The sequence below is a fragment of the Saccostrea cucullata genome, unplaced genomic scaffold (genome assembly GCF_032062105.1).
Source record: "Saccostrea cucullata isolate Sc308-1 unplaced genomic scaffold, CSIRO_AGI_Scuc_v1 ctg1512, whole genome shotgun sequence".
Taxonomy (NCBI): domain Eukaryota; kingdom Metazoa; phylum Mollusca; class Bivalvia; order Ostreida; family Ostreidae; genus Saccostrea; species Saccostrea cuccullata.
Window position 1 is genome coordinate 1 of NW_026923049.1, and position 144,179 is coordinate 144,179.

At 34.2% G+C, this 144,179-nt stretch overlaps 7 protein-coding genes across 9 annotated transcripts; 4 read left to right on the top strand and 3 right to left on the bottom strand.

The window, feature by feature from the left end:
- Positions 1-2,192: 2,192 nt before the first annotated feature.
- LOC134263026 (protein-methionine sulfoxide oxidase mical3a-like) lies at positions 2,193-25,787 on the bottom strand. Its single transcript, XM_062745324.1, has 20 exons — positions 25,684-25,787; positions 24,307-24,611; positions 23,799-24,006; positions 23,018-23,131; positions 21,656-21,754; positions 20,717-21,231; positions 19,988-20,193; positions 19,544-19,662; positions 19,184-19,334; positions 17,815-18,011; positions 17,430-17,527; positions 11,948-12,025; positions 9,744-9,944; positions 9,339-9,531; positions 8,556-8,644; positions 8,317-8,398; positions 7,351-7,380; positions 5,195-5,399; positions 4,814-4,846; positions 2,193-2,349 (listed from the first exon to the last, which is right to left on the bottom strand). The coding sequence occupies exons 2-20, from the start codon at positions 24,556-24,558 to the stop codon at positions 2,193-2,195; spliced, it is 3,027 nt and encodes a 1,008-aa protein (XP_062601308.1). The 5' UTR covers positions 24,559-24,611; positions 25,684-25,787.
- LOC134263025 (tripartite motif-containing protein 2-like) lies at positions 12,357-15,546 on the top strand. The gene is made up of 2 exons (XM_062745323.1): positions 12,357-12,405; positions 13,354-15,546. The coding sequence occupies exon 2, from the start codon at positions 13,375-13,377 to the stop codon at positions 15,001-15,003; it is 1,629 nt and encodes a 542-aa protein (XP_062601307.1). The 5' UTR covers positions 12,357-12,405; positions 13,354-13,374; the 3' UTR covers positions 15,004-15,546.
- An 11,386-nt stretch (positions 25,788-37,173) lies between the features above and the next one.
- On the bottom strand, positions 37,174-63,594 carry LOC134263017 (uncharacterized). Of its 2 annotated transcripts, none has more exons than XM_062745314.1 (4): positions 54,689-55,097; positions 53,495-53,737; positions 52,459-52,542; positions 37,174-38,000 (listed from the first exon to the last, which is right to left on the bottom strand). In XM_062745314.1, exons 1-4 carry the CDS (start codon positions 55,041-55,043, stop codon positions 37,429-37,431), a joined length of 1,254 nt encoding a protein of 417 aa, XP_062601298.1. In that variant the 5' UTR covers positions 55,044-55,097; the 3' UTR covers positions 37,174-37,428. The 2 variants fall into 2 exon arrangements, with proteins under 2 accessions (XP_062601298.1, XP_062601299.1); XM_062745315.1 differs by lacking the exon at positions 54,689-55,097 and adding an exon at positions 63,216-63,594 and having other exon boundaries at positions 37,178-38,000.
- A 1,804-nt stretch (positions 63,595-65,398) lies between these two features.
- LOC134263019 (uncharacterized) lies at positions 65,399-66,551 on the top strand. Its single transcript, XM_062745317.1, has 4 exons — positions 65,399-65,581; positions 65,779-65,891; positions 66,053-66,207; positions 66,331-66,551. Exons 1-4 carry the CDS (start codon positions 65,399-65,401, stop codon positions 66,549-66,551), a joined length of 672 nt encoding a protein of 223 aa, XP_062601301.1.
- A 6,597-nt stretch (positions 66,552-73,148) lies between these two features.
- Positions 73,149-97,920, top strand: LOC134263024 (uncharacterized). 2 transcript variants are annotated; one of them, XM_062745321.1, is made up of 18 exons: positions 73,149-73,308; positions 74,093-75,082; positions 75,369-75,519; positions 76,200-76,318; positions 79,035-79,221; positions 80,270-80,403; positions 80,711-80,849; positions 81,583-81,747; positions 81,904-82,032; positions 87,872-88,151; positions 90,932-91,045; positions 91,573-91,785; positions 92,037-92,221; positions 92,437-92,595; positions 95,968-96,138; positions 96,631-96,801; positions 97,020-97,096; positions 97,489-97,920. In XM_062745321.1, exons 2-18 carry the CDS (start codon positions 74,185-74,187, stop codon positions 97,731-97,733), a joined length of 3,537 nt encoding a protein of 1,178 aa, XP_062601305.1. In that variant the 5' UTR covers positions 73,149-73,308; positions 74,093-74,184; the 3' UTR covers positions 97,734-97,920. The 2 variants fall into 2 exon arrangements, with proteins under 2 accessions (XP_062601305.1, XP_062601306.1); XM_062745322.1 differs by having other exon boundaries at positions 74,108-75,082.
- Positions 97,921-105,677: 7,757 nt separating this feature from the next.
- Positions 105,678-107,342, bottom strand: LOC134263021 (uncharacterized). The gene has a single exon (XM_062745318.1). The coding sequence runs from the start codon at positions 107,340-107,342 to the stop codon at positions 105,678-105,680; it is 1,665 nt and encodes a 554-aa protein (XP_062601302.1).
- Positions 107,343-123,211: 15,869 nt separating this feature from the next.
- On the top strand, positions 123,212-124,885 carry LOC134263022 (uncharacterized). Its single transcript, XM_062745319.1, has one exon. The coding sequence runs from the start codon at positions 123,212-123,214 to the stop codon at positions 124,883-124,885; it is 1,674 nt and encodes a 557-aa protein (XP_062601303.1).
- The last annotated feature ends 19,294 nt before the right edge of the window (positions 124,886-144,179 follow it).

Below are 144,179 nucleotides of genomic sequence, written 5' to 3' on the forward strand. Positions count from 1 at the left end.
ACCTCCCTCTCTGGTGTCTTCTCAAACATCTTCCACGGGTCAAGTCTCAGTGGTTCAGGAGGAGATGTAAAGAAGTTTGCCCTTGCTTTCCGCTGAGGACTACTGTTCTGCACTAGGTTTTCTTCCTGACAAATATCTTTACTGGGTTTGTCTGGGGAGGAATCTTCATATTCCATTTCTTCCAAATCAGAGTCGGCCTCAGAGGCTTCATACTCTGTGTCTAGAAAAAATAAAACAAAACTTAACACATACAATACATTCAAATGTGGTGAAAAGATTTTCAATGTATTTTCAACAATGCCTGAATTACTTTCAATAAGTCTGTGTTTGCTTCAAAGAAATTATTCCAAATAAATATTTTGTTTTTCTTCACAAATGAATTTTCCAAATATTTAAAGACAGTGAAGAAATTTACCTCCTTCCACTATTCCCCAAGGCAACATGTAAATTTAAATATATTTAAATTTAAAACATTAACTTTTATATAAAACTAGAAACTTTTCCCCGAAATATCCATATCTTCCTGCATTTTCCCTTCCCCTGCTTAAAGCATTTTAAATTTGTTTCCCAAGCAATTCCTGTTCTTCACTCATATCTTATCTTTACTTCCCAATGCAATGTACTGTTATCATCCACTTTTTTCATCCCTCCTTCGATTCCAGACCTGCATCTTCTTTCAGACTTATTCCCCACCAGATAAGCATCTTCTTTCAGACTTATTCCACATTAGATAGGCATCTGTTGTCAGACTTATTCCCACCAGATAAGCATCTTCTTTGAGACTTATTCCACATTAGATAGGCATCTGTTGTCAGACTTATTCCCACCAGATAAGCATCTTCTTTCAGACTTATTCCACATTAGATAGGCATCTGTTGTCAGACTTATTCCCACCAGATAAGCATCTTCCTTCAGACTTATTCCCCAAAGGAACTTATCTTCTTTCAGAATATATTCCTGGCAGAAATGTATCTTATTTCAGACTCAATCCTCAACTTACAGACCTTATCTTATTTCAGACTCAATCCCTAACTTACAGACCTTATCTTATTTCAGACTCAATCCCTAACAGCTATATCTTATTTCAGACTCAATCCATATCAGATATTTATATAAGTATCTTCTTTCAGAATCCATCCTCAACAAATCTGTTTCCTCTTTCACAATTCATCCATAACAGAACTATATCTTCTTTCAGACTTATTTCCCACAAGATTTGTGTCTACTTTTAGACTCACTCCTCAACAGACCTCATCTTCTTTTGGACACAATCTTAAACAGAATTGTGTCTTCTTTCAGACTTATTCCACATCAGATATGCATCTTCTTTCAGAATTATTTCCCAACAGATGACATCTTCCTCTCAACTTTTTTCCCACCAGAGAAGCATTTTCTTTCACACTCAATCCTATCAGATCTGTATCTACTTTCAGACTCAATCCTCAACGGACCTGTATCTTCTTTCAATGTCAATCCTCAATAGAACTGTGCCTTATTTCAGAATCAATCCCTAACAGACCTTATCTTCTTTCAGAATCCATCCTCAACAGAACCGTGGCTTCTTTCAGACTTATTCCCCACCAGAGAAGCATCTTCTTTCAGACTCAATCCTATCAGATCTGTTTCTTCTTTCAGACTCAATCCTATCAGATCTGTATCTTCTTTCAGAATTGATCCTATCAGATCTGTATCTTTTTTCAGAATCAATCCTCAACAGACCTTTTCTTCCTTAAGACTCAAGTCTTTATGTAGTTTTTATCTCCAACAGAACTGTGCCTCCTTTCAGACTCATCCTTGACTAATTCCCTTTCAATCCCGTATCTTGTTCTGACTAATAATCCTACAGAACTATATCTTTAGTATCTTTATCTGACTCCCTTCTCCACAGACCTGTTTGTTTGTCTTACTCATTCCCTAAACAGCCCTTTATCTACCAGGACCACCAAGAGTCCTCTTTGTCTTACATTTTTCCCTATGAATCTGTATGTTCAAAAAATCCTACGTGTATCTTTATCTGACTCCCTGCCCCTTCAGACCTATATTTTTATCTTCAACATTCCCATCTCTCCTAGTTTATCGTCTCCCTCCTTTACCTTTATCATCCTCTGACTATCCTTTGTCTTCTCCCCTTTAGACCTATATTTTTATCTTCCTGCCTATCCCTGCTTTGTAATCTACATTTCCCTCTCCCTTTATATCTTTTGTTCCACGGCCTCCATTAAATTCTCATAAGATTTCCGTTTGAGTGTTTCCACAACAGCCAGGGCTTCCTCCAGTGTCAGGTCCTTGCTGACGTTATGTCCGTACGTCGATTCCACTGCCTCCTGTAACTCATCATCATCACTCGACCTGTGTTACCATGACAACATAATTAATACTTTTGTTTAAACTGACATTTTATTGACCCCATAATAGAGTTGTAATTTAAAACTTAAGAATTAGAAAATTAAGATATTCTGCAATAAAGGAAATTTAAAAGCAGACCATTTTTAACTTTATTACAGAAAGCAAAAACAGAATTATAACTGCTTGAAGATAAACATTTACAGGTTTGCTTATCTTATGAATTCAAACTATACATGTAGCTAGCAAAAACTTATTAGCAATTATTAGCAATTATTCTTAACAATACACATACTGGATATGATAAATTAGTCATTCCAATATCCACACGTGCTGGCAAGCTATTTTTGTATTTTTTGTATTGTATTGTATTATATTCATGTATAGTCTTTATAATTTATGTTTTCTTGAATAATTTATTGTCTATGTCTATGCAGTTATTACGAATTAAATGATAGTCAATTTTATCGAATTGCAGTCAATAATTTTAATACTAAATTGTTTGGTTAAAAAGCAATATACTCTGAACAGTTATATGTAATTACTTACTATTATAATATTTAACATCTTATACATGTAAATATCTATTCCATGATTAACATATGATTAATTTAATAATATGCTGAATTTACACATAATTTGTATATTTGAATATGGAAATAATATTTGTTGTAAACACTTTTTTCAATTTATATTTCATGGCTGAATATTAAATGAATGAAGTATATTTTTATCTGCAAATTAATTTTTAATCAACAAGGAAATATATATAAACCTTATAAAACGTGATGCAGCTATAGAATCTTTATGAAAGTGAACATTATTTAATTAAAAAAAACAAATTTAGAGAAATATTACATTTTAGTGTACAATTTACATGGAAAGTAATAATTTAAAAACATGATAAATTTGAAGATATATTCATGATCATAATGTTATTTAGTGGAACACATTTACATTATAAAAATGTTATCCAAGAAACAAGTATGAATTAAATGAAATGAAAATATATTTAGCACTAAGAATGTGGGTACATTTTATGTGATGATAATAGATTCCCTTCCAGAGATATACTGACAGAGAAGTCATACAGTGATATACAATGTAGATGTCCTGAGTATACACACAGAATAACACTACAAGACAGCTATCGTCAATATCATACCTAAGGAGAAATACATCGCTGTGGGGGAGAAAATGCAGATTATATCAAACAAGCCATTGTCATTGGTAGAGAATTGATAGGGCTAATTTACATAATACAAAGTCATTGTCATTGGTAGAGAATTGATACATCTGATTTACAAGCCTTTGATTTGGAGAAGACAATGAACTGATCATGTTTTTTTTAAATGATTTTGTTAGACCAAAGTTCAATACAGTTCAAATCCGTTTTTTTTTAATAGTTGTTCTTGCAAACATTGATCAAATATTCTATGAGCATATAAAGACACTTCAGTTTTATCATTAATTTTTTTAAGTTATTTGAATTCAATGTTTATGCATTTATTTAGTGTAAAATTAACATGTTAGTCAATGAAGAAAAATAAAAAATATTAAGATTTTTTCCCCTTTTTAAATTTATAATTTTTGGGAACTCCAGGATACTTAACAGTATATAAAGAATGGACTGAATTGAAATTTGAATTGAAAATTCATTCTCAACATGCAAAGTAAGCTTAGTTATACTGAAGCTAGTTTCTTTAAGCAACAATAAATTTATTACCACAAGGTTAAATTCTCCAAGATACAAGTATGGATTATGTGCCCCTGATTCAAACCAAACAATGTATTTTTGGAGGGTAAAGTCTTATTGAATTTTGTATTGATATTCATTTCTTTTGATGTTTTTTGTAAATTCTTTAATTAAAAAATACCCAAACAGAATCATATATCATGCATAATTAATTAGAGAGATAAAACTGTCAGTGCATTAATAATCTCATCATATTCTAGGAACAGACCTGCATGCAACATTCCCTTTAAACTATTCCAAAAAATAGACTTTTTTTTTTCCTAGTATCAGGTTGAAGAATCATTTAGCCCTTTATAATATTATTAATAAACACTGTAGTAATTTTTTGAATATATGAAGTATTCAATTTTCAAGTCTGGTTTAATATATTGTATATACATTGAATTATAATCAGACAACCTCATTTTAATTGTGTGTAGTTTTATTCCAATATCAGTTCCCTCAACCTGTATATAAATTACTCTTTCAATTTTTTTTTTGACATTCATATTTCTAATCAGCATTTTTAAATCAGAATATTAGTTGCAGTCATTTAAAAAAAACTATTTATAAAAAAAATACTAGGCATTCAAATGGACACCGACTCTCCAAATTCATGGATAATGAGCATTCCTTTTTTAATAAAAATTAAAATGGAGACTTTCTAAAAAATATCACACTGAACAAAATAAAAGGGATTTCTAAGACTGTGTCAGGCAATTCAAACAATCGTACCACCCCTGTAGGATAGCTGCTAACTCCAGATCACTGTTGTCATGGCAACAAAATGTTTTATCATAACATTTCAAAACTCAAAGTATTTAAAATCTTCTAAACTTTCAACCAAATTGTATTTAATATAAAAACAGATGAAGCAAAACAATAGTTCCAATGGGTAAATCATATTCAATATCATATGGCTTTATCTTAGGGAATCTAGCTATTAAATAATCCTAAAGAATTTGCTTTACATGTAAAAGCTAACATATCATTAAGCAAAGTAGAAAATAAAAATTAAATGACAATAATCAGAAATAAATAAATAAAGTATCAGAGAAAATCTTCTCTTGACACAATGAGGGATACAAGGTCAAGGTCAGATATAAATATACTTACTCAAGGTCAGAGTCGGAGAGGTCCTCGTCACTGAATTCTTCCAACATGGCGTCACGTGACATCGAGGCTCGTAGATTGTGTTCCGTTAATTCTTCCTCCGATTCCTCAGGAAGTCCATCGATGCTGTTCTCAAACTCGATTCTCTCCGGAGTTTTCTTAGCTTTGATGTAATCTGTGTCAGGGGCGAAAGGAGGGGTGAGAGGGGCTGCAAAAGGGGGAAAATTTTTAACATTCTGTGACTGAGTGAAAGATAGTGAAACATTAAATTTTATACATACTTATAATAAATTGCAATTACCCAACAGAAAAGAGGAAAGTGCCAAAAAATATAATTCTATGAAATATACTGAGATCAATGAAAAGTATTAAAGCTAAAAGTCTATGTGAAAATGCATGTGTATGGGTAGATTTGTGTGTTACCTCTCTATTATATTCTTTTTTCCCTGTTTAAGCAGTCAACAGATTGATACCACCCTTTAACATTTATATTTTTTCCTAAGTTTATCTTCCTTTTTGAATTTTATGATGAAAGTGAATATAATGAATGATCTATATTCACAAGAAATATACAAATTAAAAAAAACAATCTAAGTCCTGCTTGTTTTATCTGCTTAGTCTAATTAAGTCAATTTAATAAAGATAATAAATAGATATCTGTAATCACAGCTAATACAATGTACAGACAACACAGTTTTTTACTACAAAAAATTCCTCTTCCTAACCTAAAAACATTTACTTCAGGTGACCTACTTTCTTCTACTCCTATCATTTATCAAGTGAACCTAAACACCTTAAAAACCCATACACCAAAAACTCATTCACCATCTTAATCAATCGATTCATCACTGGACTCATCTGAACAACAACAACAAAATAATTAACTCTTATTTTATTCACAAAGCAATAAAAAAAATTCTTGATCACTCATGCAACCATGCAACAAAGTACATTTTGAAAGATGTGTATGCAGGGATTTTCCACAGCCCCGTGTAGGGCCGAATATGGGTCCCATTCCCAATTGCAAAATCATGTAACCTTTATGTAGATGCATATAAAGTGTGTTTATTTTGCATGTGTTCAATTTTTGAAAAATGGCAGTAAAACACACATTGAAAGTGTTTAAAGGTTAGAATGAAATGAACAAAATAAGAAATGGCTTAAACTTCATAATTATGTCACATTTGTGTAGTTCTAAATAATGATGTAAAAATCAATTTTATTCATCATAAGTGTTTATTTCTTGAAAATCATCTCGCTATACAATTTCCCAAAAAGTTGTAAAATGGATTTAAAAAAAAATGGTAAGGGCCTTCCAATTCCCAAAAGGTGGTGGAAAATCCCTGGTATGACAATATCCAACACTCATTATCACAACCCATCCCAACCCCTTAATCCCCCCCCCCCTCAAGTTTATACTATGTAACATCTTTATGTAGATGCATATAAGTGAACTTATTGTATCTGATATATCTGAAAATGGGAAGCTCAAGTTGTTTTTGCAAATTTTTACATGCCTGCTTTACTATTGAATTAAATTTTTTATCAATAATGATGAAGAAAGGGGGATAAATATTTTAATGATATTTATTTTTTTTATATTTAATTATAATTTACATTTTTATTCTAATACTGTGAAAATTGAAAACTTTTGGTCAATCCAAAAACCAGTTTTCCTCAACGAAGCACTGGTAAAGTGTTTAAATGTTAGTGTTGCAGTGATAGTAAAAATATAGTTTACAGTTATGTCATATTTGTGAAGAAATATTTCAAGTTAAAAGCACTACAATCCTTTACCATGTAAATTCGCTTCTGCTTAGTGATGAAGGTTTTGTATTATATTTTGGGCATTAATGACATTATGCAAGTCTCACAGCAATTATTTTTTTAAAAATCAATGACCTTCCAATTAATAATTTTACTGATACTCTATACTACAAATATATCAGAAAGAGCCTAACAAAATTGTTACTTGAAGAAAAAAATTAGACTGACCCTAACACGGGTTGAGTAATAAAAAAATTAACCAATCAGCCTGATCCTTACAAAGGTTGAGTCATAAAGAAAAAAATTAACCAATCAGACTGAGTCTTACAAAGGTTGAGACATAAAGCATTCCATGTGAGCACGGAGACATTGCAGGTGAACATATTACTTACTTTTTGTTTCTTTCCTTCCTTTTTTAATGACTGAAAATGTGTAGTCAGAAAAAATAGCATTTTTAGTTGATCTTGCAAAATTTTAAATGCTGGCAATACTATTAATTTTTTTATTTAATGATCACAACTTTTATAACAATGCTTTTTAAATTTATAATCCCCCCAATAAAAGAAAATCAAACTATTTGAATGGATTTACTCATTTTTAGTTTTTGTCTTGTTTTCTTTTGTTATTAAGAATTTCCCTACATGAAATATATTTCACTCATGTTTTTCAGGGGAGAGGGATGGAAATAAATTATTTTTTTAGTAGGTGTTTGTAATTGAAAACTTTTGGTCAATTCATAAACCAGTTTTTATCAAAGACAAGGCAACTGCTAGCTTGATAACTCATTGAACAATGTAAGATTGATAAATGTTGAGTTAATCTTAACCCTTAATAAGTAGAAAAGTGAGGTAAATAAATGTATGGGATTATCTTAAATATGTCGAAAAATGAGGTAATTTACATGTGTACATCACAGTTGATGTGAAATACAGTTAAAAACAATATGTTAGATATTAAATACTGTAAATTAAGTTAGTAGTAAACAATAAATATCTATTAAGTATTTCAATGCATGTGTACACTGTACATATGTTGAATATATTCTAACTTTATAAATTTCCTAAATATGGGTGTACTTGATTTGCAATGAATAGTATTATAAAATTAAGAGTGTACTTGAGTTACCATACATGCTCCTTTAAGTATTTAAGAGGATATGATTTTACAATTGTTTCATGTATTTATTGAAAATCTCAAAAGAGTTTGAAATTATAACAGTTAAAAAATACAATTTCCTTCCTTGCACAACTACTCTCCATATGATTATTCAAAATATTATAAGGAAGATAATTCTTCCTAACAAAAAGCTAGATTAATCTTCTTCACACAAAGGGTGATAACACTACCAAACACCATACCTGGTATTTTTTTAGGGGAGTCACCAATTGTTTCCTTTTTGGGTGTCTTAACAATATCCTCCACAATTTTTGGTATGTTCTCCTTAAAAGAAATATCAAATAAAAATTTTCAGCAAATAATATTGATATTTTAAAAAAAATTTGCTTCCTTCTTAAAGTGCATAATTATTTACTAAAAAGAATTTAATTAATTGTATAAATACGTTGAAATGTATACATCCTCGGTATAAATTTATTACTTTTGATGTGTCCTCCTCAAACGCTCGCTTTCTCTTGGCCCGACCTAATCTCATCTCAGGCTTAGAATGGCGGAAACAGTAGAACTTCACTGTGTGAAATTAAAAATGTAGAATACACAAGGAAATAACAAAACTATCAAAGAACTGTGGACCTTTGAAAGAACTTACAGTGATCCTCTAAGAGAGATGTTGTGGACCTTTATAAGAACTTACAATGATACTCTAAGAGAGATGTTGTGGACCTTAATATGAACTTACAATGATCTTCTAAGAGAGATGTTGTGGACCTTAATATGAACTTACAATGATCTTCTAAGAGAGATGTTGTGGACCTTAATATGAACTTACAATGATCTTCTAAGAGAGATGTTGTGGACCTTAATATGAACTTACAATGATCTTCTAAGAGAGATGTTGTGGACCTTAATATGAACTTACAATGATCTTCTAAGAGAGATGTTGTGGACCTTAATATGAACTTACAGTGATCCTCTAAGAGAGATGTTGTGGACCTTTGTAAGAACTTACAATGATCTTCTAAGAGAGATGTTGTGGACCTTAATATGAACTTACAATGATCTTCTAAGAGAGATGTTGTGGACCTTTATAAGAACTTACAATGATCCTTTAAGAGAGATGTTGTGGACCTTTGATTTAATTTACAATGGGCATCTAAGACAGATGTTGTGGACCTTGAGTCAGATTGGTTCTGTAAGAACTTACAATGATCTTCTAAGAGAGATGTTGGTGAACATAAGACAGATAGGTCCTATGAAGACTTACCTTCACCCCCTGCCAGCCTGTCACAGCTGTAGTTGTTAACCCTCAGTCCACATTCACAGAAATCACACTTGAGACAGCCCCGGTGGAAGAAGATGCCCTCAGCACACATTCTCTCCATGATGTACACACGTTTCTTACAGAAATAGCAGATCTCACTCTCTGGCTGGGCAGCCAAAAGAACACCTGTTGTTTTCTAAGGGATAAAGTGAGTATATTTATGTAAATAGAATACATATTAGTTACTATCTTGAAACATACGCAATATTTTAGCAAGGAGAGAACAAGGATTTTTTTTTCCTGTAATGTATCTCAAAGAAATCCAACCCTCTAATCGAATAAAATCATGCACAAATCTTCATTTTATACACAAAATTTCTAAATTAATTCTGAACAAAAATTTTTTACCACTTTTTGTTTAACTGGTGGCTCCAAGCCTTGTTTGAACTTTGACACCAGGATCTCTGCCATCTGGCTGACCTTGACATTAGACTGAAGGTCATTGTACAGTTTGACATTAATATCGTCCTTTTTGTCCACAGTAAGTTTGTTGGCAATCTCCTCCATTGGTAATTTACTGTATCGGGTGAGCTGAACATCACCATTGTGCTGAAAAGTTCAAGTTTTACGTTTGTTACAAACACTTTAAAGCAATATGAGCTGCATTTTTGAGAATTTTATTTTGCTGGTAAAATGTGTTATTATGATTAATCTGTATGTAATGTAAACCTTTATGATCAAAAAGACCAAAATAAAGTTTAAACATAGGTAATCAGAGATTACAGAGCTCACCTCAACGAATGTTGTCTTTAAATAAGGCAAAGTCACACAATTAACCAACAAAAAATGTACATTCCAAAAATGAAAATATCTAAGCAATTTTGATCTGATACTTTGAAGTAGACCAACATAAAAAATTTAAAGTAGTTCTTCTTCATGAAAATGTAATTCAGCATCTAAAGCAAATTTGAGTTTTCATCTCTTGATGCAACATTTGTGCAAGTTTGGTTTATACAATGTTATAAAAGCCTTAAAGTTTTTTGGTAATAGACCTGCAACCATAACTTTAACCTGGTCTATTATCTGAAAAATGTATATGTCGAATTCAGCATCAGAAGCAAGGCCATAAGTGTGCATCCTAAGATGTATCGTCCATGCAAGTTTGCACATAATAAGGCTCATAGTTAATTGGAAATGAAACATACATCAAAAACTAACATTTTCACTCATCCACAAAATGTAGGTCAGATTCAGCATCCAAAGCAAGCCTGGTAGTATGCATCCTAAGATGTATCATCCATGCAAGATTGTCATTAAAGAACTCATAGTTACTTGGAAATGAAACCTGCACCAAAAACTTTTACTTGATCACTCAACCAGAAAATGTAGGTCAGATTCAGCATCCAAAGCAAGCCCGGTAGTGTGCATCCTTAGATTTATCATCCATGCAAGTTTGGTCAACATAGGGCTTATAGTTACTTGGAAATGAAACCTGCACCAAAAACTTTAACCTGTTCACTCAACCAGAAAATGTAGGTCAGATTCAGCATCCGAAGCAAGCCTGGTAGTATCCATCCTTAGATGTATCATCTATGCAAGTTTGGTCAACATAGGACTTATAGATACTTGGAAATGAAACCTGCACAAAAAACTTTAACCTGTTCATTCAACCAGAAAATGTAGGTCAGATTCAGCATCCGAAGCAAGCCTGGTTGTATCCATCCTTAGATGTATCATCCATGCAAGTTTGGTCAACATAGGACTTACAGATACTTGGAAATGAAACCTGCACCAAAAAACTTTAACCTGTTCACTCAACCGGAAAATGTTGGTCAGATTCAGCATCCGAAGCAAGCCTGGTTGTATCCATCCTTAGATGTATCATCCATGCAAGTTTGGTTAACATACGGCTTATAGTTACTTGGAAATGAAACCTACACCAAAAACTGCACCAAAAATGTTAACCTGCACCAAAAACATTAACCTGGTCATTCTTTTGCTAAAATTGCAGCATCTGAAACTTTGACTGGTACAATGAAACACACTAGAACCATCTTCCATGCATGTCTAATCAATATAGGACATAGAAGTACTTAAAAAGAAAACTGCTCCAAAAAACTTAACCTTAACCCGGGACGCCGACACCGACGTTGAGGGAATTACATAAGCTCCCCCAACTTCGTTGAGGTGAGCTAAAAATGTTTCAGAAGAAATATTTCTGTGCAACCAAATTATACAGTATTATATAAGAAATCATTATTGTACAGGACGACAATAATTCAATTTTGCTTCAATCGAAGCTTATAAAAAGTTCTTCCATGGCAAATATGAACAACAAACGTTTATAAATGTTCTATTTTCCTGTCATTGAAGTAGTTGATTACAAATTGAAAATATTTTTTTCCGATGTCAAACATGCAGCTCATATTGCTTTAAACAAAGTAAATGTCAAATTAAAAGCTTGCAGATTATACTGGACATTGCATAATTAAATTTCTACATCTCATAAAAAATACACTATCATTACTATTAAAAAATCTCAGAGAGAGAGAAATGAGTCAGAGAGAGACAAGAGAGTCCAAGAGAAAGAGAAAGAAGAGAGATTTATTCACCTGTTTGATTTCCTCCCTGAACTTTTTGCGACTCAATGACGTGTTGTGTTCATTTTTTTCCTCCTCTCGTTTAGAATTCTACAAGAAAAAGAAACAATACAGCCATGACTTTAATAAATATGAGTAAAAAAAATTCTACTTATTCCTTTCCCTTCTAAAACAATTTGATTATTATAAAAATTGTTTTGTAATGATCCTTGCTATCTTAAGGAATTTTCTGCCCCCCCCCCCCCCCCCCCCACAAAAAATCAATACATTCAATTAAAAAAAAGACGTTATGAAATAGAAACACTCCAATTTATATTTGAAATCTGACCTGTCAGTGTGCATAATCTTAGCACTTTAATATATACTTTAAAAAGTACAAGTACTTGAATCACGTGACAAGAAAACAGTTCATAACGGATAACTCAACTAGGAAGCAATATTGTTGTCTGGGAGCCATGTTAGATTTACAGGTCAGATATGATACATAAAGCTGTTTTTACGTTCTTATTAAGTATTTTTAATTACCCAAATGAGTAAATTATTGTTCTACTTAAGAATTAACATTAAGATATTAATAAATATAGCTTGTCTGAAACTTCAATGTCTGAAAAAGAATGAAAGACTTTGAATTAGGTCATTGACGTGTCTGAAAATAGAATTTTGCAATTATTACAATGAAATTTTCTTATGGTCATTCAAAATTGAAGCCATGGTCCTTTTTAAGTAGCAGTTTATAAGTGATGCCTGTTTTGAAGGGTAACAGTTAAAATTGAAACACGAGGAAAACCACTGTGAATCAACAAGTCAGTGGAGATTGACAATGGTTTTCTGAGGGATGTCAATCTTAACTGTTACCCTCCAAAACAGGCATCATTTTTATTATTTTACTGAAAGTTTAATTGATAAAAGATTTTAGCCTAAAATTTGTCGAACATTAGGAAAGCTTTCAAATTCCTAGCTTTTGTTTTTCTCGGTAAGTTTTAAAAAAAAATTAACGACCCCTTTATTGTTTGTTTGATATTCAAAAAAAGTTCCTCATCATCAAAGTTTCATCATTTCTGTTGTTTTCAATATTTAGCCAAATTGGATGCATTGATTGATGTCAAGTGTCTTTGACTTCTTTCAAATGCATACATGTAACTTGCATTTTGAGAATTCTATGGCATGTGTCATATTTCCGTTGTGTCACCTGTTGTTAAGTGCACTGCTAACGCTGAGGTTAACATTACAGATTGTTAAATGCATCTAAACCAATAAAATTTCAGTATTCAACATGAAAATATCACATTTCTTTACATTACCAACAGCTGTATAATCTTACTTTTCCAAAATTATTTGTATCAACAAACCAGTTAATTTCATGAGAATTTAATCATTGGTATGTAACCATCACTTTTACTTCTCTACTTTCATTGCAGATTGTCGCCTGATCTTATATAATGGATCCCCGGTATAGTGGTCAGGATATCCTAAGGTGTGACCTTTGTGTGACCAATGCGGTTCAAAGTCACTGTGAGCTTTGTCATGTCAACCTGTGCAAGGCCTGTGTAGGAGAGCATCTCTCTGATTTTATCAAGAAACATAGAGTCATATCATATATAGAAAGAACATCGATGCCTACCTATCCTACATGCCCAAAGCATTCCAAGAACTGTGAACTTTACTGTGAAGAATGTGACATTCCTGTTTGTTCTACCTGTATCTCCTCAGGTAACCATAAGGGACATCATTTATCAGATGTTTTACAAAAACTTATCTCCAAAACAAGAGATATGGAGAAAGACTTAAAAGAACTTGAGACTAAAATTTTCCCAAAATATGAAGAAATTGCATCTAGCATGAAAACCAAAAAAGACAACTTAGAAACACACTACACTAAATTAACAACAGCTGTCACCAAACACGGAGAAGACTGGCACAGAGAAATTAACATCATTGTCAACAAACAGAAATCTGATATTGATGACATGAAAACTAAGCATCTGGCAGCCCTAAATAAAGAGGAAAATGAAATCAAACACATTACTGCAGAAGTGAATCAATGCATACTTGATCTGAAGAAAATGCTGGACGCCAATGATGTCTCCCTAACCTCTGCCTACAAATCCAGAAATGCTGAATTGAGACATTTACCTCCAGACCTCAACGTTTCATTCCCAACTTTCTCTACTCATCAGATCAACAAAGAAAAGCTCCATCAAATGTTTGGTTCTCTGTCATCATTATCCATTACAAGAGAAGAATGCGGTAACACAATTAAACCACTGCTTGATGATCCAGAATTCATTACCACCATAGACACTGGGTATAAACTACTATACAGTGTTAGCTGTCCCAGTGATGTAGAAATCTGGACATGTGGAGATAGTAAATCTATGAAACTCTACAACCTCAAGGGTAAACTTCTGAAGCCAATCAAAACCAAGTCAAGGAACAAACCAAGTCACATAGCAGTGACAAGGAGTGGAGATCTAGTTTATACTGACCCTCATACAAGAACTGTAAATATAGTGAAGAATAAACAGATACAGGAAGTAATCAGACTTCAGGGATGGACACCTTACAATTTCTGTAGTACCTCCTCTGGTGACCTCCTGGTTACCATGGTCAGTGATGATAATAAACAATCAAAAGTTGTCCGTTACTCTGGCTCCACAGAGAAAAAATCCATTCAGTTTGATAGTGAAGGCAAACCTCTGTATTCATCTGGTGACCTTAAATACATCTGTGAGAACAGGAACCTGGATATCTGCGTGGCTGACAATAGCGCCCGTGCAGTAGTGGTGGTCAATCAGGCAGGAAAACTCCGATTTAGATACACTGGTCATCCCTCTACTACCACAGGATCATATGATCCATACGGCATCACAACAGACAGCCAGAGTCAAATCCTGACAGCAGACTGGGACAACCACTGTATCCACATCCTAGATCAGGACGGACAGTTCCTCCGTTACATTGATAATTGTGATCTACAGTATCCATGGGGTTTATGTGTAGACAACAGTGATAACCTCTTTGTGGCGGAGAATACCACTGGTAAAGTGAAGAAAATCAAATACATGTAAACACTGCATTATGTCAAGAAATGACTGTAAATAAGATTTAGTTATGAACTAAGAGTTAAAAGTAGTTTGACTTAGGACTAATCAATTTATAAGTAGGACATGCACCTTATACAATGTTTTGAATTTCTGTTGATTATAAGAGAAACACAGTTTAAGATACTATATTTACATTTACAATGTCTTTGTTCAAGATAAAATTACAAATAGTGAATGTACTTTTTTTCCTTATCAATGTACTAGTTCATCGATAGGCGCAGTCAAAAAAAATCACGAGCAGGGCGGGACAAACAGAGACAGAAGCAGGACTTCTAGCACGTGGATTGGCGGAATCAAAAGCATATAAATATAAGGAAAAACTGTCTTAATTTTCAATTTCAAGACAATGATATATTGATTGGCTTGCGTGATAATTTTATGCATAAACTCCTATGGCTTTGCTTTGATTGACATCATGAAATCGAAAATAAGACAGTTAATTCTTAAATCAAATGTATACAGATATTATAAAAGATCAATATTCATGAAAATCAAGAGTGCATATAGTTTGGGTTTGTACTTAATATGATTAAAAAAAAATTCTCAAAATTTTAATATTGATTTTATCTTATCTGTATATCTAGAAATGGTTTTAAGACGTAACATTTTCAAAAATGAATACATCCAAAATCCTGTTTATAAAATAAATATACTGTAGACGTACTTTTTTACGCATGGTATTAATTTACGCTATGTACGCGGTCACAAATAATCCGCGGAAATATGTCCAAGCGTACGTAATATAAATGTAAGGCATATAGTGACAGTCTAGAAAAGCTGCATAATTTTCTACCCTCGGATTAAACAGAAATTGGGATTCCGCAGAATTATGACCCCGTGAAAAAAATACGTCTACAGTATATTATTATAACAGTAACTTGATCCGAAGGGTCGTATCACGTCGAGTTGACAGGCACGGATCATCAGATCTAACGAGACGCGAAGCATCAAGTTTGATCTGATGATCCGCGTCTGTCAACGAGACGTGATACATGTGTTTGGCTCTTTGGATCAAGTTACTGTTATAATAATAAATTTATTGTATACCCCCTTATAACGGCTAAATATATTAGAATAAACCTTTAGAGATCATACTAATCCATTCAACAAAGCATAATAACAAAGGACCTCTTAACGTGAAAGAAAAATAATATAATGTTTCTGCATACTACGTCATCAGTTTCAGAGAGTGGTGATATGGATTCAGAAAACCACGGTGCTGTGATCTGGAAAGTCGAATCACGATGTCGAGATTTTGTAAAACCAACCCTAGAACTGAGTGATACACATTATGTATATAATAAATGGTTTTATTATGTGATTGAATACTCCTAGTTCTCTGTCTGGCTGAGATTTAACAAATGAATGTAGATAAAATACTGTATTTCCTATGTAGCTTGTATCAAGAGCTTTGATTGGTTACAGAGTCGGGTGTAAATATCCGTGCATCTGACTTGAGCCGGGGGTAAATAAAACGTCACAATGCCTAGTTTTTCTATGATGATAAAAAGCAAATGACATGGAAGTCACGATGCATTGTTAGTAGTATGTTGTAAATCTTATCGATAGGTTGAGACACAGTTGATTCAGGGAGTTATGTTTACAAAGAATTTATTTGGGTACAAAGGAAATAAATTCGTTATCCAGGTCCGATCAAGTGTGTACAGAAATTTACCCCGAGTTGTATTCCATACACCCTTCGGCATACGGCCTCAGAGTGTATTGAAGAAAAACCCAGGGTAAATCCCCGTACACACTTGTTTGAACCTGGATAGCTTATATTACACCTGCACATGAATTACCTATAGAACATTATATTATTTATTGACTTTGTTCACTTCAAAGCTGTAAAATGTTTTCACAGCAGTGCTAACTTCAAGGCATACATGAAAAAATAAACCCAACTATTAAAATAAATATAGTATACATGTACATGAATTGTGCACAAATATATAATTTTTTATTAAGCTTTTCTCCTCATCTGCTTGAAACTATAGTTAATTAATAATAATTATTTACCCGCTCTGTAATGAATTTAAATTGGTCACATTATTTGACAGCCAAATGATAAATGCATAAACAATAATCATGCTATGAGTAATATGTATTTCAACATATTACACAATCCCAGCATAATTTTCTAACCTTTACTCTTTACCCATATGCCACGATTTGACCCACTGGCCATATCTTTAGAGTGTTTGCCTGGCTGCCCCTTAGAGCATTGTTTGAAACAATCTGTAAAATTAGCTAGACATGCAGGGCTGACTGCTAGTAAAAGTTGTTAGCCCTGCCAAAAATGTACTAGCCAGAAAAAATAATTGTCTTTTATAAGTTTGTTTTAGCAATAATGTGAATGGGGGCTGCTTACTTATACATGAATAACTTACTCTCTTAGATCTGGTAAATTTGGCACTACTGCGGATTTTCTGTAGAAGAGTTCTGTGAAGGGGAGATTTATGGCTTTCTCTTCGAACAGGGGACTCAACTGAAATATTACAAAACTTGTTTAATATACAATTCAAGTTATCAATTTTAATTTGATACAAAGAGAAAGTTCATGATCATTATCTGCCAGTGGACTTTTCTTTCTTTTCTCATGAAAATAATGACAAATAATGAACTCCCCTTTCTGTTTCTTTGATTTTATGAACAAGTGTGAGGATTGACTTACTTTGTTATAGTAAGGTAGATGGGGATTAAGATACAAAAAGTAGAAGTTGACTGCCTAAAATGAGAGCCTCGTTTCAAAATATAAAACAAATAACAACACACCACTTGGGTTCCTTTCTTTGTGGAACTTGTGATAGAACTCGGAGAGGTAGCTGACCATGGTCAGTTTATCTGGACACGCGCAGGTGGACATTTCCTGACCGGTCATGACTGGACTGATTCCCAGCTCTGTGTGGGCCACGTCCAACGCCAGCTGGTTATTCTTAGCCACGTCAAGCGAGGACAAGGAGTTAAACTCTCTGAAAATGCAATAAGTAAACAGTCAATGGTTGTAAGAAGATACACTGCTATATTATCCAAAGGCTCATTCTACTTTATTGTAGGATCCGAAGTAAAAATATCAATAGAAAAAAGTTATGTTTGGAAAAAGGGTCAGGCAATCCAATCCCAACCCAGCACCATCCCAAACCCCTGACTCTATATGCCTGTTTCCCTGACTCTATATGCCTGTTTCCCTGACTCTATATGCCTGTTTCCCTGACTCTATATGCCTGTTTCCCTGACTCTATATGCCTGTTTCCCTGACTCTATATGCCTGTTTCTCTGACTCTATATATGCCTGTTTCCCTGACTCTATATGCCTGTTTCCCTGACTCTATATGCCTGTTTCCCTGACTCTATATGCCTGTTTCCCTGACTCTATATATGCCTGTTTCCCTAACTCTATATGCCTGTTTCCCTGACTCTATATGCCTGTTTCCCTGACTCTATATGCCTGTTTCCCTGACTCTATATGCCTGTTTCCCTGACTCTATATGCCTGTTTCCCTGACTCTATATGCCTGTTTCCCTGACTCTATATGCCTGTTTCCCTGACTCTATATATGCCTGTTTTCCTGACTCTATATGCCTGTTTCCCTGACTCTATATGCCTGTTTCCCTGACTCTATATGCCTGTTTCCCTGACTCTATATGCCTGTTTCCCTGACTCTATATGCCTGTTTCCCTGACTCTATATGCCTGTTTCCCTGACTCTATATATGCCTGTTTCCCTGACTCTATATGCCTGTTTCCCTGACTCTATATGTCTGTTTCCCTGACTTTATATATGCCTGTTTCCCTGACTCTATATGCCTGTTTCCCTGACTCTATATGCCTGTTTCCCTGACTCTATGCCTGTTTCCCTGACTCTATATGCCTGTTTTCCGTCTGCAGTCATATATCATACAGGGGCAAGTTAACAGGGGGAATTTAGTTTGAAGTCGGTATTAAAGTTCATGTTCTGTATCTTTTTATTGACAAACATGCAGGAGACATGAATAAGATGTTACAGTAACAATAATATTTTGTTCTTGAAGACTTACATAAGACTAGGTTTAAAGGTGTGTATTAAGACTTACATAAGACTAGGTTTAAAGGTGTGTATTAAGACTTACATAAGACTAGGTTTAAAGTTGTGTATTAAGACTTACATCAGACTCGGTTTAAAGGTGTGTATTAAGGCACACAGAGCAAGTCCACTTCTCCAAGACGTAGTCAGATCAATTATGTGCACGTTACGGAACTTGTTATTTAGGACTCGCTGGCACCAGTGTAATAATGTATAGCTGTCTATCAGCTCCTCTGGAATACAAAATTAATCACTTATGCTACCTAATATCTACAAACTTTGAAAATGTCAGACCACAAAAGAACCAATCATAAATGAGTATGAAAAATATTAAACAGCATTTTTTTTGCTACACATTGAGAATGGGTCAAGTACCAATTCACTGGGGGAAAAGTGTTGAAATAGGACAAAGGGGAATTCTCTAATGTAAATAAACATTTACCACTTCTTGGACGTTTGGCTGGAAGATCGAGGATTTCATCTTCATATGATCGATCACCACAGTCGTACAGATGTCTCACTTGTTCAACACGGAGTAACTTTGTATTGAGGTTGGGGTACCTAATGATCAAGATAAGCAGAATGAACACAATGAAGTCAATACTTGAAAAAAAAATAGGCTTCTGTGGGTGAACATTCAATGGTATTTAACTTTTACAGAATGAAAACAGATAAGCTGAATTCAACAAAAACAAAGTATCTATTTTTAATATTGTGCACTGTGTAGGAGAACATTTAAAATTTTCTGGGGGGGGGGGGGGGGGGGGAGAATATTTTAGAATTTTTGAACTAAAATACTAAATAAATAAATAAAAAATCTGCAAAAGAGGAAAGTAAATTTATTTCTGTGCCTGGTTTGTCACTGATATTCCATATCCAATCTTACCTTGTGTTTGGGTCGATTGTGTATTCACTGTGATTCTTGCTGAGGTTTTCAGGCGTAGTCTGTGACAGAAGCTGGTATATGCTCTCTCTCTCGGCTATGACCTGGAGTGGTGTCATTTTCCCCGAGGCCCAGCTACGGATCATCCAGGCAGCATCAAATCCGCCCAGAAATCCGCGAGCACAGCCCGAGCCTGTGGGCCAAAATGGCTGAAAAAAAAAGAATTTTTAATAAGTTTGTAAATTTTGTATGAAATACACAGAAATTATCTTGCATGATTTACTTCCATTTAAATAATTTTGCTAGACAAATTTTTTGGTAGGTTTCTTTACAAACAAATTCTTAATGAATTTAATCAGTTGAGGCTTTTTTAATGCATGCATACCTTTAAGTAAAATGTTAAAATATTCATGATAGAAAAAAGCAGAAAATTGAAAAATACAGTACATGCACTTAAAGACATTTAATTATATCATTTTGGTCATTTTCATTTCATTCCCTGTAATACATTGTACATGTACTTCCAACGAAAACATACTCATTGGAAATTTGTTGTTTTCCCTTCCACTGCATAATACTTGATGAATGCTCTACCAGATTTATCTAATTTAATTATAACTCACAAAAAAGTATAATTTTTGTCTCACTTCATTTCTGATATCTATGAATAGAGAAGCACTTCTCTAGCGAAGACAGTTACAAAACTACAAAGAAACAATAAAAAAAAATTACCTCTAACAAACTGTCCCCAACGAGTCCAATTAAAAGCTTGTGGCCATTTCTATCCACAACTCTAGATGCATTCATAGCCGCAAACATGGAGGTAAAATCAAACATGGCTACATCAGGTTGCCCGTAATGATTAATCGCGTACTCTAAGTTCGGCAAAGCAAAGTTTGTGGAGAAATTTGCCGCCTCTTTTGCGTAATCCAGTAATGCGTCCCTGTCAATATTATCCGGCGACAACAAGAGAGCTGTATCTGTCCTATCCTCGCGTAACACACCTTTGTCCAGTAAACTGTTCTTTTTAGCCGTCATCACAAAGTAGTGCGTGTCGTCTTTGTAATACACAATATTCTCCAGATTGATCCCTGTTTTCTCGTTCAGGTCCTTGAAGAACTTCTGGTTGAAGATGAAAGCCACGCCGCTAATTTCCTCCACTTTGGCCTCCTCTGTCGTGTTGCGGTTGATAAAGTTGGCCGTTATTGCTATGGCTAATTTCCCACGGAACTCCTTCCTTCTAAAACCTATAAACATTCCAAGATTTATGATTGTGTACAAACATGAGATTACAGCACATTAAAATTAAGTAATTATCATCTTACTTAAAGGCTATCACGGTTCCAAAATTTTTCAGGTCATTTCAGTAACTTTTTTTAATTGTTCTGCTCTTAGTAGTACATGTATATCTATGAAATTTTAATTTCAATACATGAATTAAGCTTAAAAAAATAATTCTTACAATAAATTTATGATTAAATCTAGTCTTAATTTTGCCACCTCCAGATCATGGGTGATTAGCACTACTAGAATGACTATGAAAAATTGGAATTGAACATTTTACTCTGGTTTATGTTTATTCTGAGGATTCTAATACAGTCTTTCTCTAACTTAATACAGAAGCAAAAGTAAATGTAGTGAAAATATGATCTGAAACTTCCAGGTACTTGCCCTGTAGGGTGTTTCGTTTTCCATCAGCACCAATCAACACATCAAATTCATACTCTGACACTACATGGTCACTCGGAGTACAGGCACACCGCCAGCCTACTGCAAAGTACATCAAATTTATATTATCAGGGTATATTCTGAATGCTTTGTAGTCAATATGTTATTTGATAAAATATCTCTAGGAGCTGGACAATTTATCAAAATTCAGACTTATTTCTCTTGGTTTGTTATTATTTTTAATTTATTACAAGTACATTTATATCAATGTTATTTTTTAAACAACCATTGACAATAAAAAAATAAATAATATTAATATTAGCAGAACTTTTGAGAAAGATTTGGTTTTTCAAAAGATATCATACAATTTCAATGAAAGAAATGTAAGATATAATTTTAAATTGTAGAGAAATATATACTATCATTCCAATAACAGCGTGTCACTTCGCTTAACCGAGCGTGATTAAGTTCCACATGTTGATTACCATATTACTCATCGATTGGATGTTTGATTTCAATGAAAGCTACACTTCTTTGCATATGAAATACTGAACCCAGCAATACCACTTACAATACTGACCAATCGTATTGAAATGATTGTTCACGAGAATGCAGTAAACAATAATCACATGTGGACAGGCAAAGCGAGTTTTCAACCTTGTAATGATGGAATTGATCGCTATATACAATATAATATAAATATTATAATAGTTCCAAAGTATAGCCTTACTTATTTCATGTTTTAAATACATGTATTCTCATTCGTATCAAAATTAACTCTATTCGGAAAAATCACAAGGAATATGGCACGTGCTTTTTCCCGGACAGTAAACGGGCTTTGACTGACCACGTGTTGCCGGTGACTACAAATGCCGAGCAATCATTAAATACGATTGGTCAGTGTTATCGGTGTATTGTTGGATTCTGTTTTTTATATGCAAAGTAGTATTGATTTCATTCAAACCAAACATCCAATCGATGAATGATATGGTAATCAATTTGTGAAATTTTTACCACGGTCGATCAAGCAAAGTGACACGCTGTTATTGGAATGATAGTAATTGCTCATTTTAATACAAATCAAAATGAAAACTTTATGATCTATTAAAAAGTTTTATATATTATGTATTACATATGGCTGAAATCTAAAGTAACAGCATGTTTTGTGCATAATTTTTACCATGATTACAGATACTGTAAAATCACATATTTTCAAGGGGTCAAGCAAATGAAATTTTACATTTCAAGGTGGTCATAAATTTGTGGGTCTCTCAATTCCTCAAAAACAACGATAATGAAACCCCCATGAAAGTGAGTGATTTCACACCGAGTACATAATTGTTATAGGCATTTATGTTAATTTACCACCAGGCTTCTCATCCGAGGGTTCAATCAATCCATCGAAACTAACGTTGACGTGAATTTCCACTCCGACCAGTAGCGCCACCTTCATCAGTATACACTGTAACTGTCGAATGCCTGAAATAACCAGAGGTCTCTGCATGATGATATTGAATCTCTACTGGCAAGAATTTACAATAGCACACAAAAGAATATTGTCTACTTTCATTTACCATTCAAATAACTTTAAATAAATATTTGCAAAGAGTACAACTTGAACAACTGCATTCTAAAATTACTTTTTTAGAAACATCTCCTGTGGAATGCTGATATCAATTAAAATATTTTTCTTGGATGAATTACATGTGTTTTCCTCAAATTTTTAAATAATTTGCTTAACATAGAAAATGCACAAAATTTTGTGCAGCTAGTTTTTAATAAGGTACGTATGACGAATATGAAAAAAACAGAAAACTCTAATTTTCCTTATGATACAAATGTATAAATAGTATATACATGGTATATGATCTTCCTTATTTTCTTGAGTAAAACAACATGTACATGATGTATAACTTAGGTTATAAGGAGAGATAAAGGAAATGAAAACGGAAAGTTCTTCATGTCTAGCTATCTATGTACATTTTACATCTAGATCACAAGAAATCTAATTAAGTAATATTAAAAAACATGTCAAGTGCAAAATTATGCTGCACATTTCACAGTTATGTTTTTTTCCCCCCCAGTCTTGATATATTTTCAACACCTACAAAAGTGCACAGAATGTGCCATAAATTCTTCAACTCACTTATATGGTCAATAGCACCAGCACAAAATTTTCCAAAAAACTTTTTGGCCCCCAGGTTTTTTAGGTCCGTGATGAGGTAGGGCCAGAGATGTAGGACATTGTTCCGTGAGAAACTGTCTCTCTTCTCCACCAGAACCACCTTACAACCAAGGAAAGCGGCCTCTATAGCGGTCCTCAGGCCGCAAGGACCGGACCCAATCACCAGGACCTGTAATGTACAAATTTGGATTTACAAATAAATTTCTTGATAAACAATCCTTCATCAAATCCTATTCAAGTTTACAACAAAAGCATTGTATTTAATTCTTTAAATAAAAAATTCCCACCCACCCCTTTCTTGCAGTGCATCAGTTTTGAACACAGTCTGAGTTACTCTTGTGTTTACAAAATGACCCCCCCCCCCCTTTCCTGTAATGAGATGGCCATAACCCTTGTTCAACTTACTTAGAGTTAGTACAGGCCTCCCTTTTCTTGTAGTGGGTCAGTTGTGACCCTTTATCTAACTTACCCTGGTGTTGGCACAGGCCTCTCCTTTCTTGTACTCTTTCTGCGCCATTCTCTTGTTCAACTTCACCCACACGGTCTGGGCCTTCCATGACGTCAGCTGGCTACTCAGGCGACGGTAGAACAGTCGATGGTTGGTGTGTTTTAGTTCTAGGACCTCACAGAGCTGATGGAACGAGCTGAGAATGGACTTACAGGTTCCAGCCTTGAGGAAGCTGTCGAAAATGTAGTCGGCACTTCCACCGTGAGTACCCATCACTCTCTCATCCTTGTCTGTTTCTCATGAATGATCACGAAGCATTACAACTTCTATAGTAAAAAATAATGTGTACTGTTATAAACAACCTTCGGCTCAGGTGAGCTAAAAATTACAAACAATGATTTAATGCAATCTCATTCATGCTATACAAAACTATCATTTGGGTCCTCAGTCAACAAGATTTTGTAAATGACGTCATATTTTTGTCACTTGTACAGCTCAGATTTTGATGGGAAAATCTGAGAAATATGGCACCTCAATTTAAATGCATGGGAGCCTGGAAAGTTTCAACTATAACTTTTTTTCTCTTTGATGAATGATACCCAGTAAACGCAGGCTAAAGGAGTTTACTCAATACTGTTATAAGCAGAATGTAAAACAACATGCATTTGAGAAAGTGTGCAGAATTGCTTAAAAATAAACCATGTTTGCCCTTCCATAGTTTCATCATCAAACATATTAACATATTCATAAATTCATTTATTAATGAATTAATCATTATTCACCACTGCTATTTTTTCTCTCTCTCTCTCTTTTGATGGATTTTTTAAGCCCAGAAACTCAGAATTATAATTATATTGCATTACAGTTAAAACTCCTTTTATATAGCCATGTGAACTTATGTTTGCCTTTCAAGAAAAAGAATATTATTCAAGACCAAAAAAAAAAAAGATATCTGTGTGCTAATTAAACTGTTGCATTCTGCTATTTACATTTTATATATGCTACCATCAGATCTTTTTTAATAAATGCATTATTTTAAAGAAGAAAAAATAGTGAAATACATACATTATGTACACAGGTGTACCACAGTACATACCTGTATAAACAATGAAAATATATTTTTTTTTGTTCAGCATGTCCGGATGTTTTGAATCAACGTATCATAAGAATCCATTTATTCGAAATGTAATGAATTCCTAGTGGTACATATTGGTACATGACATATTTAACGTGAGTGACTAATCATGTGATAATCAGGAAAAGCAAAAGATACTAGAGATAATTAGACATCGTTCAACTGGCTCTTCCGTGAGTCATAGTTCAACAAAGACAATCCAAGAGAAATTATTATTCTGTGTTTCATTTTGAATAAACTATAGTTTCACGTAAACAACCTACCTTTAACATTTATGTTCCTTTAATTTTGGATCCAAACGCGAAAAAATAATTATAAAAACATGTTTAGTCTTTTTTGTTCTACAACCGCCATTTTGCTCTTTCTGTCAAAACAGTAATTTCGAGCCCGACCCGAATATTTTTTTGAATTGCGTCGATAAGCAAAAGCAATATTGTAAAAATGTTCTCCACTGTTTATATTATGCATAAGTTTCCTCACCATTTAATAATTTTTTTTAAAAAAATAACACAAATAGAATTAGAAAATATTTTAAAATAAAAGTAAAAGTGTTTAAAAAACAAATTGAATAAAATAAAAGGCTTATTTAAAATGATAATCTCGATTTTTGAAATATCCGATGTTGAAATTCCTTTGACCTTTTCCCTAAAAGGATTACCAACTATGCTACTTGAAGAATATTAAAACCAGGGAACTATAATATGAGTGTATTTGTCCCTGTTAAAACATTCTATCTTTTTTTCCAAAAAGATAATTAACTTGAAATATAATATAGAAATATGTTTCAATTAATTCATTTTGTAAAATTTTTGGTGTGTGTAAAATTATGTAAATGCTAGAACAAATTTCATTTCAACCATCTGTTTATGCATGAAAGGTATTAATGCATTTGTTTCTGTAATAAATTTCTAATTATTACAGTTCTAAACAAGTGCCTGTGCTGAAAGGTTACAATTGACAGAAATCTGTTATTATGGGATTATAAAGATTTTCCCGTATTAACTTATGATAATATTGTTGCTGATGTCCATAAATTTATTGATAAAACAGGTATAGATATTTGATTGACGTGTTTTATTCCAGTATATCACTTGAACATATGTTTTAAATTAAATGCATTATTTGCAAGACATGTTAATTATTATACATATAGAAAGGGGAGTAAGTAAGTTGTAAGACTTTTTGATAACATGTAACTGCACAATACTGATGTATAAGATGTGTTCAACATCGGCGTCGGAAGCGATCGAATTGAAAGGGGAGGGGAGTGAAGGAGAAAAAAATTGAAAAGTAAAATTGAAAAGCAAAAAGACAAAAAAGGAAAATGTGTCCATTGGTCTATTGTCCAAACACAAGAATCTTATTTCGTAGGGGGATGGTGGTTTCTTAATTTCAGTATATTTTTTTATCCAAATATTACCACATACCCTTCTTTGACCCAAACTGCAACCGTGCAACGTGCCTGTTGAAAGTGGGGGAAAGGTTAATCCTATGCCCTCATATTCAAAGTCTATAATTATAATGTCCACTTTTGCAAAATGTGGGGGGAGGAACTACTATAGTATGTCTGCATATATATCCCCCCCCCCTCTCCCCCGGGTTCCGACGTCTATGTTCGATACAAAGCAATGATCGAATTATACAAAATTCTTTTGAAGAAAGAATGTATAATTTTTTCAACTTTTCAATATTGTTATTGTGTTTGTGTTATACAGTGTTATATACACGTTTCCTCAAATACCTGTGTATATACTCCACACCTCCTCGCAAATACTGCCATCCAGATTCCTCCATGTTTTGCCCAGGATTTCTACCGCATGGGTCCGCTGTTGAGGGAAGAAATAGCCTGTTTCCCTGGTATTCCCATAAAGCTGCGCAGCATTATGGGAAGGCCAGGGAAACAGGCTTAGGGAAGAAATGGAAAGGGGGGATTGAAATAAACGTGTTCCCAACTATTGTGTTCCCGACTATTTTGTCGTCACAAAAGATTATTAATTGAAGCGTATAGCCCTAATAGAGGAGCAAAAATACATGTACAAGTCTAATTTTAATTAGATTGGACTTTTATGATTTTTTTCCCTACCTATATCCCTATGTTAAACTTGGACTCTCCTGGCAGGCTCTCCCTACCCCATGATTTGTCATATTCAAACAAATTTGAAAAATATACAAAGTAAACAAGTTTTCACCTTAGTTTCAACTGTTTTGACACAGTGGTTCTTTAGAAGATTATTAATATTGATAATAGTTTTAAACGATGCCACTAAAATTTCAAATCCCCTAAGTGACCCAAGGATGCTTTAATTGTGACAAGTTTAGTTGAAATTGGCCCAGTGGTTTTTAGAAAAGTAATAAATGACAGATCTTATTTTTATGATAAAATAAAGTGCCACGCCACAGCATGATACGCCCATCAAAAAATTATAATTAACTTAAATGGTTTAGAGTGCAAGAAAACCATGTCAACCTTGATTCTAAAATTTCCATAATTTTTTCTATTCCTTAAAATATTTGTTTATCCATCCCCTGTGGTGTAGGCATTAATCATAGCATCATTGATAGATTTCTATACTGGTTGTATTAGACCTTGTTGATGAGTAGTAATTTTAGGCTCAAAAGTAATGAAGTGATTTATGATTAAATGTCCAGAGTTACAGGCATTTGGATGCATTGCCCAGACTAGTCAAGCTGTGTTGGGGTAATTAAAAGTAGAGCAGTGTCTAGTGTGGTCAAGAATAATGAGTCTTTAATGAGTGGAGCAATGGGAGCTATTGTTCGTAGAATCGGGAGCCGTGTATTGAGTTAAGGTCAAGCTAGGTTATGACAGTTTGATAAGGATTTGATAAAGATATATGTAGAGTTGGAGTAAGTTAATTAATAGGATGGAGCTAATGTTTTAGATAATCATCTATTGGAGCTAAGATTAGTATATAATAAGTGTGACATTTTTAGAAGGGGGGACTCCTTTATTAGGATTTAGGCAGTACTAGCTAGCATAAATGTAACATCTTTTGTTTGTATTGTGCCTCCTCATTGTATATATGTAAATAAATTAGTGCACGGTTTACTGACTTTTTATTGGAAATAGCATTACAAGGATTTATTAACCAAGGATATCTTAATTACAATTGGATATATACGAAGTGGAATTAAAAAGTATAAATGCTCGGTCACCTCCGTGACATATTTTTGGTGTCAGAAGTGGGATTCCAGCATTCACATGAACTGGAAATATATTAGAACCTGTGTCTTTTTCAAAATTGGATTATTGTGTGTGTGTTTGGAAGAATTTAATATTCATTGGATTAATTTGTGAACATTCATTGGATTAATTTTTGAATTCTGTTAAAAATGGGAAGAAAAGGAAGGCAAAGAAGTGTATCTCCGATTTCGTCACCTAGGATGTTCACCAGTCAGCGAGAAGCTACCGATGATAGAATAGAATCAAAATCTCATGTTACGCCATCCAAATTCTATGGAGATGTTGGAGATGATTTCGAGAGTTGGATCAAAACATTTGAAAGGATAAGTCGTGCTAACAAATGGAGACCTGAGAGGAAAATTGAAATGCTACCTGCATATTTGAGAGGTCGTGCAGCTGATTTTTACGAAGATTTAGATCAAGATGTCCAAGAAGATTTTGACAAGTTACTTGATCGCATGAAGGAGAGATTTTGTCCAAAAGAGTTGCAGAGAATGTATTACACAGAATTATTTCAAAGAAAACAGCTAGCTCGAGAAAATGTTGAAGATTATGGAAGTGCTATTTTGAAGTTGGCTAGACGTGCACATGGAGGAGTTTCTTTAGATGAACATGACAGGCTTGTCATGGAGCATTTCTTGCAAGGTTTACGTCCTGAGCTACGTCGTTATGTCATGATGGCAGATCCTCAAAGTTTTGAACAGGCTTTCAGAATTGCAAAAAGAGAAGAATGTAACGAGCAACTGATAATGAGTAGCCAACCAGAACCTGCTAAAGTCAACGTAGTTGCAAACGAAATGAAAGTTATTATGGATTCTTTTGAGAAGATGACAGGGAAGTTGGATACAATTGCAGGAAAGCTAGATGGTCTTAATCTTACATCAATGAAACGTGTGGCACCTACTCGCCATGTTCCACCTCAAGGAAGTTATGAGTCAAGAAATCGTCAGACAAGACGTTGTTATAATTGTGGACGAAATAATCACCTTGCCAGAGAATGTCGATTTGCAACAAGCACCCCAAGAAAATTTGTAAGGATTCCTCAGCGTACAGGTTTAAACTAAAGCAGACCTCCTTAGGAGAGGGTAAGGCGGTCATCAGTGAAAAAGAAAATGCCTCTGACAAAAGGATTTTATGTAAAAACAGTGATGAAACAAAATGTGAAAAAAGAAAATGTGAAAATTTTGTGAAAGTACCTTCTTTAGTTAAAGGTGATTAACAGGGAATACAAATAAAAGGGAAAATTTTTGGAATTGATGCTGTTCTAATGTTGGATACAGGAGCCGTTGTTTCTTTGATCAGTGACAGATTTATTGGCCCAGAAATGAGAAATAAATTGACTTCGACAGACAGACGTATAGTATCAGCAACTGGTCAAGCTATTGATGTGATAGGCATTGTTGAGTGTGAAATTGAAGTTAACTGTGAATTATTCAAACATAATGTGTATGTTGCAAGAAACCTTTGTTATGGTGTGATTATTGGAACAGATATTTTGAAAAGTGTTGGTGCAGTTCTTGACATGGAGGATGGCTCAGTATATTGGAATGGAAGTTATGTCAAGTTTTTGAGGGAAAACCGTAATGTTAGATGTTCTGTTCATTTGGCTGAAACAATTGAAATACCTGAAAGATCCCAAGTAGTGTGTAATGCAAGAGTCAGTCCAGAATTTTATGGAAAAATTGGAATTGTGGAGCCTAAGAGCGATTTTATGGAGAAGTATAGTGTTATGCCAGCTAGAGTATTAAGCAGAGCGTGTGAATTGATGGCAGTTACAGTTGTAAATTCATCAAGTCAACCTGTGATTCTACATGAAAAAGTGAATATTGGAAGTTTCTGTGAAGTGTGTGAAATTCATGACAGTGATGCAGTCAATGAAATACCAGAGAAAGAAAAGGAGAGAAGTGACATTTTGAAGGATTTAAATATAGATGTAGGAAAAATGTCCGAAGAACAGAAAGAGGAAGTCAGAAGATTATTTAGCGAATATCTTGATGTTTTCGCAAAGGATGATAATGATTTAGGAGAAACAAGTTTAGTCAACCATCAAATTGACACGGGAGATGCTCACCCTATAAAACAGCGACCTTATCCAATACCATTTGCACAGAAAGAAGAAGTAAGGAAACAGATTAAGAGTATGCTAGAAAAAGAAGTTATAAGACCTTCAAGTAGTCCATGGGGATCACCTGTAGTGTTGGTGAAGAAGTCCGATGGAAGTTATAGATTTTGCATAGATTATAGAAGAGTGAATGCAGTCACTAGGAAGGATGTGTATCCCTTGCCTAGAATAGATGAGATGTTAGAAGTTTTTCAGAAAGCGAAGTATTTTTCTGTCATGGATGTATTAACAGGCTATTGGAATGTACCTGTATGTGAAGAGGATAAAGAGAAAACTGCATTTGTAACGTCGGAAGGATTATATGAGTTTAATTGTCTCCCGTTTGGATTGTGCAATGGTCCTAGTACATTTCAAAGGTTAATGGATTTGGTTTTATCAGGAATACAGTGGAAAATGGCTTTGGCATATATTGATGATATCATAGTTTTCTCAAATACATTTGAAGAGCATATTGAAAGATTGGAGGAAGTATTCAGGAGATTAAGGGGAGCAAATTTAAGATTGAAGAGAAGAAAGTGTTCGTTTTTCAAAAGTGAAGTGGAATTTCTCGGACATATTATATCATCAGAAGGAGTGAAAGCAGATCCTAAGAAGGTAGAAGCTGTGCGCAACTTTCCAAGACCAACTTCCATAAGATTTTTAAGAGCATTCCTTGGACTGGCCTCATATTACCGCAAATTTATTCCTAACTTTGCGAAGATTGCAGATCCGTTAAATAAACTTTTACATAAGGAGACATTATTTTCCTGGGATCAGAAGTGTGAAGAAGCTTTTCAAAAATTGAAAGAGTTGATGACTATTGCTCCAGTGTTGTGTTTTCCTGATTTTGAAAAACCATTCAAACTCAGTACTGATGCCAGTGATCAAGGTTTGGGAGTAGTTCTTTCACAAGAAACTGATGTTGGAGAGCGTCCTATTGCATATGCCAGTAGAAGTTTGAAGAAAAGTGAATTAAACTACCCTACCATTGAAAAGGAAGCTTTAGCTGTTGTGTGGGGAATTGGAATATTTAGACAGTATTTATTTGGACACAAATTCACTGTTATTACAGATCACAATCCATTGCGTTGGCTTATGGGGATAAAGAATCCAAGTGGAAGATTAGCAAGATGGGCTTTAGCTATCCAGGAGTATGATTTTGAAATTCAGTATAAACCTGGTAAGAAACATGGAAATGCTGATGGATTGTCGAGATGTGGGAGTGGAGAACCAAGAATAATGTTCTTAGAAGAGCTACCAGAAAAACTTCAATTAAAGAGTATAAGTGAAATGCAAATGAAGGATCCAAAGTTACGAGATATTATTGACTACCTGAAAGATAATAAACTTTCAACAGACGAGGAGAGAGCTAGACGAGTTATGGCTTCTGTTTCATTTTATGAGCTAGTGGATGATGTGCTTTATCATATTTGGGCACCAGATGTTAAAGGAAAGCGTAAAGAAGTTAGAAGGAGATTAGTTATTCCAAGGACACTGATTGATGAAGTTTTAACGTGGTGTCACAATGACCATACAGCAGGACACCTGGCATTCCATAAAACTTATTATAAAATTCGATCGAGATTCTTTTGGGAAGGAATGTATAAAGACATAGATTTCTGGTGCAAATCATGTCTAAACTGTGCGAGTAGAAAAACACCTAAAGGGAGAAAACGAGCTCCAATGTTACCCATACCTGTTGATGGACCATTTGACAGAGTTGCGGTTGATGTTTTAGGACCATTACCACCAAGTTTGAAAGGCAATCGTTATATAGTAGTGTTTTCAGATTACTTGACAAGATGGGTAGAAGCATTTCCAGTATCAAATGCCGATGCGAAAACCACAGCAAAACTGTTCGTTGAAGAAATTATTTGTCGACATTCAGCTCCTCGTACATTACTTTCTGACAGAGGACGAAACTTCACTTCGAGTTTGATGAAGGAAGTATGTGATTTAGTGAATACAAAGAAGATATTTACAACTGCTTACCATCCTCAGTGCGATGGATTGGTAGAGAAATTCAATGACACTTTAACAACTATGCTGTCAATGTTTGTGAATGATCATCAGCGAGACTGGGATGTTTTTATTCCATATGTGCTATTTGCCTATAGGACAAGTATACAGGAAACTATTCAGGAAACACCATTTTATTTAGTTTATGGAAGGGATGCGCGATTACCAGTTGATGTGGCATTATCTGAACCAACTCGTAGATATACTGATGTGGACGACTACAAAAATGTTATATTACATCGATTAAACGAGGCCTTCACTTTAGTGAAAAGTAATATAGAACTTGCCCAACAAAAGCAAAAACAACACCAGGACAAGAATGCGAAAGAGCCAGAATTTAGTATTGGAGAAAGAGTTTGGATTTACTTGCCTGTGACAAAACAAGGTCTTACTCACAAATTAATTCATCCTTGGAATGGACCACATCGCATAATAGAAAAAACCTCACCTGTGAATTTTAAAGTTGAAAGTTGTGATAACAAAAGAAGAGAGCAGATTGTGCATGCAAACAGAATGAAAGCATTTGTTGATCCTGAAGATTTACCACCTAATCTGCGATTTAATGAAGACCATTCTGACAACGAAAGAGAATCTGGAGATGAGAATGAAGAGAATTATCCAGGTGATGAAAATAATTCAGAATTAGAAAATGCACAAAGAACGGTGTTAGAACCTGAAATAATAGAAGTTTGTGATAAGTTATGGTCCAGGAATGATAAAGGGAGAGCAGAAGCTAAATATTTTGTGAAATATAAAAATGATGAAAAAGAAAGTACATGGGTGGATTCTTCACTAGTTCCAGGAAATTTAATCGAGGAATTTGAAAGAAATTATAAAGGTCGAGGTGCTGCATTCAGACAAAGAAAAAAATAAATTGGTGACATAGTGAATAAGTGTGCGGATTACTAGGATTGTGATTTTCATGTGAAATTGTGAATATGTTAGTTCAGAAGATGAAGATAATGGTGATTCAGATAAATTTGACAGGAACCGTGACTTGCGTAATGTACATTAAGATGGCCAGTGCTCCAAAACCATATGGATGGCTCCAAGTTTCATTGTGTGGTGCTCCCAAAACACATAAATTTTGGAATTTGGCATTTGTCAGCCCAGGTCTATATATTGGACATTGGAATGAAAACAACTTAAACTGAAATTTACTTTCTTGGAGAACATTCAACTTATTACATGTATTATTATGGATTATTCTAAGAACTATTGTTCACTTTGTAACAGAGAATTTAAACACAGACGGAATTTATACAGACATAACAGAGAGTGTCATTCCAATGGACATTACGATCATCAGTGCCCTGTGACGACGTGCGGTAAAGTTTTCGGAAGAAAATATGCTTTAACACAGCACATGAAGAAGTACCACACTTATTATGATGAGCCTGAGCCAGTGTTTGTGACCATCAAGAACGACATGTACTCTGACATTTCAGATGAAGAAGAAGAGAATTTTGGAGAATTCTTTACAAATTATTATTCTCCTGTGAGCAACTTATCGTTAACATCATTAGAGGAAACAATGGAAACTCTTGTAAATCCAGAGGAAGACGAGCCCCAGAACCATGAAGTGAATCCTAACTATGAGGAAGAAGATGTGTCTGACCTTGAAGACCCTGAAAGTTCAGATGACCTAGAGCGGGAAGAAGAAGCAGAAGGACCAGATGACGACTTCAACCCCACCAAGACAGTGGAATTGATGTGTATAAACTTAACATTAAAACGATATCAACATACCTATGCAGATGGACATCAATCTATAGAAAGAGAGACTGGAATAAGTTATAGTAAAGGATTAATACCAGAAGAAATTGACTTTTCTGAAATCGCGATGAATATCATCAATGAAGTGCCAGAACATTTGAACAATTTGAGAAATCGTTTCGTGTCTGCTGAAATTTTGTGAATTCTCTCGTACTTCGTGTTGATGTGCCTTTGGACTAAATGACTTATTTTGGACTTTATAAATTATTCGCTTTGGATTAATATTTTCTATGAACAGTTTAACTTATAATTTGTGATTATGGACAGCTCAATACATTTTTATGAACAGTTAAATATTTTTTTTAAATTGTATAACTGATGTTACACTGTGTTGATATGTGTTTGGTGGTTCATATATTGTGAAATGTTAGTGTTTGTTACTTAAGTAGGTGATGAAGAGATGCTCATGGGAAGATAATGATTTAAACTAATCAATGAAGTTTAGGAGATTTTACAATGGATTTTAAGGTGTATAGATTTGTTTAAGTAGGTTAGTTCTTTTTGATAAACGTTTCCATAATGTATCTAGAGGACATATTGTAGTTTTAGTGTTAATGTAATAGTAGTTGTAAACTGAGGACAGTTACTTAAAAAGAGGGGAAGGAATGATGAGTAGTAATTTTAGGCTCAAAAGTAATGAAGTGATTTATGATTAAATGTCCAGAGTTACAGGCATTTGGATGCATTGCCCAGACTAGTCAAGCTGTGTTGGGGTAATTAAAAGTAGAGCAGTGTCTAGTGTGGTCAAGAATAATGAGTCTTTAATGAGTGGAGCAATGGGAGCTATTGTTCGTAGAATCGGGAGCCGTGTATTGAGTTAAGGTCAAGCTAGGTTATGACAGTTTGATAAGGATTTGATAAAGATATATGTAGAGTTGGAGTAAGTTAATTAATAGGATGGAGCTAATGTTTTAGATAATCATCTATTGGAGCTAAGATTAGTATATAATAAGTGTGACATTTTTAGAAGGGGGGAGTGCTTTATTAGGATTTAGGCAGTACTAGCTAGCATAAATGTAACATCTTTTGTTTGTATTGTGCCTCCTCATTGTATATATGTAAATAAATTAGTGCACGGTTTACTGACTTTTTATTGGAAATAGCATTACAAGGATTTATTAACCAAGGATATCTTAATTACAATTGGATATATACGAAGTGGAATTAAAAAGTATAAATGCTCGGTCACCTCCGTGACATTGTCAAATGCCCATCATATTAAACAATATCAAATTACCGGTAGTCTTAGCAACTTAATCTATACAAAATTAATTTTGAAAATAAAAGGCTGGCCATCAAATGACATATGCTATTTCAACTGACCAGCAGTCAGTTCTTCTGTCTAATTCCCAAAGGGTAACAGATAAGAAGATGCTGGCTAGCCTTCCTAAATTGAACTTATTAATTAATCTTTGACTGGATGCTTGTCTACTCATTACTATAGATGAATGAATCTGAACTCTCTACCATAAAATATTTTTAAAAATATATAAAATACTCAATGATTTTTTTTTAACATTTAATGTCAGAAAGATTTTAATATGCGATTTCTATGGAAAATGGACATGCTGACTCCAATCCTATGAAATTAATTTTTTAAATTAATAATATTATATAATATCATATCAGTTTATTATGCAAAATCAAATTAGTGTAAATTACTTTTCATCAAATTCATTTTAAAACTTAGGCTAGCCAACACGAGCTATTTTTAATCCAACAGGATTACCCATCTGCCTTAATTCCCAAAGGGATATATATAACACCGATGCTCTCCAGTTAGCTCCTCACACTAAACTCATTAATTTCTCTCTAATTTGACATGCAACTTTCTGTTATCAAAACTCTTGACCAGTGCTTGATAATTACACTCATGGGAGACATGGGATTTCTCTAACATACATTAATATATTTGTTATAGATTGCTGTCAAGTATATGCTGAAAAAAATATGTATTTTCTTGATTTAACACTTATTTAATAAGGATACAACTATATTTTTACATTTTTTAGGATTATGAAATTCAAAATTTAAAAAACTTAGTTTTTTAAAAAAATTCACTTAAATTAAAGGTCACAGTGACCTTGAAATAGGTCGCGACACACCTTCTACCCAAGATGTATACATTTCCCAAGTTTGATAGTTCTAGGTCTAATAGTTTACTAGTTATGAGCCGGACAGGATTTTTCCATATTTGGCCATAGCATCTTAATTAAAGGTCATAGCGACCTACTTTTTGCGCGCGACACACCGTCTACCCAAGAAGTATCAGTTGACAAAGTTTGATAATCCTAGGCCTAATAGTATTGAAGTTATGAGCCGGACAGGAATGGACAGACAGACGGACGTACGGACGGACGGACATGAAGCCTATAACATAATACGTCCCGTCTTAAGACGGGCGTATAAAAATCTCACTTGAGTTTTTAGTTCAGGTGAGCTTAAAAGGGAAAATACATAATGTTTTACACAATGTATTTGAAAAACTTTGAAAGAGTTTATTTTCTTATTTTAAAAAAAAAACTTAAACATGACAAATGTTAAATTATGACATGTACAAGATTATAAAACAATATACATTAATTCTCAGTATTCAAAAGAGACTTTATAAAAAGAGAGTGTCACTTTAAATTGTATTAAAGATATATATTTTAATAGAACATGAAACAATTCAAACTAGTTAAAACAAAATATAATTAGAGATCTGAAATATTCCTTTGATTTTGTCTTTTTTTTTTTGGCATTAAATTGTTATATTTAAGCTTGTTTATGGTTTAAACACATATTGTGGAAATAAATACTTAATTTACACTGTACATGTACGTATTGAACAATCAGCTTCAACATGTTTAATACTCTTACAGTTTACTCTTACTCTCATTAAAAAAAACAAACAACATTGTACAAACTTTAGTTTTGTTTGTTGTTCAACGCGTGTAACAATCTCCGAGACTTAAACAATCTTTTTCCAAACAGAAAATTGTCATAAGATGGAAGATCTTCCTCGGATACGGGTGGAAACTGCGAGACCCCAATTCTACAACAGCCTGTATACAGTGGGAATTTATCCCCCGCCCTGTCTGGGAACTGGGACTGAATTTCTTTGATGTCCTTTATAGATTCATTTTCCAGTATGGCTTTCACGTCAATACCAACACAGAATAATCTGTAATGTAAAACCATCCAGAGGAAAACTATGGAAGCAATGTTCAGTTTTCTGGGTTTATCCTTGTCTTGAAAGATTGGGAGCTTGACACTGCAGATTAGAATATCATTGAGAGAATCATACATTAGAATCCTGTAATGACGCGGGGAAATCAGGAGGTTTGGTATCAGAGAGTTTTGTAAATGTGGATAAAGTTTCCTTTGGATGAACGAGAAAACAATTGTCTGGGAAATTATTTGATTTTCAACTCCTTGATTGCTGTTTACTCTTGTTTCACAAAATGTCCTTTCTTCTTCTTGGCAATCTTTTTCATCAACTACAAAAAAAATTTAAAAAATATAACAACTTTATTTCATTCAAACATACATTTATGAAAAAGACAAACACATTATATTGACTTTGGATTATACAATGTCAAATCCCAAAATTGTACATTGTTTATCATGTTTATAATTGTGTATATAATAATTAGAAACTCGATAGGAAGCATTTCCGTTTGCCATTTGTATTTAGTATTGTAGATGCACAGGTACATTGTAGTACATGATGTGACTCATTCCAACTACCAAAGAATTTTGTCAGCTTAGGCCATGAAAAATTAATTACCTGGTTCTCAGGCCTTTTTTCAAGAAATATGATGAGGGAAGGAGGCTTTTTTTTCTTTTTTATTGCCCCCAAAACATGATGAGGCAGCTTTTTACATTGTACAAAACCTCAAAAAATGATGAGGGAGGTTATTTGGTGTTTATATTTTATTGATTTAGCAACAAGAGGCCCATGGGCCACATCGCTCACCTGAGAAGCTTTGACTATTCTGTTCTTTACTAGATTTCCCCCATGTAATACATATTGTGACCCCACCCTATCCCACTGATCATAATTAAGACAATTTGAAATCTACCCTACCCCAGGATGCTTCCACATAAGTTTCAGCTTTTCTGGCCCAGTGGTTCTTGGGAAGAAGATTTACAAAGATTTTTCCTATGTAAAATTTTGATTCTCCATTGTACCCCCGTCCTACCCCCGGGGGTCATGATTTGAACAGTTTAGAATCTACACTTCTCAAGGATGCTTTCATGTAAGTTTCAGCTTTTCTGGCCCAGTGGTTCTTGAGAAGAAAATTTTCAAAGATTTTTCCTATCTATTTCTATGTAAAACTTTGATTCCCCATTGAGGCCCCGCCCAATCCCCGGGGGTCATGATTTAAACAATTTAGAATCTACACTACCCAAGGATGCTTTCACATAAGTTTCAGCTTTTCTGCCCCAGTGGTTATTAAGAAGAAGATTTTCAAAGATTTTTCCTATATATTTCTATGTAAAACTTTGATTCCCCATTGTGGCCCCGCCCAATCCCCGGGGGTCATGATTTGAACAATTTAGAATCACTACCCAAGGATGCTTTCACATAAGTTTCAGCTTTTCTGGCCCAGTGGTTCTTGAGAAGAAGATTTTCAAAGATTTTTCCTATATATTTCTATGTAAAACTTTGATTCCCCATTGTGGTCCCGCCCAATCCCCGGGGGTCATGATTTGAACAATTTAGAATCTACACTACCCCAGGATGCTTTCACTTAAGTTTCAGTTTTTCTGGCACAGTGGGTCTTGAGAAGAAAATTTTTAAAGATTTTTCCTATCTATATCTATGTAAAAATTTGATTCCCCATTGTGGCCCCGCCCAATCCCCGGGAGTCATGATTTTAACAATTTAAAATCTACAATACCCCAGGATGCTTCCACATAAGTTTCAACTTTTCTGGCCCAGTGGTTCTTGAGAAGAAGATTTTTTAATGACCCCACCCTATTTTTGTCTTTTCTTGATTATCTCCCCTTGTGAAGGGATTTGGCCCTTCATTTTAACAATTTAAATTTCCCTTCACCCAAGCATGCTTTGTACCAAGTTTGGTCAAAATTGGCCCGGTGGTTCTTGAGAAGAAGTGGAAAATGTGAAAAGTTTACGGACGGACAGACAGACAGCTAGACGCACGGTCGGACACAATGCGATCAGAAAAGCTCACTTGAGCCTTCGGCTCAGGTGAGCTAAAAACTTTGGTCGGCCATTTTGGCCCTGCCCTACCCCTGGGGGTCATGATTTGAAAAAAAATTGAATCTACACTACTTGAGCATGCCTCCATATAAATATGATGAATTATGGCTTTGTCATTCTTGAGAAGATTTTTAAGAATTTTCCTATATATTTCTATGTTAAAATTTGGTCGGCCATTTTGGCCCCCCCCCCCCTACCCCCGGGGGTCATGATTTGAACAAACTTGAATCTACACTACTCAGCATGCTTCCATATAAATATGATAAATTATGGCTTTGTCACTCTTGAGAAGAAGATTTTTAAAGAATTTTCCAATATATTACTACGTTAAACTTTGGTCGGCCATTTTGGCCCCGCCCTACCCCCGGCGGTCATGATTTGAACAAACTTGAATCTACACTACCTGAGCATGCTTCCATATAAATATGATGAATTATGGCTTTGTTATTCTTGAGAAGAAGATTTTTAAAGAATTTTCCTATGTATTTTTATGTAAAACTTTGGTCGGCCATTTTGGCCCCGCCCTACCCCCGGGGGTCATGATTTGAACAAACTTGAATCTACACTACCTGAACATGCTTCCATATAAATATGATGAATTATGGCTTTGTCATTCTTGAGAAGAAGATTTTTAAAGAGTTTACCCATATATTTCTATGTAAAACTTTGATCGGCCACTTTGGCCCCGCCCTACCCCCGGGGGTCATGATTTGAACAAACTTGAATTTACACTACCTGAGCATGCTTCCATATAAATATGATGAATTATGGCTCTGTCATTCTTGAGAAGAAGATTTTTAAAGAATTTACCTATATATATCTAGGTAAAACTTTGGTCGGCCATTTTGGCCCCGCCCTACCCCCGGGGGTCATGATTTGAACAAACTTGAATCTACACTACCTGAACATGCTTCCATATAAATATGATGAATTATGGCTTTGTCATTCTTGAGAAGAAGATTTTTAAAGAGTTTACCCATATATTTCTATGTAAAACTTTGATCGGCCATTTTGGCCCCGCCCTACCCCCGGGGGTCATGATTTGAACAAACTTGAATTTACACTACCTGAGCATGCTTCCATATAAATATGATGAATTATGGCTTTGTCATTCTTGAGAAGAAGATTTTTAAAGAATTTACCTATATATATCTAGGTAAAACTTTGGTCGGCCATTTTGGCCCCGCCCTACCCCTGGGGGTCATGATTTGAACAAACTTAAATCTACACTACCTGAGGATGTTTCCCCATAAGTTTCATCTTTCCTGGCACAGTGGTTCTTGAGAAGAAGATTTTTTAAATATGCCACCAAATTTTCTTTAATTCCCAATTATCTCCCCTTGAATGAGGGCGTGGCCCTTTATTTGAACAAACCTGAATCCCCTTCACCCAAGGATACTTTGTGGCAAGTTTGGTTGAAATTGGCCCAGCGGTTCTTGAGAAGAAGTCGAAAATGTGAAAAGTTTACAGACAGACGGACAGACGGACAGACAGACAGACAGCTATACAGTTGAGAGGTACATTGTGCATTTTACGGAAGGTGCGGGGTTATCATTTTGCTTTGTGGGGTTATTGAGAGTACAGTGGTGACTTGAGAGGTTTCATTAGGAATTCAAACAAATGGTATATTGTGGGGTTAAAGGTCTATATTTGTGGGGTTAAAGATCTATCTTTGTGGGGTTTAAGATCTATATTTGTGGGGTTAAAAATTAATTATTTAATATCAAGTCAACTTTACACGCAACTAATTATAACTACTTAAAATTGTTACTGTTTATCTGAAAAACTTAAAACGGATATAGCAATAACATTTTTCAACTACTACATAGCAGTAACAATGCAAAAAAATGTTTTTATTTGAGGATAACTGTTGCATCAAAGTAAATTAACCCATCATGTTTTCACATAAAGATGATAAACAAGAATACCCCAGAAAGTGTTAAACAAACAACCCCACTATGCTATATAGATATATCAGACAACACTAACCCTATAAATTATAAGACAAACAACCCCAGTATGTACTCTTATAAAGATAATAGACAACACTAACCCCATAAAGTGTTTGGACAGCAACCCCACTATGTACTCTCATAAAGATAACAGACAACACTAACCCCATAAAGTGTTTGGACAGCAACCCCACTATGTACTCTCATAAAGATAACAGACAACACTAACCCCATAAAGTGTTTGGACAGCAACCCCACTATGTACTCTCATAAAGATAATAGACAACACTAACCCCATAAAGCGTTTGGACAGCAACCCCACTATGTACTCTCATAAAGATAACAGACAACACTAACCCCATAAAGTGTTTGGACAGCAACCCCACTATGTACTCTCATAAAGATAACAGACAACACTAACCCCATAAAGTGTTTGGACAGCAACCCCACTATGTACTCTCATAAAGATAATAGACAACACTAACCCCATAAAGTGTTTGGACAGCAACCCCACTATGTGCTCTCATAAAGATAATAGACAACACTAACCCCATAAAGTATTTGGACAGCAACCCCACTATGTACTCTTATAAAGATAATAGACAACACTAACCCCATAAAGTGTTAGGACAATAACCCCATTAAGTACTCTTATAAAGATAACAGACAACATTAACCCCATAAAGTGTTTGGACAGCAACCCAACTATGTACTCTCATAAAGATAATAGACAACACTAACCCCATAAAGTGTTTGGACAATAACCCCACTATGTGCTCTCATAAAGATAATAGACAACATTAACCCCATAAAGTATTTGGACAGCAACCCCACTATGTACTCTCATAAAGATAATAGACAACACTAACCCCATAAAGTGTTTGGACAGCAACCCCACTATGTACTCTCATAAAGATAATATGCAACATTAACCCCATAAAGTATTTGGACAGCAACCCCACTATGTACTGTCATAAAGATAATAGACAACATTAACCCCATAAAGTGTTTGGACAGCAACCCCACTATGTACTCTCATAAAGATAATAGGCAACACTAATTCCATAAAGTGTAACAACCCCATCATGTTCTTATATAGATGAAAGATAACATTAACCCCACAAAGTGTTAGACAAGAACCACAATATGTTCTGATAGAAAATATCCGACATCTTAGTAACCTCAGAGTGTTAAACAAACAACCTCGCTGTGTTCTCATGTAACAGATACCAGTAACCATATGAATTTAAGTGTTTGAAAACCCCAGTATGTTCTAATATCAAAAAACTCTACCAGAGACTGGTAATAAAAGAACAAGTACCCCCACTATGTTCAATCGCAACTTCTCGAGCCTTTCTGACTAGCTGACAAACGACCTCGAATGTATTAGGTAGATGACATGGCAACAACCCCCCTTTTCATGATCTTCAAAATAAATGCATGAAGACCTTTTATCTGTAGAATATGGAGTTTAACTTTATTCAATGCTATGATATCACATAAAATATACTATAAAAGGGACTTCTTACTTCCTCTATCCTATATTTGAAAAAAAAAAAGAAAAGCATAACCTTTAACATCAGGTGATGTTAATGCATTCGAGGTTGTTTTTCCGAACTCTGACAGAAAGATCCCGAGTGAGATGATGCGATTGCCAGTACGTCATATCCTTTTTTTACTATTAAAAATACCAAACAATACTCATAATACTTTTTCCTATTTTGATAACATACTTGAAAATTTGTTTTAAATATTTTTCAAACTATTTTTAATTGGATAATCTCTTTATCTTTACTGCTTATTTCTAAATGAAAATTTTTCCTTTGAATCTGCTGGTGCCTGAATTTGAAGTGTACATTATGCATCAAAAGCATACATAATTTCATTGTAAATTAATAATAATAAATAAAAGAGATGATGCTGATTTTTAAAAAAAAATTTAATGAAACTTTTCAGTTACTCGACAAGTTGAACACAGATAAGAAACATGTCAATAAATGTAGAACACAGAAAAAAAACATCAAAATTTGAGACAATCTTCATAGATGTAAAAAAAAACAAGTATATAGTAAGTTGTCAAATAACTCTAAAACTTGAATGTTATTGCTACTTATTTTAAACAAAATATATTAATTCAAATGAAGTTTTTTTTTAAAAAAAAAAGTGTAGTCTAATATCTCATCATTTTGCATTTTAAAATTGATCTTAAAACAAAAGTAACGATGTACATCCTTTTGGAAAATATACTCAAACTTACAGCTGCACTCCCACTCCCATCCCCCTAAAATTAAATGAAACAAGAGGCCCATGGGCCACATCGCTCACCTGAGAAGCTTTGACCATTCTGTTCTTTACCAGATTTCCCCTTTGTTATACATAATGCATCCCCACCCTACCCCACTGATCATAATTTAGACATTTTGAAATCTACACTACCCCATGATCCTTCCATGGGCACATATGTTTCAGCTTTTTTGGCCCAGTGGTTCCTGAGAAGAAGATTTTCAAAGATTTTTCCTATATATTTCTATGTAAAACTTCTATGTAAAAAATTCCCTATAATGGCCCCGCCCTTCCCCAAGGGGTCATGATTCCTATAATTTAGAATTTACACTACACCAGAATAGTTCCACATAAGCTTCACTTTTTCTGGCCCAGTGGTTCTTGAGAAGAAGATTTTCAAAGATTTTTCCTATATATTTCTATGTAAAACTTTGATACCCCATTGCGGCCCCGCCCTTCCCCGGGGGTCATTATTTTAACAATTTAGAATCTACATTATACCAGGATGCTTCCACATAAGTTTCAGCTTTTCTGGCCCAGTGGTTCTTGAGAAGAAGATTTTCAAAGATTTTTCCTATATATTTCTATATAAAACTTTGATTCCCCATTGTGGCCCCACCCTTCCCCAGAGGGTCATGATTTGAACAATTTAAAATCTACATTATACCAGGATGCTTCCACATAAGTTTCAGCTTTTCTGGCCCAGTGATTCTTGAGAAGAAGATTTTCAAAGATTTTTCCTATATATTTCTATGTAAAACTTTGATTCCCCATTATGGCCCTGCCCTTCTCCTGGGGGTCATGATGTGAACAATTTAGAATCTACATTATACCAGGATGCTTCCACATAAGTTTCAGCTTTTCTGGCCCAGTGGTTCTTGAGAAGAAGATTTTCAAAGATTTTTCCTATATATTTCTATATAAAACTTTGATTCCCCATTGTGGCCCCACCCTTCCCCTGGGGGTCATGATTTGAACAATTTAAAATCTACATTATACCAGGATGCTTCCACATAAGTTTCAGCTTTTCTGGCTCAGTGATTCTTGAGAAGAAGATTTTAAAAAGATTTTTCCTATATATTTCTATGTAAATCTTTGATTCCCCATTATGGCCCTGCCCTTCTCCTGGGGGTCATGATGTGAACAATTTAGAATCTACATTATACCAGGATGCTTCCACATAAGTTTCAGCTTTTCTGGCCCAGTGATTCTTGAGAAGAAGATTTTCAAAGATTTTTCCTATATATTTCTATGTAAAACTTTGATACCCCATTGTGGCCCCGCCCTTCCCCCGGGGGTCATTATTTTAACAATTTAGAATTTACATTATACCAGGATGCTTCCACATAAGTTTCAGCTTTTCTGGCCCAGTGGTTCCTGAGAAGAAGATTTTCAAAGATTTTTCCTATATATTTCTATGTAAAACTTTGATTCCCTATAATGGCCCCGCCCTTCCCCCGGGGGTCATGATGTGAACAATTTAGAATCTACACTATACCAGGATGCTTCCACATAAGTTTCAGCTTTTCTGGCCCAGTGGTTCTTGAGAAGAAGATTTTCAAAGATTTTTCCTATATATAAAACTTTGATTCCCCATTGTGGCCCCACCCTTCCCCCGGGGGTCATTATTTGAACAATTTAGAATCTACACTACCCCAGGATGCTTCCACATAAGTTTCAGTTTTACTGGCCCAGTGGTTCTTGAGAAGAAGATTTTTTAATGACCCAACCCTATTTTTGTCTTTTCTTGATTATCTCCCCTTGCGAGGGGATATGTCCCTTCATTTTAACAATTTAAATTCCCCTTCACCTAAGGATGCTTTGTACCAAGTTTGGTCAAAATTGGCCCAGTGGTTCTTGAGAAGAAGTCGAAAATGTGAAAAGTTTACAGACGGACAGACAGACGGACAGACAGACGGACGGACGGACGACGGACAAAATGTGATCAGAAAAGCTCACTTGAGCCTTCGGCTCAGGTGAGCTAAAAAAACAACAAAAAGCAATTGATTTATAATTTTCCAAAAAAAAAATAATAATAAACAACATAAATGTAAATATCAGTCTGATAATTATTTCTCACATTTAAAATGAGATCACTAATTAAACATGAGGCCCAGGGGCCAAAGCCCTCACCTGAGCACATCAGGCTTGAATTTACTACCCCCCCCCCCTTCCAGGCGTTCATCATTTGAACAAACTAGAATCTACACTACCTATGATTCCATATAAATATCACTAATCATAGCTTTGAAGTACTTGAAAAGAAGATTTTAAAAGGTTTCCCTATATATCCCTATGTAAAACTTGGGTCCTATCCCCAGTGCCGGGGGTCATGATTTAACAGAACTTGAATCTACAATACCTGAGGATGATTCCACATGAGTTTCATCTTTCCTGGCCCAGTGGTTCTGGAGAAGAAGATTTTTTAAAAATGCCATTAATTTTTAACAAATTCATGATTATCTCCCCTTGGAAAAGGGCATGGCCCTTCATTTGAACAAACTTGAATCCCCTGCACCCAAGGATACTTTGTGCCAAGTTTGGTTGAAATTGGCCCAGTGGTTCTTCAGAAGAAGATGAAAATGTGAAAAGTCTACGACAACGACGACAACGACAGACAATGGACACTTTTTTGATCAGAAAAGCTCACTTGAGCCTTCGGCTCAGGTGAGCTAAAAAGACAAAAACAATGACTGTTAATGTATAGAAATTCGCCATGCCGAATGCAATGTTAATAAAAGATCCTTTTGTCTTAAAGCTGAACACTACTCATAAACATAAGTAATCAGAGATAACATAGCTCAATTCAAAAAATGATTACTTCAAGTAAAACACGGTCTCACATTTAACTAATTATCAAGAAGTTAATTTAAGGTTTGCAGTAACTTGAGAATAGACATCCAAATACTTGAAACTAGTTGCCCATCAAGAAAATGTAATTCAAATCCGCGGCCCATGTAAATGTTATCTTTTTTAGATCAACTTTCAAAAATCGATTCATCTTCTTTTTCTGAAAAGTAAGTCAGGTCCTGAATGTCGCCCTCTGGGGAAGGTAATGACAAGAATGAATCGGGATTGTGCTTGTTCTTCTTAAGGACATTGGCAAGGTTCCTGGCTTTAGTATAGAATTTTTGAAGAATTCTTGAGCAGGTGTAATGGTATGAAACGTTTTATATTCTGGAATATTTAACCCACCAAGCCACCCTCCCTTTTAAGATTTTGTCAAATCAATGTTTTTTACAGTTCTCAATGCATTTCCTATGTAAAATGTTCATAAAAAGTACCTACATAATTTTTTACCATAAATTTTTTCCAAAAACCATTTATTTCAGAATGTTTATGTAATATATACATTATTGTATCCTCATTTTGAATGATATCTAGATACCATGACTGAAAAAGTAAATTTAGAAACATGACACAGATCTGCCAACACTGTTCTTTATTTTGGAGTTACTTCCCTTAACATCTAATTTGTATGAATTCATAAACTGCTCAACTATTTCCGTTAATTATGTAATTTACCTTATTGGAAACAAATTATCATAAAACATTGGTATGGATTTGTTTTTAATATATGTTTGCAGTTACTAAAGGTTGCTTCCTTAGCACGATCTTATACAGTTATAGGAGCTACTAGCAATTGACACATCGAGATTTGTCCAGTATAACCACGGTAAATCAAATTACAGCTAGCGCTTGATGAACACTGTTTACTGCCTGTCCCTGAATATAATATACAACAAATCAATCACCGCTTTTCGTTCTTGCTGTAGAGATGATTCTACCCGTTGAACAGGTGTTGTAGGGAGCACATGCGTTTTTGTTTACCTTTATGAAATACGCTTTGTTGGTTTTCATTTTGTATCTAGAATTTTTCTAGTGTGCGACGGAAAAGGGCGAGGTGATCCGATGAGTTTTATAATAGAAAAAACCCATGATATAAATCCTTTTTCTCCGAAAAACCGTGACTTGCCAATGTCCTTAAAAGTCTTTTACTCATACTTCATGTATACCTGTCAAAAAAAAATACAGTAAAATATATTTTTAAATGATAATGTTGAATTTTTTTAAAGGTTATGTTTTAATTTATTGTAAAATAATACTGTTGTCTTGATTTTATTGGCACTTATAACATGTACTAACCATTGATCTGAATGTCTTAAATAGTTGCTTTCCTTAAATTTGTGAACTATATTCAGATCACAAATTGTGTGTTCAAGTCATAGGTTTGTTCTTTCAACTTTATGAATGGCCAACGCCTGCTGGTGTTGTTGGAACAAATAGAGTGGCCTAGATCATCAAAGTTCCACTGATGTTCACTTTCAGTGGTATCTAAACTCTACAAAGGAATACAGAAGCAAATGTTTATTTATAACACATACAAAAATTCCGAGTTACTAATTAAAATTCATCGAAATTTATTTATAGCATAGTTGTCATGAACTACTTTCTTATATTGGTAAAAGGTGAAAAAGTACAGTCAAACTTGTTTTAAGAGGCCCCCTTTGGGAAGTCCGGAAACTAGCCACTTAAGACAGGTGGCCTCTTATTCCAGTTTGCCCAAGAAGTAGCCAGTCGGTCAATAAATAAACAGCAATAACCACTATAGTTGATTTAATTAAACATGTCAATTTCACAAAACCTTTGTATATGTGTATATATATATTAATCCATGCTTATTTAAAAAATATCAAATTAACGAATTCCAAATTTTTAAGGTTTTGTGCATGTTTCTGTTCCTACAAAACAGTTAAACTTCATACATTCATAAGTGTTCTTTTGTTACATTCAAATATGTGATAATTGAATTACAGTATAATTCGGGCCAGCATTTTTTTTATTTTTAGGTTTACGAACATCAAAATGAAAAAGTCCCGTAGGAGGAGGAAATTAAAAAAAAAATTATATTTTGGGATAAAATATCAACTTTTCTACATTCATTTTTGCTTCTTTTTTTTGTGCTCTTCCAACTGTGAGGCTCCTTGCCACTGGACACATAATGGCTACAAAAAGAACCTTTATTGATTATTTCATTGTCTACCAGTTTGGGCCAGTTATGTAAACATTGTGATGCTGGTCAAAAAGTACAGATTTAAAAAAAATCATTTTTTAAAAAACTCAATACATCTTCATCGTTTTTAATATGTGTAAGGTGAATGTGTGGAAATTAATTTTCTAAAATATACTTGAGACCTAAAATAATAATTCCTATCATAAAACAGACAGGGGGTATTCAGGAGTGGGTTGAATTCTTTTTTTTTCAATTGAGTGTAAAATAATTTTTCTGGCTGCCACATTCAAAACGATACTACATGCTTGGCTGTATTTATTTGATTATACTTGTTTTTTTAAATAATTGAAACATTTCATTTCTTTAGGCTATTCTTCTTGGTCAAATAAACTTTTGCCATTATATTTAATTCATTACATGATCATCTGGTGCAAAAGCGACCCTTTTCTAAAGAATCATGCTTGGACTCTCAGCTATAACAGAGACCTAAACATTTTCTCTGTCAATAAATAACTACCACGGCCCATTTTAAATCTGTGAGATGAAAATAATTTACAGAGACATACTTATGAAAACGAATGCATAATTCTCACCAACATGTCATTGTGCTACAAAGTCGTCAGCATTTTTTGTCCTCTGAACAGATGAAACGTTTTGAATGGCACTCCTATCGATAAATTCTTACATTTAACCTAGCTATGGTTCTACTATGAACTTTGCAGATCAGGTCACGTTTTATTTACCACCATTTTCATTTTAAAACCGGAAGTACGAGTTCGTAAATGCGAAATCTCGATCCCGACTCAAATTTGACATCGGAAAGAAAAAAATCTGTTTTTCTCAATTTTATTTTTTTCTGAAAATTGAAAGTCTTGAGCGGTGGGTTTGTAAACCTAAAAATAAAACAAATGATGGCCTCAAGAAGAAATAAATGTGCCTTACTACTATCTATTTTTTAATAAGAAAAAATACACAAGCTTTAATAAAAAGACAGTTTAATGGTGAATTAAATAAAGTATAAAAAATTATTTCAGTAAGTGTCAATAAAATCCATTTAAAAACTTCACTATCATATGTTCAGGTAATGATCAGCAGTGTTACCCCCCCCCCCCCCCCTCAATTAATCCTCGATCAACTAGTTTGCTGAAGTTTTTAAAGTCTGGTAAATTTTTAATATTATTTTTATAAAGCTGTCAGAATTTCTATCTAACATACAGACACACACCAAAAATTATTCAATTGACCAAAGATTTATATTTACGCAGTTTAAAATCATTCTACTACAACACAGGTGTCAAGTGCAGTAGAGCTTAACTAATCCCTATCGATCGTCTCCTGATAGTGAAATTCACGAGATAATCATGCTATACAAAACATTTGTTTTGACAAGAGTTGCAATTAGAGCTTCTACACGAAATCAAAATCTAACAAGTGTGAAAATACTGATAGCCCTGTATTAGCTAAGTCACATACTCTCACTGTAAATATTCAAAGTTATGATGAATTAATATTGTAAATTACAAAATGTAGCTTTAAGCTTGAATTTCTTTAAGTTTAGCTATGGAAAAACTATTAATTGTGATTTAATTCTTTTAAATTTTCAATCGTCGATCTTAAAAAATAAGTACAAATTGATCTTACAGGACAATTATATTTTTTTCATTAACACAAACAGAGTTATATAATTGTATCTAAAAGTAATTTAATTTCTTTAATACGAGAATTTTATTATCGGGCACATGTAAAAGATGTGACATATTGGGTATTTTAACAACTGATTAAAATGTCCTGCACTCATTTTTAAACATTGATTGTCATTTATCAAATTGATATACAACTGAATTTTACAACCTTATTATACAACCCCATGTTTATTCCTACGAAGCTTTAAGCCTACTTGCTGTGAAAATTTATTTGCAGTGACATTGTTAATTCCATTTTCCATTCTGATTTTCTTTCTATAGATTAAGGTACAATTACAAGTACATGTAAACAAATGAGTGAAGAGTAGATAAACAATTGGTACGTATCTACAATGAATTCAAAGAGAGAGAGAGAGAGAGAGAGAGAGAGCAATAATACAACGAAACAGGATAAAAATAAAGCCAAAAATATTCAATTGGAAAAAATTTAAACACTGAAGATTTAAAAATTAATCAGGAGGGGCGGAAGAGGGGTGAAAAATCCAGAGACTTTGTCTCCCGTTCGAAGAATCACATGTATTTATGTTATGAGATATCTGCATGTTTTTACCATAGTATAGAGAAAATTCGAATTAAGAAAAAAACGCGATCGTTTTTGGAAGAAAATAAGCCAGGTAGTACTCCAACACGGATTAAATAATGGAGATTTATTGACAGTTGAAGCATGTTATACGGAAAATTTAAATGGTTGGGATTTTTATAGCAAAAAACGAGTGAAAATACTTACCAACTGTGCTTTGCATGTATTGCATGTGTATAAATAATATTATCTTTTTTACTGGCCAACGGGGCGACCTACTTGCAGAAAACCACTAGCCCAACCCCCGGGTGTCGGTCGATTTTCATTGCAGACCTCTGATTCAAAAAAGAACTATCAGTGCATTCATTATATATATATATTTTTTAACAAAAGCCGGTTTTCAATAGGTATGTGTTTATGTGGACTACAGATTTCCTTTCCTTGGCTTTAAATAAATTCTACAACTGCATAATGTACGTATGAAGCATGTCAAACAACTTACAAAACTTTTTTTCAATGTAGTGCAACAAAATAGTAAGACTTACCGCATTTGCTTTTTGTGTTTCCGAATTTCCTCAAAGCTATGCCAAATGCAGCTACTTCCGTATCCTGCGCATGCGCAGTTAGTTTTTAAATATATGCGCATGCTCAGGTATTCGGAACTCCTCGATTCAATTACCGAACTCCTCTAATCAGCAGATTTCTGAATGTCTGAGCGTTTTGGGCTTAGGACATGTCCAAAATTTGGACAAAGTCTTTGTGAGGTTAAAACTAATTTTAGGTTTTTCGACCTCATAGAGTAATTTTGAACGTAAATAGACCTCTTCATTATGGGGTTGACCCCACAGTACCAAAAAAACCCCATACTGCTGGAAAATACGTTCATTTTACCCCATAATGTACCTCTCGTAAGAACAGACAGACAGACGGACAGACAGACGGACGCCGGACAAAATGTGATCAGAAAAGCTCACTTGAGCTTTCAGCTCAGGTGAGCTAATAAAAAAGGGTCAATGAGGCACCCTTTTAAGAGATGAAAAAGGGCCTGAGAACCAAGAAATTAATTTTTTTTGGCCTTATCTTCCCATTCATCCCCCATTATAAATACCCACTCATACACCACACATTACTGGACGAGAATTGATCAACCCCTGCTACCCCCCAACACCCACCTTTAAAAAAAGAATTTAATATATTATTCAATACTCGTGTGAAGGGTTACTTCGTCATTTGATTTTTTCAGAGTCTCAACGTACCCTGTGATTCACTTCTAGATACAACAGCAGCTGACTGTGAAGAGCATATGATGTCTGGAAAACCGTGCCAGGCTGATTCCTCTCCTGGAAGAAACAGAGAAATATAATACACAAAACTCACCAAGGAATTTAGCTATCATCATAGCATAGATATGAACACCTGATAAATGGGGGAGTTTTGTTAATTAAAGTTTCAAGTCATCTCATTATCATGCACAATTAGGTATATTTTTAAACTTGACAATATTTTATTTTTCAAATTTTTAAACTTGACAATATTTTATTTTTTAATTTTATGTGATTTAAGGAATCACTGTCTAGTTTTGAGAGTATGCCAGGGCATCAACAATAGTGGGAAACATTGGATAATTTGCATAACGGGCGAAGCCACTATTGTTGATGTCCCTGGCATATTCTCAAAACTAGACAATGATTCCTTATATTTCCATTTCATTGTGAAATTAAATTGTAGACTTAGACATTAAAAATGTAGACTAATCGATTTAAATTACACGAGCACTTCCATGCCAAATTCAATAGTCTTCGCACACTGACGTCAAAAACAAAGGCAGCCGCACGAGATTTACATGCATAATTGACCTCCTTAGCGTCAGACACAGAGACAGATTCGCACGAGATTTGCATGCGTATTATGCCTCCTTAGCTGCTGACCTATCGACCTGCCTAATTTACATTCCGGCAGAATTATCAAGAATATACTCCCAAAACTTTCAAAGAGTTATAACAGAGAAGAAAATTAGAAATGGAAATATTGAGGCTTTATAAGCAGTAAAAAAAAATATGCAACAGAGAGATTTAGAAACTGATGCTGCATATGACCGTTTAGATAAAACAGACATTACATTAATGCTTATTTTTATAGTATTCTGACCAAGCACTGTACAGTAGTACAATAGTTCATTTTACCTTAAATTAATATTTCTGAATATCTATACACTCATTCTAACTAGTATTTTCTCCTACACAAAGTCTGATCGATAAAACTGCCTTACACTTTTTTTTTACAGATATGTACCTATCCCAGTGCTCTCAAATACTGGTGTTGCAGGTGTTCTGTTACAATGATCCAGACCACACTGACATTTTCCTGCCCCGACTTTCACTTTTATCTGCTCGTTAATTACACAAGACTGTCCCGGTGCTAGTCTCCTCAATAAATGTTCAGCCAGAACGAGGGTCTGTCCATCTATTTCCTGACTCCTCTCCTCTGTCGAATCAAGTCCTCCCAAAACTTGACTTAGACACTTTTCGTGACATTCTGAAATAGTAAAGAGAGGATTTCATTTAAGATAGGATTGTATATTGTATATTGTTTTTCACGTCCCTCTCAAGAATTTTTCACTTGCATGGAGACGTCACCGTATGCCAGTGAAGGGCTTCAATTTTTGACACTCGGGCCATTGAGCAGTGAGGGATCCTTATCATGGCAATACCTGCTGCTGACAGGGGGCCTCGGTTTTTAAGGTCTCATCCGAAGGACCCACAACTTTCACTTCAAAGTGCCGAGCGAATGGCGAAGGAACAGTTCCTACCCATTTTTTATTGACTAAGCTCAGTCGCGGCCGAGATTCAAACTCATGACCTCCAGTTCTCGAAGCGAGCACTCTACTGAATGAGCTACCGAGAACATTATTTAAGATACGAAAAACTTGGCTTGTGAAAAGACAAAGTTTGGTAATGGCTAATATCACATCCCAAATAAGCCAGTAAGTTATCAAATTCATTAAAAATGTTTTTGTTTGTGATGTTATACCATCAGAATTAAAGGATTTAAGAAAATAATGACAAATAAACACGTCAAAGACTTTGAAAGAAAATAAGGTCTTTTTGTGATGTCTTCTCAGACTCTGTCTCTTTGTCATGTTTGATGATGTAATATGTAGAACATACAGGCATTTGTTTTTGTAATAAATTTTTAACCCATTGTGTAGTAATGGGAGAGAGAAAAAATTCAGCAGCCAGGTCAAACCCAAGTCCCCTGTATCTCTACCAACTAAACTATTTGGTCACTAGCGATTGAACAAGCGTGACTGCCACGGTTAAGTATAATAATATTGTACTAATGGGATAAATATTCATTACAGAATCTGGTGCCTATGGTAGGAATATATTTTTAATAATACTTAAATTTAGCAACGTTTAATCATTTTTCTCTCTTAAAAAAAACTAACAGGAAACCTCATGTTTGTGACGAAAAAGACTGTTATACCTTTCTCTTTAAAATAATTATGAAGTATGTCAACCGCTCTTTGCTCGTCCTCATTCAGTTCCCGCGATTGATCTCTCAGGTCCAGCAATAGATCGATCCCTTTTGTGAAGACATCATCGAAGTCGATCATGTACAGAGAAGAGCTCCCTGCTGGGCCCACTTTCCTGAAGTCGCACCTGACATCTGTAAACAAGGCACTCGTACTCGCATTACAGTCTGGTCCAAGTTGCAGAATAGCAAACGCTGGATAAACTAATTGAGTTGATGCTAAATTGAAGACAGTTTCCCATTCTGGTGACCTGTCATACCTGTTTTGTAGCCTGATCTTTTTCTGTTTTGGCGATTCTGCCGCCATGTTTTTTTCATTGTTGTTAACTCGGCCCAAAAATTATTCTCGAACATGCAACTGGCCAATCTCTCACAAGAGGGCACGCTCCGCTTATCGTGTTGGAGCGATGAGCGTAAAACGCCGTCTGGTGAGAGGTTGGCAACTTGCATGCATAATTTGTGCATATTGTGTAGCAAATGCTAGATACCGCATTTCAAAGCAATTTAAAAAAAAAAAAAAAATTATGTCTCTAATAGAATTACTAGTAAGTATAGAAAATTATATTTCAATGGAATTCTTTGAAATCACACTCACTTAGCATCGTTTTTGAAGGGGGAGGGGCAACCTGAGAAAATTATTTTTTCTTACCTTAAAAAATTTGTCAAGCAAAAAAAAAAAATTAAAAATTAATTGCCCAAACTTGAAAATCCTATTTCGTAGGGGATGGGGGGTAGTGGCCAACTTTTTTAAGGCCAACTTCCTTTCAATTTCTAGTTTTTCCTATTTTTATTTATAATATTTTTTTCCTAATATTGTTTCTTAAGAATATATTGTTTCTTAAGGATATAATAAATATCAGAGAAAAAGGTAATGGCAAATTATCATTCTACAGCCAGTTAATAAGTCAAGGGAATCTAAACAAACAGGAAATTCAACCATACTTAAATTTTTCCATTTCCAAGAATCTTCGTTCCTTTTTGACTCGATTGATCATGAGAATAAGTGCTCACAAATTTCAGATAGAGGTTGGCAGATATTGTAACCCAATTATATACCAAGAGATGAAAGATTTTGTATTAATTGTAAAAATGTCGTTGAAGATGAACATCATTATTTATTTGTATGTCCTCTATATAAACAACTAGGAAGTGAATTTTGTACACTTTTTAATAATGCATGTATATCTTATAAAATTCTTAATCCAGCAGATGTTAATTCTGCAAGAAATATTTGTAACTAAATTCATACGTGATGCATGTAATATAAGAAAATCTATGTGACTATATATTTTATATTTGTTTACTGTATGTATGACTTGCGCCACATGTGGTTTTTGTCAAATTGAATAAATAATAATAATTTTTCTTTGCTATGAATATACGGTGATTATAAAGGGGGGGGGGGGGGCAACCATCTCTTCAATGGATATTTTCTATAGTAAAGATAATGTTGGGGAAAAAAGTGGGGGGTCAGCCCCCCCTCCCTGCCCCCCCCCCTTCCCCTGTTGCTACGTGCCTGAATTTTAAGAAGTTTTCAATTGATAGGCTCTCGATCTTTATGTTTCTAGACAAAGTTTCCATACCTTTTTTAAATGTAAGTGCATTATAGATTTTTTATATGAGCAGAACATTAAGAACTTTACATATATTTTTGATTAAATGTTACCTTGATTACAGTTACTAATTCGTTTGAAAACATATAACTGATTTGGGTCCATTAATACATTTAAGAAGTATGCATAAATGTGATATTAAAATGAGGACTGAATTCATAATGTATAGATTTAGATTTGACCTAGCAGTTACAACAGTTACTCAAACAACTGCTTTTAGATTTTTTTTCCACATCGAAATAAAACAACATCAGATCTTACCATTTAGATATCACGGATGCCAATGCAATGAACACCTACACCCAGAGTTTTGCACTTTTGATCATTCAAAACGGTATATATTTCTAACAAAATACTGAAACATGTACAACTTCAATTTAAACACTTCAAAAGGCCAGTTTTGTGTTGACCCAGTACAGTCTGATTTCATTGGCTGATTTGACTTGTTTACTGTTCTTGCAAACTTCCTGCAAACATTCAAATCATGCAATGTTTCCAGCGAACTTGCTGCGAAAATTATATTGGTGTGTATATGCTTCTTGCAATGTTCCTGCAAACATTTTGGGTTCCTGCGAATTTGATGCAAGCTTGCAGCAATTGCTGCAATGTTTGCTGCAAGATTGCAGCTATAGCGGCAATCATCTGCGAACAAGAAAATTTTCTTCCTGCGAACAATTTTGTTAGCTGCAAGCTTGCAGCAGACTTGCTGCAGGCCTACAGCAAACATATCAGTGAAACGGATATGGTTGTTTTGTTTCGTATTAACGTTATACCTATAGTATATGTTTCTGTTTAAAATCTAAAACACTTAAAGTATTGATTTTACGATCATATAAGTAGTATGAATCTGCCAATGTACAATAAACTCCTCTGGAGTAATACACGCTGTATTTATTAAGTGACTGTATTGAAACCTCTCTGGAGATGGTGTTAGCTATACATGTACATATTTCAGATGTGTGTCGTCTTATATATTGTACGTAGTAAGACCTGAATTAATAAGTTGCGGAGGGCACATATATAGCTGAGGATTACGATAGCCATAATGTAGGACCTGAATATTATAAGGCAGGCACTTGGTTATATATTGAGAGAGGTGGCATACCACGAATAGAGGTGGGGGAAGTGCTAAGAGGCAGTGCAATCGTATTGGCAGGGCAAGAAGAAATTTGTTTCCGGGAGACACCTGTTGACCACAGCTAGTGGTTATCCAATCAAGAAGAAACCCGTTGATCCATTGTATTGTTTTATTGTATTTATTTGATTGTAATTTTATTTGGTCAACAAAAATCTGACTTATCACCAAACACCAATTAAGCTCGGCCACGTTGCACATTACATCAGTTTGGAAAGGGAGATCTCACAATAATAAAAAATTTGGAGGATTTGGGAATTTCGAAACTGTTAAAAAGAGTAACGACCAAGAGTGTATCAGAGGAAGGGGTATCTCCTTAAAACAATTAAAACATTTAATTAATTTCTTCATTTCGTTGCAGGCAAATAATATTGGTAGCATTTTTGGACGCGGGAAAAAAGGGGGCCACATACGACAAAGGAATAAACTTAAGAATGGTCTTGGTAACATTTCTTGGTATTTGTATTTATACAAGAATTATTACTGAAAGTTATTATTTTAAAATACATGTATAACTTTTAGTGTAAAATATGGTGTCCGGATAGGGCCATATTTGCGTTAGCACGACATCGCGTTCAGATAAACGAGACATCGCACTAACACACAACACGCTGTCGAGCTAACGCAACTTTGTACAACACGCCGTCGCGCTAACACACAACACACCGTCGCGCTCACACACAACACACCGTCGCAATACCATAACTTTGCACAACACGCTGTCACGCTAACGCAACTTTGCACAACGCACTGTCGCGCTAACACACAACACGCCGTCACGCTAACGCAACTTTGCACAACGTGCCGTCGCGTAAACACACAACGTGCCGTCGCGCTAACACAACTTTACTTGTGTGTTAGCGTGACGGCGCGTTGTGCAAAGTTCTAACACACAAGCAAAGTTGTGTTAGCGCGACGGCACGTTGTGTGTTTGCGCGACGGCACGCTGTGCAAAGTTGCGTTAGCGTGACGGCGTGTTGTGTATTAGCGCGACGGCGTGTTGTGCAAAGTTGCGTTAGTGCGACGGCGTGTTGTGTGATAGCGCGATGTCCCGTTTATCTGAACGCGATGTTACGTTGCGCTAACGCAAATGGCCCTATTCGGACACCATATAGTAAAAATATCTAGTATTATCTTTCGTTGTTTCTTTTTACCATTTAGGAAATTAAAGAGACATTACAGCTCAATTTCCACATTTATGGAGAGTGTTTATTATATCACTATTTGATTAAATGGTGAAAATGATATCGATGCTGAAAATTTGAAGCATGTAAGATCATTAATGATCTCTACACCTGGTATTGAAGAACAGCCAGAAGTACCTTTGTTGTTTTTATAGGACCGTCAAAAACTATTACACACAGCAAATTTTTAACGGTTAAACCAGATTTATTTCCTTTTAAAACCTGTAATTTTCGGAAAGGTCATACCTTCAACTTTGCTAGAAAATTAAAGAAAGTTGCGGTAAAATTTTTTGTTTCATTATTTTTGCGTAAAATGAGCTGTACATGCATTCTCAATTTATAGTCTCAATTCGCTTTAAATAATGTACCGCGTTTTAACTTTTAAGTAATATAATATTTCAAATAAATTTTATTTTCTGCCAGTCTTACGAACCTTTGTTGGTTGTTGATTAAAATACAACAATTGTTTGTTGTAGCTTGAATGATTATCTTAGGAGAAAATCACATTTTATAGCAGAAATCGATATTTACGTTACTGTCACCGATCATCGTGTAGTTTTTCTTTTAAACCAAAAAGAATTTTTAAATCATTAACATATCTTTTTCTTAATAAGATTGTCCTACATTTGAGTTATATTTTCTGAATATCACACCCTTCACACATATGCGTGTCACAGATTTTTAAAAATGTTAATATATTCATCAAATTTCGATGTCACCGCAAAATCATTACTTTTCTATTTGGAAATTCAAAAGGACTGGAAGGAATGTTGAACTAACTCAAAAGGACTAAGTTGTAACTTTTTAACATCATGAGCTCCCTTTCTATTGCATGGAAAGGTAAAAAAGACACTGTTTATCTGTGTTTATGAACAATAGCCCCCCTTTTCTTATAAGTCCAATGGTTAAAAAATTCAACGATATTTACGTGTTAGTATTTATTCACAAATTAAGTAAGAGAACTACACTGTCCCCTATGGGCCAAATTGCCTTACACTCAAGCACTAGAATATGCCTTTAATTAACAGTGGAATAATTGAACAATGGCATTAAAAGTTACGATAAATCTCAGAAAGGTATTTACGTTACCGATATTTACGTTACCAGGTTTTAAAGTAAATAAGTATTAATTTCTAAAGCTGTTTGAACAGATTTGCGAGTGAATCTTTATGAGGTAAATAATAAGAACATGAAGAAATATACACTGTTTCTTAAAATGTCATTTTTTCTGTAACAAGATCGCAGAAATGCAAACGGAAGTGCACATGCAAAGGTGAACATTTTTACTCAATATCTTGTGCATCCGTGTGATTTGAAAATTGAATTGACATTATATTATTCACATGTAGAATCGTGGTTTAATGACTGAATCTTTCCATTTTGAGCAATTGGTTAATATTGCATAGATTCAAGTGTAAAGAACGTTATCATTCGGAACGTAAATCTGAAACAAAACTTTCTTCGAGTCTGTATTTTGCTGTTTGTTCGAACTGATAGTGATCGTCAACTGTAAAAAAATGTTTATATACACTTGAATTGTATACCAAGCTAAATATTTTGAAGAAACAAATATAATTTTTGTAGGAAATATAATTCTAGAAAATGGGCGCTTTGTTGCATGCAGTGGGGGGGGGGGGGGGGGGGGTTATAAATCGGGTAAAAAAAGAAAGACGGCTGTGGGTGTTGTGTGTCAAGATACTGGATGAAATTGAATCCATCTCCATATTCGTTGCTTTGCAAGAAATACATTTATTAACATGTATAAAATTTGCAACTAATTTTTCCCATTTGCATTGTTACATAGACATATGACTTAGGAGTTACTAGTATGCGTCTATGCTTTAATAGTACTGAAAATTCAATTTACGTTATAGAATGTTTATTGCTCTAAAGAGCACATGTGAAGTGCAACTGTAATTATTTACAAACTTTTAAAGGGTGGTGGGGGATCTTTGTTTTATTTTTGAGATTTGACGATAAAGTTTTCACAAACAATTAAGCATTTCTGGTATGAAGCAACAAGGGGGGGGGGGGGGGCAGTCCCCCCCCCCTGCCCCTTTTTTTTCAGCCTTACTTTAACTTCAGTAGATGTTCAGTGAAAGGCTGGTTGCCCCCACCCCCACTAATAGGGATGTAGGGAAAATATATTGTAATAATTGGTACTGAATGTAGTTGGCATTGAAAAAAGTTCGCCTCCCCCCTCTAGGAGTTTCGACTTTGAGCAAGTTTTCTCACCCCGCCCCCTTTTATTTTGCCTTGCCAACTTTCCCGGTAAGTAAAAAAAAAATTCTCTGGCTACTCCCCCCCCCCCATACATACACTTTCAAAAACGAGGCTATGTGATTTACTGCATTTAAAAAAATCAACAGATAAAATGGTGGAATTCAAAAAAATTCTTTAAAAATTAATTACTGAAAGTCGAGTTCTGTGTTTTTGTGAATGTGTCTATGCGTGCATGAAAAACACTCTGGTATCAAAAAGAAAGCATAAAATAATGTCTCCTCTTACGACACGTTTTTATACTGATTTGTTTGTGTTTGAGTACTTTACATGCATGGGTGAATTTACTAACAACAACTCAGAACTCGACTTTCAGTAATTAATTTTTAAAGAATTTTTTTGAATTTTCATTACATAAAATACCTTGATCAAGGTATTTTAAATACCTTGATAAAGCTATATAGCTTTATCAAGCTATATAACTTTATCGGGGTATTGTGCTGGACCTGATAGGATTGCATAACAAGAGGCCCATGGGCCACATCGCTCACCTGAGAAGCTTTGACCATTCTGTTCTTTACCAGATTTCACCCTTGTTATACATAATGCATCCCCACCCTACCCCACTGATCATAATTTAGACATTTTGAAATCTACACTACCCCATGATCCTTCCATGGGCACATATGTTTCAGCTTTTTTAGCCCATTGGTTCCTGAGAATAAGATCCTCAAAGATTTTTCCTATATATTTCTATGTAAAACTTTGATTCCCTATAATGGCCCCACCCTTCCCCCAGGGGTCATGATTCCTACAATTTAGAATTTATACTACCCCAGAATGCTTCCATATAAGCTTCACTTTTTCTGGCCCAGTGGTTCTTGAGAAGAAAATTTTCAAAGATTTTTCCTATATATTTCTATATAAAACTTTGATTCCGCATTGTGGCCCCGCCCTTCCCCTTGGGGTCATGATTTCAACAATTTAGAATCTACACTATACCAGGATGCTTCCACATAAGTTTCAGCTTTTCTGGCTCAGTTGTTCTTGAGAAAAAGATTTTCAAAGATTTTTCCTATATATTTCTATGTAAAACTTTGATTCCCCATTTGGCCCCGCCCTTCTCCCGGGGGTCATGATTTGAATCTTTTAGAATTTACACTATACCAGGATGCTTCCATATAAGTTTCAGCTTTTCTGGCCCAGTGGTTCTTGAGATTAAGATTTTCAAAGATTTTTCCTATACATTTCTATGTAAAACTTTGATTCCCCATTGTGGCCCCATCCTTCCCCCAGGGGTCATTATTTGAACAATTTAGAATCTACATTATACCAGGATGCTTCCACATAAGTTTCAGCTTTTCTGGCTCAGTGGTTCTTGAGAAGAAGATTTTCAAAGATTTTTCCTATATATTTCTATGTAAAACTTTGATTTCCCATCATGGCCTCGCCCTTCCCCCGGGGGTCATTATTTGAACAATTTAGAATTTACACTATACCATGATGCTTCCATAGAAGTTACAGCTTTTCTGGACCAGTGGTTCTTGAGAAGAAGATTTTCAAAGATTTTTCCTATATATTTCTATGTAAAACTTTGATTCCCCATCATGACCCCGCCTTTCCCCTGGGGGTCATGATTTGAACAATTTAGAATTTACACTATACCAGGATGCTTCCATATAAGTTTCAGCTTTTCTGGCCCAGTGGTTCTTGAGAAGAAGATTTTCAAAGATTTTTCCTATATATTTCTATATTAAACTTTGATTCCCCATTGTGGCCCTGCCCATCCCCGGGGGGTCATGATTTGAACAATTTAGAATCTACACTATCCCATGATGCTTTAACATAAGTTTCAGCTTTACTGGCCCAGTGGTTCTTGAGAAGAAGATTTTTTAATGACCCCACCCTATTTTTGTCTTTTCTTGATTATCTCCCCTTGCGAGGGGATATGTCCCTTTATTTTAACAATTTAAATTCCTCTCCACCCAAGGAAGCTTTGTACCAAGTTTGGTCAAAATTGGCCCAGTGGTTCTTGAGAAGAAGTTGAAAATGTGAAAAGTTTACAGACGGACGGACAGACAGACGGACGGACGGACGACGGACAAAATGTGATCAGAAAAGCTCACTTGAGCCTTCGGCTCAGGTGAGCTAAAAACTTGCTTACCAAAAGTTATTCAGATTTAGGTGCCCTGATGCGGATTTATGATATTTAAATCCAAAATAAAAATTTTCATTTTTTGCACTGTAAATTTATAGCCAATTTGGGATATTCTATCCCAAACGGCCTATTATATCCCATTTGGGCGAGTGGTCCCAACCTGTTATACCTTTCTCTTTAAAATAATTATTAAGTATGTCAACCGCTCTTTGCTCGTCCTCATTCAGTTCCCGCGATTGATCTCTCAGGTCCAGCAATAGATCGATCCCTTTTGTGAAGACATCGTCGAAGTCGATCATGTACAGAGAAGAGCTCCCTGCTGGGCCCACTTTCCTGAAGTCGCACCTGACATCCGGAAACAAGGCACTCGTACTCGCATTACAGTCTGGTCCAAGTTGCAGAATAGCAAACGCTGGATAAACTAATTGTGTTGATGCTAAATTGAAGACAGTTTCCCATTCTGGTGACCTGTCATACCTGTTTTGTAGCCTGATCTTTTTCTGTTTTGGCGATTCTGCCGCCATGTTTTTTTCATTGTTGTTAACTCGGCCCAAAAATTATTCTCGAACATGCATGCAACTGGCCAATCTCTCACAAGAGGGCACGCTCCGCTTACCGTGTTGGAGCGATGAGCGTAAAACGCCCTCTGGTGAGAGATTGGCAACTGGCATGCATGCATGTTGTGTAGCAAATGCTAGATACTGCATTTCAAAGAATTTTTTTTTTTCATTTTTTTTATGCCTCTAATAGAATTACTAGTATGTAGAAAATCATAAAGTATTTCAATGGAATTCTTTGAAATCACAGTCACTTAGTATCGTTTTTGAAAGTGGGGGGGGGGGGGCAACCTGAGAAAATTATTTTTACTTACCTTAAAAAATTTGTCAAGCAAAAAATAAAAAGAAAAAAAAATAAAAATTGCCCAAACTTGAAAATCCTGTTTCGTAGGGGGTGGGGGTAGTGGCCAACTTTTTAAAGGCCAACTTCCTTTCAATTTCAATTTTTTCATATATTTCTTTGCTATGAATATACGGTGATTATAAAGTGGGGGGGGGGGTGCAACCATCTCTTCAATGGACATTTTCTAATTTCTAAAGTAAAGATAATGTTGGGGGAAAAAGGGGGGCCAGCCCCCCCCCCCCCCTGTTGCTACGTGCCTGAATTTTATGAAGTTTTCAATTGATAGGCTCTCATTATGCTTCTAGAATAAATGTAAGTGCATTACACAGTTGCAGTAAAACAGTGGCCAGTACCTACTAATGCCACTGAGGTACGCTCATTTCTTGGGCTATGCAGCTTTTACAAGAGATTCATCAAGGATTTCTCAAGCATTACAAAATGCCTACACACACTGACAGAGAAAGGTCGCGCGCCTTTGTTTGGTCAAAAGAATGTCAAGAGGCATTTGACACCCTACGAAATAAGCTGACCAACCCTCCAATTTTAAGGCATCCAGATTTCTCTCATCCCTTCATTTTAGATACGGAATATGCCAGCAATGTGTCTATAGGCGCAGTCCTATCACAAAAGATTGATGGTCAAGAGAGGGTTGTTGCTTATGCAAGTCGGACTTTGACAAAGTGTGAGCGCAGATATTGCGTTAGACGAAAGGAATTGCTCGCGATGGTCCACTTTGTCAAACACTTTAGGCATTACCTCTATGGTAAAAAGTTCATAGTCCGAACAGACCATATAACTCCTTAAGGTGGATTTTCAAATTAAAGAATTCAGAAGGACAGTTGGCACGGTGGTTGGAAATCCTCCGTACATACGATTTCGAGATACAAAACCGACCAGGTACACAACACAGCAATGCAGATGCATTGAGTCGTGTGCCATGTCGCCAGTGTGGTTTCGATCCAAACTGGGAGAAAGGATTGCAATGTAACAAGCCGGAAGTAGTGAGAGCTATATCCCAAGCCAGTTAATCAAATGACGAGGATGGCGACCCATTGCTGTCTATAAAAGACATGCAAGACAAATTAAGACATCTCTCTTGTCAAACGTTGGGTCAAGTAGAAGACAAGACCTGAGTACAGTGTGGTCAGTGGCCAAGGATATGTATTACGATCGTTATGGTCACAGTGGAACAATCTTTGTATTGAGAATGACATTCTTTTCAAAAGATTTGAAGAGGAAGATGGAAAGACCATACGCTTTCAGGCTATTGTTCCAAGTAGTCAACGACGGACAATATTCAAATACTGTCATGGTGTGAGGACAGCTGCACATCTAGGTGTGAGCAAGACACTAGCTCGAATAAGGCAAAAGTTCTATTGGCCTGGTTTGCAAGCTGACACCAGAATGTACATAGCAGGTTGTGAGTAATGTTGTAAAAGGAAGGGCCCTCAAATGAAGAGAAGGGCACCCATGGAGTTGGTCGAGAGTGATTTACTCATGGACAGGATTGCCACGGACATCTTGGGAGAACTTCCAATGACAGACGATGGCAATAAATACATATTGGTGGTATCGGACTATTTTACGAAATGGACCGAGTCTTTCCCTATGCCGAACATGGAAGCCAAGACAGTGGTAATCTAATTAAAATTAGATGTTAGATCCGCTCGCATACTTTCTCCACTAACATCTAACAACATCCCATAGAGGGTCACGTCAGAGGTCAAAATCTATCAACCAATCAAATTGTCGCTGGCAAAATCATCGGATATTGACCGAAGTGTTTAGAGTTGTTCCCAATTTGACCTCTGACAGTTATTACTCCAACTGAGACAGTGGCAAAGGTTATTGTTGAAGAAGTAAAAGCCCGGTTTGGTGTGCCATCAGTTATTACTCTGACCAAGGTCGACAGTATGAGAGTGCGCTATTTGAAGAGATGTGCCAGGTTCTAAAAATTAAGAAAACACGGACCAGCCCCTATCATCCACAAAGTGATGGAATGGTGGAGCGTTTTAACAAGACGCTAGTAACAATGTTAAGCGCTTACGTGAACGACCATCATTCAGATTGGGACAAACACCTACCATTTGTAATGATGGCTTACAGGGCTTCCGTTCACAAGACAACTGGCTACACTCCCAATTACCTGATGTTGGGACGAGAAGTGTCAACACCGCTTGACATCATGTTCGAGATGCCCAGATCAGTGCAGCACATTCCCAAAGACAAGTGGGCCTGGGAATTAAAAGAAACCATGGAGAGTGCACACAAACATGTCAGAGAGAACATAAAAACGGCAATGGTTAGACAAAAGAAGTATCACGACCAAAAATTGTCATTGCAGAAATTTTAGCCAGGCTGCCAAGTTTATGTATTCTTTCCAGTTAGAAAGGCAGGTCGCTCGCCAACGTTTACCAGTTACTGGCGGGGTCCTTACAAGGTGCTTTCAAAGATGACAGATCTTACCTACAACGTTGACCGTGGGTGTGCTGGAAAACCACAAGTCATTCATGTCGACAGAATGCGTCGTAGGTACCCTCAGACGTTGCAAGGTGAAACGCCTGATGATGAGAGAACAGCACCAGAGGACGTCCCCAACCTCTAGTTGAAGCAGATGTAGACAAAGAGTCTACTTATGATTCTGATTGTCTACTTATGATTCTGATTTTGTGGTTATGAAACCACAGTGGATGGAAGACTACGTCTTGTATTAGAGTGTCACAAGTTGTCAGGCATAACAGAGAATTGAATATAGATGTTAATAAATTGGAAATAAATAATCATATGCGGGACGCATAAAATCTTGAGGGGAGGGTAGTAAAACGGATATGGTTGTTTAGTTTCGTATTGATGTTAGACCTACGTTTCTGTTTAAAGTCTTAAACACTAAAAAGTATTAATTTTACGATCATACAATTAGTAATTAGTATGAATCTGCCAATGTACAAAAAACTGCTCTGAAGTAATACACGCTGTATAAGTGTATTGAAACCTCTCTGGAGACGGTGTTAGCTACATATTTCAGCTGTGTGTCGTTGTATACATTGTAGTAAGATCTGAATAAGGCAAACAGTTGCGGAGGGCACATAGCTGAGGATTACAAAAGCCATAACGTAAGACCTGAATAAGACAGTATACATTTAGAGAGGTGGCATACCACGAATAGAGGTGGGGAAAGTGCTTAGAGGCAGTGAAATCTTATTAGCAGGACAAGAAGAAATTTGTTTGTGGGAGACACCCCTTGACCACAGCTAGTGGTTATCCAATCAAGAAGAAACCTGTTGATCCATTGTATTATTTTATTGTATATATTTGATTGTAATTTTATTTGGTCAACAAAAATCTGAGTTAACAGGTTAACGAACCTTAGTGTAACACCTCGGTGATACAAGACTTATCACCAAACACCAATTAAGCTCGGCAACGTTGCACATTACATCAGTTTGGAAAGGGAGATCTCACAATAATAACAAAATTTGGAGGATTTGGGAATTTCGAAACTGTTAAAAAGAGTAACGACCAAGAGTGTATCAGAGGAAGGGGTATCTCCTTAAAACAATTAAAACATTTAATTAATTTCTTCATTTCCTTGCAGGCAAATAATATCGGTAGCATTTTTGACGCGGGAAAAAAGGGGCCACATATGACAAAGGAATAAACTTAAGAATGGTCTTGGATACCATTTCCTGGTATTTGTATTTATACAAGAATTATTACTGAAAGTTATTATTTTAAAATACATGTATAACTTTTAGTGTAAAATATGGTGTCCGGATAGGGCCATTTGCGTTAGCACGACATCGCGTTCAGATAAACGAGACATCGCGCTAATACACAACACGCCGTCGAGCTAACGCAACTTTGTACAACACGCCGTCGCGCTAACACACACAGGCCGTCGCGCCAACGCAACTTTGCACAACACGGCCGTCGCGCTAACACACAACACACCGTCGCGCTAACATAACTTTGCACAACACGCTGTCACGCTAACGCAATTTTGCACAACGCACTGTCGCGCTAACACACAACATGCCGTCGCGCTAACACAACTTTACTTGTGTGTTAGCGCGACGGCGCGTTGTGCAAAGTTCTAACACACAAGCAAAGTTGTGTTAGCGCGACGGCACTTGTGTGTGTTTGCAAAGTTCTAACACACAAGCGCGACGGCACGCTGTGCAAAGTTGCGTTAGCGTGACGGCTTGTTGTGTGTTAGCGCAACGGCGTGTTATGCAAAGTTGCGTTTGCGCGACGGCGTGTTGTGTGTTAGCGCGATGCCCCGTTTATTTGAACGCGATGTCGCGCTAACGCAAATGGCCCTATCCGGACACCATAGTAAAAATATCTAGTATTATCTTTCGTTGTTTCTTTTTACCCTTTAGGAAATTAAAGTACTTATATGTGGGAATTTCTATAGATAGTCATTTGTAAACCGTTTTAATGGCTGATGGTAGGGGAACTATGTTGGGCCGTGCCCCCCCCCCCCCCCCCCCGCACTGAATTTCCTTTCTTTGCTTGATATCAACGTATACTGCTTTTACATAGAATAAAATGGACTTAATGATTATTCATTAGTATATCTCATAATCTGATATAAATATATTGAAAGGAAAAAGAAAGGCAGGGTAGCATAGTGTAATATTCGAAAACTTTTTGACCGCATGACAGAAAATTATGAAAATTTGTCAGATGAGAAAAGATGAGAAATTTAGTTACTATATATGCATCAAAATCAGTGATCAGAATTACTCAAACGTAAATTGTATGACGTTAAGTGGGGAAAACGATAAAAGCCCAAAACACGTGCAATTTGATGACGACGAGTTTGTCAACAAAATTAATGTTGTTGCATGCACCATTTGATGCACCTGAGGTATACACATTGTTTTTTAATATTTAGAGACGATATGAATTTCATGCAATCTTGGTACAGTTTACAGAGGTTCAATGGGGTCTGATTTTCGATTTGCTCATTTCCCCCCCATAAAACTTGTATCACGTTGTCAGAGAAGCTGTTTTTTCACTATATATGATGAAGTATATACGCGAAAAGGAGTCATATTACGAGCGGGTTTTTAATTGTCAACATTTGTGTGAATCGCGCATTCAGATAATTTTTTTGGTATACCTATTTTGTATAAGATATTATATCCAGGGTTTCAATATATTTTTCACATTTATATGAACTAGCTGTAAATGACAGGAGAAACAATGCTCATGACAGATATGCAGGAGAGAAAAAAGATTAATAAATAGCCTTGTTCGATTTTCACTTCTGGAAACATAGAGCGCGCAGGGAACTTACATAATTTTTCGTCTAATTTGTATTGAATAGGTACATATTTGGTAAAAATATAAATAATTTTCTAAAAGAAAAATTGAAAATAAGCAGTTTTATACAAAATCAAAAAGTGAGGATTTTGGTTATTTTTATGAAGATAATTTTAAAAGTTAGCATTTTGATCAAAATGAAAAAATTGAAAGAAATATATAGTTTAATTAAAGCTATATATAAAGTAAAATTGCGATTTCTTTTTCCTTTCAGTATACATATACACCATAAATCCGCTCTATTTGTGTTAATATTGTAATCTCAACATTTCAGAGAAATGGAATGGTTTTATTCAACCGTGAACATGGCGTTACGCGAAAAGGAATCATGTTGCGAGCGGGTTCTATGATGCGCGCTAGCGCATCATGGAAAATATGCCAGACAACTTTTTAATTTATAATTTTGTTCAAAAAGTCTTTAAATAATCGTTGAAAATTACTTATATTTGCAACAATTTTCATCATTGCCTTTCAAGATTATCAAGGTTCTTTGCAAAGCTACATAAATTACTTCTATTTTCATTTCATGTTAATATTGGAAAAAATACTTTAAAATCGGGATAAAAACTACTTTTAATTAGACCTTTCTCTAATAAATCACAATTAGGCATATATGAAAATTGTTTCAAACACAGATTTAATTTTCAAGCTTCATTTAAAGGCTTTTTCACATTAATTTATTTGTTGCAGTTGTGAGGGTCAGTCCCTTAAATCGCAGTCCTAGTACCACAAAAACCACCTCAAGTTGTATACAATTATAATCATTTTTAACACATATGATGGAAAACACTGAATTGTAGTTTTAACGTTTATTATGATGACATCTTAGTTGATTAATACGGACAATAATTGAAATAATGAATGGAAATATTGGAAGTCCTGCAATATACAAATTGCGTCATAAAAATATGTACAAAATATTATTTCAATTAAATATTACGATTATAAAATATAACAAATTATCTGTCTTCCCTTTTACAATTAATTATCAATATTCACTATGACAACACACAAGAAATTTATACTCGACACATGATATAAGGGAGTTAACTCTTATATATATTAGAGAGAAAATTCTTGTGATCAGAGTTATCTTTCTTTGGAAATATTTCTTTACAAATCATAAAAATATATATACAGATAGACATACCAATTTATGGAACTGAACTTTCTCAAATTCAAATATACATTTCTTTATTTTATGGTGTTACCTATGTACAATAAATGTAATAATAAGGACTTGCTCTATACAAATACCTTTCTCAAAATATATAATTATTTATATTATCTTGATCACCAAAATCTTCATTTCAAACTATTTTCAGGTTTATATACAAATTGATCTTGAAGAAAACTTCATCAGATTTATCAATATCTGAATAAATAGACAGATAACTCAATATGTTAACATTAAAAAGTAAAATATCTTGTTTTCCACATTTTTAACATAATATTATAGAAAAACATATCTTGTAGCATAAAACAAGTAAAAAACTTACATTTCAGGAATCGAATTAATTTAATAATAGATTTAAAGTCAGTACGAAGTAAACTATATCTTCTCTATTCAAAATCAGAATTCTAGAGTCTAAACTGAATAAAACTCACTACACCACAAAGACCAAAACACTAACCAATGAAAACTAAGTATTTCAAAAACTGACCAATAGATATGTATGTGTGGTCATATAAAAGTGTATGTACAGGTGTGGATCCAAGGGGGTGTATAACTATAGCACTAAATACCCAAGTTAGTAAAGAAAGAAAAGAATAAAGCTTTAACGGAAAACTATCATTTATAACTTATTTAATAGTTTATTTAGTTTATATTTAATATTTATTTTATATCATTTAAAATCACTCCAACTTTTATTATTTCAAATAAAAATACCTCTACTACAATTATATTCACACAAGAAATGAAAGAAAACAATTCTGCAATTTGTTTTGTTTTTTATTACCGTCTTCCAAGGAAGTTGGTTAATAGTTGAAGTTTTTTAATTCAAAAAATATACTTCCTCTCTTTTGTGATTGGTAGAAATTGCATGATGAGAAAATTTTCAATTATTTCATTGGTTGAAATGCTGTTTAAGGCAAGGGAGATAACTTTCCGATGATCTATTTTTTGTACGACTTAACAATTTTGCAAGATTTCCAATCTTAAAAAAATGACAAAACGAACAACAAAATCAGCAGTAATTATTTCTTAATAACATGATATTTTTTATAGCAATAAATAAAAAGGTCTCTTTAATTTCATTATAAATAAAATTTGATAGTTATTGCTTGCAGGCTTTACAATTTGTTATTATTCTTTTCCCCTTTCTTGTTTGAAGAATGAATGGGAATCAGCCGAGGTTTGCCGAAAGCTCTCGGCCAGTCAAAGTTTACGGAGATGACCGAGCGACAACCGTGGTAGGGCTAATGCCCGTAAAAAGCTAACTTAGAAATACAAAATCAAGAAATTCAAAAGAATTATACGGCCTGTTAAGTATAGATCTGTTTACTGTTTAAAATTGTTGCTAAAGACACACTTTTTTGAAAATACTGTAACTGTATTGTCAAAATATTGTGTTCCTCTTCGCGCATGCGCGTGCCGCATACTAATTTTTTGGCGTGGTTACCCATGTCCAATGTATCCAGGGTTTGAAAGATACTCACTCTGATGAACTAGCTCCATGCAAAGGAGAAACAACGCTCATGACAGATATGCAGGAGAGACGTAGAAGATTATATACAAGAGTGTTCGATTTTCACTTCTGGAGACCCAGGGGTAACGTCATATGAGCTTCAATAACTCAAGAATTATTGGACAAAATCAAGTGAGGAATTTGGTTATACCTTTTTGAAAGATAATTTTAAAAGTTAGATAGGAATACTGAAAAAAATTGAAAGAAAAATAAGTTTAATTCACCTAGCTCAGAAGTTTACCCTGCGTTTCTTTTTCCTTTCAGTATACATATTCACTGTGAATCCGCCAATTTGTGTTAATATTGTAATCTCAACATATATTATAGGGTTATATCAATATTAAACAGGTCCAGCACAATGTCTTGATTAAGCTATATAGCTTTATAAAGCTATATAGCTTTATTAAGCTATTTAAAATAGCTTAATAAAGCTATTTCTGTGCAGTTTTTAACAAAAACGTTTTTAGTGAGAAGTAAACAAAAAGTCGCAAGCATTTGACTATTCATATATGTACTTTGGGCTATCAAAAAAACAACCTAAATCACAGAAAGTTCTAACATTGCTGTTGTTGAATACTTTTAAGCAAAAGATGAATTTTCATTGTTTGGGGTAACTGCACTGGTGGAAAGTGTCCTATTGAGTGCGGTGAGGCATGGATAAGTATGATTGCTTCTCATTGTGTTGAACTGTTACCAATCAATTATCTTGTTGGCTATAACTGACCTCCTTTATAATTTCATTCAAGAAATAACTGTGTGGTCACTAATCAATAAAAACTTTTAAAAATTTTTAGAAAGTCTCTCAAGGAGACGCAATTTGGTGAGTGATGTTTACATGCATTGTATTCAGAAGAGTTCAAAGTTTAATATTTCCACTGCACCAAGGTGCGATTTTTTGCACATGCTGAAAAAATAAAATATTTGAGAAAAAATTGTGATAAAATAGCTTAATCAAGCTATTCCGAATAGCTTAATAAAGCTATATAGCTAAATCAAGCTATATAGCTTAATCAAGACATTGTGCCGGACCTGTTAAACATGCACACAATTTCGTCAATGAGCAGTGGCATTAAAGCAGTGAGCAGTTGGCAGTAAGCAGTTGGCTGTCGTATATGGCATTCCATAAATACTAATTGTAATTTTCAATTAAAAAAAAATTCGCAATATTTAAAAAAAAATGATTTTATACTGTCTTGTTCCTGATCGGTTTAGAGGTCGGGATCGTTGTTATATAAAAGGTGATGATTGCGCAATCAAGTAACCGGTTGTAAACAAAAAACGGAAACAGTTTTCGTTTGCTGGTTTCAAAAGTTTGGAGAACATGAAAGGGAATCCTGTCAGGTATATCCCTTTTTGCAGGATAATTTCCTTTTTATTTCAATTAATTTTCAAAATGCACCAAACAAACTCTTAACTTTTAAACATGTTAAAATGTTAAAGCCAACACTAACAGTTTTAGCATTCAGGTTATATACACTAGCTGATATATGTAGTATTATTTTCCCATTATCTACTTAGAAGTCTACTCTCTCCTGGCCACTTAAGGGGCTATTAACGACCATTTACTTCTCAACAGAGAATAAAATTATCCCCGTAATTTGCACTTAAATTAGGCTCAGAAAAAATATATTTATTTCGGCTTTCAGGCTGAAAAAATATAGGGTAGGTAGGTAGGCAATTTTTTTTTGTGAATTTTTTATTTGTTTGCTTCTTTAATGTAAAATATTCAAAATATGTATAAAAGTAACATTAATGACAAAAGACATGGTGTTTTTAAACATTCTGAAACAAACTGATAATGGAGAGGTGAACCAAACTTCTTTCTTTCTTGAAAAGCTTACAAAGTTGGAGATTATAATTCCCTGAGTGAAATCTTGCACATCATGGGACAAAAGCATTAAAAAAATATTTAGGGTCGGCACTATGAATTTGGTTCAGTGGGAAAGCGGAAACAAACATATTTTTTTTCTAGGGCTTACTTTGTTTAAAAGGAAATTATATAAACAATACTAATTTATATATTAAGAAATAGAATTTCTACATTTTTCTATATGGCTATACTATATCTTCTTTATTGAAAAACAGTACAGAGTGATAATCATACGTGAAGTTTATATGCTTTTAGATTTGTTGTTTTAAGATTCTAAAGTGGATGAAAACGAAGATTCGTTAAAAGATCTAATCAAACATGCAAAGAAGAGGCCAGAGTATACCCGCATGGTGTCATGGGAATTTAAAAATGAAACCAAAATACCAAACAGAAAGAAGAAGCAGCTGCAGACAGAATCCCTTAAAGAGCGAGAGGCAAGTAAGGCTAACATGGCTAATGACGAAAAAGACAAGATGGAGTTCTCATCCTCAGCATCATCAGCACAGGGAGAAGATTGTGGTTCAGAGAGTTCATATCACTCAGACGAGGAAGAAATGGACTCGCAAGAATCTACGGGGAGTTTGGAGGAAGCTGTAGATGAGATTAATTTACAAAATGATGCATGTTTCATGAATTATCCTTCACAGGCAAACACTCGACACAGGGCTCCAAGTAAAAAGCAGAAACGTAAAAGACGGGATAAAATGACCTATTGTGATCAAATTCTGCCATTTATGAATTGTGGACTGACCATTGAGGAGGATATCCAAGAAGTTGTGTCTGAAATCCAGGGGAAACAAATTAGTGTGCTAAGGGAGGTCCCAAGTCTGTCCTTTCTATGTATTAAGATGCTGAGAGGAATTAGGTTCCCTTCTGAATCTATGCCCCATCTAATTAAGTCCCAGATCTATGGTGCTAACACATACTTACAATTTAAGAAATTTCAGTATGAATGGCTGTTAAACATGCTGGCTTTTGTGGAAGAGGAAGAACAGTTTTTGTGCTGGAAAAGAAAAACAGGATTCACAGAACTTTCTCCAGTATCAGCTCTTCCAATGTGCAGTGTGTGGTATCCTCTGCCTTATGTGAAGGGAGTAAACACTCTGCGACAGTTTACCGCTGTTTACAACAAGAACAAAGTGACAGCTTGTATGATGTACACAGGTGGACATTTATTAGTGTCCCCACCCCCCGTGTGGCTTGATGTTTCTCACATATTGCAGTTTATGCCTTGGTTTTTGTCAGGTATGATTTTTTTAAATAAATTGTTCAATGTATTAGATGTTCAGAGTCAAATGTGTGAATATATGTGTAATATGAATTGTTTTTTTTTTTTAAGTATGCATATTATATGTACAACATATGCTTCATTAAGGAATAGCTGTTAGTGTTTTGGTTTTATATTGTGAATTTGTGATCAATCAAATTCTCTTGCATGATAATTTGCATAAACGCTAAAGTGTTCATACTGAATTTTATTAGTAAAATTATCACACTAGTAAATCAATTGATCTTTGATTCTGATTTTTAGTACTGGGAACTTTAATTGAATGCATGCTTCCATCTCAAATATCTCGGAGGAAACCAAAGGGAAAATTCTCCTATCAGAGTGAGGAGGCACAACTTAGAATGGCCGCCAAAACTGCCAGTCAAAGAATAAAACATACACTAATATCTAAAAGGTAAACAATTTACATAGCCAAAAGATTTGAAGATGGGAATAGTTGGACAGTCATGTACAATGTAAACCCCTCACCTATTCTACTCCCTGCAAACAAAATTTTTAAAAGGGGAGGGGTATAGAGGATCAGCCATTCCACTTGTTCATACAAGTTACAACAATATCCAAACAAAAATTATGTCGGAAAAATAAAAGAAACATGTACATGTACATGCATGATTTCATTTGATTAAATTAGATCCATTCACCACATACTGGCAAAAAATACAAAAAAAAAAACCCAAAATATATAGATAACTTTCCTACTATATTTGTAATGTAGGAAAAGTTTGGGGGGGGGGGCAATGCATATTCAATCAATCAAATGCAGTGGACCCTCATTTACCCGGACGCTTTGGTTTCCAGTCAATTTGTCCGGATATGTGAAGCGTCCGGATACCTGAGTCAATAGTTAAACAAGACAAAATTACATTTTAAAATTCAGTTCCGATGAAAAAGTGTCCGGATAGTGAAGCATCCGGATATCTGGCGTCCGGATATCTGAAGGTCCATCGTATCTTGAAAAAAAATCTCAAAACTTTTACTGTCTGAAGAATGGAAGAAAACCATGAAGAGAAAATTATTGAAAGTTTTTAAATACATGTAATACTAATCATGCTAATGTGTATTTTTTTTTTCTAGACTTCCAAAAATTGTCAAAGAGTTCTTTGATGTGGCCCTACCTTATGCATTCTGGGCTAGAGGAGATATCCAGCATGCAACAGAACTGTTCTGTCAGCTTTCTCAATCAGAAAAAAGATGTATGTATACTGCAGACTTAGATATAAATTAATGTATTTGATGCCAAGGGATTCAATACTATAGGCAAAGCACATTTTTAACAATATGAGAATGATTTTAAATATGGGGATTACTTCTGGCCTAAGGGAGGTCCTTTGGATGAGACCGTATAAACCGAGGCCCCGTGTCACAGCAGGTGTGGCACGATAAAGATCTCTCCCTGCTCAAAGGCCCTGAGTGCCGAGCATAGGCCTAAATTTGCAGCCCTTCACCGGCAATGGTGACATCTCCATATCAGTGAAATATTCTGGAGAGGGACGTTAAACAATATTCAATCAATCTGGCCTTAGGGTACTGTATTCTTAAGTGCAAGAGCCTCTTTGGGTGTTATTTGGCCTTGAGAATTTCTGAAAAACCAAAACCACTTAGATTAGTGAAAATGTAGTATTTATCACTTGGAGTGTTGGTGACGACGTATCTGTTAATCTTGATGTTATTTCCCATCTAGTCAATGCATTATGGCATCATAAAATGTTTCATTTTCCTCATAACCTGTAAATTCCTTTGAAAATGACCTAAAGATGAAGAATTTTTTTCAATATTTCATACAGAGCACAACCTCTGATAAAAAAAACATGTTTTATTTTTTGGATCGTGAGCTGTGCTCATATACTGAAAGGAAAAAGAAACGCAGGGTAGCATAATTTTTGATAAAAATTTTACCACATGACCGATTATTACAAAAATTGGTCAGAAGGGAAATTTAGTTGCTGTGCATCAAAATCAGCATTCAGAATTGCTCAACCGTAAAATTTATGACGTCACGTACGGAAAACGCTAAAAAGCCCGGAACACGTGCAATTTGAAAACGACGAGTTTGTCAACAAATCTTGTTGCGTTATTTGATGCATATGAGGTATGCACATCGTTTTTCAATATTAAGAGACATTATGAATCTATTGCAATCTTGGCACAGTTTACGGAAGTTCAATAGGCTCTTGTTTTCGAATGGCCTAATTAATGAAAAAGGCAACAATGGTTTACTAAACAGTCTCTTGTAAAATTTCCCCCAGAAAACATTTTACCCGTTGTCAGAGAGGGTCTGGAGTGGTTTTCAATCAACCGTGACGATGACGTTAACGCAAAACAGAGCCATGTTACGAGCGGGTTACTCGTCCTGTCATCTCTTAAATCGCCACCTTACTACCACAAAAACAGCCATTTATAGAGTAGACGATTATAATCATTACATACATACCAAATTTGAAAGAAAACAATTCCGCAATTTGGTTTTTTGAGCCAGTCAACTTACTGGTGTATTCCTCTCTCTCTGGCGCATGCGCGCGCCGTTTGACTTATTTTTTTTGCATGGTTACCCATGCTAAATATAGCCAGGGTTTGAAAGATAAACATTCCGATGAAATTCCATGCAAAGGAGAAATAAGACTTTGACAGATGCATGAGATAGACATTGAAGATAATGAGAGTTTTCGATTTTCACTTTTGGGGGGTATCGTCATAATTGAACTTCAATAACTCATGAATAATTAGACAAAATCATATGAGAATTTGGTTATATCTTTTTGAACGAAGATTTTAAAAGTTAGATAGGAAAACTAAAATTATTTTTAGAAAAAAATAACCTCAAAAGTTTACCCTGCGTTTCTTTTTCCTTTCAGTATATTTTAATTCTTTGCAGAGGGAACATTGTGAAATCCCCATGTTTTTGGCACGTTCAAGAACATAATGCAATTTCTCAAACCTGCTTTCCAATATCTGAATTCTCAAAACGAAATTTTATTAAAGAAAATGAAAGCACCAAGTGTTTACTTTATTTTGATATATGAAATGGGAAAGAGGGTGATAGTCTATTAAGGAGGCTGGCGGGTGAACAATTTAATCCCAAATTAACCACCAGATTTAACTCATTTTTTTTAGATATGGTATATTTAGCTGTCAACTATCATTTGGCAAAGAAAGAATTCATATATTTTAGTTTTAAAATTTTATCATTTTGTATATGTTTATATGTAGCTCTCCTTTTAAAGGAGATTGAAATAGTCTAAAAATGGCTGCCATCCCCTAGCCTCGTTAATTGATATAAGAACAGGTCCATTTTATGCATAAGATGACTCTTGTTCTTACACAGAGAATTTATTATTAATTTTGCAGGATTTTTTTTATTGATGAATTCATTAGATAATTTGAAATCTTAGATCAAAAAAATGATTCACTTACATATATGTTTTCCTGATTTAGTATCTACATTTACAAGTTAATTGTGGTACATGTATTCAAAATCAAAGGTCAAATAGAATTTTGATTAAGTATTGTTCTTCTGTAACACATTCTTGACATGTGAAATGGTATAAAACTTTCTCCTATATGTTTAGAATGTTAGGCAGTTTAATTTCACTCTTTAAAAGTACTGTAAATCACTTTTTATTTGCGAGAACTTTATTTTCATATAATTACGCGAGACAGTATACTCAGGAAAATTTAATTCTCAGGTTTAATAGTATTCCTTAAGATTATATAGAGCAATAACCACAATTTGTGAAAATTTTGTCTCGCTAATCAAGAGTCTTTGATTATCTCACAAAAATAAGGTGTCGCGAAAATTTAGTGATCTACAATATTTGATTGATAAAGTAATGCACTACAGAACAGTCAATTCAGAAGATGCCTATTTTCTTTGAACAAGCAATGTAGCTTTTTTCTTGTTTTATATTATAGATAGATATAAGGCAGCATTTTTAAATGAAGCAGGTCGAATGCATGCCATATCAGGAGAAACAGCTACAGCTGCTAAATTTTATAGATTAGCTTCAGAGACCGTCCTGTCTAAACCCCAAAATACCAAGCATACTCCTGAAATAGAAGCACAGACTATGATGCTTTTGGCCAATCTGTATGACCAGGGGTAAGTGGAAAACCTTTATTATATCATATGTGGTGGTCAGATAGATTCAATACGCTGTATTTCCATTAGTGAACTCTTCAGAATTAGAGGCGGGTTTGTTCGTCTGACTGGGACAGCATGGCATTGCGGATAATACAAAACATACCAGTATCAGTCCAATTTTAGAGGTTTTGTGCATTTGTCATTCTTAGACTAACTAGAGAATGGAAGAACTAAAAGACAATATGTAAAATAGCAAAAACCCTAACTTTATTGTCCATTAATGAAAATACCACATATCGAAGGTGTTTTTATTGACTTTAAATGTACCATTATGATAAATAGATACATACAATCACCAATAGATGTAAATTAATTTCCTTGTCATCTCTTCTCTCGATTTAGATAAAGTCCACAACAACAAAATCTTGATATTATGCATTTTGATAGGATTTGTTCATCGACATTCAACATGTTGTTTACATGTTTTTGTAATGTTTGTCCCAGAAATCACACAAGATTTGTACATTCTCTGACTTTTTCACAAAAGAGCGCACTAAAGAACTATAACTCTTCAATAGTGGAAATAGAATGTATTGCTGGTGGCCAAATACCGTATAGCGGGTTTTCTTGGCGGTCGTAAAATTTGGCGTTTGGCCTGCTCAAAGGTATGCAAATAACTTTGGCGTGATTTATTTTAGCTGATGCAGGGTTTCAGTTCTTTGCAGATGGACACTAAATAGAGTACTGACTTGTTTAGTGATTAAAATTTTAATGGACTATCATCAAAACGCCAAAATTAGCACCCCGCTAAAATAACCCGCTATACGGTAGCTCTGTGAGTGAGTTAGTAGAGCACCTGACTGGAGAGTCAGCGGGATTAGGTTTGAATCTTGGTGTGGCCCTGTATTCAGTAATGTAATACACTGTATACCAGTAGTGAGTGGGTACATATATTAAATGATGGATATATACATTTATTTGAAGAAATTTAAATACATGTACACATATATATTATCACAGTGTCATATGAACTGCTCAGCTACCTGTACATTTGATTATTTTTTAGGAGTATGAAGGGGAAGGCCCAGTCTTCGTGGAACTCCTGGAAGGTTCTGTTTACTTGTGAATCTCACGTCTCAGATGATGCAGCATTGGCCGCAGTAGAACACTGGCTCTGTTTTCATGCTGGGTCATGGCAAGGCAAGGCAGTGCTTTTAGCTTACCTAAACAAAGCTAGATGGGTTGCTCTGGTTAAAGTTTGACTATTTTTAAATAATTCATTTCTCTTATTTGTAATATTAAAGAATTGTAATTTGGATGTTTTTATTTAAAAACATGTATTGAAGAAAATTAAGGTCAATTTATCAACAGGTAAGGGAGAAAACTTTCACAGAGATAAATGGCCAATTCTTTGCTTTTTTTTCAAATGTCATGTCCTTCAAATGTTTTGCCACATAATGTGCTGAATTGTGTAAATTTTAAAAGAAAGATTTTTTTTACATTACAGGTGACTACATAGATGAATCAGTCAGACGCCTTGTTCCTCTGTGTTCACAACATCCCCAGCTTCTGTACCATCTCTCCTTATTTCACGCTCTCAGAGGAGATGCTCACAACTCACTGAAATGTTACTGTGAATTCAGAGAGTAAGTTTATATCCAGATCATATCTCCTTATTTCACGCTCTCAGAGGAGATGCTCACAACTCACTGAAATGTTACTGTGAATTCAGAGAGTAAGTTTATATCCAGATCATATCTCCTTATTTCACGCTCTCAGAGGAGATGCTCTCAACTCACTGAAATGTTACTGTGAATTCAGAGAGTAAGTTTATATCCAGATCATCTCTCCTTAGTTCACGCTCTCAGAGGAGATGCTCTCAACTCACTGAAATGTTACTGTGAATTCAGAGAGTAAGTTTATATCCAGATCATATCTCCTTATTTCACGCTCTCAGAGGAGATGCTCTCAACTCACTGAAATGTTACTGTGAATTCAGAGAGTAAGTTTATATCCAGATCATATCTCCTTATTTCACGCTCTCAGAGGAGATGCTCTCAACTCACTGAAATGTTACTGTGAATTCAGAGAGTAAGTTTATATCCAGATCATCTCTGCTTAGTTCACGCTCTCAGAGGAGATGCTCTCAACTCACTGAAATGTTACTGTGAATTCAGAGAGTAAGTTTATATCCAGATCATATCTCCTTATTTCACGCTCTCACAGGAGATGCTCTCAACTCACTGAAATGATACTGTAAATTTAGAGAGTAAGTTTATATCCAGTTGCATGTACAGGTCGGGTCATAATATGTAGATAAAATTAACTTTTCATGCTTATATTGCATTTGGTAAATGTATTTCTGTTATCGGATTTCAGTCGAGTTCTTGGTCCTCATCTTCCTGGGGAGGATATGGCTCGCAAACGAACAGATAATCCATGGCTCCCCCTGATGGATGTAGCCAGAAAACAAGGGCAGATAACCTGTATACCTGTTCTCTGGAGAACTCAGCTCAGACCTTTGTGTGTTCAAACAACTCCTAGGTAACTTTATTTATTATTTATGAATTCAAATTTTATTTGTTTTAATACTAAAATATTAAAAATCTTTCCTTTAATTAGATTTTAGAACATTGGACATTAGAAATTTTTGCACAATGATATAATGATAATTTACTTAGAAAAAAATTTCCATTTCAGAGTTACCCAAGAAGCAGATGTTGTCTCAGAACAGCTTAATTTAAGAATGACATCAGAAGGATTTCTGACAGGAGATATGCAGCTTCTGCTGCCCCCTACTGGTGGAATTTATCTAGATCCATACACAGGGTTAGTTTACAATTATAGGGGTCTTAGATATATATCTTATTTTGTGAAATTATTGAAAGATATTGGATGTCTAAATTAGGGAATAACTATTTTAATTTGGTTACCGTTAATGCTTTTTCCAATTTACCGGCGACGCGTAAGCGGAATGCGACCGTTAAATCAGCATTAACGGTCGCAGATAACAAATAAGAAGATTAGTTATTCCCATTCTGATGCAATCAATGCATTTTCTTTGTTGTTTACGTCTTATTTTGATGAATTTTGTTACATGAAATACGTCATGGAGCATTGTGTTTTGTGTCACTATATTCACGGCGGGGAATCTACGTCATCGTACAGGATTAGGACACACAAAAATGGAGGACAAATGCTCCGCTTCGATGTAAGAAATTGATATTTTTGCACTTATAAAGAATGGATATTAAATCAGTATCCTGCCTGAAGTATGCCAAAGAACGTCAACTACAATATATATTGTACGTTTGTTCGTGATAGGATCTTATTGCTCCAAACACTTCGACACAGTTTGAAAACAAGTGAGAAAAACCCGGGATGTGGGGCACACATTTTTAAAATTCGACCTATTATTCGCATGTCCAGTTGTACTAGACATTTTATTCTTCCGCGTTTACACTAGAACTAATATTTTAAACAAATCCAGATTTGTTTAATAATTTATTATGCTTTAATTATCCAAGAAAAAAGTATAAATCATTTTGTTTTCAGAAATGATGTAGGGCACACCAACACTAAAACGGATATGGGACACACAATAAGTTACTTTCAAATTGAAATATCGAACATTCATATCTTAATGTTTCCATTTAAATGACTGCTGTTTGGTAGTATATAAACAAGGACTCTTCCACTGTATCATTCAGTTATTAAAGCTATGCTAAGTTACTGGTTTCGACTAGAAACATTACATCCATCTTTTGTCCTACTCAAAGAAGCATATTCCGTCTCAAAAAACCTCTTTCTAGAAAATAAACCATCATGGTTTGCATTCATTGAGACAATTTTGGGTCATTTAACTGCTTTCAAAAATATTGACTTATCAAAATATAGTACTTGTTCATTTAAAAGTAAGTCATCATGTATTATCAGATGATACTTTATAAACCAATGGTATAGAGAAAATAGGCGGGAAAATGATGGTAAACTTAGAACTTATTCCATCTTCAAAACCAATTTGGGAAGAGAACACTATCTCCACATTGTCAATAACTATGATCAGAGGAAAAATATAACTAAACTTCGCATTCCTGCACATCAATTAAATATTGAAAGGGGAAGATATGCAGGACTTCCCCCTGAATCTAGAAAGTGTTCTCAATGTAATATACAGGAAGTAGAAGATGAACAACCTTTTTTGCTTATTTGTCCAAAATACAGCAATGAAAGGTTGCAATTAATGGAAACAATATCAAAAATCAACCCAAACTTCTCTTCTTTGACACCTGCTGAAAAACTTATATGGATATTGAATAATGAAAATAAAGAAATTTTATGCTTACTTGGAAAATTTATTTCTAAAAATGGTAAAAGAAACATAGATTCTGTCATCTTGTTTATGCATGCTAAGCCATTTAAATATATACATGGAGTATAGCATCGCATTTTTTGTATTGTTTTGTGATCATTGACATTCTTCTGGACACTTGTATTATGTATGGTCATTGACACTGAGAACAATAACTGTTTAAAAAAAATTACCGGTATATTTTTTAAAAAATAAAAAAGAATGTTTAAATTGTACATTTGTGTATGTTGAAATGCCCCTCGGGGCCCTTGATTGGTAAATAAAATATCTTGTATCTTGTCAATCGGAGTTCCTCGGATGACTCGTACCTCGCACATAACCTCGGACGTCAACGGTGATCTTCCATCTTGCTGATTCAGTCATGTGATCTTATTTGAATTTCATTTAAATATTATACTTTTGAAATCCGAGTTACTTTGATGCACGCCCAACACTGTGTTCTTGCTTTCAAAGAATACTAACATTTGGTTGTAATTAACACGAGGAATTACACTAATAAAGAAACCTTTTCTAAGAACTCTAGGAAGAGCGAAATATGAAATGAGTGACAAGGCAGTTTCCGGCGGAGAAATGTAGCGATCTGTTGCGTATTCCTCCACCTATCACATCCGAGGTTTGAATGGAGCGTAGCGGAGTCAGCCGAGGATTGCCGATTGGTATCTTGTACAACACATATTTGTAATACTCATCCAAATATTTGATTTTCCCTTGGTTTGCTTGTATCCATACAAAAATTCCTCAACAAAAGCTGCCAAAATGAATGTCAAATTTTGACTTTTATTAAATATAATATCATATTGAAAGATACTAGTATAAACATGTGCGGATCTAAAAGCAGGGTTGAAATCCGGAGTCTACGTATATTTTACGTACCCTACGATATTTCTGTGTTGAGTAACACGACCCAGACCCTATTGAACACACATGAAATAGCTTTTTTAGGTTGATTGTTTAATTTCTTTGCTTGTAAAAATATTTTGGAGTCAGAATATTTTTTGTTAGTTTGTGTGGACCCCCCCCCCCCTCAAAAAGTTTCTGTATTCGTATATTCAGTGTTTGTATTTATTAGATCTTTGTCGGCAAGACTCTAGTATGTTAGCTGATAGGAAGCGGAGATTAAGGAACTTTTCTTATGCTCAAATAAGACCGCGGAACATTAACTGGCAAAATTGGAAATATACAGCTCACGTCATTTCTATCTGTTACAATCAAAGCATTCAGTGATAGACAATGAAATGGGCGGGTACAATTCGACGCGGACGTTTGGAAAACATCGGATTGAAATTGCAGATCGAAATTCATTTTCAGTCCACCTCAGCTACCCTAGAAGGCACATTATTACTGATTGACCCAGAAGACAAATAATTTCAATTTTGGTACAGTTTGAATTTTTTTGTCCAGTGTTTTAAAGGAATAAATATTTAAGGGAGAAATATTTCATTTCTGTTTGGTAAATATATGTATATCTTTGTGTTGGTGGTGGTGGAGGGGATTTTTAAATAAAGTTGTCCAACAGTTTTCAGTGAGAATAAGTATAAAATTCATGCACTCTTAAAATCCTAGAAATAAAATATATTGTCATGTTAAGCTATGACCTGACTCGACAATTTCCCCCTCCCCCTTCTAGAATCAAATACTTGTATCTCCTGAAAAATAATCTTTGTCTTGTATGATATTTCGCGTTCTTAAAATTATAAGCTAAAACTCATATTAATGTGAACTTCAAACAATGTGTATTTGGGAGTTGAAATATAGTTGATTTTTGGATCATACATTCACTCTTTGCTTTGAAAACAACTCAGGTGGATTTAAAATGAATTTCGATCTGCTATTTCAATCCGATGTTTTCCAAACGTCCGCGTCGAATTGCACCCGCCCATTTCGTTGTGTATCACTGAATGTTTTGACTGTAACAGATAGAAATGACGTAAGCTGTATATTTCCAATTTTGCCAGTTAATGTTCCGCGGTCTTATTTGCAACAGCTGACAAACTTGTGTCAAAATTCTAATAGTTTATCAACGACTCCATATTTGAGAAAAAAAGACAAAGTTGAATATTATACTTGGAAGGTGGCTAAACCATCGTATTGATTGAAAAAAAACAAAACAACAATTATTGTTTTATTATACATGTATGAATAAGTGATAAAATATTACGTACTCATAAAGCAGTTCGTGTCATGTTATTTACATTTGCTGGAATATTAGCCAAAAGCAATGATAGGAGCAGGGTTAAATTAAATAAATAATATTATAGCAGTAAAAATTGGGAATTTTTGTAAAAAAGTACTTTTTTAATAGCTATACCAAAAAAAGAAATAATGTCAAGCTCTTTTATAGGATAAGTTTTAGAGGGAGGGGGGGGGGCATTATCAGAGAAAAATTACAGCTAAAAACCTTTGATTGGCAACAACGGAAAGAAAATTTTTAACTTCAATTTTTGTTTTGGCCCTCCCCATTACAGGCAACCACTTTCATACATTCGATTACCAATTTTATGTTTACCTGAGTGCAAGTAAGGAGCAAATAAAATAGCTTTCCGAAACTATTTGTTTCAATTTGGAATTTCTCGATCTATTTTTAGACCATTGTAGTATGTGTAGGGAAAAAAAATTCTTATATTCACCTGGAGGGTCAGTTGTTGCAAATATTTGAGCATAAGAAAAGTTCTTGATCTCTTTCCCATATTAAAAACATGCTAGTGCCGCAGATTTTATTATTAATACCAGTATGCAGATTAAGGAACTTTTTCGGGATGGAAGGGGGGGGGGGGTCCACACAAACTCCAAAGAATTTTCTGACTCCAAACTATTTTGACAAGCAATAAAGTAAACAACCAACCTAAAAAAAACTTATTTCGTGAGTGTGTATGTGTATGTGTGTTTTTATTTTGTTTTTGATTTGTTTTGTTTTGTTTTGGGGGGGGGGGGGCGGATGTTGTGTAACTTAAAATAGAAATATCATAAAATAAACACAATCTCCGAACTTCGGTCCCCCTCTCTCTATAGTATAGATCTCTAAAAGTGAACACCGGTAAATTTCTACATGAAATTTAATAAAAGTCAAAATTTAAAATTCATGTTGGAAGCTTTTGTTGAGGAATAGAGCAGCATTTTCAACTTATAATTTTTGTTTGGATACAAGCAAACCAAGGGAATCAAGTATGTGGATGAGTATAACAAAGATGAGTTTTATAGGTTGTTTATATACTAACAGCAGTCATTTAAATGGAAACTTTAAGATATGAATGCTCGATATTTCAATTTGAAAGTAACTTATTGTGTTTCCTATATCCGTTTTAGTGTTGGTGTGCCCTACATCATTTCTGAAAACAAAATGATTTATACTTTTTTCTTGGTTAATTTAAGCACAATAAATTATTAAACAAATCTGGATTTTTTTAAAATATTAGTTCTAGTGTAAACGTGGAAGAATAAAATATCTAGTACAACTGGACATGCGAATAATAGGTCGAATTTTAAAAATGTGTGCCCCACATCCCGGGTTTTTCTCACTTGTTTTTAAACTGTGTCGAAGTGTTTGGAGCAATAAGATCCTATCACGAACAAACGTACAATATATATTGTAGTTGACGTTCTTTGGCATACTTTAGGCAGGATACTGATTTAATATCCATTCTTTATAAGTGCAAAAATATCAATTTCTTACATCGAAGCGGAGCATTTGTCCTCCATTTTTGTGTGTCCTAATCCTGTACGATGACGTAGATTCCCCGCCGTGATATTATGACGTCACAATTAAAAAGCTTTCACGCTCGTTAATGCTCGTTTTACTGCTTCAAACATCAGTGCATTAGCCAATGAAAAAGTGTTTTACAAAACAACTGCATTAGAATTTTTTTTTATTGTTTTTCCAATTTCCAATCAGATTAAAATCTGATCCTTTGATCCATTCACACAGATCGCTACCTTGTGATCGCTACCTTGTGTAGTGATCCACAGATCGCTACCTTGTGTAGTGATCTTTGTGAGCAGATCAAAGGATCGGATTTTAATCAGATTGTCTGATTTCATTATCAAATGTTTTCAGAAGATTTATTTTGTTGATCGTCATACTTAAACAAATGGAGTCAACGTCTCCTCCTAGACTTTCTGATTATATTATCTAGTCCTTAAATTCGTAAAGCATTTTGTACATAATATTGAAAGTTCATGGTAAAGAAAACTATCCGAGATTTGCTTTCAGTTTCTTCAATGTCTATTTTTTTCTGAAGAGCTGTGAAGAAATTTTGCTGTAGAGCACTTTCAAATTCCTTGAATTGTTTTTGTTCTCAGGATGATTACTTATAACAACAATGGGACCGCTCCGTGGAGGGGGGTCATGAAGTCTGTGGATCCCTCAGACCCCTGGAGACTCGTGATACCCACCCCTCTAGAGGTCTACCATGATGAGGACGGGGCACGCGTCCATCTGTTGATGACCTGCCAGACTAATGTCCGGGCGTATAAGTGCCACGAATTCAGGAATAATGTCAGTCATCTGATTTGGCAAGGGCCCAGTGGTAGAAAGGTCAAGGTCAATCTCATCAACAAATTTGCAGACATAATCTATCAGGTAAAATATTGTAACTGGGTAACACTGAAAACTTCTACGGACATAAAATGTTTGCTGAATTTAGCAAATCCTGTAATTTTGGGTATTGCAGTTCAGACTGAATGCAGAAATTGAAATTGCAGATGTTAAGATGATGATATAGAAAAAAATTCTGCTTCAATTATTTAAACAATAAATACAGTTTTATTAATATTTACAGTTGAACTTTTGTTGTGTCAAACATCGGTATCTCTAATACCATGGATATGTCAAAGTGATCAGGAAGTCTCAACAACATATTTTTTAAATATTTACCCTCAATGTCTCAGATAACAATGTTCAACTCCCATGAGTACTTTCAGTACTTTGATTTAAGTATTTACCCTCAATGTCTCAGAGCCTTGGTTAGTTTTTAGCTCATCTGAGCCGAAGGCTCAAAAGAGCTCTTCTTTTATAAATTTGTCAGTTGTCTGTCGTTGTTGTCGTCGTCGTAAACTTTTCACATTTTCATCTTCTTCTCAAGAACCACTGGGCCAATTTCAACCAAACTTGGCACAAAGTATCCTTGGGTAAAGGGGATTCAAGTTTCTTCAAATGAAGGGCCACGCCCTTTTCCAAGGGGAGATAATCATGAATTTATTAAAAATTTATGTCATTTTTAAAAAATCTTCCTCTCCAGAACCGCTGGGCCAGGAAAGATCAAACTCATGTGGAAGCATCCTCAGATAGTGTAAATTCAAGTTTGTTCAAATCATGACCCCCGGGGCAAGGGTGGGGCCAAAATGGCCGACCCAAGTTTTACATAGGAATATATAGGAAAAAATCTTTAAGAATCTTCTTCTCAAGAACCACTGGGCCAGGAAAGATGAAACTCATGTGGAATCATCCTCATGTAGTGTAGATTCAAGTTTGTTCAAATCAAGACCCCTGGGGCAAGGGTGGGGCCAAAATGGCTGACCCAAGTTTAACATTGGAATACAGTGGACCTTCAGATATCCGGACGCCAGATATCCGGATGCTTCAGTATCTGGACGCTTTTTCATCGGAACAGATTTTCAAAATGTTAATATGTCTTGTTTAACTTGTGATTCAGGTATCCAGACGCTTCACATATCCAGACAAATTGACTGGGAACCAAAGCGTCCGGATAAATGAGGCTCCACTGTATATTAAGAAAAATCTTTAAAAATCTTCTTCTCAAGAACCACTGGGCCAGGAAAGATGAAACTCATGTGGAAGCATCCTCAGGTAGTGTATATTCAAGTTTGTTCAAATCATGACCCCCAGGGATAGGGTAGGGCCAAAATGGCCGACCCTAGTTTTACATAGGATTATATAAGAAAAATCTTTAAAAATCTTCTTCTCCAGAACCACTGAGTCAGGAAAGATGAAACTCATGTTGAATCATCCCCAAGTAGTGTAGATTCAAGTTTGTTCAAATCATGACCCCTGGGGCAAGGGTGGGGCCAAAATGGCAGACCCGAGTTTTACATAGGAATATATAGGAAATATCTTTAAAAATCCTTCTCCAGAACCACTGGGCCAGGAAAAATGAAACTCATGTGGAATCATCCTTAGGTAGTGTAGATTCAAGTTTGTTCAAATCATGACCCCCGGGGCAAGGGTGTGGCCAAAATGGCCGACCCAAGTTTTACATAAGGATATATAGAGAAACCTTTTAAATTCTTCTTTTCAAGTACTTCAAAGCTATGAATAGTGATATTTATATGGAATCATCCTCAGGTAGTGTAGATTAAATTCCAGTTTGTTCAAACGATGAACGCCTGGAGGGGGGGGGTTAAATTCAAGCCCGATGTGCTCAGGTGAGCGCTGTGGCCCCTGGGCCTCTTGTTTAAGTCCCTTTCAAGGGGGAGGAAATAAGCACCTCCTACAAATTTACCTGGTCTTACAACTCCTGTTAATCATCTGAAATTTAACCTGGGATTGGATACTTTGATTTGACAGATTTTGGTACTGTGTGATTAATAAAATTGAAATTGTCGAATATAAAAAAATAATTTTAAAAGATATAATTTGAGAAGGATTCTGTCGGGAACAAGAAAAAAAGCTTTGATTTCGTTGTACAATGTGATAGGGAAGCACATACAGGTAAAACACTCGGGTAACATCCTGGCAGTGTGTATATAGGTACTTAATACACAACCCAGCGTCGTTTCCACGGGGCTTCTCAGCTGCTTTGATTAAGCTCCACCCCACACCTAACTTACCTGAGGAAACCGTACGGTTGAAAACCTCGGCCTTTAAGTTCGAGGTATAGAAGTTTGACTGTTCATTTTGATAGATACCCAAGAAAAATATAGACCCTAGCCAAATAGGGATCCATGAAGAAGATTTATGGTGTCTTGCAATGATAGTAAAACCTTTTATACTATGTATTATAGAATAGATGACGGAAATACATGTGTATAAGAAAAAAAAATGCCAAATAAGTAACTATGAAAATCATGACAATTTCTCTGAATGCCTGGATACCTATCATTTTTTAACCTAAGATATATATGCTGATCAATTTGAATGCAATTAGAAAATGCATTGCTGATATTCCAATTCGCTTTCTCTGCAAAAATATTGGAGATTTGACAATTTTCCCTATATAATATGATTAACTTTAATCTTTAACTTTAAAGAAATATTGTGGATAAATACATAACTTTGTGGATTCAGAGATACTTTTATGAGTATTTTTGATTCCTTAACTGCTAATTTTATAAACCTGAGGATCGGACTACCTTAATGTTGCTTAATAAAAATTATAACTGAATCAAGTTTTTTTTCAATAGAGAGTGGAAGAGGAGTTGAAACATAAGGTATCTTTTCCAGAAGAATCTCAAAGACAGATAGCTCTAGATATTTTGAGGACAGTACACAATACAGGATGTACAATGGATGCATATGTAAGCTAAGTTATGATTGTCAGTACAGTAAAACATATAACAAAGTACTAACTGTTTAATCTTTTAAGTTGTAAATTATTCTTAATAAATACTCATGAAAATGCAGCACAGAGGTTTTTATAGAATGATCATTTGGCCTAGCTATAAAAAATATAAAAAGCTATTAAAACATGTTAGTTTGCTTAATGGATAGAAATCTAGTGTAACCATCAATTTTGATTCTCTGAAACCTTGATCTTGGAGTTGAACCTGCCTCTGAAAAACTTGAATTTTAGCACCAATTGGTGGTGAGGGGCTTTTATATTTCACTGGTATATTCCGTGTGACAAGGCTTTTCTTTAGATACCAATATTTTCACCGGTATATTCCGTGTGACAAGGCTTTTCTTTAGATACCAATATTTTCAGTCACTTGACCCAAGGCAGCTGCGGGTCATTGGATAAACTTTAACCTGTAACCTTCACAGTGAGTTACTAAGTACCTACAGGAGCATCAATATTTTTACAAATGGGTGTTATTTCTTTTAGGCTATTGCCATGTGTGCTAAAAATGAAGCCACTACAAATCCCCAAAAATCGTCAACTAAAGACAAAGGAAAGAAAAAGAAGGAAAAGAAAAGGGAAATGAAGGGAGGAAGAAGGCATGCATATAAACTGGTGACAGAACCTCTCATGTTTGGGAAGGCTGTAGCCATGATATTCGACCATATTAAACCATATATAGCATCGCACTTTCTTGTGGTGAGTTTGTTATTACTGAATTAACATAGTATAAATGTGTGCTCAAAGTTTTCTTGTTTATCTTTTTCTCCAGAAATTTTAATTGGAATATAATTTTGGCAAATATTATTGCTATAGTGTAATTCTCTTCTGATCACAATTTAAGATAGGTCTTCTATACATAAAGATATTTAAAGAATATGATAAAAGTAATCTTTGAACCTGTAAAAAAAATTACGTTCATGGGTATATAACCTTCTTTTCTGCTTCAGATAGCAAACTGTTCTTCAGCGGAGAAGTTTTTGGAAATGAAAATCTATTACAAAGGGAAATGGTCCCAAGAATTCATACTCTACAGTGAAAGCCAAGAGAACCCCTACACTGTACGGCCATGTCAGTTGTATCAGGGCTACAGAATCAACAATGCTGAAGTCATTCACTTTTATAGTTCACACAGGTTAGGGAAACATATTTCTCGTTGAGGAAGTTTTCAGTTGAACTTTGATATCTCAAACATTGATATATCTCAAAGGAATAAACTTCAGCAAAATTCTTATGATTTACTTCTTTAAAATATTCATTTTATTTAAAAGAATTGAATTTTTGAGAAAAGATAAACTAGTGTCTGCACTGATAAAGTTCCAGTGATCTGTTATACATTATAACTTTTAGGTTAATTGAAATATATGATCAAGATGGTTCATTGATTGAAACTGTACATCAAAATGATTACATCGGACATGGAGGTCTACTACAGAGAAGCATTTACAAGAAACAAGTGTACCCACTGATAATAAAAGACCAACTTATAGCTATCAGTGACCAGAAAAGGTAAAAATCAGAATTATTTATTGGGGGGGGGTTAATATATAGGAGTCACCATGTTCTATTTGTTTGTCATGCAAGGCTATAACTTTAAGGCCATTCTGGCAAGTTCAAGGCCATTGACAGGAAAAAATATATAAAAGGCATGGAGGAACATTTGACAGGTTCCCATCTCACCTTAACTGTAAAATATATAACAATGAAGATTTAATGTAATTTAAAAAAAAAAAATACTTGGTTTTACATGTATTATTTCATTTACTGTATTCATAAATTCCCATTAACTTTTAAATTCAATCTAAAAATTATTATCAAATTCATTTAAATTTTCATATCAACCCAGTGGTAATATTTACAAATACTAAAATTCCCATTTAGCCTTAGTACTTTTAAATTTTTCTTACCTGAATTTCACAGTTAAGGCAAAATGGGAACACACTGTTCAGACGGTGAGACCATACCTCTTACAAAGATTGCTTGATTATTACATAATTGTTTGTATTCATCTTGACCCAAGGTCAATCCAGCAAGTTAAAGGTCCTTAAAGGCAGAGATTTTTAACCGGGTGGTAAAGTCCAGGTGAGGGGCTTATTTTGTATAGGTGTGAATGCCTTCGGGGCTAGCAGTCTACCTGTGGTCATCTGTCGCTTAATCCCTATACACAGGAAGTGATTTAATACACAGTGAAATATCTAGGTGTTATCTATATATCTAGGTCTACCTGTGTTGAGAATTTTTAGACAATTTTAAAATTATTTAATATTAAAAAAAAGGATTTTCAATTATATATTGATTTATTTTGACTGTTTGAAAACACTCCTACACATTTAAAAAAAATATGATGGTATACATGGTATACTAAAAATTCAAATATTAAAACAAAGATTGTTTTAAATTTTAGTGTATGTGTTAATTAAAAAAAAAAACAACTCTTGTAACAACTAAATTACTCCGAATTCATTTATCCCCAGGATCCCATCTTTTATGAAACATATGCTAAAAAAATTGCTTGTAAATTCTTATCTGAAATAAAAAAGGGAAATATGTGACCCATAATTAGAAACATTATTTTAAATTTTATCCCTTCACACAGTGCTGCTCTGAAATCTACCAATAACATTTCCACTGTCTTTGGTTTTTAACATTTAGCACAATAAATCAATATCAAAATTCATTTGAAAAAAAAAAGTTTTATGTAATAATGTTATTTTTTTAATGCACATTATATTTTAATAATTCTTTTAATGACTAAGGTAAATTTAATTCAAGATGTATTATCGATCTAAAAAAAAATCAGAGTAATACAGTTTCTGTGTACCATGTTCAGTAAACATCAAAGGATCAAAAGTTAATTAGAAGATCACCACGAGACCCAAACAAGGTGTACAGGGTATACACAAGGACCAGTAAGTAAATGTCAATCTTAATTCCAGCATTACTTCATGACCTTCACACACTAAATTTACCCAGATCAAGGTATTTTTAAAACAAAACAGTGTGCTATAAGAATCTCTGCCTTTAAGACATTTATCATTTTAACAATAGAACGTTATATCTAGGAGAGGGCTACAAATCAAATGATTTGGTTGGCATCAAACTGATGATTGTTTTATAAAAGCAGATAATTTGATTGGGGATTGAATTTTGTTTTAATATTTAGTATTTAGTAATAATCAACAAAATTAAATCCCACACTAATTTTCATATGACTACTCTCAGAAACAAAGAAATTAATGTCCATGAAACCATTCTAGATAAGAAATCAAGGAAATCTGATCCCCTTGAAAATTTGTGTTTCTACGGTATGCACTTCATAATTTTTAGCTCACTTGAGCCAAAGGCTGTCTAGCTGTCTGTCCGTCTGTTAACTGTTAACTTTTGACCGGGTATTTGTCAAACTTGGTACAAAAATCTCTGGAGAAAAGAAATGTATCATTTTAAAATTAAAGGTTATATGTAGGAGAGGGCTACAAATTAGACAAAAATTGGTTGGCATCAAAAAATCTTTTTTATAAACTAGGTCAGAGAAGCTGAAACTTGTGTGGATTGAATTTTGTGTAATATTTTAAATTGTTCAAATCATTATCCACTGGGGTAGGAGGGGGCCACAATGGGGAATCAAATTTTACATAGAAATATATAGAAAAATCTTTAAAAATCTTCTTCTCAAGAACCACTGGGCCAGAGAAGCTGGAACTTATGTGGAAGCATCCTGGGGAAAATTTGTGTTTCTAAATTATTCAAATTATGACCCCCAGGGGTAGGGCAGGGCCACAATGGAGAATCGAAGATTTAAATAGAAATATAAAGGAAAAATCTTTAAAAACTTTCTTCTCAAGAACCACTGGGCCAGAGAAGCTGAAACTTGGTGGAAGCATCCTTGGGTAGTGGAAATGTAAATTATTCAAATTATGACCCCTAGGGGTAGGGCAGGGCCACAATGGAGAATCGAAGTTTTAAATAGAAATATATATAGGAAAAATCTTTAAAAACTTTCTTCTCAAGAACCACTGGGCCAGAGAAGCTGAAACTTATGTGGAAGCATCCTGGGGTAGTGTAGATTCTAAATTATTCAAATTATGACCCCTAGGGGTAGGGCAGGGCCACAATGGAGAATCGAAGTTTTAAATAGAAATATATAGGAAAAATCTTTAAAAACTTTCTTCTCAAGAACCACTGGGCCAGAGAAGCTGAAACTTATGTGGAAGCATCCTGGGGTAGTGTAGATTCTAAATTATTCAAATTATGACCCCCAGGGGTAGGACAGGGCCACAATGGAGAATCAAAGTTTTAAATAGTTTTATATATAGGAAAAAATTTAAAAACTTTCTTCTCAAGAACCACTGGGCCAGGGAAGCTAAAACTTATGTGGAAGCATCTTGGGGTAGTGTAAATTCTAAATTGTGCAAATCATGACCCCTTGGGTAGGGCGGGGCCACTATAAGAAATCAAATTTTTACATAGAGACATACATGTATAATACAAATCTTTAAAAATCTTCTTCTCAAGAACCACTGGGCCAGAGAAGCTGAAACTTATGTGGAAGCATCCTGGGATAGTGTGATTCTAAATTATTCAAATTATGACCCTCAGGGATAGGACGGGGCCACAATTTGGAATGAAAGTTTAGATAGAAATATATAGGAAATATATTTTAAAATCTTCTTCTCAAGAACCACTGGGCCAGAGAAGCTGAAACTTATGTGGAAACATCCTGGGGTAGTGTAGATTAATTTTTTTTCTAATTTATGATCAGGGGGTAGGGTGGGGTCACAGTATGTTTTACAATGGGGAAATCTGGTAAATAACAGAATTGTCAAAGCTTCTCAGGTGAGCAATGTGGCCCATAGGCCTCTTGTTTTTTTTTTTACTGTGTAGACTGTGGTGCTGGAGGGATGGAGAAGAATTCTACAGTCCAGATATAAAGGAGGCCACCTCTGTAGCAGCCTTTGGGGACGTTGTGATTGTTCTGATGGAGAACAAGACACAGTTTGTGGCAGCTCATCAGCTCCGAATTCTCAACATTGATATTACAAAACCCTGTCAAAGGTACTAGTTAAAAAATATTCTGACCCCTTTGTAAAAGTTCAGTGTGGATTTTCCAGACATTACACACTTTTAAACATATAGAAAGATAATTGGTGAAGCTTTTACTCAATACAAATAATATCAGATGTATAGCAGACTTGCAATGATTTTGACTTCTAATGCTGATAATCTTTTGTGATTTGATAGTGTATTTTGATCTTCAAAAGGGAAATTTTTATTAACAATTTTTTTTAATTTCAATTCCCTCTGAAAACAAAGTTTAGGGAGGTGTATAGGAATCACTTTGTCCATCTGTCTGTCTTGCTTCCATGTGTATTTGCAATCTTTTCAGGGCTTTTAAGTTTGTAATGGAGAATTATTGCTACAAAGAATTTTTATAACCTGGTGGTACAATTCTTTCAAAACAATGTGACATGATATTATTTTATGTGCTCGCCGCACCTCTTGTAATATATTCTTGTAACTTTGCTAAGATCTTGCATCATCTTGTAGCGATTTGAAGCTGAAGATAGGAGAAAGCAGACAGGAGATAGAGCAGAGCTTTAACACTATTCAGGTGTTGTCTACACAGACAGTGACCAGGGACAGTGGGACTTACCTCTGGTGTATAGCAGCATTAGACAGAACCTTAGTGTGTCTGGAAGTACCCTCAGATACCTCAAAGTAGGCAGCTTATGAAATATGATAATATCATTGTACCTATTGAAAATTTATTTCTTTCTGTTATAATTACTGTAAAACAGTATAAGAATGGCAACCACTTGATCAGAAAAACCCTTCAAAATTTCATGGAAGATAGAAATATTCCACTAAGTATGTATTATTTTTTGTAACAATTTTCCAGTGTACATTGTGTTGACCTAATTTCATATCTCTGCTAGGTGCACAGAGGTCACTGTCTTCCTGACCTTGACCTTGGCAGGTTCTCCTGTGGAAGCCTACTTTATCAGTACATCAGGTCAGTACACTGTTATGGTCCATTTCCTTTGCATCTCATTAGTCCTGAGCTTCAGGTACTACTATTTCTATCAGAACATGGCTCATATAAAATGCTCATGTTAAATGTATTGATAAGGCCAAAGAATAAGTAAAATTTTAACCCAGACTTCATTTGGTAATAAGGCCTTGAAATTCTTGGTGTCTTAAGTCCTAGATAAACTCATGATAGTCTTAAACTACTTTTGGATAGAACATAGTATATGGAATTGGGACATGCACTTTTCAGTGCAACTTAATCAGGATTTCTATTTGCATGGTCTTGAAGTTATGTATGAAAACCAAGTTGAAATTTTCAATTAGATGCATTGTTCCTGTAATGCAATGATGACACCATATAGTTTTATCTTACAGTGGGATTTCTGGTGACCTTCACCCAGCACAGTGCCCAGTCTGAGGCCTACACAGAACACCTGTGTCACTACAGCTTTGATGGTAGACTGCTGGGGGTACTCCCCTGTCTGGGCCCCGGACCCAGGTCCTTCTGCCACGCCCACCTCCCAGCTGACCCTGAGGGAGGGAGCGGAGGGCTGTACCTGTACATGAGGGACGGTCACAATGGAATCATGGGAATTCACTTGAATGACCATCACCTTTAATGGAGTGCTTTCATAGAACTGGGAGCCTTTTATCTGACGATTTTTGACATTTGTAGCTAATATGTTGCAAATTTTAAAAGCCTGGGCATAGAAAGAAAATGAAAATGCAGTAAATTAGAATTTCATTCTCTCAGTTAAAATTACCAAGCGCTGCTGATCCATTGATTAAATCTTTGATCTTTTTGAAGGGCAGCTCTTCATTCATAAACATCGGATGACATTCAGACATGCAGTGTCTGTAAGTGGCATGGCAATAAGAATTTTGTTGTTTAGATAGATGTGAAGCACAGTAATCATAAGAATTTCCACAACCAGAAACGCACGGATCTCTCTGTACAGTTGAATTACTGTTGTTAACACCAAGACACAATATCCAAAAAATAAGAAGCAACGTTCTTATTCCGGGAGGGCTATTTACTACAAAAGAGAAAAGTGGACAATTAAGAAAAGAATGAGCTGTTCAAGTTCAATTTATTCACTCAACCATATTAATGGTACATTAGGATCAACAATAACATACGTATACAGGGTTATTTTCGCCCCGTGTTATTTTCGCCCTTTTACACTTGCAAACAATTTTGCCCCGTTTTGAATTCGCCCATTTATAGTTTTTATGAAGAAATTATACTGTATTATTTGAGTTCAGTATATGTACAATATATATAAAAAAAATAAAATACAAGATATATGAGGAAAACAAACGTTCAGACAACAATGATACCTCTAAAAGCTTGATAAATAGAATAAATTGCATGACATAAAAGAATCTTTCATTATGAACACGTTCTTACCTGCATTGTTGTTAGACAGCATTTTCTATTGTTTATTTTGTAGTAAAGCTTTCTTCCAATATGGAATCACTCTTATCTATAAAATTCACTTATATTGAACAGAATATTGGACAAAATAATTCAGCTGAACTTTCCTTTAAATAATTATTAACCGAAAAAATTATGCGAGTACAAATAAGTATATTTTGTTTATATATATATTTTCAAATTATGCCTACAAGACAAGAAATTGTCATTTTTAAAGGTAAATATATGTACTTACTTTGACAGCGAAAGGTGTATATGCAACCTTCAATTTCTTGTCTCTTTTATAAATATTTTTTCTGGAATCACTTGACTGAAATAAATTAATTTCATATCTCAACAAAAAATTGCCTAATGATTGCTGGTCGTGCGCGCAAATAATTTTAAATCCTGATAAATTTATTCTAAGGCTAATTCTTGATGTTAAATCAGATCTTGTTTCTTCAGAAACAGACAAAAGATATAATTATAGTATCAATGAATATAAAACAGTACTTCGTTACGATAAATGATACATCCACCTGGAACTACGTGATGCACATCTGTTTAAGCATCTTAACATAGTCACACGCTGTTACCAGGACATTTACCATGTTTACAAATGCATTGAACATATACAAATACTGTAACGACTTTGAGATGAAATAAGCTCCGCGCATGTCCACGATCCACGCCCGCCGTGAGTCCTCTGTATTGGGCATGTAAACCAAAGTATCATTAGTCAAATCGATATTAAAACAATAACCAAGGATATCAGTCAAAAAACGACTCAAAAATGTGTTATAAAAAGACTATGTACAGACTGTGAAAGGCTAGATGACTTTATACAAGACAGTAGAATTGCTGAAATCTCTTTAGGATCAAGAAGACAGAAGTCTATCTTAGTTTTGAGAGTTGTTCTTTAATAATTTATTATAGTTGAGGAACATAACACTAGGTTATATAGTGAAAAATTAATGCATATATATACTTGCATAATTATACTCCAGCTTGTCTGTAAATATTTACATTTCCAATGTCTTTGTTCGAGATAAAATTACAAATAGTCAATGTACTTTATTTTCCCATTAATGTACTGGTTCATTGATAGGCATGGGTAACAAAGTCACGTACAGGGCGTGACAAATAAGAGACACAAATTGGGGCTTGAAGCACGTGGATTGGCGGAATCAATACCATGTAAAACAAGCAAATTCAAAGAATTGTGGTCCCCCACTTTCGGTATCTTTGTGGGTGAGATGTTATTTTTAGCTCTACTGGTCAGAGACCAGAAGAGCTTATGCGATAGTAATGCGTCCGTCGTCCGTCCGTCTGTCTGTCTGTCTGTCTGTCCGTCTGTCTGTCTGTCTGTCTGTAAACAATTTTTCAAAATGCTACTCCTCCTACAGTTTTGGTCTGATTTCAATATAACTTGGCACACAAATAGACTACACTAAGATACATAATTCTGTGTATCGGTTTTTGATATATCTAAAAATAGAAATTTTTGTGAAATTCTTTCAAAATGCTACTCCTCCTACAGTTTTAGTTTGATTTCAATATAACTTGGCACTCAAGTAGATTACACTAAGGTACACAATTCTGTGTATCGGTTTTTGATTTCGATGAACGGTGTTGCCGTGGTTACTAAAAATAGAAATTTCTGTGAAATAAAATGCTACTCCTTCTGCAGTTTTTTGATTTCAATATAACTTGGCACACAAGTAGACTACAATAAGATACATTATTCTGTATATCAATTTTTGATTTTGATGAACGGTGTTGCTGTGGTTACTAAAAATAGAAATTTCTGTGAAATTCTATCAAAATGCCTCTCCTTCTACAGTTTTAGTATGATTTCAATATAACTTGGCACACAAGCAGACTACAATAAGATACATAATTCTATTTATCAGTTTTTGATTTCGATGAACGGTGTTGCCGTGGTTGCTAAAAATAGAAATTTCTGTGAAATTCTTTCAAAATGCTACTCCTTCTGCAGTTTTAGTCTGATTTCAATATAACTTGGCACACAAGTAGACAACAATAAGATACATAATTCTGTGTATCGGTTTTTGATTTTGATGAACAGTGTTGCCATGGTTACTAAAAATAGACATTTCTGTGAAACTCTTTCAAAATGCTACTCCAAATACAATTTTAGTCTGATTATAATATAAATGTGGCATGCAAGTATACTACACTAAGAACATAAAGAGACTTAATCAAGGATCATTATTCTATTTAGTATTTACTGCTGTTGAAAAGTTTTAATTTCCAACTGCTTAAGTACTTTTCTCTTCCTTTGCTGTAAGTACAAACCAGTAGAGCTTCAGTCTCGACAGAGACTTCTGGTTATGATATATTGTCTGTAATATGAACATATACTATCATACAATGTATGTCATTTATCTAGAGAGTAACATTTAAAAAATAACCCTACACCGTTAAAAAGTTATGGCCAAAGTTAAAGATTTTTTCAAAGAAGGTCAACTCAAAGGTCAAGATCAAAGGGTCAAAGTTGTTAAATCCAATTAAAGGTTTTCTCACAAGGATTACATATGTGAAGTATGAAAGCCCTAGCTTACTGTTCAAAAGTTATGGTCAAGGTTAATTTTTTTCGTAACTACGTTAATCTTTAAGTTCAAGGCCAAAAGATCAAAGTTGTTGATATCCAATGAAAGGACTTGCCACAGATAAACATATGTGAAAAAATAAAAGTCCTAGTATCTACTGTTCAAAAGTTGTGACCAAAGTTAAAGTTTTTTTTAAAAAGTAGTTAAAACTCCAATGTCAAGGTCAAAGGGTAAAAGTTGTTGGTATCCAATAAAAAGGTTTTCTCAAAAGGATTACATATGTGAAGTACCAAAGACCTAGCCCTCACAGTTCAAAATTTATGGTCAAGGTTAAAGTTTTTTCATAAGCACGTTAATCTCTAAGCCCAAGGTCAAAAGGTCAAGGTTGTTGGTTTCCAATGAAATGTCTTGCCACAAGGCATACATAAGTGAAATATAAAAGTTCTAGTATCTACTGTTTAAAAGTTGTGACGAAGGTTAAAGTTTTTAAAAAGGAATTAAAACTCCAAGGTCAAGGTCAAAGGGTGAAAGTTGTTGGTATCCAATGAAAGGTTTTCTCAAAAGGATTACATATGTGAAGTACCAAAGACCTAGCCCTTACAGTTCAAAAGTTTTGGTCAATGTTAAAGTTTCTTCATAAGTACGTAAATCTCAAAGGTCAAGGTCAAAAGGTCAAGGTTGTTGGTATCCAATGCAATGTCTTGCCACAAGGCATACATAAGTGAAATATAAAAGTTCTAGTATCTACTGTTTAAAAGTTGTGACCAAGGTTAAAGTTTTTAAAAAGGAGTTAAAACTCCAAGGTCAAGGTCAAAGGGTGAAAGTTGTTGGTATCCAATGAAAGGGTTTCTCACAAGGATTACATATGTGAAGTACCAAAGACCTAGACCTTGCTGTTCAAAAGTTATGGTCAATGTTAAAGTTTCTTCATAAGTACGTAAATCTCCAAGGTCAAGGTCAAAAGGTCAAGGTTGTTGTTATTCAATGAAAGGTCTTGCCACAAACAATATACGTGAAATATGAAAGTCATAGTATCTACTATTCAAAAGTTATGTCCAAAGTAAAAGTTTGGAATTTTTTGTGAAAAAGTAGGCCAAACGCCAAGGTCAAGGTCAAAAGGTCAAATTTGGTGGTACCCAAAGAAAGGTCTTGTCACAAGGAATCCACCTGTGAAATATGAAAGTCATAGCTCCACTAAATCAAAAGTTATGGACAATGTTAAAGTTTTTGTGACAGACGGACAGACGAATGAGATTTAATGTCCCCTCGCTTTCGCGAGAGCGGGGGACAATATATAAATATAAGAAATAACTGTCAGATTTTTCAATTTCATGACGATGTTCAATCGATTGGCTTGCGTGCATAATTAAATGTATGTCGTTATCAAAGCTTCCTTTGTTGAATGAATGTTGTTGATTTGAAACAATGGTTTATTTAGTTGAATACTTTGTGTATCAGTCAGTTGCGAAATCATAAAGATTCCGGACATAATTATGTCCGGAATTTTTTAAACATCCCGTTTTTCACTCTGAATTTACAATATCCACACATCTTTTTTCTACAGACCTATAACTAAAGCAAAGTCTCAATCATGCTCGCCCTTTTCCGTAGTAACGATTGGCGAGGACTATGATTCGACCAACTGGCATGATGGAGGAAATTTTGAACTTTATTCGATGCTCATAAAGTCATCGCATAGTTCTTATATCGGCTGTTAGATATAGAAGTTAAACAAATTTTTTTTCATGTCTGGAATACACTGAAATATGTATGTGTAAAATGTATAATGGGGTCGGGAATGGGAGGAGATGGGAGGGGGTGGGGGCGAACACTCGTTTTTTCCTCTCTCTTTTTTTATGTTTTATTACTGTTAATTTAGACATTTTCTTTTACAGTAGTGTCAAATTCGGGCAAGTTATACAGTAGTGCCAAATTATCAGTATCTAAGAGGTTAGTTATATAGAAGTGTCAAATTCTCCAGATCTAAGAGGGTAAGTTATACAGTAGTGCCAAATTATCAGTATCTAAGAGGTTAGTTATATAGTAGTGTCAAATTCTCCAGATCTAAGAGGGTAAGTTATACAGTAGTGCCAAATTCTCTAGAATTAAGAGGGTAAATTACACAGTAGTGTCTAATTCTCCAGATACAAGAGTGTAAGTTATACAGTATAGGGTCAGATTATCAATATCTAAGAGGTTAAGTTATACAGTAGTGTCAAATTCTCCAGATGTAATAGTGTAAGTTAAACAGTAGTGTCAATCTCCGTCCCGTGGGGATCCGGGTTGGAATAGGTCCTCAGTACCCCCTTGCTTGTCGTAAAAGGCTACTCATGGGGCGGTCCTTCAGATGAGACCGTATAAACCGAGGTCCCGTGTCACAGCATGCAGGTGTGGCACGATAAAGCTCCCTTCCTGCTCAAAGGCCCTGGGTGCCGAGCATAGGCCTAAATTTGCAGCCATTCACCGGCAATGGTGACGTCTCCATAGCAGTGAAATATTCTGGAGAGTGGCGTTAAACAGTATACAATCAATCAATCAATCAATCAATCAAATTCTCCAGATGTAAGAGGGTAAGTTATACAGTTGTGTCAAATTCTCCAGATGTAAGAGGGTTAGTTATACAGTAGTGTCAAATTCTCCAAATCTAAGAGGATAAGTTATACAGAAGTGTCAAATTCTCCAGATCTAAGAGGATAAGTTATACAGTAGTGTCAAATTCTCTAGATCTAAGAGGGTAAGCTATATAGTAGTGTCAAATTCTCCAGATGTAAGAGGGTTAGTTATACAGTCGTGTCAAATTCTCCAGATGTAAGAGGGTAAGTTATACAGTAGTGTCAAATTCTCCAGATGTAAGAGGATAAGTTATACAGTAGTGCCAAATTGACTAGATCTAAGAGGGTAAGTTATAAAGAAGTGCCAAATTCTCTAGATCTAAGAGGATAAGTTATACAATAGTGTCAAATTCTCTAGATGTAAGAAGGTAAGCTATACAGGAGTGTCAAATTCTTCAGATGTACATTTGTAAGAGGGTAAGTTATACAGTAGTGTCAAATTCTCCAGATGTAAGAGGGTAAGTTATACAATAGAGATAAATTGACTAGATATAAGAGGGTAAGATATAGAGTGGTGCCAAATTCTCTAGATCTAAGAGGATAAGTTATACAATAGTGTCAAATTCTCCAGATCTAAGAGGTTAGTAATATAGAAGTGTCAAATTCTCCAGATCTAAGAGGTAAGCTATACAGTAGTGTTAAATTCTCCAGATCTAAGAGGATTAGTTATACAATAGAGATAAATTGACTAGATATAAGAGGGTAAGATATAGAGTAGTGCCAAATTCTCTAGATCTAAGAGGATAAGTTATACAATAGTGTCAAATTCTCCAGATCTAAGAGGTTAGTAATATAGAAGTGTCAAATTCTCCAGATTTAATAAGAGTATAAGTTATACAATAGTGCCAAATTCTCTAGATCTAAGAGGGTAAGTTATATACATGTACAGTTACTGGTGGTTGAATATGCAACGTGGCATGTTAAATTCTTGGGCAGTGTAGGAAATTTTGTAAGCCAACGGCATGGTTACTGACTTCCTCAATGTGAGGCTCTATCGATATTTACATGTATATGTCTGTTTATTGGCATTGGGCTTCTTTTTGTTGGCAAATTGTTGGATAAAACTTATACAGCTGTTTTAGTAAATTGAATGAATTCGAATTCTTCTTGAAACTAAATCTTACTATATATCTTATTTTTTAACTTTTTAAAGCAATAATACACAATTCAATGAAAACAATGTAAAACTATTAAATAAAATTGTAATATAATTACATATAACATCAAATAAGAATCAAAATACCTGTCGTGACACCCCCCCCCCCCGCATTTACAAAGTAGGGGATATTGCATAATAGCTGTCCATCCGTCCCTTTGTTTACCTGTCCGCCAAGCTGTATTTCTGTCTGTCCGTAACACTTTCGTTTTTTTATATGAAATTTTACACAGCAACTCTCTATCGCGTAAGGAAAACGTCTATAGATTTTGAGGTCCTAAAATAAATTCTGTCTGTTTTAACACGTTGGTTTCCGTGCGATATTTCGGGATGCTTTTGAGAGCATTTGCGGTTTAAATCCTATACATGAATATGCTGTGAGAAACCCCAATTTATTATGAGCTATATATAGGCCAAGATCGTTAATTTATACATTCTGTGGGTTTCTGTGAAAGTTTCATTTCAAGAAGCTTTTAAGCTTCAGCAGTGAAATTTTATTCTGTTATTCCCCATGGTCCGATTGCCTTTCTTAAAGCGTTTCCTTCGAGCCCCCCACCTTTAGATCCACGCATGCTCTTCTTTTTCCTTAAGCAGGATCACAGATTCAGAGAAGAGTAAAACGTGAAAATTATAACCCGTGAAATTAATCCCCTTTACAGTAAAATCAGACTGCATGGTGTCCGTGTTTTCAGCAAATTGTATGTAATTGAACTTTAATTAGGTATACTCGAGAGGCTTAACTGTTCATAAATATAACATGTTTCTGAATCACAATCCTTTCTTGACACAATAGAATGTTAACATTTTTACATGTATTTGATTTTCTTCACTTTACCACCGTTCCATTCAGCTACATAGAGGTTGTCACTGGCGTCTACACATAAACCATATGGATGACGAAGATGGCAGTTATATATGTAATGCAGGAACTGTCCGACCTGATTCATGATGTGGATGCAGTGGTTGACACAGTCTGCTGTCAGGATCCGACTCTGGCTGTCTGTTGTGATGCCGACTGGATCAAATGAATCCTTTGAAGTAGAGAAGCGTCCGGTGTACCTAAATCTGAGCTCCCCTGCCTGATTTACCACGACCACTGCATGACCTGCATCGTCAGCCACACAGATATCCAGGTTCCTATTCTCACTAATGTATTTAAGGCCGCCAGATGAATACAGAGGTTTGCCTTCACTATCAAACTGAATGGTTTGTTTTTCCTTGGAGCCAGAGTAACGGACAACCTTTGATTGTTTATTATCTTCATGGATCATGGTAACCAGGAGGTCACCAGAGGAGGTACTAAAGACGTTACAAGATCTCCATCCCTGTAGTTTGATAATTTCTTGTATCTGTTTATTCTTCATCATATTGACAGTTCTTTTTTCATGGTCAGTATAAACTAGATATCCATTCCTTGTCACTGCTATGTCTTGTGGCCTGTTACCTGATTTGGTTTTGATAGACTTTGTTAGTTTTCCCCGGAGGTCAATGAGTTTCATGATTTTGTCATCTCCACATGTCCAGATTTCTTCATCAGTGAGACAGGTAACACTGCATATGTTTTTATACCCGGTGTCTATGGTGATTATGAGCCTTGGTTCATCAACTAATAGTTTGACCGGAGGACAGGATACAGATTCTGGTGTTTCCATTCTGTAGCTCCGTTCCTCTGTTGTAATGGATAATGCGGACAGAAACCCAAACATTTGACGGAGTTGATCTGTGTTAATCTGATGAGGAAAGAAACTTGGTAATGACACGTTATGGTCAGGGGGTAAATATCTGAACCCTTCATTTCTAGATTTGTAAACAGAGACTAAGGATATGTTACTCGAGTCTAGAATATTCTTCAGATCAATAATGCTCTGTTTTATTTCTGCAGTAATTTTTGTGACCTTTTCTTTCTGTTTATTTAGAGCAGCCAGGTGTTTAGATTTCATCTCATCAATTTCAGATTTTCGTTTGTTGACAATGATGTTAATTTCTCTGTGCCAGTCTTCTCCTTGTTTGGTGACAGCTGTTGTCAATTTATTGTAGTGAATTTCTAAATCGTCAGTTTTGGTTTTTAGACTAGAGGCAATTTCTTCATATTTTGGATAAATTTTAGTCTCCAGTTCTTTCAATTCTTTTTCGATGTCTTTTGTTTTGGAGCTGATGTTTTGTAAAACATCAGATAAATGATGTCCTTTATGATTACCTGAGGAGATACAGGTAGAGCAGACAGGAATGTCACATTGCTCACAGTGAAGTTCACAGTGTTTCTGGGTGTGGTTTGGACATTTTGGACTTTTTTGAGCTAAAAATCTTTCTGTATATGGTACGACTCTATGGGTTCTAGTTGAATCCGAAAGATGTTCTCCTACACAGGTCTTACACAGGTTAATATGACAAAGCTCACAGTGACTTTGTACCACATTGGTCACACAAAGGTCACACCTTAGGATATCCTGACCACTATACCGGGGGTCCATATCTCTTTGTTTTGCTGATGTTTTGGTCACATGATCAGGTGATACTGCAATTTAATATGAGAAATACATATACATGATTTAAGGGAGACGAGATAATACCTCTTATAAAAATTTTAGAAGATTCGAGAGAAAATAACATTGTAATTTACAGACATATAGAAGTTTTGAATTTTTTTCCGGAAATTAAATATGTGATTTAAAAAGGACATTCAATACATTTTGAATTACATAAAGATTATTTTACTGCAACATGAATTTTTAGACACATCTATGACCTAACATCAAATTATAAATTAATGTTCTAACCATTAAAGGTTCAGTGAAGCAATCATTGAATTCCAACCTATCTGTAGCATTTTAAGTCATTCATGGAATCAACGATTTTCTCTTTTGCATTTTCAGAAATTCAAATAATTCTTAAAAACAAAGTGATAAGCTGTAAATCTTACATCATGGCTCCTGGACAACAATATCACTTCCTAGTTCCCTTATCTGTCCTGACCACCTTTCCGTTCATATCAACTGCTATAAAATCTTTAACGAAAAAAATTATCTGCTAAATTTCACAAACATATACGTGTACCCTATCTGATTTGATTTTTGCCTTAGAATTTAATCTGATTATAAAATTTTAAATACTTTTAAAGATATTTACTAAAGATGAGGACAATGTATAGATTTGTCTGTATAGCTGCATATCAACAATATTACCGACGACGTAATAACATTAAATTTGGGCACTTATCTTCAATTAATCAGTAAACATCTTATGAGTGTTTTTATGTCCCCGTTATCGAAGTTTAAGGGGCATATATATTTTCTCCTGTATATCTGCCTGTCTGTTTTCTGCTTGTTTGTCTGAAAACAGATTTTACCTTGCCCATAACACTCGATTGGTGGGAGCTATGGCTTTCATATGTCATTTGAAATAACCCGTGGCAAAACCTTTCAATTGGTTACCAACATATATATGACCTCTTGAATGACCTTGGAGTTTTCCCTACTATTGTAAAAATAAATGTACTGAGTGTTAAACTTGGACGTACTAATTAACGATTTGTGCTATTACATTTTTTAATGTGTAAAATATTCTTGACCTGTTGACTTTGGAGTTTTTTCCCATTTAAAAAATAACATTGTATGTAAGTTTTTAACAGTTAGAAAGAGAATTTCATATTTTCAGGCATATTTTGATGGACTTTTGAGTTTGAATTCTGTTCGCTATCTCCATTTACTTTTTTTGAAATCTTTATGATGGAATTATAGGATGAAAAAGGAATTTGGTTTTAAGTTACCTATAAATTCAGATGATTTTTTAAAATTTTGTTTTACTGTCTAAAAAAAGGCGATTAATACTAAGGAAGCAATTAATTAAATTTAAAACTTCATATGAATTATTTGACAAAGTTCCAAAAGATGAACTCGTTTGCTCAAATTTCCTCTTCATTGATACAAAACAGCTTTAAAACCTATAATCATTATTCCTGATAAAAAAAAGCTTCATGACTTTTGACAATCCCAATATGTTATGCATTTCTCAGGCTACAGTTGATTTGGCTTTATTTCACTTTAAAAAATAAAGTCTATTACAACTTGGTGAAAAATGTATACCTTATATATATTGCAGTTTGTCTTCTAGAAAATAAAGACTTTATAGTTGTATAATAATTTTTCATTATCTGACAGACATTGTTCTCATCCCTTGAAAACAAACGCCTGGACATTGCTGTCACGTTTTCTCCAGTCATTGTTGATTGTTTGTTGCTCATTATTATATAAATGCATGCCACTAAGTAAAACATTAATCAGTAATATTCTATCGATGTTCAATAACCTTAGCCCTTTTCCCCGAGATAGAACCATAGGCCCCTGCAGACGGGTATATATTTCACAGATTTGGTAGAGGGTTGGGTGTCAGTATAATAATGAACATGATTAGCCTCCATGGTGTTACATTTGAATCTCTCAAAGTATTTATTCTGTTCAATATTTTCTTATTTTGTTCAAATTATATCGTTAAATTGGATCGCAATGAAGTATCATTTTAGGGATAGAATTCTCCATTTATCCTCATTCTATCCTCAATGCACATTAACAAGACTCCTCTATTAGATAATATAATTTAAAATCTATTTGAAATGACATAATAAGTAATTATACGACATCTAGCAATGAAACTAGAAGCCTTTGTTCTAGAGATAATAAGTTCCTAAAAAGAGTATCATGTATATATATACTATTTTTATTCTGTACCTCGTTGTTCAGATAATACGTAAGAATGCTAGTGATTAATCTAAAAAAATACTATTCGCCATGCTCCGGCCTACAGAGTTCATGCCCAAATAACATGAATAAGACGTTTCAAATTCTTGCACCTGGAAATTTGTTAAAAGTATTGAAACACCAAAATCAATAATGTGCTAAAGAAGAAAGCATTTATCTGTGAATAAAACATAGATTTATCCAACGGATAGCATCATCCTTACGTATGAGAAGAATATGGAGATAAAGGACAGAATTCAATCTCAGAGTCAATAAAACAATACAAAATAGGAGCGGGACAAACACGGACCTCCGAAACATCAGAAGTGGGATCAGGTGCCATAGAGGAGAGGTAAAAGAGACCATTTAATTTCAAACTTATAATACTTAAGATTCTATTATTGTGATTTCTAGAAAAAAAAAACTTTAAACAAATGTATTTATGGAAGATAGATCTGAAACTTAAAAAAAAATATCATTACCATTAATTTTAATTACATCAATATTTTTATAATAAGAAAAATTTTTCAGAAACTCATATGACCTAATCTCATAGAGCGAAATTGTCATTTACAAAATCTTTAATTTGCAATTGTCCAGATCGTGTAACATTGTGACTGTATATTCTGCATCCCTATTTAACTTTCAAATATCTAAAGTTTCAGATTAGCAACGAATAAAGAATGAATTCTTATATACTGTATTCACAAATTTTCAATATAAGTCCTTATTGTGCATCTCGTGACTGAAAATTGGTACAGTATTGTATAAGATTATAATTAAAACAATGAATTTCTAATTTGCATGATTAAAAGCATAAATAATACTTTATGACTAGGTAAGAACAAAATCCCACCTGTAAATCTAACATCATAGTTCCCGGACAACAATATCACTTCCTAGTTCCCTTATCAGTCTCCTGACCCGTTTTCGGGCATGTTTAAATTGGAATACTGATCAAAAAGTAATCAACAAAATATATAGAATCTTTAATAGTTTAATTTTATCTATCAAAGGAGTATATATGTTAAGAGCCAATTTTGGCCCCCTAAAAATCAACATTTTAGAATGACATTCAGATATGTTTAATTGATTTTTATTTTAAAGAAGAGATTATATTAGAAATATTTCAAATATATTTTTAACATTTATATGCACTCTCTAGCTGTAAATGACATGAGAAATAAAGCTACTTTTCCTATCTAACAAAATAGCCCAAAAATATGCTTTTTTCTTGATGTTTTTTCTTATGGGAAACATAGAGCGCAGTGAAGAACATATATAATTTTTCTCTCACTTATCAGTATTGGAGAGATACATCTTTGGTAAAAATATAGAGCTTGTTCTTGGCTGCGCTTTTTATTTTCTGGAAGAAAAACTGCTTGAAATAGGCAGTTTTATACAAATTATACTAAAAGAGATGGAAAACAACATTTTTATGATGTCATATTTCTAAAATAAAGGCATTTTGATCAAAATAAGAATGACCAATAAAGGTCACATATATAGCTGTACAAGTTAAAGCTATATATAAAGTAAAATTTTGATATTCATTTTAAGGGGCCAATTGAGACACTAACCATATATCGCTCTTTCAAAAACAATTAAACTATCTTATTTTTGCCATAAAATTTTATATACTTTCTTAAGAATTTAACTAAAGATGAGCACAATGTTTTGATTTGTAAATAGCTGCACACAAAGAATATTATCGACTTTGTTATAAAATTAATTTCCGGTAATAAACTTTACTTCAGTTGATATATTTTTTAACATTTGAGCGGTGATATGCCCCTTTAATAAAATTTAAGGGGTATTTAGATTTTTCTCCTGTCTACCTTTCTGTGTGTTTTTGTTTGCCTGCAAACAAATTAAACCCTGCAAATTACGTTCGATTGGTTGGAGCCATGGCTTTCATTTCTTACATGAAAAGACATGTTTCAAAACCTTTCACCGGGTTTTGATCATATATGACCCCTTGAACGACCTCGGAATTTGTCCTACTTTTGTAAAAAAAAAATTCCAAATTTTAAATCTGGACTTACTCATAAATGATTTATGCTAGGGTTTTATTGTCCACGTGTACATTTTTTATGATAGAAATTTTCTTAATGTGTAAAATATTCTTGACTTATTGACTTTGGAGTTTTGTATTATTGAAATTAACCTTGGATGTACAATTTGAAGGGTTAGAAAAAAGATTTTCATATTTATCAGTCATATTCTTTTGAGTTTTAAGTTTGAATACTGTTCATTATCTCCAAATCTTATATATTTAATTCGACAAGACCTATTTATTTTACCCATATGACCTTGGAGTGTGGCCTACCTTTGAAAATCTTTAACTTGGTACAAGAGTTATAGCTTTTTATGTTTTGTAACTGTATTTGTTGTGACAATTGAGTACCGTTGTGTTAAACCTTAAACTTTTTAACAAAAAACTTAAGCCTTATCCACAACTTTTGAATGCCTGGTGTTAGGTATTCAACCTGATGTTAAAAGATGATAAAACGTGTTAACGGATTTAAAAAACAATGTTTACATATGCTAAGCATAAAAATATTAGTGATTTGCATACAAGGGCTATTTTGGCACAATAGAGAATACAGTTTAATCCCCACTAAAGACGGGACCATGGTTAAGCACAGCGTATTTAGAATTGGATGGATAATGGGTGTTTCCTACAGTTTCACTAAATTTTGAATTGCTCGGCTCATCAAATAATGGGTGTTGCCAATATGTAGTTCTTGTTTATTACTAGTTGAGAGTTGTAGAACCTGTATGAATGTGAAGAACAGATTCATTGCTATATTTATACGAATGAGCGATGGACTTTTGCGAAGACACTGACGTTTACAGTTGACGACTTACCTTTACACCAGGAAAATATACGTGAGCTCTTTTGTGCAAAAATATTGATCTTAACATTTAACAATTATTATTTCGAAGATCATATAACATTGTCTAGGAAGGAAATGGCAACATTCCTACCCTCAACACCGTTCATCCTGGTCTTGGCTAACTCCTGCCGAATTTTCCTTCAGATATGTGGCTTCTTTATTTCATTCCTTAAGCAATGTTAAGTTATTGAAAATAAAAGGATATATTAATTCGCGTGAATAAAGTATATTTATTCTACCACCATTTTTTGATAAATTATTTCAAGGCCGTGAATACAATAGCTTTCACCTCAATAAATGTTTTCTTTTCAAATTTGTACCTCCGTACTTGACGGAGGTTTAAATGTCCAAGTAAGCCGTCAACTAGAAAAAATCAGTGTCTTAACAAAAGTCCGTTAGTATAAATACAAATGTGCGAACTATTTTCTTTCAGTTTGGACATATTCAAGCAAAAAATGTATTTCTTGCAAAATCCTGGTCACATCGGGTAAGAAATAACTTAATATTGATTTTATAATGTTACAAAAGCAAATCAGTTTTTGTGAATTTATCATTTTCCATATCGGCAAACTTCATTTCTTCTTTCTTTATCCCCCCTTTTAGTTATTTGAAATAGGGGACGGTCTATGATCTTTTCAAAGAAAACTATGAGATGAATTAGGGTTGAAAAGTGACATTGGGTTTAAGTAACATATAAAAATATAACTGATATTTTAAAATTTTGTTTACTATCTAAAAAAGCCATACTAAAAAAAAAAAGAGTGAAGCAATTAAAGAAAATTAAAAAAAAGTTGGTATGAATAATTTGACAAAGAAGAAGGCATGGTTTTAGATTTTTGCGCCTTGAAATTGTTATATCAAAAAGTTTTAAAACTGGGTTTAATATTAGTTAAGTATTTGACCGTGATAAATCAGAAAAGAATATGGTATGAAGGTTTACCATTCTGCAAATTATGAAGTCATTTATGTGATGCATTTCTATACATTTAACAGAAAAATCTCAAAATGGCCCATTTTTCTTTAGAAAAAGTGTTCACAGACGTCGTCCACGTTATTATTTTGATATTTTGTGCAAAATTAATAACAAATCATATATCTCAAGATCTTTGTTGACGATGCCTGTGGACAAATTTTATCGGAAAGAAAATTTCATTGAAAATTGATGTCTTCTACAACTTTTTTAGAAAATGCGGGAATTAAAATACACATGTTTATGACGTCACAATTTGCCTTCAAAACATATGTGAGAAAATTGATCTGTATGATTTTTCTGGTCAATTATTCAGGAAGCATGGGTTTTCAACTTTTACACCAGTTTCTTTTGTTAGAAAATCACAGGGAAAGATTTGAATAGAAGCCATACCTTTTTTCTATTTGGATTGAAACCATACCTTGTTCTTTTTTTTTAAATGAAGTACTAGTCTGCTCAATTTTCTTCTTTATAGATACAAATAAGATTTTAAACAATCATTATTCCTCAGGGAAAATCTTCATGACTTTTGACAATCTCCATTATCGTATGCATTCCTCAGGCTACGATCAATTAATTTGGCTTCACTTCAAAAAATAAAATCTATTACAGCTTGGTGGTATACATTGTATATGTTGAAGTTTGTCCTCTAGAAAATATAGATTTTCTAATAAATTTCAAAATCTGACAGACGCAGTTCTCATTTCTAGGAAGCAGACAGATCGACATTGTTGTCACGTTTTTTCCCCAGCCATTGTTGATTGTTTGTTGCTCATTATTATTTTTAAATGCATGTCACTTAGTGCATCATAAATCAGTAATATATTTTCAATCACCTAAGCACCATCCCTTATAGCCCCCTGCAGATAGGTAGTAATTTTTAGTTAGTGTTAGGTGTCAGTGTAATTATCAACATGATTTGCTTCTTTTGGTGTTGAAACTCTAAATATATTTATTCTTTTCAATATTTTCTTATTTGTTCAAATTAAATCGTTAAATTGGATCGTATTAGAGAATTCTCCATTCATCGTCTTTCTACGCTTAGTGCACATGAACAAGATTTGATTGTTGGAATATTTGAATAAAATTATTAATAATCATTTTGAAATAGCAGAAGCAATAATTATATTTGACCAAGCCATGAATCGGAGATAATAGGTACCTAAAAACGTGCATCATATATATATATATATATATATATATATATATATATATATATATATATATATATATATATATATATATATATATATATATATATACAGTACCGACCGGACACAACATAACAGAAAGCGAACCCGAAGAGGACCCCGGGTTCGCTCTCTGGGTCCGCTCCGGGTTCGCTCGGGGTCCGCTAGGGCTGACCCCGAGCGAACCCGGAGCGGACCCAAAGCGAGCCTGTAGCGGACCCCGAGCGAACCCGAAGCGGACCCAGAGAGCGAACCCCAAATTCAGTAGCGGTCCCAGAGAGCGAACGCGCGTTCGGTATTTCTTTACAGAGCTGTCAATCAGGATTAGCGATTAACCAATCAGCCCATCAACCAATCAAAATAGCGTATTGATCTGTCGATTGGGGTATAAGATGGAACGTGTTGATCTAATTCGATATAAATCCAAACACTGTACATACAGGAAAAACGTGTGATTGTGCTGTGTAAATCTATTATGATAATTAAAATATTATTTAATATTTATTCATTTTAATTCTCCGGGTTGTATTTTATATGTTTTAATTTTCCACGTAAAATTATACATGAACATTTACGTACGTCTCTTATTTTCTTTAGTTTTTTTTTACCAGTATTTAAAGTCCATTTGGTAAATAAATTGGGTAAATACATCAGTCAATGCATATGGAATTCAATTGATATTACAATTTTTACTGAGAAAAAAAGTGAAAAAAGAAACGTAGTTGGTCTTCGACAATTATTGTAAAATTTCATTATCTCAAGATACTAACAGTTCAGGAATATTAACGTGCCCAATATAAATCGATACAGGAGACGAGAGAGAGAGAGAGAGAGAGAGAGAGAGAGAGAGAGAGAGAGAGAGAGAGAGAGAGAGAGAGAGAGAGAGAGGGAATAACTGTAAACTCTCATCATTAGACTTGATTTTAATAATAAAGCCTGATGACTTTTATTTAAATTTCTATGAGTCGTCCTCCCAATACTGTACTCAAATTGCTTTCTATAAGCCTGCTGCAGCTATTTTTTTTTAAGAAATATACATGTACAGGAAGATGTATAAAAAGAACTAAAAATGACCAACAGTTTTCGGGACGCTCTGACCCTTCCTTAGGACAAAGAAAAAAGTTAAAAAGTCATAAGAACAAAGGAAAAAGAGAAACCAAAAACAATTAGCAAAACTACTAAACTACTAAACACTATATATTTACAGAGTAACATGTCGAATTGGAATTTATATAAACACTATAAAAGAAAGAAATTCGGATCGCTGCGTCTGTTTTATCGGGGTTTACTCAGGTGAAGTGCGATTTACATAATTGAACGAATTAATTACGCTAATTAATCACGACATTTAGTAAATCGTACATTGTTTCATTCTCTCAAAATAGCGTAACTATACTTGACAAAGAAAAATCAGTCTGGAGAAATATAATATAGACATATGAATTATGATCTATTATAAATTTTGAAATATTTGAGGACTAATTAATGGGAAAAAAAATTAATAAAGGCGTAAGCAATACATAGTTATGTGGGTTGTTCGAGAGTTGGTAACGCAAACTAACTGTAGAGTTTAGGGTGGAATGACTGATTTGATTTAAACATATTTTATTGAACACAATCAATGGGATTGGACACAAGTTATGGAATGACTTCAATCTGTGCATCCAGAAGGAAGATTTTCATATACACGCATTTTTTTCATGCCCAAGAATATCAAGAAGATTAAGAAGATCAAAAATTTTGATGTAATTTTTGAATAATTTAATGTAACATGTAAATTGAGAAATCATAAATAAAATAATTAATTTCGATTTTTAAAGACAACATGTGTGTGAAATAGGGGGCATATGTTAATATATTCTTATCTTGTCGGGAGAACAATCATTATTTGCCTTTTTCTTTATTCTGATAAAAATCCTACTCGCTCCAAAATTCTGACCGTGAAAAAGATCTAATATACAGTGTACAGTACCGACCGGACACAACCTAACAGAAAGCGAACCCGGAGCGGACCCCGGGTTCGCTCTCTGGGTCCGCTCCGGGTTCGCTCGGGGTCCGCTAGGGCTGACCCCGAGCGAACCTGGAGCGCACCCAAAGCGAACCCGTAGCGGACCCCGAGCGAACCCGAAGCGGACCCAGAGAGCGAACCCCACATTCAGTAGCGGTCCCAGAGAGCGAACGCGGATTCGGTATTTCTTTACAGAGCTGTCAATCAGGATTAGCGATTAACCAATCAGCGCATCAACCAATCAAAATAGCATATTGATCTGTCGATTGGGATATAAGATCGAACGTGTTGATTTAATTCGACATAAATCCAAACACTGTACATACAAGTAAAACGTGTGAATGTGCTGTGTTTATCTATTGTGATAATTAATATATTATTTTATTTTATTTATTTCAATTCTCCTGGTTGTATTTTATATTTATAAAATATTTAATTTCTTTTTTAGTAAAGCAATTAATTAAATAAATTGGGTAAATACATCAGTCAATGCATAAAAATGGAAATCAATTGATATTACAATTTTTACTGACAAAAAGCGGAGAAAAGAAATATAGTTAATTGGTCTTCGACAATTATTGTAAAATTTCATCATCTCAAGTTGAATTGGAAATTTATATAAACACTGTTAAATAAAGAAAGAAATCTGAACCGCTATAAAGTACGTCTGGTTTATCGGGGTATCCTCAGGTGAAGTGCGATTTCAATAATTGAACGAATTAATTACGCTAAATAATCACGACATTTAGTAAATCGTACATTGTTTCATTCTCTCAAAATGCGTAACTATACTTGACAAAGAATAATCAGAGAAATATAATATAGAAGGGATATTCAAACATATGAATTATGATCTATTTTAAATTTTGAAATGTTTTAGGACTAATTATTGGGAAAAAAATTAATAAAGGCGTTAGCAATGCATAGTTATGTGGGTTGTTCGAAAGATGGTAACACAAACTAACTGTAGAGTTACACTAAATTGAAAGAATAATCCTGTTAAGTATCATCAGGAATTGGGTCTAATTCACGTTCATTCTGGTGAAGTCATTCAGTTTGTTAATACATGTACCATTAGGGCGGAATGACTTCAATCTGTGCATCCAGAAGGAAGATTTTTATATATACGCATTTCCTGTCATGCCCAAGAAGATTAAGAAGATCAATGATTTTGATGTAAATTTCGAATAATTTAATGTAACACGTACATTGTGAAATCATAAATAAAATAATTAAATAATTAGAATTTTTTAAAGACAATGTGTGTGTGAAATAGGGGGCATATATAAATATATTCTTATCAGATCGGGAGAACTTTCATTATTTGCCTTTTTCTTTATTCTAATAAAAATCATCCTCGCTCTAAAATTTTGACCGTGAAAATTGAATAAGCTCTAATATACAGTGTTATTTTTTTTTAAAGAAAATGTCTGGTAAATATTTATTACGAACTTTTAATGTGCTACTATAAATGAAATCTAAATATATCAGATGTACAAAAGGTTACATGTTATTTATAGATGCGATATTATAATTCACGTGTTTAGTAAACATTCAAATTACGATATAGCAAAACGTAAGGAATAACAAATGTATTTTTAAACTTTGTATATAAAGCATGAATTTAAAAGGTATTCAGTTTAAATTTCTTTCGTCAGTTTCACTTGTACACCATTCGATACACTGAAAATCAATTCAACACTCTTTTCTTCCTCTTCTTTTTTGTTTTCTCGTTATAACTTAAGAAAAATAAAAGCCTTATAACTTGCTATTAAATTAGCTTGAATTTCTCGGGGTAGAAAAATCAAAGAAATCAATTATTCATGTACATGTAAATCAACGTCGAATAAACAGTTTAATTTTAGAAAATTTATCAATGTTCTCCATAATGTCACTGTTTACATGTACAGTGTACATGTCCGCATCGTCGCTTAAACAACAATGATCGATCCATAATACCATTATTGTATAGGAATATACAAGGGGCGGGGCTTACTGGCGGTGAGATTAAAGCGGGGTCCGCTTCACGCATCAGTGCGTAAAGCGGTCCCAGGAAGCGAACACCGGGTTCGCTCTAGCGGACCCAGAGCTGACCCCGAGCGAACGCGGAGCGAACCCGGAGCGCACCCAAAGCGCACCCGGAGCGGTCCCAAAATTTCTGAAAGCGAACCCGAAGCGGACCCCGAGCGAACCCGTAAAGCGAACCCGGGGTCCGCTCCGGGTTCGCTCTGGTGTTAGGTTGTGTCCGGTCGGTACTGTATTTTTTTTTTTAGAAAATGTCCGGTAAATATTTATTACGAACTTTTAATGTGTAACTACTATAAATGAAATCTAAATATATCAGATGTACAAAAAGTTACATGTAATTTATAGATGCGATATCATAATTCACTTGTTAAGCAAACATTTAAACTACGATTTAGCAAAACGTAAGGAATAACAAATTAATGTATTTTTAAACTATATAAAGCATGACTTTAAAAGGCATTTAGTTTACATTTCTTTCGTCTGTTTCACTTGTACACCATTCGATACACTGAAAATTAATTCAACACTCTTTTCTTCCTCTTCTTTTTGTTTTTCTCGTTATAACTTAAGAAAAATAAATGCCATATAATCCGCTGTTAAATTAGTTTGAATTTCTCGGGATCGAGAAATTAAGGAAATCAATTATTCATGTACATGTAAATCTACGTCGAATGATGTACAGTTGCATTTTAGAAAAGTTATTTATATTCTCCATTATATCACTGTTTACATTTATAGTGTATATGTCCGCATCGCCGCATAAACAAAAATGATCGATCCACAATACCATTACTGTATTGGAATATACAAGGGGCGGGGCTTATTGGCGGTGAGATTAAAGCGGGGTCCGCTTCACGCTTCGGTGCGTAAAGCGGTCCCGGGAAGCGAACACCGGGTTCGCTCTAGCGGACCCAGAGCTGACCCCGAGCGAACCCGGAGCGCACACAAAGCGCACCCGGAGCGGTCCCAAAATTTCTGAAAGCGAACCCGAAGCGGACCCCGAGCGAACCCGTGAAGCGAACCCGGGGTCCGCTCCGGGTTCGCTCTGGTGTTAGGTTGTGTCCGGTCGGTACTGTATATATATATATATATATATATATATATATATATATATATATATATATATATATATATATATATATATATATATATATATATATATATATATATATGAATATGAAATACTTGTATTATTATCCACCTAGGTACTCAGATGATGCATTTAAAATTCTAGCGATCAATTAAAAAAAAAAATTCTCCTGCCTAGACAGACTTCATGCCCAAATTCAAATTCCTGCACCTTGAAAGGACTTTATTTGGTAATAACCAATATTTTCCCCCAAAATCAAACTTTGACGGAGAAATATTTGATTATGTCTAAAACAGGGGGATATATGCTGACTTCAAAGCAGTGAATATTTTCATAAGCAATGACGTCATATGTTTGAAATGACGTCACGAAAATGACGTGAATTTAAAATTTCCATGATTTCTACGGAAAACTGTATAAATTACGTCGATCTTTTTAGTGAAAGTGACCGAGCACAGATCTGATCAGGGTCAGTATTTTGATATAATGTGTAAAATGATAATATCAATGTAATACGTAAATGTGGTTCCTGAGCTAACTTGCGCTCTATAAATTTTAAAGCTACAATTGTTGAAATTTTGTCAATTTTGTCCTCTTTTTAAACAATGACATAAAATCGGACTTGTTTGTGAAGTCATAAAAATATTAATTGTCAATAAACTACTTGAAACTATAATATGTTCTGTTAATTTATATTTCTCATACAATTTATAGAATTCAGCATATTTAAAAAAAAAAATCAAAATTTGACTCTTGTGGGGGCAAAGATATGCAATATACCCCAAATACCGTAAATCTGGAAATTTTTACGTCGATTTTATTTTGCGAATCTGGGTCAAAATGCTGTTGATTAATTTTTTACGTTTCAAAATTTTGCGAATGACAACTTTTTTTGTTACACTTTCTTATTGTTGAATTATTTTTAAGAAAAATATTTTTTCGAATACAATGAACTCGCAAATTTGCTAAAAAATTTATCGACAGCAAAAATGTCCAGATTTACGGTAGTTTTTTTTTAGAATTAGAGAAACATTAAACTCAATAATGTGCTTTCTTGCACTTAAATATTTTCAACTAGCGTATATACTACTATCTGAATTTAATTTTTCATTTTTTCATTACATGTAAGTACGAAAATATTTATTAAAAACGGTAACAACAATTTTTTATGCAATATACAAGTTAAATCAAAGAAGGCTCTTATAGAAATGTAACTACAGTCAAACCTGTTTTAAGAGGCCACTCGTGGGAGAATGACAAATTGGCCACATAAGACAGGTGGCCACTTATTCCAGGTTTCAATCCAATGAACAAAAAATTGCGACCACGGTTGTGTATTTATTTTCACACGTATCCAAATCCAATTTCAAAACATTTAAAAAAATTTTAATCAAATGAAATCCCTTTTACATTTAATCTAACATGAATTTCTAAAAGAAATCTGTAATTGATTTTTTTTTTGTGTGCGTTGGTAATTAAATTTTTACAGCCATAGAATTTACATCACAGGAAGTCATAAAATGTTCTAATAACTTAGCATTTCCCTGATACTGTGTAAAGTTTTTTTTTCAGTTTTTCTAGATATATATTTATTTATTTAGCATAAAAAAATTAAAAGGTGAGACTGACCGTTTGACTTGATAACCTCAAGCGAAATTGAATTGTAATAATGTAGTTTATTGAGTTTATGTCATGAAAATATTCAACAACTTACTTTGTATATTAAGAACATCAATAAAGATCTTTTAACAATAAATCATTTAAACATATTAATTAAATAATTAAATCCAGACAGGATTCAAATTACACCTGCAATTATTGGTCATTAACTCATTATCAGCTGTTCATGTTTGGCTTCGTATTAGGATGCGAGGTCACATGACAGGCGGAAGTCATGTGACAAAACAGACAAAATGGCCGCTGAAAACAGGCATGTTGAGCGAACGGGACCTAAAAACACTGGCCACTGGCCGCGTTAGACAGGTGGCCGCTTAAATGAGTTAAAATATAGTGAAAAAATGAACGGGCGGGATTGAAACTGGCCGCTCATGAGGAGTGGCCGCTGATTAAAGGTGGCCGTAACAGCAGGTGCGACTGTATGTATAAATAACTTTGATACTGAAAGAAGAAGTTGGAACCAAACATCCCGCCACATACAGATATTTCTCCAACGAAAGACATGTAGGATTTTTGAATTTGGACAATTTACTTTTTATTTTGGTTGTCAAGTTTTTCTCATCCCCTTCTACCTGCAAAAAATGCAACCTCCCTGTACTTCATTCGAGGCATAGAATGTATCATTTCATCCATATTTAAAATGATAACCGACATAGTGTATAATTAAAGAAGAATGCGTCATTACATATTGATTGTGCTTTTCCTAAATGGTAACGCAGTGATATATTTGACAATAAAAACTTGACAAGCTCACTACTTTCCTGATTTCCAAATTTTTTTCGTCTTCATACCAAGTTGATCTAATCGTTACTTTTATTTTTTTCTCAATATGAAAGGATCAATAAGCTATGCAGGACATCTAGAAAATAAAGTTTATCCATCACTTACTAATAGATCGGAAGTTGTACTTTCAGTTTGTAAATAAAAAAGTACAGAATGTGAATGGATATGTAGCTTCTGTATAATTTATTTGCATACGGAGTATATATATCTCAGTTGATTCAATACGCAAGAGCATGCTATACGTATGAACAATTTCTAAAACGAGGTAAATTATTGACAAGCAAGTTGATGAAACAAGAATATCGGCAGTCTCATTTAAAGTCATTATTTCGTGAGTTCTATGGTCGATCAATGACCTTTTCAGCGAATACAATTTATCACTGAATCAAATGCTGACTGACGTTTTTTTATATACCTATTGTTAGTCCATTATTTATACACTGAATTGACAACGGATTTTTTCCTTATAACCTGATCATGACAAGGAGCACACGGCGGGTATGACCGGTCGACAGGGGGTGCTCACTCCTCCATGGCACCTGATCCCACATCTGATGTTTCGGGGGTCCTTGTTTGCTCGCTCTTATTTTGTATTGTTTTATGGACTTTGAGATTGAATACTGTTTGTTATCTCCATATCCTTGCTAAGATTACATGCACACTACATTACGGACTTCTTTGTATGTCATATTTGATACTCAAAATACTAATTTCAAGATACTTTGATTTAATTTTATAAATAGTCATTAAAGGCATATACATTTCAAATGATTTGATATGATTATTTTATTTTCTATTTTTTTTCTATACCGCTCCCTTTGAAATGCTTGCCTTGTAAAGTCTGACGTCCGATGTCAGCTGTTCGTTGTAGTACTACGTTATTTTGCAAATATTCTGTTTTAGTAAAAGTCTATATTTGTCTTTACAGCATTATCCATATTATATGACTGAGCTACATATCATGGACCCCCGCACCAGCGCCCAAGAGCTTCTTCTTTGTGACCTCTGTCAAACAGCTGCATTACAGAGTCACTGTGAACTTTGTCAGATAAACCTGTGTAAGGCCTGTGTAGGGGACCATCTCTCTGATTCATCAAAAAGACACAATGTAGTGCCATACAAACATAGAACTTTTTCCGATTTCCCAAAATGCCAAAATCATTCCAAGAAACAATGTGAACTTTACTGTAAGAAATGTGACATTCCAGTCTGTACTACTTGCATCTCTTCAGGGAAACATACAGGACATGATTTATTAGATATGCGAAAATTCATTAGTTCTAAAACGGAGGAATTAGGAAGAGACTTGACGGAATTGGAGAAAGAATTCAATCCTGTATATGAAAAAATAGCATCAGATTTGAAAACTGAAAAAGCACACGTGGTGGGACATTTCGAAAAGCTGACAACAACAATCACACAACAAGGGGAAGACTGGCACAGAGAAATTAACATCATTGTCAACAAAAGAAAATCTGAAATCGGTGAGATGAAAGAAAAGTACTTGGCTTCGCTAAATGAAGAAGAAGAAAAAATTATGGAGATAACTTCTGACCTGAATGAAAGTATTCTTGAGATGAAAAAAATTCTGGACGCCAATGATGTCTCCCGAACCTCTGCATACAAATCCAGGAATGATGAATTCAGAAGTTTACCTCCTAAAATTAATATATCATTACCCAGTTTCTTCCCTCATCAGATCAACAGAGAACAGCTCTATCAAAGTTTTTGTTCTGTGTCTGCATTACCCATTACATCAGTCCCACGTGGTTACATATTGAAGACAAAAGAAGCTGTATCCTGTCCTTCACCCAAACCAATGCTTGATGAACCAGAGATCATCACAACAATAGACACTAGATATAATCCACTATTCAGTGTTACCTGTCTCAGTGATGAAGAAATCTGGACGTGTTGGAATACAGATATCATTAATTCCTATAATAAAGAGGGCAAAGTACTAAAGTTAGTGCAAACCAGTATGAGAATAGGGGACATAGCTGTGACAAATAGTGGAGATCTAGTTTATACTAATGATATAACAAGAACTGTAAACATTGTGAAGAATAGCCAGATACAAGAATTAATCAGACTACAGGAGTGGATACCATACTATGTCTGCGTCACCTCAACTGCTGACCTTCTGGTTACCATGCTAAGTAATGAAAAACGATCCATAGTGGATAAACAATCGAGAGTTGTCCGTTATTCTGACTCCAATATAGAGAAACAAAGCATTCAGTTTGACGATAAAAATGACCCTCTGTTTTCATATCATCACCTTAAAAACATTAGTGAGAACCGAAATCAGGATATTTGCGTGGCGGACTACAAAGCCAAATCAGTGGTTGTTGTCAATAAGGCAGGAACACTGCGATTTAGGTACAACGGTCATCCATATAATCAGAGTGGACCATTTAAACCACAAAGCATCACAACAGACAGCCAGAGTCAGATCCTGATAATAAACAATAACGACAATTGTATCCACATCCTAGATCAAGACGGACAGTTCCTCCGTTACATTGATAACTGTGATCTAAAGCGTCCATGGGGTTTATGTGTAGATAAAAAAGACAACCTCTACGTAGCAGAATTTCTCAGTGGTAAAGTGAAACAAATCAAATACATGTGAAATGAAATAATCCGAAATGTGATATTTATCCCATTTTTTCAATTGTACCTACTCGGGAAAGATAAGGGAATCCATGTCGAATGACCTTAAAGAAAAAAGAAATTAGAAATATTAACAATAAAAACGCTTTATTTAGACAGAATGATTTTTAGGATTTTGCATTCTAAGTTCTACTTAATATGTATGTAATCTATCTTTTTTTGCATTAATATACGTATAGTGTTTTTTTTATAGTGAATGTTAAGAAACTAACATGGATTTATTCATAGAGATTCATTTCTTTTGTTTAAACTTGAATGCATAATTGTTTTCTAACATTCTTTAAAGGCTGTTGTAAATATCGGACCTTGTTTCGTATATTAATTTATTATATGCATTTCTTTAAGTAACTATCATAAACAATTCTTAAATTGAGCGCAGGTAACTAAAACTGGCGATTACTTTTTTTTCGATTTGATTTGCTCGTTATTTCCTGATCAAGATGTAGCCAGGTGTTGGATGTTGGATCCACCTATCGGTATTTGTGGTTAGTTCATTGTTTGTCTGTCTTCGTTGTCATTCGCTGTCAGTGTCACGTGATCTAGTAGGATAGAGAGAAAGGGATGTATGAGAGAGAGAGTGAGTTGTATTCACTAACAAAACCTGTTTTTACTACCTGTCCGCCCATACCCATGCACACCGTCAAGGTAGCAGCACGCAAATTATGTATAGGATATAGGGCGATGTAGACTGGTAAGCTTTTATATATATATATATTCATAATTTCCAGTTGAATATATATTTAAGTAATTTAAATGTAAAGTTGGTGTAAAGTACGGATATTTAAAGTTAGTGAATTGTGTGTAAAGTATAAATGTTTCGTATTTTGTATGAATGTTGTAGGTTTATTATCCATATATAAAATATCAAAAAACCCAAGACTACTGTTACTGATCTCTACCGACGGGTTACAAAGACAAGGAGCACACGGCGGGTGTGACCGCTCAGCAAGGTAGCTCACTCCTCCATCGCACCTGATCCTACCTCTGTTGTTGTGGAGGTCCGAATTCGCTTTGCTCTTGTTTTATACTGTTTGATGGACTTTGAGATTGAATACTACGGAAGCCCGTTGTTGCCACGTAGGAAAAATATTTTATCTGGCGGCTACCACTTATTATTTGGCGGCCTTCACTTATGTATCTGGCGGCCGCCACAAAAATCATTTTGTAAAAGGTGTTATTGTATCTTTTTTGGGTTAAGAAGATGGATGTTGACACAACCGCTGCTTTGTGTTTTCATATGAGTTTTACCTACAAAGAAATTCTGTGTTCTCTGTCAGTAACTCATCGAATTGTTATTAGTTTAAGAACTCTGAATCGATTGATCACATCATGCAATGGAAAAAATAAGAAAGTTATTCCTTCAATATTTATATCTTGTGAAATGACCTTCCCTTGGCACCATTAATCTGTCCTTGACCTTAAAATTTTACTTTTACGTATAATTTCACAATTATATTACCAGAGACGAGATCTTTCAATAGGTAAAACAAATTTTCATTTCTTGACTTTGGCCTAAGGTTCGCTCCTTAGCTTTTGAGCATGCATATATTTTGTCTTGACCTGTATTTAAAATATACTAAATTATAGTTAAGGTCTTACAAACAATAAATTTGGATTCTATTATGCTAATTACACTATATTCATTGAAAACCCCACAATTAAATTCAATACCGCTATTTTATGTGGCGAGAGGATTTATAGAAGAAAATAATCAATTTTTCTTTTTCTGACGAATTCAGTATTTTTTTACAACCTGCACACAGGGTGATCTTGTGCAGTGGAAATTCTGTGCTGGTCCTAAATCAAACATTAAATTAATTCTCATGAATTCTATCATCAATTTTGGCAATAACATCAAATTTATCATGAATGACCATGAAAAAAGCCCACTTTAAGCTTTAAATTATAACTATTTTTGTAATATCTGAAAAATAATATCAGAGACCCCCCAGTTTTCATTCATTCCCTGAACATATAAGATAATTTTGATCATTCTACTTAAATTTTGAAAAAAAAATCCTTACTTTCAAATAACTTTATTGCTTTTCAAATTTTAAACTCCAGAAAAATATCAATTTCTGAGTGCAGAAAGGTCAAATAATTAACTGCGCGAAGTAATTTGAAACTATATTTAATGCTACAAATTTTCTAGATGAAAAAGACTGTTTTTCCCATAATTACTTTGGATAAAAAATGTGAAATAAAAAATTTGAAAAATTATAAATGTTATAGACGCAGTTACAGTGCAAAAAGGTCATATTAATTGCGTCGTAGTGCTAAAAGAAGCGCGCTATCCCTGATTTTTTGTTTGATTTTTTTTTAGTTTAGCTAGTAAGTGTGTAGATTCTAAAATTATAGTTGACGAAAAGTTCTCAATGCTTTTGATGACAGCAGCCAACCTCCTTTAGTCAAAGTGGATGAGCTTCAACAAATGACTTTTTAATGACCATCCTGCTATGTTTTCCTGACAAGTCTAAAACAATGGATATGAAAAAAAAAATAAAATCCCTAAACAAATATTCAAGATGATATTCTGTTAAGAAACTTCTAATTGGCTGCCGACAAATAAGACGAATGGCTGCATGTTCCTGCAAGCTTTTATTAAAAAAAATGAAGTGAAGGTAAAATGGGAATAAATATTACATTTTTGTAAAACTACATAATATCAGAAGGTTTTAACTAAACATATAAGTTTTCGTAGTACTGTTAAATCTAAGATACTATTCAGTATAAGAATTAAACCCATCTTTACCCCTTTATCCCATGGAAATAGCTAATGTGATATAGTTTTCATATCCCACATAATGTATTTTTCGTTAGCGTAATGGAGTTAAATAGAGCGGAGTTCAGTATAAAAACAGTGTAAAACATCGGTTGTGAAGTATCGAACATGGGATAAAAAGAATTTCCAATGATTTGTTGTTGGTTATGATTTTTATCCAACTCGTTCAGTGTTTTTAAATATCACACAACTCGTTGGATAAAAATCATATCCAACTACAAACCATGGGAGATCCTATATATACATATATATGTTTAGACACACTTGTTTCATTACTCTGATTTAAAATCCAGCCTGTTCAAAGTACTTTCTAAAACGTTTTGACGTTACTCTGATAAGTATCAACGAATACAGGTAGAATTTTTGGCGTAATTTAAGGATCTTTTACCTGAATCAGACTTTAGAAATTGAGTGATATAGTGGGTTTTGAACTTTATTTTTCTTTAAATTATCCACTCATAATGTATTTCACTTATTTTAACATTCTGAAGAGGCAGAACCCCTGCCGAGGCAATTAAATAACACTTTTTACACCTCCACCATAGCTAAAAAAGAACATTGGTAGATACAGGATTTGATAACAGGGAATTAAAGTTTCAGATTTCACTGATTTCTATTAAAGATATTTTAATAGATTGTAAACATGACCTTTTTTGAATGCTCTACTTTTAAACTATACCGTATTTATTTTATAAATGATAACAAGAGACTTATAATTAAGAAAGCAATGGTCTAAAATGCATGATAAATTGATAACGAAAGAAGATAGGTGAACAAGGCGTGCAGAATGCCAATAGCGTCGGATATTAAAAATCATATTCAATATGTGAATTCGGTATTTAAATTAACTTCTCATTATTAAAATTTATGAAATTATGAGAAAAAAAATAACTTCTTAAAGAAAAAAAATCTTGTAAAAAGTTTTCTTTTATAAAAATAATTATAAGATGGTATTCGTGGGAATCGAACCCCTAAGCAATAAAAATCCGAAGTATCATACTGCTTTGAGACTAACAAACTAACCACTATGCTACATGCGTATGGCTCGTGAATATATCGGACATTTAAATCATGTTTGTGATATGACCCTTGACTTAATGGACTTGAAGTATTTTTCGGAAAGATGCGAATGTTTTGTCATAAAAGTGTACTTTTAAGGTATAGTGGGTCTTCGCTCCATGTTTTTGTAAAATAATATCGGCAATACCTGTCACGATCACTTAAAATTCACCTTTGAAATCTCAGATAAAAGTGTTAACTTTCTTGACACCACAGTGTACAAAGGCCAGAGATTCCAAAAGAGTAAGGTCCTCGATATACAATCATATGTAAAACCAACAAATAATTTTCAGTATTTACACAGAGAGAGCGCCCACAGTCCTTCAGTATTTAAAGGACTTGTAAAAGGTGAATGCATCAGACATGCAAGAAATACAAGTGATTCATCTATCCTGACAACAGTTTTAGCAAACTTTAAGACACACTTAATCAAGAGAGGCTACTCTGATAAGGAAATCGATCCTATTATCACTGAAATAGGCAAAACAAACAGAAAAAAGTACTTGCACGAAAAAATCATGAAAGAAAAACAGCGTCAACCAAATGTTATGATTACCAAATACAATCCATATGTCAAGGGTTTTAAAAAACGCCTTCTTAAACACTGGAACATTTTGCAAACAGACACAATTTGCAAAGAGTTATTTATCGATGAACCAATAATCGCCTACAGTAAACACAAAAACATAGGCGAAATGATAATTAAGTCACGCTTACAATAGCTTAAGACTTATACTCAAGGTCGGGCACCTGATGATGGCGGGCCTTAAGAGCAAAAAATCATATTTCACTTTAAAAACCGCCGAAACACTTTATGCCTCCATAATAAAAATTTATTGAAAAAATCATAAGTGGTCTAGAGTGTCGAGCCCTGCTAAATTTACGACAGGCTTGGTTGATTGATGTCTTTTTTCAAAAAAAAAGTTCAGCAAGCAGTGTTTTGATTGTGTAGCCATGTTTTTCTTTTGTAATGGATAATGCTGACAGAGAGCCAAACATTTGATTGAGCTGTTCTGTGTTGATCTGATGGGGAGAAAATGTTGGTAATAAAACATTTAGGGTTGGAGGTAAACTTTTAAATTCAGCATTTCTAGAGAGAATCATTCGAGTCCAGTATTTTCTTCATATCAACTACATCATGTACATGTATGCTCTGATTAACTTCTGCAGTTTCGTGATTTATTTCGTTTTCCTGTTTATCTAGAGCAACCAAGTGTTTAGATTTCATCTCATCAATTTCAGATTTCTGTTAGTTGACAATGATGTTAATTTCTCTGTGCCAGTCTTCTCCTTGTTAGACGACAGCTGTTGTCAGTTTTCTTTGTGTGTTTCCAAGTTGTCTTTCTTTGTTTTTATGTCTGATTCAATTTCTTCATGTTTTTGTAAACTTTTTTCTCAAGTTCTCTCAGTTCTTTCTCCATGTCTTTCGTTTTGAAGCTGATTTTTTTTGTAACATCAGTTAAATTATGTCCCTTATGGTTACCAGAAGAGATGCATGTAGAACGGACAGGTAGGTCTCATTTTTCACAGATAAGTTCACAATTCTTTGAATGCTTTGGACATTTCGGATAGATTGTTCTTTTTTATATGGCACGACTCTATGTTTCTTGGTTGAATCAGAGAAATGCTCTCCTTTACAGCCCCTACAGAGGTTAATCTGACAAATTTCAGAGTGATTCTGTAATGCAGCTCTTTGACTCAGGTCACAAGGGAGGAATACTTGAGCTCTGACCAGGGGGTCCATTACTGATGCTATAGTTTCATGTCAGATCCCAGACTCTGCCATAAATATGAAGAAGTAGCAGGACAGTATAATGGCACTTATAAAACACTCTTAAAAATCCAGCAATGATTTATTATACAAACAATCCCAAACGGAAATAACAAACTACTAATAAACAAAAACAAACCACAAACTATACTTTTATGATTTGTTAAAGTATATGTAGTTTCATAGTCTAGCATTTAATAAAACACTAACAAAGCACCAAAGTGTTTTGTTAGTCTTTCATTTCTGCTGATAGTGATTTCTTTATAGTTTGTTTGACTTGGTATTTTACAACAGTGTTTATTGGTTTCGAATTTGCATCTAACCACATCGAAAATTACTTTACAGATATGTATAGCGTTGAATTATCTAGAGTTGTAAAAGTATTCATGAAAAGGTTAATATTTTACAAAGGAAGATATTGCAACGTTTTACAAGGCATAATATGAAGCAGGTTATATTTAAATATCATAAACGATAAAAGTGTATAAAAGCATATTTCTGTGAAAAATTCTGTGAAGATGTGATGGAGAATACGATAAGTTGTGGCCGTTAACTTTAAAATAACATCTCTTAAACTAAAGGAACTTTAACTTTAGTGTTTAATGTTGGAATGTTGCACATGTATGCATTAACTAAACAAGTCACTCTTGGAATTAAAAAAAAGTGTTTACAATAGAAGGATGGGATATATACTGTGTCTATGACTTTCTTAGTAATTTCAAGATAATTATCTTTATTGAGAAAATATAATTTTCAGATACTTCAATGGCCTAGCTAATTCAAATTACTAAATTCCTTTTCCTTTATTAAAATTCCGGACAATCTTTCCATGATATTTCAATGTAACGTCAATTTTCAAATTACCTAAACACTAAAATCCTATTTCGTGTTTGTGGGGTGAGGGTGGGGTTGGGGGTTTGGGGATAAAGGTTCAAACTTTAGTTCCAACTTCTTTCTGCACCAATTCATACAATACTAAATTAATCTTATTTGACTTTACCGTAACAAAAAGTGCGGAAGGGGCAACCAGCCTTTCAATAAACATATTCTATAGTAAAACTTAATGTTTGAAAAAAAGTGGGGAGGCCCGCCCTCCTCCACCCGTTTGTAGTTGTACGTTCCATTTTAACTTTAACGTCTTGAAAAGAACAAAATTCACTCATTTACATATATAAGAATAAAAATGGTACTTAATAACAACGTAAAATCAGCTTTATGAATCATGTCTTACATGTACCTGTAAATCTTACTACATGGCCCCTGGACGACACCAATATGACTTCTTACATGTAGTTACATTATCTTAATCAATGTTTGGTCACATTTTTAAAATTCCTATTCTAGTTTATAGTTTGTAAAGATCTCTGCTAAACTGTAGTTCAGATTTCACTTATGATGTTGAGCGTGTATTCAACTAATTATTTCATAACAAATATCCTCTCATTAAAAATCTTGATTTATTGCAAATACCCGAAAACTACGGAAGCCTATCGTGGCCAGTTCAGCGAAAGAAAATATTTTTTATTGCATTTAAGGCAGAACCTATGTCGAAAAAAGTCTTTGTCACAGCATTTTAAAACTTTATAAAATGATAAATAAGCACTCGATAATCACTCAGTTAAAAAGCACAAGACAGGTTTCCTTGTTTTTGTTTTTTAATTTAGTGCAGCTTGTGAAACCTGTAATAGTAATTACATATTGCGACTTCATATTGTCAGTCATTTTAGGGGTACCTATCATAGAGAGAATATGCGAAATACTTATTTAAACATCGTTGTTCGTATACTTTATAAACTGAACAGTATTAAACAGTATTTCTCAAAACTAAATTCTTTTTTTTTTTAAATTGAAATAATAAATAAGTCTACATTTAATAAAATATAGGCAAATGAACTCCATCATTTTTAGTCAATTTTCCACTCTAAATTTGTAAAAATTTCTCAGAAGGCTTTCTCAGAATGTTTTCTGACATATTTTATTTGGGAAATGGGTATCCGTAAAAAATGTGAATTTCTCTTTGCTTTCTTTATTAATATTTCTTCACTTAGGGCAGTTATGTTAGTTTAAGAATTTTAAGAGTGTTAGAACTCTTTTTCTTTAAAATATATATAGAGAAAAATCAAGGAAGACTCCTGTTGTATGAAAGAAACATCAGTGAATTAGATTACACCCAAAAATTGAATTAAAATTAAAAGAAAATTCAAAATCTTTGGTATCAAAGGTCCTTGTTAGAGTTATCTTTCTTGTTGCCCGGGTCTCAAAAGCTTTGGGAAATCTCCGCATACGACACCATGCAATAGTTAATAATTATTTGCTACTGAACTGGATAGATATACATGTTAAAGAGGAAAACTAGAAACGCATACTAATTTATTAATATTTATAAACACAATGAGATGACATATTATTGAAACACACAATTAGTATCAGCTTTCAACAGACTCTGTTTACGATCATATGGCAGTGGGTTGATAAGCTTGAAAGTATAAATAAGCTAAAAGTTCTCGTGATACAGGCACCCGTTGTTTACGAATCATTATGTAACATGAACTCATTCGATTGTCCTTCTTTTAAAGAAAATCCGGGCATCTTTATCTATTGGTCACTCCGCTATATCAAATGTTCATTATGATTAGGATGTCGCTCTCCGTGTACTGCATACTTTTCCATTAACAAATCTTTATTTCTAAAGCGTTTGAAAGACTCTTTTGCAAGCGGTGCTAGGCAATTTGTCAATGCACAAACTAGATAAAACCGGAAGTAAAAGTATTTTTTTCTCTATATACGTCACAAGTCACATGGTGTGGAGGACCCTTAAAAATATGATATAAGCACCGGTAATTTAGCCTTGTGAAAGGATGTTTGCAGATCAATGTACTGTTTTGTTTTATACCTTAATCCTACCCATGCATATTTAAAAGACTGCTGCACAGTTGAAAGGCATACTTAATCGTGTAGCCTGATGTATCTATGTGAATTGATATTCTTTTTTACATGATTAGCTGTTTTTGTGCTTAGGAACAATTAAGAAATGTGTTCACTGTAAAACAAGAGAAGAAATGCGTTCTTACTGTCAATTGTAATTTAGCAGTGGCTCTTAAACAATAGATTGCCGGTCAACAAAATAAGCACAAAAGCATTTATTACAAAGGTATTACAATTGTAGTCATAATGTACTCTTGTGAGAAGCGCTGACGTTTGTAGTTAACAGCTTTCTTTCACACTAGAACAATGTACGGAAACTCTTTAAAGATAGAAATATTTAATTTAACAAAAATAAATAACGGAATATTTCAAAGCACAAATCAGTTGTCCTTCAAAACAATGACAACTACCCTATACCCTTAACTCCCAGCTTTTCCATGTAAGTTCCCCTAAAAACTTAAGGGGCACCATGTATGACCACTAAAAGTTTTCTTATATCTTTTATCAATTATGTACCGCCGTACATTATACAGTTTAAATTTCAAAGTAAACCGTCAACTGTAAAAAAGTCAGTGCTTCTCTTAAAAGTCACCTCCTTAAAATGTTACGATTATCTCTATTTTTAAATCAATATTTTATTATGTAAAGTAAGATTACATAATTGGATTAGACATCAGGCATGGCCAATATAAGTCCTCTCAAAGGTCAATGTTAGAAGGGTATTGACAGTGATTTACAGCGATGAAAAAATTCCTTATAAGTTACATTTATTTTTTTATTCTTTGTTAACTAGAAACGGGAAAATAGAAAAAGAAATTGAATTACACAGAAAAGTTATTACTAAGTATGTTTACTCACTGTTAAATATAATGACAAGAAAATAAAAGGGTGCAAACAAACAGCAAAACAGAATTAGTATATAGATAAAGTGCAAAAAAAAAACAAACAAACAAAAAAAAAAAAAAAAAAAAATAAACAAACAAACAAACAATTTTATGCATGGAAAAATACAAAAAAGAAAAAAAATATTAACATTTAAAGACAAATAAATTTGGAATAAGCACAACACTGAATAAAAAAAATTCAGAGTATTGAAAGAACTGATAGCCAGACTTTAATTGCTCGAATACATGTATATTGTCTGATCCAAAATTAGTACATATTGAATTTTTTCCTTTTGGCCATTGTTTTTTAACAGGTAGAGTTTGAATGATTTAAAACAATATCTCATAGACCAGTAATAAAAATTAATCGTCCAGACCCCCAAGATATTTGTCCCCCGCTTGAAAAGTGGGGGATATTAATTTGGGTTTGTCCGTCCGTCTGTCCGTCCGTCCGTCCGTCTTTCTGTCTGTCTGTAACGCTTTCGTTTCCACACGATATCTCGAGAACCCTTTGAGCTTTTGCAATGAAATTTAGCATAGCAACTCCCTATGGACTAAAGAAGACCCCTATTGATTTTGAGGTCAAAAGGTCAAAGGTCAAGGTCATAAATAAGCAAATTCTGTCTGTTAAAACACTTTCGTTTCCACACGATATCTCGATCTAGAACCATTTGAGCTATTGCAATGAAATTTTGTATAACAACTCCCTGTGGCCTAATAAAGACCCCTATTGATTTTGAGGTCAAAAGGTCAAAGTTCAAGGTCGTAAATTTATACATTCTGTCTGTGTGTAATTATTATTTGTGTATAACTATTATTTCCGGGCGATATTTCAAGAAGATTTTGAGCTTATGCAATTTAATTTATATCAAAACTCCCTAGGACGTCTCTAGCCCCTCTCAAAGTGCCCCGCCCCGTTTGTTTTATTAGTATTTATAGTATTAACATGTCGCTATTTTTAGCGCAGGGGCATGAGGAGAGTTATTGCGTATAAAACAGGTTCTCGGCGGACTTTATGTTCTTATTACATCTATTAGAACTGTTTAATAAAGGCTAAATAACTCAAACACCATGGATTGTGTAAAATTTTGAGAATACCGAACATGAAAACATGAATATATACATGTATGTGACTTCACTTCCGCATATACTTCACAGCAGGTAAAGCGATTCCGTGGTCCAGTGGTTATGTCTCTCGCCTGAAATGTGAGAGGTCCCGGGATCGAATCTCGGTCGCACCTTTCTTTTTTTTCAAATACTTTTTTTTTACTAAATGATAATATTCAGCATGTGAAATGAAAAATTTATGAGGTTATAAAATCATCATTACAGTGTTATAAAAATTCCATATAAAAAAATTCTTCTATGCACATAATGAAGAATAAGCATCTTTATATGCATATTGACATACATGTATTTTATTTGCTTCAGTATACATGTATACATTTAATAATTCTACAAATTCAGTCAGGGGGAGCCGACTTTTTCCCTAAGCGGGGGACACGAATTCTCTGAATTAGCTTGTTTAATTATGATTTTAATCCCAAAAAATTCGCATATTTTCTATTTAATAAGCAATTTTTTCTCATAATTTAGAAAATATATTCCGGTCTTGGAATAGTAAAAATAGTTCACGATTTATTTGATAGACATTCTTAATTTTAGTTTCAAATAAACAGTACTTTTATCGCCAACTACATATAGAAACACATATACAATGTACATTGTCAAGCGACTTTACGTATGTTAATTCTTTAAATTTCTAATCACTGTACTATTAATTTGCAATTTGCTAAAAATTATAACAGAATATAACATCTATCATAACATCGATGAAAACAATATTAAACATGAAACTCTTCAACAATTTCAACATTTGGAAAAGCCCGCGCTATTGACAATAGAATTCAGCAGCGTATGTGCACAAATTGTTATATCACGATTATCCCAATAAAGCAAGTATCTAATTTCTCTTTAAGCTTAATTCTCAAGCAAAAATATTGATCATTAACTTTTCCAATGACTGGCATGTTAAAATCATGTTTTAATATCGTCTCGCAAAGGAACTATTTTGTTTATCGGAAGCGTTTACTTTTATGCTGTTTGGTTTTTTTTTTGACTGTGCTATTTAAAATATGACAGTCGATCATGATGCCTAGAGCCAGGACTTTCAGCTTTCAGCAAAGCCCGGCTAAAAATAATGTAAGTGTAAAGACAAATATCCAAGAAAAAATACAACATAAACATGGAAATGCTGAAACTTGAAGTGAGTAGAAATATAACGAATATCAAGATTTAACTACTATCAAAGTCGTTTTGAAGACTTGATGTACAGATGACCTCTTCAAGTTTAATGCATATTTGGCAATGTACATATAAATGATTAAACAAGACTATATATAGTACTGTACTCGACGCGTGATTGCTACTGGAATTTAATAATTACTCATTCTGAATTTAATTGAGGCAATCTGCTTAAAGAATTAGGTTCTCAATAAACGGTTAGTCTGAACTGAAAATAGGAATTAAAAAGTATGAGTGACTCTACAACAACCAAACCATTGGAAGATAATGGGTTAATGTGTATCCAAATGTGAAAATAATCAAATTAACTATGATAACACTCTAAGATTAAAGCCTGAAATAAATTGTTTTTGTAATTGTTTATGCATTACTTATACATTATATTTCAAAATTGTCTTTGAAAGCATATTTATCAGAGTTTCTTTTGTTTTTGCTTTAATTAAAATATAAAAAAAACAAGCTAATTCAGAGAATGCGTATACCCCGCCTAGGGAAAAAAGACCATGCGCAGTTCGGGGGAGGGGGGACGGATGTCCCCATCCACTGAATATGTAGAATTATTAAATGTATACATGTATATTGAAGCAAATAAAAAATCCCAATATGGATATGAAGGTTTGATTGCTTAATCCTTACTATGTGTATAAGAAAATTCTTTTTATATGAAATATTTATCACATTTCTGTAATGATTATTTTATTAATTTGTACAAGCCAGACGTCAAAACTTTTATATTTTACATGCTGAATGCTACGATTTAGTGAAAAAATTATTTAAAAAAAAGATTACATTTCATCCATTATTCTAACCCTTTCCTTTTACATGTGAAGAGACATACCACTACACAACGGAGCCGCTACCAAATAATAGGCAACTATCGGGTCAAATACAAGTATATATTCGCGTTCGCTATTTTCACAATTTTACACAATGCAAATTGTCTACTTTAGCTTTTATTAAACAGTTTTAATAGATGAGATAAAAATAAAATGTGCTCCAACGTCATGTATTATACGTAATAACTCTCCACATGCCCCTGTGCTAAAAATAGTACCGTGACTTTTAATACAATAAATACTATAAAAATAAACAACAGGGAGGGGCACATTGAGAGACCTGAATTAAATTTCATTGCAAAAGCTCAAGGTCTTCTAAAATATAGCCCAGGAACGACAGTGTTACACACAAACAGAATGTATAAATTCATACGACCTTAAACTTTGACCTCAATAGGTGTCTTCCTTAGGCCACGGGTAGTTGTTATGCAAAATGTCATTACGAAAGCCCAACCCAAATTAATATCCTCCACTCTCAGTGAAAGCGGGGACAAAAGAACTGTTATATTAAGGGTTATATCAACGTATTATTGAACATCACAGTACTAAAGAGCAGGTATTTACAAAATATACAAGATTACAAGCGATTTCACACAAAACTATCTGCAATGCAAACATTTTACCAATGATATCAATAAATTAAATGTTGCATAACAGAATAAAATATATGGAGATAACCAACAAAATTCAAGCTCAGAAAGCTTTTTAAATAACAAAAAATAGGAGCTTAACAAACCTGGACCCCCAAAACATCAGAGGTGGGATCAGTTGCGATGGAGGAGTGACCATCCTCTGCCGACCGGTCACACCAGCCGTGTGCTCCCTGTAAATATCGGGAAATAACAGGAAATCTGTTGAAAGCTCAATGTGTAAATAATGGGCTTATAACAAGTATGAAAAAAGTCAGTCAGCATTTGACTCAGTGTTTTATAATAAATCAACCAAGCAAAATGTTGACTACAGTCCATTATTACAACATATTGATTAATAAAAAAAAACTTTTTTTCTAGCATCATCTGTATTTCTTTCAACGAAATCTGATGATCTGATGAAACCTTCTACGGCCGTCTGCGTAATGTAAACCATCTGTTTTTGGTAAGCGTATTTCATCAGGTGATTTACACTGAGATGAAGAGGCATAATTATAAATAGTTCTTAACTCTTCTTCATCCAAAAGTTTCTTTTCAGACTGATGTCGCATTCTACCCGAAGAATCGTCTTTCTGGAATATGAAACGTTTATAAAATGAAAAAAATTAACAAACAGTAAAAATCATTTAAAAACTCCCCACAAACTCCCTACAAAACAACACTAATCTGTGAACAGAACATGTATATCTGGAAATTTCAGATGTTAAATAAGGTGACTAGAAGGGGTAAACCTTTTTACGACAAACTGTGAGGGTGTGGGTTATACACCCTGATGAACGTATAAAAATTAAAAGAAGAACTTTAAAATTTTAACAATATTTAATAACAAAATTAAAAAACAAAATAGACAAAAAATGTATAAAAAAAAAGAAAAAAAAGAAAGAAAAAGATCCCTCACTGTTCAATGGCCATGCGTGACGAGTATAGAACGTCATTTACAGCTTTCCACCGGCAAGTGATGGCGTTTCCATATGAATGAAAACCTCTTGAGTGGGACATTAAACAATTGCAAGCAATCTGTTTAATAATATTTTCGCAAATTGTGGATATTTTGCATAAAGTATAGGAAAATGTTAGAAATATATTTTGTTTCAATTAAATTTTCACCTACAAGTTTGATGAACTGTAAGACATTTGGCTCATTTTTTTTCACCCATCTTCCTTGTTACGGTATATGTTTTGATATACAGAAAATATTTTAAAATAGCAACTCCTTAACTGATGAAATGGAAGGGGTGTTGAGTTTGCCTTTGTTTAATATCGCTGTAATGTTTTGCTGTAACTACAATTCGTGAAAATATTGTATAATAATAAGGAGGAAATATTTTTCTTGCGAAAGTAAGGTGTTGCGAAAAAGTTACTACAGAGTCTGATACATCTGTTTAATATTTGGATATTTTACTTGAAATAAGACTAAAGGTCAGATGACACGTTCCCGAAATATATTTCATTTTTCCCTCGGTATTATATCAAAAATTCTTTATATTCGTCATTCTCTTCTGATTTCTACATTTTTTTTCAAAATGGTTTTAGATATAAGCACACCCAAAATTGTGAAATAGGTCATTCAAGAAATTATCCATAAGGATTATATAGGAAAAATGACACTGTGGTATCTTGTTCAAATGCCTTGTAAGGTACCCTAATTTTTTGTGAGAAAACTTGTTTAAGCACCTTTAATTCAAAGATAAATTCTTAAGAAAAATTATATATTTTTGAGGAACGTGTCATCTGATCTTAAATGTTAAAATAACCATAAATCTCTTTGATAAACGTGATGACCTTTACATTTTATAATCCTTAACTTCCCTTACTTATGCAGCAATATACCTTCATCACCTGCATACGGAGTGTATATATCTCAATTGATTTGATACGCAAGAGCATGCTCTACTTATGAAAAAACTAGAACACGAGGTAAATTTTTCAACAAGAATATCAGCAGTCTCGTTTAAAGTCATCATTTCGTAAATTCTATGGTCGATACAATTGCCTTGTCAGCAAATGCAATTTATCATTGAGACAAATGCTGACTGACGTTTTTCATACTTATTGTTAGTCCATTGTTTATACACTCAAATAACGATGGATTTTTCCGTTATTTCCCGATCATGAAAAGGAGTACACGGCAGGTGTGATCGGTCAGCGGTGAATGCTGACTCCTCCATGGCACCTGATCCCACCTCTGATGTTTCGGAGGTCCGTGTTTGCGCAGCTCCTTTTTTGTATTGTTTTATGGACTTTGAGATTGAATTAAGTAATGTTCCATTTACATTATAATTAAATAGGCGGCACAGCGGACGGGAGGTCTAGAACATTATGGCGAAGGACATTTAAAAAGCTAGAGATATGGGGATCATTGACGAGGCTGACACAGAAGAGACAGGAGTTAAAGAAGTTTATTGCTTCCGTACACACCACAGGGTGTAAAGGACGATAAAAATGATGATGATGACGGCGAGTGAGTCTGGGTAGCAGAGGATGCTTACTCTACTCCTGATTACTCATTTGGAATTTCTTGGGGTTTTGTTAATTGTACCGATTTGTATTGTTTCAAGTTTTCATATTTACCCATTCCCATTCCATAACAGAATTTGCACACCACATATTAAACTATAAAATCTTAAAATCAACAAAACTTTATAAAGAAAATAAAAGAACAGTATTGACTTAAAAAGTAGATGATTTTCAATTGTTTTTCTCAAAGAAAAAAAAATCAATTTTAAAAGAAATAAAGCTTAGTCCCCCCACCTTTTTTTTGCAAATATCTACATAATATAGACATTGAAAATTGGGGTTTACCTATTTTTGTTGGTTTAGCCCCCAGTTTCAATTAGCTCCCCCCTATTCAATTTGCTTATGATGCCTATGACTATACATGTCTTCATGGCAAAAAATACCTGTCATGATAGCCACATTATAAGTTGTAAATAACCAAATGTACGTAATGAAACAAGAGACATGGGCCACATCGCTCACCTGCATGAGCACTGTGGCTAGCATAAATGCAGAACATTCATTTTGTTATTGAAAAGTTTACACCCAAAAGTAGTCCCAACCATTCCATAAAGGGAAGAGGGTATGATTTGCACAAACTTGAATGTACACTACCTGAGAATGCTTCCGTACAAATATGACTCAGCTATGTTAAGGATCGATATGGAAAATGTGACCTTTGCACCGTTTTAATATGTATTGCTTCTTTAAAAAAATAATTATCAAAGCAACTGAATGCTTGTAGAAAATGTAATATAGCTATCAATAATGGATAGGACTGGGCCGTAGTTATTACGAGTTATATCGCACGTATCAGCTGTTTGTCACGTGACTTGTATAAAAATAGAATTGTTAAGATGAATGTAGGAAATGTGGATAGTGCAAGGGCATACGCTTGTTTTTCAAGAAAATAATTGATACACATTTAAAGAGGTTTATATCCTCTACCCAAAAAGTGCTGGGAGCTAGTCAGTGCTGTTTGCGAAGTACTTAAAATTTTGCCGAAAATGCTTATAACAGCTAAAATTTCCACTTCGCTTAAATTCTGTTATAAATAAGATTTATGTTATGCAGACCAGGATCAGCTCCCAGCACTTTTCAAAATACACACTATATGAGCAATAAATATTCCAAATTTCAGCTCAAACAAAATAGTCTGTGCCCTTCCTTATCTCTGTGCAGCTTCAATGCTACTAGATAAATTCATATTTTATACACATTGTATTTAATAAATTATTTTCTTTTAGTTTTAATGATTAGGTCTAAAGATTAGCAATGGTATCATATTTATTGAAGCATTCTTGTAATTATTAAACGAGTGAATCTACTCCTCTGGATCACTTGTGCTGCGTCATGTCAAGGCTGATGACGTCATATTTGACAAAAGGCGTTCTTCTATTACTCGACTGTATCGCTATCAAGTATTCCAATTTTACAAGATTTTATGAATAATCGAAAAAAATAAATAAATTCTAGCTGTTATTTACGCATTATCATATCGTTAATTAATTTTTGTGGCTTGTTAAATTTCAATGACGTCACAATTAAACTTCCAATACGATGTACAAGGAATGTGATCTCTGACCTTCTTTAACATAGCCGAGGACCAATCATGGCTTTGCTATTCTTGAGAAAATTTTTAAAGAATTTTTCTATATATTTCTATGCAAAACTTTGGTTGGCCATTGTGACCCCGCCCTACTACCGGGGTCATCATTTGAACAAACTTGAATCTTAACTACCTGAAGATGCTTCCATATGAATATGACCAATTATGGCTTTTTTTATTTTTGAGCTATATATACTTCTATGTTAAATTTTGGTCGGCTTTTTTGGCCCCGCTGAACCGGCCCCGGGGTTCATGATTTGAACAAATTAGAATCTAAACTACAGAAGGATGCTGCCATATAAATGTCATCAATCATGGCTTTGCTATTCTTGAGAAGATTTAAAAAGATTTTTCCTATTTATTTCCATGTAAATCCTTGGTCGGCCCAGCCCTATCCCCGGGGATCATGATTTGCACAAACGTGAATCTACACTACCTGAGGATGCTTCGTTTAAATATGACCAATCATGGCTTTCCTATTCTTGAGAAGATTTTTAAAGAACTTTCCTATATATATTTGGCCCCACCCAACCCCCGGGATCATTCTTAGAATAAATTTGAATCTAAAATACCTGTGGATGCTTTCATATAAATATGACAAATCATGGCCTTGTTATTCTCGAGAAGAGGATTTTTAAAGAATTTTCCTAAATATTTCTATGTAAATCTTTGATTGGCCATTGTGGCCCCGTCCAACTCCCGGGGGTCATGATTTGAACAAATTAGAATCTACACTACCTGAGGATGTTTCCACATAAGTTTCATCTTTTCTGACACAGTAGTTCTTGAGAAGAAGATACATGCCACCAAATTTTCACTATTTCTGAATTATCTCCCCTTGAACGAGGACCCTTTATTTAAACAAACATGAATACCCTTTACCCAAGGATACTTTGTGACAAATTGGTTGAAATTGGTCCTGAAGTACTTGAGAAGAGGAATATAATGTGAAAAGTTTACATACAGACGGTCAGAAGGACAACTGGACAGCTAGACGCCGGACAAAATGTGATCAAAAAAGCTCATTTGAGCTTTCAGCTCATGTAAGCTAAAAAGAAGAATATAATGAATATTGTTCGATTTCAAAATATGTTAAGACAATATTTATCAGTAATGAAAGCCTTTGTTTTTTTTTTTTTTGTTTTTTGTTTTTTTTTTTTACAAAAGCTAATATGGCTCTTCTTGAACATAAAAAACTTTATTAACTTAGAAAAAACTTTCTTACCTTAACATCCGTCTTTACATCATTGTGCCATCGGTGTGCTTGTTTGCACTCAACCCTGTTGGTTAGAATCTTTTCCTTTATATATCTTTTGCAAGTGTTGCATTTAATTTTGTCTTCATTTGCATCACAATCAATCAGATAGTGCTCTGCATATTTTGATCTGTGAAATGAAAATAAATCGAATTGATTTCCTTTTGCAAGCTCTGTTGTGAAAGTTACCAATAATTTTAAACATAATTGTAATTTTCTTTAAAAAAGATGCAGTTAAAATGCACAGACAGGTCACATGTTCAAAAGAGGGGGCAATGTCTGATATATTTCTTACTTTTTTATTTTTGCACCGCAATGATGACATTTAACAATTGCCTCTGGACAATCATGGTGAGATTTGTCTTTTCGATAAAAACATTCATTACAGTTCTCGCAAATCTCGTCCTCCCAAAAACACGTTTCAAGATGTTTTGTTTGATCTTTGAATGGAACAACTATCTTACATCCTTTGCATTCATTCTTGCAAGAAACAATCCTGTAGGGACATTCATTTGCGTGAGCACTTACGTTCTTGCGCTCCGTTTTTACGTTGCAGTTTTCGTTTGGACATTTTGTAATTGCCTCTGGACAATCATGGTGAGATTTGTCTTTTCGATAAAAACATTCATTACAGTTCTCGCAAATCTCGTCCTCCCAAAAACACGTTTCAAGATGTTTTGTT

What these genes read in the sequence shown, in the direction of transcription:
- LOC134263021 (XM_062745318.1), bottom strand. Translation starts at nt 107,342, where the DNA reads ATGGACCCCCGGTATAGTGGTCAGGATATCCTAAGGTGTGACCTTTGT.
- LOC134263025 (XM_062745323.1), top strand. Translation starts at nt 13,375, where the DNA reads ATGGATCCCCGGTATAGTGGTCAGGATATCCTAAGGTGTGACCTTTGT.
- LOC134263024 (XM_062745321.1), top strand. Translation starts at nt 74,185, where the DNA reads ATGGTGTCATGGGAATTTAAAAATGAAACCAAAATACCAAACAGAAAG. An exon ending in TGTTACTGTGAATTCAGAGA is followed by an intron (nt 80,850 to 81,582) that starts GTAAGTTTATAT and finishes ATCGGATTTCAG; the next exon opens with TCGAGTTCTTGGTCCTCATC. An exon ending in TATCTAGATCCATACACAGG is followed by an intron (nt 82,033 to 87,871) that starts GTTAGTTTACAA and finishes TTTTGTTCTCAG; the next exon opens with GATGATTACTTATAACAACA.
- LOC134263017 (XM_062745314.1), bottom strand. Translation starts at nt 55,043, where the DNA reads ATGGCGGCAGAATCGCCAAAACAGAAAAAGATCAGGCTACAAAACAGG. An exon ending in TAATTATTTTAAAGAGAAAG is followed by an intron (nt 53,738 to 54,688) that starts GTATAACAGTCT and finishes TTACTATTTCAG; the next exon opens with AATGTCACGAAAAGTGTCTA. An exon ending in ATTTGAGAGCACTGGGATAG is followed by an intron (nt 52,543 to 53,494) that starts GTACATATCTGT and finishes TGTTTCTTCCAG; the next exon opens with GAGAGGAATCAGCCTGGCAC.
- LOC134263026 (XM_062745324.1), bottom strand. Translation starts at nt 24,558, where the DNA reads ATGGGTACTCACGGTGGAAGTGCCGACTACATTTTCGACAGCTTCCTC. An exon ending in AAAACGAAACACCCTACAGG is followed by an intron (nt 21,232 to 21,655) that starts GCAAGTACCTGG and finishes GAATGTTTATAG; the next exon opens with GTTTTAGAAGGAAGGAGTTC. An exon ending in TTGGGGACAGTTTGTTAGAG is followed by an intron (nt 20,194 to 20,716) that starts GTAATTTTTTTT and finishes TTTTTTTTTCAG; the next exon opens with CCATTTTGGCCCACAGGCTC.
- LOC134263019 (XM_062745317.1), top strand. Translation starts at nt 65,399, where the DNA reads ATGAAGAGAAGGGCACCCATGGAGTTGGTCGAGAGTGATTTACTCATG. An exon ending in ACATGGAAGCCAAGACAGTG is followed by an intron (nt 65,582 to 65,778) that starts GTAATCTAATTA and finishes ACTCCAACTGAG; the next exon opens with ACAGTGGCAAAGGTTATTGT. An exon ending in ATTAAAAGAAACCATGGAGA is followed by an intron (nt 66,208 to 66,330) that starts GTGCACACAAAC and finishes TATTCTTTCCAG; the next exon opens with TTAGAAAGGCAGGTCGCTCG.
- LOC134263022 (XM_062745319.1), top strand. Translation starts at nt 123,212, where the DNA reads ATGGACCCCCGCACCAGCGCCCAAGAGCTTCTTCTTTGTGACCTCTGT.